This window comes from Suncus etruscus, chromosome 20 (assembly GCF_024139225.1).
Source record: "Suncus etruscus isolate mSunEtr1 chromosome 20, mSunEtr1.pri.cur, whole genome shotgun sequence".
Classification (NCBI taxonomy): Eukaryota; Metazoa; Chordata; class Mammalia; order Eulipotyphla; family Soricidae; genus Suncus; species Suncus etruscus.
This window is the reverse complement of record NC_064867.1, coordinates 1,808,728-1,952,906: the sequence shown is the minus strand read 5'-3', so window position 1 is coordinate 1,952,906 and position 144,179 is coordinate 1,808,728. Positions and strand designations below refer to the sequence as shown.

General features: G+C 40.1%; 1 protein-coding gene and 1 non-coding gene across 2 annotated transcripts; both read right to left on the bottom strand.

Moving 5' to 3' along the window:
• Positions 1-35,349: 35,349 nt before the first annotated feature.
• Positions 35,350-135,061, bottom strand: SCN11A (sodium voltage-gated channel alpha subunit 11). The gene is made up of 26 exons (XM_049766448.1): positions 134,786-135,061; positions 132,809-132,927; positions 131,255-131,347; positions 122,057-122,185; positions 121,266-121,360; positions 115,699-115,881; positions 113,731-113,800; positions 109,423-109,564; positions 108,656-108,853; positions 107,447-107,620; positions 101,819-101,948; positions 100,126-100,364; positions 95,900-96,094; positions 84,460-84,837; positions 82,290-82,703; positions 73,845-73,952; positions 73,039-73,153; positions 70,773-70,927; positions 64,858-65,031; positions 60,022-60,123; positions 59,327-59,596; positions 58,010-58,063; positions 56,034-56,175; positions 44,228-44,328; positions 38,841-39,111; positions 35,350-36,516 (listed from the first exon to the last, which is right to left on the bottom strand). Exons 1-26 carry the CDS (start codon positions 135,056-135,058, stop codon positions 35,486-35,488), a joined length of 5,355 nt encoding a protein of 1,784 aa, XP_049622405.1. The 5' UTR covers positions 135,059-135,061; the 3' UTR covers positions 35,350-35,485.
• A 306-nt stretch (positions 135,062-135,367) lies between these two features.
• On the bottom strand, positions 135,368-135,496 carry LOC125998473 (small nucleolar RNA SNORA51). The gene has a single exon (XR_007492039.1). It is a non-coding gene; the product is annotated as a small nucleolar RNA SNORA51 (small nucleolar RNA).
• Positions 135,497-144,179: the final 8,683 nt, after the last annotated feature.

Below are 144,179 nucleotides of genomic sequence, written 5' to 3'. Positions count from 1 at the left end.
CTCCACCAGAGTGCACCCCAGAGTGACTCCTATCCCACCACCCTTTGAACCCTGGCCTGCCAGTATAGCAGGTCCATTTAAATTTAGGTTGTTTAAGTTTAGGTCCCTTGATTTTATTATCATTAACTTTGGCTTGGATATTTAGTTCTGTCCTTATTTATTTCCCTGCCAATGTAACCGAGATCACTTGGCCCCTGTCCCCAGACTTATTTTGATCAAGAGTAATTTCTGAGAGCAGACCAGGAATAATTCCTGAGCACCAATAGGTATAGCCTCCACCATCCCCAAAATAAAATGAAAATACAACAACAGCAACAACAACAACAACAAAAACTAAAGTAAAATAAAATTAAAATAGAAGCTTGTGGAGGTGAATTATCTGGATATCACCTACAACTGGATTTATTCTGGTGTCTTTATATTTATGTACACATATAAAATATATACATTTATACACACACACACACACACACACACACCAGAGTAGACCCAATGGCAGGTGGAAGAGTTGTGGCACAGAGCTGGAGGAGGAGGTGAATCCTGGATGCCTTGAGCACCTTGTCAAGAGCCTAGTTGCATCTACTCTCAGTTCTTCATGGCAAAGCTTAGCGTTCTGTCAAAGGCTGCCATTGTGTTGCTTGCTGCCACTCACTTCCTTCACCAAAACTTCTTCCCCAAATGACCGGCAGGCTAAACCTCAGATGATGGATCTCTTTATGTGACCCAGAAGTGAACAGATCAAGGAATCAAAGAGCAAGTACAGTGTACATTCAACTTTCCAGCACACTCTGGACACTGAAGTGTCTGAGCCACTCTAGTGAGCTTGTTGTGGGTGAAGGGGAAATGTCCCTGGAGGCTCCAAATTCTATTATTGATGCGATGTGTTCTAACACAAGGGGTTTACTGTGTATACACTAGTAAAGATTATTCCATATTTCTTTTCTAAAGAACTTGGTGATTTTCTTAGAATTCTATCCACTATATCACTACATCACAACATACTTTCCACATAGCCAGAATGTTCTTCATAGAAAACATCTGATCAGAAAGCCCTTTTCACAAGCCCGAGAGTCTGTCCATTCTTATGAGTTTCCAGCTCTTAGAAGCAGCTCCTGAACTCTATTATTTCTTAGCTTAGCACTGACAATGCCTAATTTCACCTCCCCATTTCCACAATCTCTTTATACTGGGTTACTATTAGATGTTTGGACATAATAAGCCTTCCTCTAGTTTGGAAGCTTTGCAGTTGTTGTTTCTGTTTGCTTCTTTATATTTCATTTCATCCTCTTTTCACGGACCTCTCATCATTCTTCATTTCTCGGATCTTGAGAATACATACCACAGCACTCCAAACTAGGGTGGATATTTGTGTTCTACTCTCTAATGAATTCAATTTTTTATTCATGTGGCCCATCTCTATTGAAAACCACCTTTGGGGATTGGAGAGATAGCACAGAAGTAGGGCATTTGCCTTGTACACGGCCAACCCCAGCTGGACCCTGGTTTGATTTCTGGCATCTCACATGGTCCCCTAAGCCTGCCAGGACAGATTTCTGAGCACAGAGCCAGGAATAACCCTGGACCACCACTGGTATGATCCTCCCCTCCAAAAAAACAAACAAACAAACAAACAAAAAACAACCCTGAAAACTACTAGGAGCTTCCCATCTATCAAAGAAGACAGATATGGGACAATTTATTTTGAAGCTGACCATAACAGTGTGTCTTGGGATGATATCCTAAAAAAATACTAATTCAGACAATTGACTCTCAACCTTGGCAGCTGAATTCCCCTGTCCATTGCTAGAGACTTATGAGAATGTAGCACTGTCTCACCAGCTGAATGTTTGGGACCTACTTATAGCATGATGGCTGGGGTAGGTCTGACTGACAGAGCACAGTCATAAAAGTTAAGAGAATGAGGTCCTTATCTCACTGAGGATATACAACCCCTCTTCCAGTGCCCTATGTGAGGCTCACCCTCCCTGCTATTGACCCATGTGGCTAGTGTTTCTATGTTGTGTCCTAGGACTAGTATTCTACTATTTGCTCTATGCTGAGTGCTATAGTGTTCATAAACAAAAAGGCAAAGTACTGCTCTCATGGAACCTAAGTCTAGAGGGAGAGAGAAATTAGTAGTTCAGTAATGCATTTAAGAACTAGAGAGATAGCATACCATACTAGGACATGTGCTTTGCGTGCAGGAGTCCTGGATTTGCTCCTTGGCACCAGCTGTTGCTCTCTTGAGCACTTGGAGCACTAACCTTGGAGTCAGCTCCTGAGCACCACCAGTATGGACCCAGACCAAAGATAAATAATTTCATTAATGCTTATTAAAGGAAAAAAGCAAGTTTCCAGAAAACCACAAAGCTTACAGATTTTGTGCATCCCAGACAATCAGAAAGCTTTGTGATGGGCCAACTTTCTCCCCCTTTGACTCTATCTCCTCTTTTAGTGCTCCCTCACAGTTATCTCCCATCCCCATGAAAGATACCTGTGATTATTCTCTCCACTGATAAGTCATAAACTCCATATGTACTGTGCAGTGTCTATCCAGCGCTCATCTATAGCTGGTACCCTGAGTCCCCAGCACCTATCCAGTGTGAGATGAGGCACTCAGAAGCTCCATAGAGGAGCCTTCTTGGTGAGAACTGGGTACCTTCAGTGCAATTCACTGACTTCCTCTGGATCCACAGCCCTTGGTACCATGTTGATCTAGCCAGAGGCACCAAGAGCCTTACTGGCTCCTTCCAGTCCTCCAACGGTTCTGTCATGCTTGCATCTCCCTGACTCTTGAATAGACGTGATGCTTTCAGCTCTCCCTAGTAATGATCCTTATCCATACAAGACTTCCTCTGAATAGCTGTTGACTCTGGTGGATGAAAGAATCCTTCCTTTCTTGTTGCACAGGGAAAATAGGATTAGAGAGGGTGAGGGCCTCCCCCAAGAGATCCTAGCTCTACAGCATGAAGGCAAGGAAGAGAACTCCACATATCTCACTCCACAGCTCTTGACAGCACTGATCTCCACTGGTGACACCACCTTCTTTTCTAAAGGCATCTAGGGCAAGCCAGCTCCTCCTCTGTACAAACTGCCTTTCAGAAACATGGCAATAGGCAGAGTGGTGGAAAGAAGGCAAGGCTCTGGCTTTCTCTGCTTTTCTTGGCTCTCAGAGACCCCTGCTACCCATGTCTATGTCCAGTAGTGCCCTGAACAGGCACAAGGAGGAATGGGGCTTGGCCCCACTTTCAGAGCTCCAACCTCCAGGGAAAGGCAAGCAGCTCAGTTTCCATGGCAACTGCCCACAGGGTCCCTGCAGCTGCAGCCCCTCTCATAGCCCCCATGACAGAGGCAGCAGGTGGCCTGAGACAACTTGGTGCCCACATTGTCCGCACCAGGCTCCAGCCCCTGGCAGGCTGCTCATTCTGGCGCTGGAGCTTTGCCTCACTTGGTTCCCATGGGGACGGCTTGGGCACAGCTGCCTGTAGCCAGATCTCTGTCGCCACAGCCCAACCACTTAGAACCTTTGGGAGCAAGACTGAGTATGCAACACCCACGTCTTCCACAGGACCCTATGCAAAAGTGGACTGGGAAACAGGATGTGGTGGGGTTCCCAGTGGCATACACAGGGCAATCCCTCTTTGGCCAGTCCATGTAATGTTGAGCATTACAGTCGCAGGGAGACAAGCCGGACTGGAACATTCAGTGACTTTGCCCCAGTGGTCAGCATGGTGTTCTGGATACAGAGGGGCTCCCTAAAGCAACAATGTTTGGGGTGCCTGAGGAAAGAAAGAGGAGGGCTGGCCAGGGAAATAAGAGACAGTTACCCCCACTGTGGAAGCTGTAGGACTCAGGCAGAATCCTAGAGACAAAGGGGACTGCTACCAAGATCTGCATCATAGTTAGGCCCTCAAGGAAGCAGTGAGAGTGAGGAGCCCTGTAGGGAAGCTGGACCCCTGCTCTTCTCTGCAGTCAGCACCCTCTCCCCATTGTGCATGGTCAAGGGGGGGCACAGTGTGGAAAAGGCAGGAAGCAGGAGCCAGAAGTGCCAGCCAAATGCTGCTTGAGGCCATGTCCCAGGAGCTGTCCTGATCACCATCTAGATTTAGAACCTACAGAACTTTTTTCAGAGAAATTTCCAAGAGCAAGAGCACACATGTAAGGGGAGGCCTGGTGCTGGGGTCTGACAGGGGCAAAGACATCCCCATGCAGCCCAAATAGTCTCAGCCACCCCACAGCTCTCCTGGAATTCAGCAACCTGTCAATGTTGACCTACGTTGGGAACATGGTAGGGCCACTCTCGCTCATCAAAGGAAGCTCCAGGAGGGCATCTGTGTGCAGTGGGGCAATCCCTGAGGGTGAACACTGAACTGGATTCTCCCCAGGGCCCTATACTGTATTTTTTTTACCCACCCACCTCCTCTGTGCCCTACTCACCTGCCTGAGGGTTGCAGGCAGCCCTGCCAGATAGAAAATAGATGGAACTGAACCATATGGCCAGAAAAATCCTCTCAGACTTGATTCCAATTTTGTTTGTTCCAAAAGTCAAGAGGGGAGTCGTAGAACTAAGTTCCCCTACTAGTGACCTCCATGAATCCAATTTATATCATTTCATTTTGGCCCTTGAGACAGGACACTTATAATCTCACAGATAACCAATAGAATACTCCTGGGACCTAAGAAAACATGACATGATACAATTTGCTGAACATACATGGATCTGAAGAGTATTATCATAGGTGAAGTGAGCCAGAGGGAGGACAAACACAAAATAGTTTCACTCACATGCAGAATATAAAGAAACAGAATAGGGAGGTGTGGAGCAATAGCATAGTGAGTAGAGCATTTGCCTTGCTACATGACTGACCCAGGTTCCATTCCCAGCATCCCTTGAGCCTGCCAGGAGTTATTTCTGAGTACAGAGCCAGGCGTAATCACTGGATGCTGCCGGGTGTGCCTCCCAAGAAAAGAAACATAATAAGGGAATAATTAACACCAAAAGGCAATAGAAACTAAGAGATCGAGTACTGGTCCCTAGTAGGACGCTTGACACCAGGGCAAGAAAGTAGATATAGGTCAGGTATGGGAACACTTTGACAATGATAGAGGGAAGTGGTCACTCTGGACCAGAACATGGTATGAAAGGAAGTAAAATCATATGCACGATACTCTATCAATAATAAATTGTAAACCAGAATGTCTAAAAGGATGGAGGGAAATAGAGATACACTGGGTAGACAAGAGGAAAACTGGAGACATTGATGGAGGGAGGATGAAGACTGGTAAAAAAAATTGGTATTAGAACATTGTACACCTGAAATTCAATCATGAATGACTTTATACTTCACAGTGATTCAATAAAAAATGAAAAAGATAAATTAAAAATAAAACTAGTTGGTAAACAATCATTGAGAATGCAAGTGGTTACCAGAGAAACAGGGAAAGGGAGGAGGAGAAGTGAATGTTTGGGATTTGGTGACACCGGAATTTTGGTGGTGGGAGTGGTGACAATCACACACATATTGAGGTATGATGCAGAACCTTTGACATTCTGAAATACTACAAACCATTGATGTGCTAATGAAAAAGATGAAGATAAAGAATAAACTCCAAACATTAAAAATAAATAGAAAATAGATCAAAGATAATGACGAAAGGCCAGGGAGGCCCTCAAAGACTGGACCATCTGCCTTACATGCAAGGCCCTAAGTTTGACTCCTGGAACTTTATGCATCACCACCTCCCTAACCCCCAGCACCTTTAGGCAGAACATTAGTGGTCCCTAGCACTGCCACTGCATGACATGAGTAGCACGACCCTACAAGATTAGGCCCACCCAGCAGTGCCAAGTATCCCCAGCAAGTGGCTCAGACCCTCAAATGCCCAATGTTGAATGTCAATTCATTTGGGATTGAGACCAGGTATGTCTTTTGTATGTGGTAGTGTGTAAAATCACCCCACATGCAGTATCTCCAAGCCCAGGTGAATGAGTATAAAGCAGGGTCACACATGGTACAATCCAGACCAGGCTGAGGATGAAACACGTATAGTCTGGGAGCCGGAGTGGTAGCACAGTGGTAGGGCATTTGCCTTGCACGCAGCTAACTCAGGACAGACACACGTTCAGTCAGTCCCTGGCATCCCATATGGTCCCCCAAGCCAGGAGTGATTTCTGAGCACAGAGCCAGGAGTAACTCCTAAGCACTGATAGGTGTACCCCCCCAAACAAAACAAAACAAAACAAAACAAAACAAAACAAAACAAACAAAAAACGGCTAGAAAAAAGAAACACTTCTAGTCTGGCAGTATTCTACCATGCATCTCCACCAAGCTGTCTGCTAGAACTGCTTTTATTGAGTACAGGGACCAGCCCAGGTAGGGGAGGTAGCTATCCTGAGCCTGTCCAGCCCAGGTTTACACATAAGACAATTTTTTGTTTTGGGTGCAACCAAGTTGTAAACAAACAGATACAAAGAAACCCGGGATGTTCTTTGTTTTGGGTAAAATAAGGCGTAACCTAGTAATGGGATTCAGGGTTCTTTGGTGCAAATGGTGGGGCTGGGGTAGGAATGTATAACAGCAGTCTCAAAATTCAAGAGAATCCAAGAACTATAGAACACAGACTCTGGATCTGCTTCTGGAGGTGAGGCTGGGGAGGTTCCCCATTCCCAGGCAGTATAAGAGGTGGTCAGAGGTCTCTGTAGGTCCCTCCCACTCTGGCACCTCAGCTTTCTGAGACTGTGAGGTGAGTTCCCCTAATGTGATTGTGGCCCACTCAACCAAAGGAGAGGCACCCACCTTATTCCAGGAGCTGCTGAGGGTCATGGCCACTGTAGATACTTTCTATGCTTACTCTACAGATGATACACCCAGGCTTCTGAAGTTAAACATCTAAGTGCTTGAGTCTATGGACTAAGAGGTGACACAGCAGGCTGCAGAGAACATACAGAGGGAAGAGCACTTGCCTTGCAAGCAGCTAACATCAGTTTAATCTTTGGCACTGCATATGATCCCCTAAACACCACCAGGAATGAGCCAGGAGGAAGCCCTGAACCACTGGAAGGAAATGGACTGAGACTTTGACTTTTCCTTTGGTGTTCCATCTTCCCAGACCCTGGAGGGACCTAGCAAAGGGACCCTGCTCTTGGGATATCTGAAATGTTTAGAAGCTGGTGGGCCTGAGGGAAGAGAGACACCCTCTTGGTTGTCTGGAGTTTTGAATATGAGAGGTGAGGTGCTTTTGTCTTGTCACCAAACTCCTAGGTACAACAGGGCTGGATGGGGGTGGCGTGGGCAGGAGAGCTGAACGTTGCGCATAATAGCTATGAAATAGATTCCCATTCTTTTCGATGCCAATTGTTTTAGAGTCACAGTTGGTATTGGTCTCCATCATGTCATAGTAAGGGGGGGGGAGGAGAAGAAAAGCTGCTTACATCAGATCAGGGAGTGAGAGCTGAGGTGAGTATTCTGAGGCTCACAGAGAGAGCATGCAGGGGAGAATGCCATGTCCTCTGGGGGCTTTGCAATATCTGGGTGAAGAGATTTTCATGAAGAAGAGAAAATTCTCTTCTGGGCCAGAGAGCGAGAGCGAGAGAGAGAGAGTGAGAGAGAGAGAGAGAGAGAGTGAGCCAGAGAGAGAGAGAGAGAGAGAGAGAGAGAGAGAGAGAGCAGCTTTAGGGCATTTGCCTTGCACACGTTGACCCAGGACTGACTTGGGTTCGATTTCCAGCATCCCACATGGTCCCCCAAGCCTGCCAGGAGTGATTTCTGAGCTCAGAGCTAAGAGTAACCCCTGAGTGCTGCCGGGTGTGGCTCAAAACAAAACAAAACAAAACAAAAAAAAAGAAGAGAAAATGTTGGGGATCTCAGCCCTCATTGCTCTGAGCAGTAGGAAAAATGCAGAGCTGGGCTGGAGGTTGCTGGGTGAGCTCTAAGAGCTCCGCCAGGCCCAGGAGAATCAGGAACTCGGAATACAACTTCATCTAAATGGACAGAGGAAATACAGAATGGATGTTAATGGATCTTTCTATCCAAGATGAAATTTGAACCCAAGGAGCATTTCAATATAATATATATTTAATTGAAATGAACTACATGTCTCAAATCAAAAATGATGTTAGCAGTTTTACACCCAGGGAGATCTGCTCTGGGGTCTTTCTTTCTCCTCCTCTCACACTGGTTTTGGGGCAAGAACGCTCATGTGTTTGCTGAGTGAATAACCAAGTGAACAGATCAAGCTGAAATTGCACAGGAAGTTTACAAAAGAGTGCACTCGTCATGACCGTTTATTTTGTTTTTGTTTTTTATTTTTGTTCGTTTTTGGTTTATGGGCCACGCCCAGTGATGCTCAGGGGTTACTCCTGGCTCTGCACTCACAAATCTTTCCTGGCTTGGGGGACATATGGAATGCCAGGGGATCAAATCAAGGTCCGTCCTAGGTCAGCTGCATGCAAGGCAAAAGCACTACTGCTGTGCTATCGCTCTGGCCCCGACAGTTTATTTTGTGTGTTTCTCAGGATCTCTACAATTAGATGGCATATATCCATGCTAGAACATGACTAAAACTGGATGGAGGTCCTAGTAAGGAGTCCAAGGAGTAAAGAAGCCCCGAGTCTGACCCCTGGCACCACATGCTGACCCCTTTAAAGCTCTCCCTCTCCTGTAGCACTACCCTGCTAGCCCACAACTGGATTTTCAGAACCTCTGGGTCAGAACCCCATTTAAAAATAATACAAAAATGGGTGGTATCCTGGCTAGGAGAGTTTCCTCAGAAGAAATGCACACTTCTGGACAGACATAGTCCTCTCTGATATAAGAACCAACCATGGGTAGTAGCAGAAGGCAGATATTGTTAGCTGGAACTAAGTTTCTCTGCATTAACAGCTGGACATAGAGCTGGCCCTTAGGAAACCCTGCTCAGTGCACTCAGACTGTGCCTGGGCCCCATAAAGATGGCAATGTAAGAGCAGAGCTGCAGGAGGCTGATGGGGAGAAGGTCAAGGCCACATCTGCTGAGAAATCTGTCGTGGTTGGGAAGTAGAAGTGCATCTGGCAAATGGCCTCTCTCTGGTCAGAAATGGCTGGGACAGGAAACCATCCCAGATCTCCCTTGTGTGCCTAGAGCAGGAAATCCTTTGAATGGTTCTGTTGGAGGAGCATGTGTGTTTGGCAGGGGTGCTCCTTGAGATGAGAGAGAGAGAGTGAGAGAGAGAGAGAGAGAGAGAGAGAGAGAGAGAGAGAGAGAGAGAGAGAGAGAGAGAGAGAGAGAGAGAGAATGGCAATGGCAGAAATATTCAGACCAATGGCACCTGTCAACCCTCAAGAATTGAGGGTCCTAAAAAAGTCCTAAAATGCATGTTCCCAATCTCCATTTCTAGAGATTTCTTCTTTGTCTTCCTCTTCCAATCTGGTTGTTTCTTTCTTTCTTTCTTTCTTTCTTTCTTTCTTTCTTTCTTTCTTTCTTTCTTTCTTTCTTTCTTTCTTTCTTTCTTTCTTTCTTTCTTTCTTTCTTTCTTTCTTTCTTTCTTTCTTTCTTTCTTTCTTTCTTTCTTTCTTCTTTCTTTCTTTCTTCTTCTTTCTTTCTTTCTTTCTTTCTTCTTTCTTTCTTTCTTTCTTTCTTTCTTTCTTTCTTCTTTCTTTCTTTCTTCTTTCTTTCTTCTTTCTTTTTCTTTCTTTCTTCTTTTTTTTTATACAAGTAGGCAGAATCATTTTGCTTGAGGAGGCAAGCACGGATGCTTTGGGCTGTCATAATAAAATGCTATAGGCTCCCTGATTTAATCCACAGAAATTAATTTTCTCCCAGTTTTTTTTTGTTTGTAAGAAGATTCTCAAACGGTTCTTAGGGTTCAGGGGGCACTCCTATCTATTCTCACAGTTCGAGAGGCTGCAAATTCCCAGGTCAAGTTTCAGTAGGGTTCCGTTCTGGTGAGGCCCCTCTCCCGGCTTACAGATGACCAGAAGATACTGCAGGTGATGGAGGTCTCAGCTGTTTTTTTCTCTTCAGTGCACACACTCCAGTCTCTCATTTTTGAAGCACTAGTCCTGTTGGGCACAGGCCATACCCTTTTGCCATCACTTAGCTTTAATCATCTTCTAAATTTCCTTCTGTCTGCAAAAACAGTCACATTGGAAGTTAGGGTTGTCAACTACAGATTTTGGTACAAGAATAGATCTCAGCTACAGGTCCAGAGGGGGTGCCACCCTGCAGAACAGCACCTGGCAAAGACAGGCATTGTATGTTCCATATGCAGTGGCTGCTGCAGGGTATCTCAGGCAAGGAGATGGCCGAGGCCAATACTGCCACCTGTGTGATGGTCAGGGTGCAGCAGGCAGAATCAATGCAAGTCATGCTATCATGCTTTCTTTCACTCACTAAAATTAAATGATGTGTGTCCTGGAGTCCCTTCCCTCCAGAGAATGAGACTTTCCTCTCACTCATCCTGACATCCTTTCTCTCCCCAAGTGACTGCTTGGCAAAACGTCTCTAGCAGGGCTAAGACCCCAGGAGCTAGTAGGTAGTTTTCTCACCCAAAGGCTACATCCGAAGCACATCCACAGACAACCCCATTACTCCCAATTCAAAATTTCCTCCCAGCCTAAGCTAGTCATGTATGTAAAGATCTAGGACTCTGACACTAGAAATATGAAAATTAACTCTTTCCTAGTTCCAGTGGTATCCACTTAGCTCTTAGACCTGGCTCCTGGGAGGAACCCTGGGAGGGAACACTTGGGATTCAGTAAGCCTGTGACACAGCATAGTTGTCCCTCTTTCCTAGTGCTGGCATGCAGGGGCAGGTGGAAGTTGCTTTTATGAAGTTGCCTGCTGACTGTCAGAACCATGGCCCGAAGGGTTCAATCTTCTCTCCCTGTCACCCACTGTCTATCCCTGGAAAGCAAGAGAGAGCCACAGCTGCATTTCTTTTTCTCAGCTTTCTGAAAAGTGATGGGATCTAGACAGCCAGAGTATATCCATCAGCAGGAGCTGATTGCAGCCCATCAGCGCTGGGAGAGAGTCTGAAGCTCAGTGAAGAGAAATCAGACCCAGAGAGGGGAAGGAATTTGACCAAACCAGTTTCAGAGCCAGGACAGATTCCCAAGGTCCCCAATTCTCCCTCTCAGGTCCTATTCTTAGTTGCTCCTTTCCTCTGCTCCCACTAGATATTACCATTTGCTTGGCTTTCTTAATCATAAAATTATAATGTGCTTGCTAGGGAAACTTTCAGTACCCTAGAACATGTGCATATCTATACACACACACACACACACACACACACACACACACACACACACACACACACACACACACACACACACACCACTCCAAACTAACCATTGTTAGCATAGTAGAACATGTTCTTCACAATAGTGGAGAAACATGCAGTTCAGAGCTCTGGCACAGGGATCAGGGATAAAGCTCAAATCTCAAATGAAGGAGCACTGCAGGGTTTGTTCCCCAGCACTGTGTATTCCCCTAAGCACTTTGCTAGGAATTGGCTCTGAGTGTTTCCAGGTGGGCTTCCAAAAACAAACACAGCTCTAGCATGTAGCTTGTGATAGGTGCTTCCCTGTCTCCTCCTCAACCTGCTTTGGGTGTGGAGGGGATTGCAGAGCTGAGAGGAGGAATGGGTGTTCCCCAAAGAGAAGGCTGGCAGGCCATAATTGGGGAAGAAAATACAGTAGAGACTCCCCATCAGAAGCACTAAATCTACCAGACCCGGCCAATTCCAGTCTTTAAGAGCACATTCTTTTAAGAGCTGGCAGCCTTGATCCTGATCCATGCTCCAGTCCATGTGAGGTGGAACAGCTGCTGGGCAGGGCTCTTAACCCTTACTTCACCCTGGCTGCCTGCAGCAAGAGAAGCTGGTTTGTGAGGCCAGGAAAGTCGGTGAAAGGAGAGAGAAAGCTGTGATGCCACCCAAGCCACCAGCTGACACTTTCCAGTGCTCCAGGGATGCCCAAGATCCCTGTCTCGATGGTCTCACTCCATTCCCAGAATAAAGTATAGAGAGGGGTGGGACAGTTTTAAGAGGGCTCATAGGTTCCCTGGGATAGAGAGGAGGGGAGAAGGCAGGAGGGAGACTGTCAGGCTCCTATGAGATTGTGCTGAGTTTTGCGTTTCCCTGCTGCCTTAATCTCCTTGCTGCCTATAAAGCTATCCTGGCACATGAGGGTGTGTGTGTGTGTTTGGTGCTAGTATCCACAATGAGGGTAGGAAGAGAGCACCAAGGAAAGAGGTACTTCAGGAGTCCTGGCCATTTGAATCTGGCTCCCAGTTTTGTTCTCCCTGATCCCCCCTCTGGTGAGTGCTTTCTGTTGCCTAGAGAAGCAGCCACTCAGAGATGGACAGAAGGCAGCTCCTGGAAAAGCAGGGGATAAAGGACTCACTTTTGTCCCCAAGGCATTGGGAGATGCAGACAAGCCTCTGAGAGTTCCAGGCAGCCATTGCTACCCAGCAGAGGCCAGGATGCATTTAGTTTGGAGATAATGGGGATGGGATGGTAATGGAGTCACAGCTGGCAGTGTTCAGGGCTTAGTCCTGGCTCTGTATTTGGGGATCACTTCTAGCAGTGCTTGGGGGACCATTATGATGCTGAGGATTGAGCTGATACTAGCTATGTGCCTTAACCTCAGTGCTATCTCTCTGGCACAAAAAGCTGTTGTTGTTGTTGTTGTTATTATTGTTGTTTTAAGATCACACCCAGGTGGTTCTCACAACTTAATCCTAGCTCTATACTCAGTGGTCATTCCTAGTGCTGTTGGGATTCTAACTTAGGTGAGGCAGAAAGAAGGCAAGCACCTTATCCCTGTACTATCTCTCTCTTTTAGGTATTTGTGGGAGCTACATCTGGATGAGCTCAGGGTTATCTCATGGCTCTACTCAGAGGATCATCCCTGGTAGGATTGGGGGATCATCTGGGGTGCCAAGGATTCAACCTAGGTGGGCCACAGGCAAGGCAAGCACCCTATTCACTGCACTATATCTCTGGCCTACTGTACTATCTCTCTCTCTCTCTCTCTCTCTCTCTCTCTCTCTCTCTCTCTCTGGTCCCAGGATGATTTTACATGAAGATTATAGAAATTTGCCATTATTCATTCAGTTTCCCACTTTCCTCTCTTTAGCCCTGGCTTCCAGAAAGTTCCTCAAGCTCTTAATGACCTAACAGTTGGTGGGGCTGGTGGGGGGGTGGGGTGGGGAAGTCCCTCAGTCAGAGGGTATAAACAAGGAGCTCCAAGTGAGGTCAGGATTGATAGGTGATTCAATGACAGGCTGCAGGCCTCAATGTCTCCTATAGACCTACTATGCTCTTCAGTGCCCCCAAGAGGCCATGTCTTGCTACAAACATCTCAGTGTTGAGAGAGCTGAATTATGGATGTATACTCTTCCATGACACCAAGGAGGACAAGAGAGACGCTGAAACAGATCGGTACACTCTTTCTTGGAGATAGGCGTGATCCTGGGCACTCTGGGAAAAGACTTAGCCTTGCCTGCAAGGCCACAGCACCCACACTCAGGGTAGTGCAGACCTCCATAGGCCTTGGGCTGCTTGTTAGGTCGTGTCAAAGATAGGAAACCACTCTGTCCAAGGAATGAGACTGGGGGCTCCTTGACTAGTCTTTTTTCTTCCTTATATCCCATCATAACTCTTGAAGATGTAGCAAATACTCATACAATAAATATGTACTAGTGCTGCTGTGCAGAAAGATCTGGAGAGTCTCTTACTGAGGGAAGTTAGTCACAGGGAGAGGAACACCACAGATTTGATCTTTCTCACATCAGAGGAATATAGAAACATAGTAAAGGAATAACATTGCCCAAAGTCAATAGAAGCTAAGAGCATGAGAACTCGTCTTTAGTAGGAAGCTTATCACTGGGGGAACAGGATAGGGAACACTATGGCAATGGTGGAGAGAAGTGGTCACTCTGGAGGAGAACTGGCTGCTCAAAGGAGGTAAAGGGCTACCCATGATACATTATCAGTAATAGGAAAATATGGTGAATAAGGAAAAAGTGCCTGCCATCGAGGCTGACCGGGCAGTGGGAGGGAAATTGCAGGCATAAATAGAAGGAAGTGAACACTGGTGAAGGGATTAGTGTTAGAATATTGTATGGCTGCAACTAAAAATAATAATAAATGATGCAAATAATAAATGATTATGCAATTCATGGTGTGTAAGGAACCCCTCTCCCAATACCCTATGTGAATCTCACCGGAATGGTCAGACCCATCCACACCAGGAGTAAAATGTGTTGCCTTTTAAAAAAGAATAAAATAAAAATAAATAAAATAAAGTAAAAGGAATAAAAGGTGTTTCCTGGGGGGGAAGGAAGAGCAGCTGAAAGGAGACTGAGAGCTCTGGAGAAGAGGCAGAGAGCCCGAGGAGAAGCAGGATAGAAGAAGCTGCTTGGAATAAGTTGAGCATAGAATCCATACAAGGGAATGCACATGGCGGATAGGATCATAGAATAAACCAAGTTGTCTCCTATAAAACTTTGACTGCCTGTGAAATTGTTTCACCACTACTACCCTTCTCCAGAAGGAGTGAAGGCGCTGTGCTGAGAGAGGCCTCTCCCAGTGAACATTATATTTTATATTAAAAGAGCAATGGTGGTTCAATAACAAATAAAATAAGTATATAGTAAGGGGAAATCACATTTAGCACAGATTGAGAAATATCTTCACTTAGACCTACAACTGCTTCACCAACTAAGTGTCCTAACTGTATTCTCTGTGCTTTAGAGGATGAGTCTCAAAGAGACTAATAAGTCTGCTCTGCTACTCTTGGGGTGCGGGGGTGTGAGCCCCAGGCAGCTACACTGCCAGGTTTTCAATTCTGAGAGAGTCACAACGAGTTCTTGCAATGAGGGCGGTCGAATCTGGAAGCAGACTGCACCCACAAGAATGGCACCCCACCCAAATGCATCCATTTCTGGTCATTTTAAATCCAATTTAAATTCCATTATTTCATTCTGGGAATGAAGCACATAGGAAATGTGTCACCCATCAAAGCTGATGACAAAACTCTTGTCTCAGAAACTCCCCACAATTGTAGCAGAAACTTGCTCATGCACACAATATGTGGGTCTCTTTTTCTCCGAGACAGTGTGATAATGCAGAATGAATGCCACAGATTCCCTGACCACATCAGACCTCACACTCTACCTTTCTGCTCTTTCATCCTTCAGACGTGGCTTCTAATGCTTTACTGTGTCTCTTGATCACAACATAGCTGTTGGCTTCCCACTCTTCCCACCTGTACTCAAGAACAAGGACCAGGTAGTGAATAATAAAAAAGTATTTATCAACAGCTTCAACACTCTCCCCCCTTTTTGGGCGATACTGGGGCTCAAACACGAGGCCTCACAATGCAATGTTTTCTACCATTGAGCTATATCCCCAGCCCCAAATCACCATTAAGAAAAAATCCCCCCCAAACACGGATCTATCAATGTTCACTTGTAATTTTTTGATCAAAATTTAGAGCAAGTCTGCTCTTCAGTTCAAGAATGGATAGAACTTCACTATCATTTTTTGTTTTGTTTTGTTTTTGTTTTTGGGGGCCACACCCATTAGACACTCTGGGGTTTTCTGGCTATGCGCTCAGAAATCGCTCCTGGCATATGAGGGGGACCAATTGGGACTCAGAGGGATAGAACCTCTAGTGCCACCTCCAGCCCCAACTTCATATCTTTTTAAGGTGGGTATTTGATGCCTCTAATAAAATCAGCTTTCTCCAAAGAAAGGCATGGATAACCACCAACAAAAATGAATCCTACCCATAAGAATTGAATAGGCCAATTTTGAGGGGCGAGTTTGGAATGAGAAGGAACCTGATGTGACAGAGAAAGGAGACTATCCTGGTGCTTGATGTGGCAAGTGATACAGTCTGCCACAAGTGACACAACATTAATATTAACATCTCTGCAGACTGTAGGTCTCAATAAAAAATTTACAGGGGCTGGTGAGGTGGCGCTAGAGGTAAGGTGTCTGCCTTGCAAGCGCTAGCCAAGGAAGGACTGTGGTTCGATCCCCCGGCGTCCCATATGGTCCCCCGAAGCCAGGGGTAATTTCTGAGCGCTTAGCCAGGAGTAAGCCCTGAGCATCAAACGGGTGTGGCCGAAAAAAAAAAAACAAAAAAAAAAAAGATTTACAAATAATAAAATAAAATAGCATTTCTTCTAAGAGGAAAGTGCCTGCTACAAGAGGACTTTTGGCCTGGCTTTGGTCCCAGTGGTCAGGGACAGCTTTGGGAAGTGTTGTCATAGAGACCAAGCTGAAAGAAAGTTGACCAGCCAAAACCTTCAGACTCCTGGCTCTGTTTTACATCCAGACACAGAGAATTATTTGAAAAGTGCCCCTCAAGAATCCTGGGTCTGTTCCCTAAAAAGGTGAAATGACGGGAGACAGGCAAACTGTTCCAGCCTGAAGCTCTTCTGGGGTTCAAACATTTAGGTCTTCAACAGAGGGACCAGAGGATCGGAGTGAGCAGACATTGTATCCCACCACCCTACATCCCATGACACTCCCTTTGAAAACTCCGAGGATGGCAGTGAGGCAGTTTCTGACACTAGAAACTGGGTTCAGAATGGTGTGTGGTGAGGAATGGGATAGAAATAGAAGCAGTGGACAGGACTTCAGGGAAGTCTTTGGACACCCATCAGCCCCATTTGTTCTGGGGCAGGGTGGATGTGGAGCTCGCCACACAGACCTGGCGCTGGCTTTGGGTCACAGGAGGAAGCAGAACCAAGCTTGCCAATCTTTATGCCTTGGAACACTTGGCCATTAAAAAGAGTCCTTTCAGAACAGTTGGATGTTTGGGACTAAATAAAGATGCCCTCCCACTCCAATTGAGCTTATAATGGAGTCTAATTTTATAAAGAAGCCAATTAATGGCTTTGTAAATATAAAAGAAAGGATCCCTGCTACCCTACCCCCCCCTCCATCCCTTGACCAAAAGGCACCAGAAGTTAGTCCTGTAAAAATGTCAAATCTTGCTCTAAAGAATGGCAGGACGTTTTAGAAGAGAATAACAGGAAATGACTCACAGAGGGCACCCCAAGGCCTCTCAGCTGCACAAAGGGGCCCCCTGCTCAGTAATGCACTGCTGCAGGCCTGAACCCCGCCCACAAGGAGAGGAGGCTGTCTTCTTGGGCTGGGGCTCACTGTGGAGTCCATCTATACTGGCATGTGGGTTCCCAGGGACTCCACAACATCATAAGACTGAAAACCCCAGACAGGACTCTATATCTCAAGCAAACTCACCTTAAATGTGAATTAAATTCAACCCCTATTTTACCCTCCGAACTGCTCCCTCCAGCACTTGATACCACTGGTGAGCAACTGGAGATTCAGAAAGGGCCTTTCTAGTTTCCCATGAACCCTTTTGGGTTTCCTGTGGACCACACCTGGCTATGTACCACCAAGAGACTCCCTTGCTACCTCCAACCCTTCCTTTTTCTCTTTCTGTCTCTTCTTGACCTGCTCTTTTTGGGTCCTAGCCTGTGCCAGTCCCAGACTAGCAACATAGACAACAACAACTCCCAGATCTTTGGTCTCTGGTGGGATTCACCTGTACCCCCATTGCCTGGTTAGGATGCTGGAGGTTTGGCCTGTCAGGTTGGCCTGGGGCCTCATAGTGGACGTGGAGCAGAGGTGATTCAGGAAGGCGAAGCAAGTGATTCACCACAGACTGGAGCCTATGGAGTGTGGCCTGTGTGTGGTTCTGATCCAGTCTCCTCCTTGGGGCTGCAGCCAACCCCTGCAGAGCGGCTACGTGGGGGAATGACAAGCTTGCTATCGATTGACAGTGGCACCTTCCTGGATGATCTTGACAGAGTGGCCATGTGGGCCTCTCCATCTGGTGATCTTGTGGCCACCTCCCCAGAACTAGGGACCCCAGCAAGAGCAAGAACAGGGCGCTCAGGACAGAAGCTATGGAGAAGTAGTGATGAGCTATGCAGGAGTACAGTTTCGCTGCCCCTGCCATCAGCTGTTGAGCCATGTTGGGAGCTCTGCCGGCATCTGCAGGGGTTTAAGGGAGCCAGCAAGTACCAGGAACAGGAGCAGGAGAGAAGGGAAGAGTCAGAAGGAAAGGCTGGTCACAGAAGAGGAGGAGTTCTCTCTCTCTCTCTCTCTCTCTCTCTCTCTCTCTCTCTCTCTCTCTCTCTCTCTCTCTCTCTCTCTCTCTCTCTCTCTCTCTCTCTCTCCTCAACCACAAGAGCTAGCCTTACTGAGTGCATGGTCATCATGAAATCAAAAAATGTGTCAGCCAAGGAATCATATTGAGGGGTGGGAGGGAATTGCAGACATTAGATTCAGGGGGTTGGTGGCCTTGTTGGTAGAAACATCATTTGCCTGAAATCCTCCTGTGACCAACTTTGTAAATTAAAAAAAGTTAAAGCCAAAGATGGGGGTTGGGGCGCTCTCTCTCAGTGCTGGGGAGTATTCACACCAGCAAGAAATATCTTTCAAGGGCAACAGGTCAAAGAGAGGCTTCTGCCCTCTGGCCTCCCCCTCCCACGTCACATTGCTGGTGCTCCTATTTATGAGCCTGGCAGGTGGCAGGTCCAGCCTTTGTCACCTGACTGGTACCAGTTCCCTGGATAGCCAGCTACCAGAGCTCGAAGGTGGCATGTAGGAAATTCATTCTAACCAGGTCCCCCAGCTCCCTGGCTGCACAAAACTGTCCTGGCTTCTCTTGCATGACCTCCTGCTCCTAACAGATCCTGACATCCAGCACACTCCCAAAGCCATTCCTGCCTGACCTGCCCAGGACCTACCAGGAATCCCATTCCACCTTCTGCCTGTCTGTCTGTTCAGGGCGCTGCCAGCCCAGGGCTTTCCCTACTGGCCCTGGTTAGGGCAAACATCTTGGGAGCTTTGCCCAGAAATAAGCCCTGGCTGTAACCTCACTTTTCTGAAGTTGGAGCAGTCTGTTTCCAGATTCTGGGTTGGGGGTGGTTTCACCTTTTTGGACTGGAACCAACGTCTCAGGGTTACCTGGCTTTATCTGTGACTTGTCAGACTACGCAAGACTTTTGTAGATAGAGGGTGGATCTCCCAAGTGGAAATGGCAGGCAGAGCCTTTCTGCGTGTGCTCAGGGGTGGGAGGGCACGGAGGTCTGAACATTTTGTGGGGCTGAGCAGAGAAGCTCCCTGGGGAGAGAAAAGGGGGCGGCTTTCCAGAAGAGGGTGGTGGGGTGCAGGGGGAACAATGGGGAAAGAATTTGTAAGATCACAAATGAACAGCAAAGGACTAGCAGGGCAGGGATAGGAGGCAGGAGTGAGGAGAGGAGAGATAAATGTTCCCCCTGGTTTGCTCTGGAAGGCTGGGCTCCCTTCTTTCTCTCTGGGGTGTGCCTGCTTGTGGACACTCTGCCTGAGGCCCCACTGGAGCCAACTGCTGCCAGCCCAGAGTGGCTGGTAGGCCATTGCCAACTTTTTGTTTGTTTGTTTGTTTGTTTGGCATGGAGATAAACGAAGAGTCCACACTCTAAATCAACAGGAAACCTGTCCAGAAGCTCTCCTCTGGTCCTGCTGGCTTCTTTATTTTCTTTTGGCATTTGTGCCCTTCACTAGCCCCTACGGATTTCCAGAATGGGCTGCTCCTCCCCTCGCTTTCCCCCACCCTTTACCCCTCTCCCACTCTGCTCACCCTGAGCTGAAGGGCTGTGAGCAAGGATGAATTCCAGAACATCCAAACTGCCCTGCCTTTTCCGTGCATCAGAGAGAGCTAGCACCAGGCTGGAGGTCACACAGCATTTCAGGGGCTAGCAGAGGTCGGGTCTGGGACACCCACCTGAGAGGAAGGCAGGGAGCTTTTCTCAGCAGCATGGAGAGGGCTCAGAGGGAGCTGTAGAGCTGCTGCTGCTGCTGCTTTTGCAGGGGCCATAGCGGCTGGGAAAAGAGGGAGAAGAGCATCTTTAAGTGTAATTGACTTTCAGGCATTAAACTTTTACCAGCATGAGCTCACTGGGTCTGTGGGGAGAAGGAAAGTGCCTGGCATTTCCGGCCTCCTGGGGCAACGTCTGGGGGTGCAGAAAACTCAGCCTCCAGGCTACAGGATGGAGCCTCCTCTGGGAGAGAAAAGAGGGTCCATGCCCCCAGGAGAGAAAGCAGTCAAGACAGAGTGTGCTGAGGTTCCCAGGGGGAGCAGACCCTGGGCGCTAAGTTCCTCTTCCTCCCCATCTGCCCTGCACTGACTCTAGGGTGGCGATTGGGTTTCTCTGGGACCCCTCCTGGAGAGACCTCTTCTTTCCCACAAAGTCTCTGAGGTGGTCCCCAAATAGTTGGAATCATTTTTCTCTACTCTACCCTTCCATCTCCTTCTCTGTCAAAAGAACAGCTGGACAAGACAGTTTTATGAGCCTTGTGAAGGCCTCATTCAGAAATCACTCCAGATTGCATTCCAAGGCTTCTTGGGGGCCACCACACCTTACCCTGAGGCAGGTTTCTATCTTTGCTGCATCTCCTCAGAAATGGGGAGTGGGGGGCCGGTACCCTGACTTATTGCTCACCCCAGGGATAGTCAGTCAGTCCCTACCTGCAGACGACATGGATCAAGAGTCCCAGAAGCCTATTGAGATTTCCATTTAGATACCTAAAAGTTGAGGCTTGAGCTTTTGGGTAGAGGATTATGGAAATATAATTGATATGCCAGGGACTACACTTATTTACTTGATTTTATTTTAATTTTTGGTCTGGCAGCCACACCTGGCAGTGCTCAAGGCTTACACATTGTTCTATACTCAGGAATCACTTTGTGATGGAGTGTTGGATTTTGAATCGGGGCCGGCTGCGTGCCAGGCAAGCCCCTTCACACTGGACTATGTCGCTGACCCCTGAAAATGTTGGTTGAAAGTTGATATATCTGACCTGAATACTCACCTATAAAGTGTCACCACAGTCAGATAATGAATATGTCCGATCTTTTCCATTGTTTCTCCACAATCCATTATCCTGCTGCCTCTCCAAATTCAGTCGTAGGGTTCCCAGACTCACTTCTGACTCATTATTATTCGGTTTATATTTAATAAGGTTTTATATCTATTTTCTTTGATCTAGCATCATTCTTTAGAGAATCATGGCATCACATGTACTGACAGCAGATTTTTTTGAGCTGACAAAGATAGCATTGGATTGAATGTGCCCACTGGCATGAATGAACATTCTTTGAATTGTTTGCAGTTTAGTGCTATTAAAAATAAAGCTATGTTAATATTTGTGGACCGATTTTTCTGTGAGCATATGCTTTCATGTTCACTGGGTGGACCCAGGGGTAAAATGACTGGATTGTGTTGCAGACTTTTATAGCTTCATAAGAAGTAACCAAGCTTTTCCAGAGATGAGTTGTCATTTGACTTTCCTACCAGGGAAGTCTGGCAGTCGTATCTCACTAAAACGTTGTGAGGCCCTTCTTGTCTTTCTGCTATTTTTAGTGGTGAGCTATGTGGAGTTCTCATTTATATTTGCCTAAAAGCTATTGATGTTGGGCCATTGCAGGCATATGTTAAAATTTACCATCCATTCTTTTTGTTAAACTGGAAGGGACCTTTGCATGATCCTTATTTCAGTTTTTTTGGTACGTATTTGCAGGTGTTTTTTTTTTTCTAGTCTGTGTCCTGGCCTTTCTTCCTTTTTTCTCCCTACTCCCTTCTTTGTTCTTTCCTCCTCCTCATCTCTTCTCTTTTCTTTTCTTTTCTTTTTCCCTCTTTCCTTTCCTACCTTCCTTTCCTCCCTCTCTTCCTTCCTTTCTTTCATGATTTTTTTTCTTTTTGGTTTTGGGTCACTTCCGGCAGCACTCAGGGGTTACTCCTGGCTCTATGCTCAGAAATCGCTCCTGGCAGGCTCGGGGGACCATATGGGATGCCGGGATTCAAACCACAGTCCTTCTGCATGCAAGGCAAATGTCTTACCTCCATGCTATCTCTCCAGCCCCCTTTTCATAATTTTTAAACCACAGTATTGGTATCGGGACTACTGTGCTTGGGGACCATCCCACCAGTGCTCAGACCTTACAGTATTGGTCATAGAATACAGACTCCTGCATATAATCCATGTGCTTGCTGCTCAACCTCTTGTGCTATCAATCCAGCCTGCCATCTCATTTTGTTTGTTTGTCTGTTTTGAGTTGAACCCAGTACTCAAGATTTACTCCTGATTCTGTGCTCATAGATCATTCCTGACAGAGTACAAGGGATCATATGTGGTTCTAGGACTAAGCCCAGGTCAGCCACATGAAAGGCAGACACACTACTCACTGTACTAACTCCTCAACTCCTACAGTCTGATTTTTTTAAACTTTATTTATTGATTGATTGGTTTCTGGGCCACACCTAGCTGTACTCAGGGTTTACTCCTGGCTCTGCACTCAAAATCACCCCAGGCAGTCTGTGGAACCATATAAGATGCTGGGAATAAAACCGGGTCCCTCCCAGGTTGGCCACATGTAAGGCAAGCGCCCTATTGCTGTACTAGCTATCATTTAAAACATTATCTTTTGAGAATAAATGGCCTCATTTTGATGTAATCCAATTCATCAATTTTCTTCCAAAATTAATGTTCCATGCATTCTATTTAAGAAACCTGCCAAGTCATCAAGGTGTTCTCAGAAGTTTTATTCTTTAATGCATGCTATTCATCCTGTGTTAAATTTTAGTATATGGTCAAATACAAGGGTCAACATTTTTTGCTTTGCTTTTTTTTCTTTTTGTTTGGTTTTGCATATAAGTATTATTTCCTCTATTGAATTTCTAGCATCTTGTTAACTGTCAATGTTTTTGTCCATGTTTATTGCCAAGAACGTATTGCTGTGAGTCCTCCAGCTATTTTTTCCCTTTAGTTTCAAGTGGCTTTCACTCTTTGACTAGGTCCTCTGCATTTTCACATAGAATTTAGAACTATTTTGTTAGTTCCTATCAAAAAATGCTTATACTTGGATGGATGTTGTGTATGTAAATATTTTAGGGGATTACTATGTTACTCACCCTAAACTGATTGGTGATTGTGCCCTACCCTAGGATGTGACCTGGCATTCTGCCCTCACCCTAGGGTAGTACCTGATTCTGCTTCCACCATTGGTTGGTATCTGATCCCACCATTGGGTGGTACCTGATTCTGGGGGATAAAAACAAGGGTCTGTGGAAGGCCGGGGCTTTTTGGCTGGAACTGAAGCTGAGTCTTGGGACTTCAGTTTTGTCCACCGAATAAAGCGAATATTTCCACGAGCTTGACTGTCTGCGAGCTGTTTACCCGCCGTTTCACCTCAGAACCGTGGGCTAGACAGGGTGGCAGACGCGTGCTCCAAGCTGGAAGAAAAAGGCCTCATCCACCATCCCACCATCAGTCAACCTCTTCAGGGGCTGACTTGCTACAGATGGATATAGAGATTATTATGCTGAGTGAAATGAGTGAGAGGGAAAGGGATAGACGTAGGATAATCTCACTCATCTGTAGGATATCAGAAAAACAAAAGACTGTATGGTAATAATATTCAGAGACATTAGAGATAAGGGTCAGGATGTCCAGCCCAGAATAGGAAGCTTGCCATAAAGAACAGTGAGTTGAAAAGGGTCTACTATGACAGCGATAGTTGGAACTGATTGTTCTGGACAAAAAATCAGTGCCAAAAGGTAAGAAAGTGACATTCATGGTTCTCTTCCATTAACAATAGTGCAAACCACAGTGTCATAAAGGAAAGAGGAGAAAGGAAAGACAGAGAGAGAGAGAGAGAGAGAGAGAGAGAGAGAGAGAGAGAGAGAAGAGTAGAACCAAATGCCTGCCTTAGAGTCAGGTGGAGTTGGGCATTGGAGGGAAATGGGAGACGTCAATGGCAGGAAAGGTGCACTAGTGAAGAGTGGTGTAAATTCTATGAATGAAACCCAACAATAGACAATTTTGTAGCCAGTGCTTAAATAAAGCAATTAATTAAAACTCATTTGTTTTGGGCCCGGAGAGATACCACAGCAGTGTTTGCCTTGCAAGTAGCTGATCCAGGACCTAAGATGGTTGGTTCCCATATGGTCCCCCATGCCTGCCAGGAGCTATTTCTGAGCAGACAGCCAGGAGTAACTCCTGAGCACTGCCGGGTGTGGCCCCAAAAAAACAAAAACAAAAAATGTTTGTTTTGTGGTCCCACTTGATTGTGTTTAGGGTCTAAACCTGACTCTGCTCAGGACTGACACCTGGAACCATAGACGGTTGCACTGGTGAAGGAGGGTGTTCTTTTTATGAGTGAAACCCAACTACAAACATGTTTGTAATCATGGTGCCTAAATAAAGATATTATTAAAACAGAAAAAAGGCAAGCCCTTAATCCCTGCCATGGCTGTTCTTTCAGCCTCTATTTGAAAAAATTTAAAAACCCAGTAGTGCACATTAGATTTTGAAAAATGCCATTTGGGACATCTTTTGAGATGACGATTTATTTATTTTTAGTTTATCAATATGGTGTATTACACAGATTTTTTTCTTTTTTGTTTAGTTCCATTCTTGTTTTCTTGTCCTTTTTATTTGTTTGGTTTTCTCACGATTTTTTTTCTTGTATATTGATTGATTTTTTTGTTTGTGTTTAGGGGGTCATTCCTGGTGGTGCTCAGGAGCTACTCCTGACTCAGTGTTTAGGGATCACTCCACGACCATGCGATGCCTGAGATCAAACTCTGGACTCCCACATGCAAACCCTCTACTCCAGCCCTTTGTCTTACCTCCTCAGCACTTACACTGATAGTTTTTATTTTTATTTTTTTAGTAAATATTTTGCTTACTTAGGAGGGGGGAAAAAAGGCAAAGAAGCTAGATTGTGGGAAAGATCTATAAGATCCTTTATACTGATATGTAAATATAAAGATTGTTCTTAAACCACTAAGTATTCCTGAGGTACATTATTACTTATATTTAATATATTATTTTTAACTTTTAAAATATTTTATGGTACTTGGAATCAAACCCAGAATCGCACACATGCAAGACTATAAGCTTACCACTCAGTCACATCCCTGGTTTTGTGGAGTTAAGTCTTACTTAGTTGTGAAGATTATTTTTTTTCGGATGCATTTGTGATTTGAGTTGCTTAATTTTATGAAGGATCTTTAAATCTATGTTCATAAAAGATAGCTGTAGTTTTCTTGCAACATCTTTTTCTGTTTTTCATGTATGAATAACATTGGTCTCATAAAATATATTTGATATATTGCCATTGCTTCAATTTTCTGGTAGAACTAGTATTATTTTTTTTTCCTTAATGCCTGATAGAATTTATCAAATGAAGCCATCTGGACCTGGTATTTTCTTTGTAGAAAAGCTTTCACAAAAATTCTATTCCTTTCATAGATTTAGTACTATTAAAGTTATCTATTTCTTCTTGAGTGATTTTCATAGTCTGTATTCTTAAAGGAATTTATGTACTTCACTTAAATTGTTGGGTTTACTGGCATGAATTGCTTGTGATAAGCTCTTATTTTTCTATTACTATCTATAGGATCTATGTGATGCTATCTTTATTTCCTGATGTTGAAAAGGATGTTTGTGTCTTTTTCCTTTTTATTTTCCTGAATTGTATGGTTAGACATTTACCAGTTTTATGGCTTTTCCCAAAATGCCAACTTTTGGTTTCATTAACTTCTTCTATTTTTTAACTTTATAATTATTAATATATGTCCTATCATCATTAGCTTATTTTTCTCTACTTATTTTGGGTTTAATTTACTCATCTTTTTTTTTCTGTTTTTAAGAGAGAAGCTGTATATTAGAATAGGATGGATAAAGTCTTGTCATTGCAATAACATAAATGACCTAGAGGGCATCATATTAAGTGAAATAAGTCAGAAAGAGAATGACAAATATTGGATATTCATATATATAAAAGAGGACAAACACTCAATAACAAATGAGCTAACCAGACCAGAATGGATGCTTTGACTGTTAGAAGAAGAGAATTGTGGATACCGGAAGTTGAGAGATGAGTAAAAGGTATGCTGAAGGGTGGAAATGAAGCATTTGCTGGTGAATAAGATGTAGCAGATACAGAGGTGGCTTGAGATTGTTGTAATGTTATCAACAAATGGACCTTTAAAAAAAAGACCTTGAAGTGGAAAGCTGTCCCAATCACTATGGCATGCTCTATGAGAAAATACTGTGAATTGTGTGATTAATAAATATCAGGCAGTTATTTCCCACAGTTCTGGATATAGGTAGTCTAAAATCAAGGTGCAGGTGGATTTCATGTCTGGAGAGTCCCTACTTCCTGCCAATTATTATCTGTTATTCCAAGAGGTGCCCATTCCAGCCTACTGAGTTTTCTCTCTCTCTAATTTAATTTAAAATTTTTTTTCTCATTTTACTTTATATTTTATCAGTGACCTTTGTGTTTTTTAGGAGCAAGTAATTTTTCATTTCCAAATATTTAGAAATTTCCTTTATATCTTTCTGCTACTGATTTCTAATTCAATACCAGTATTTAGTCCCTTATAAAATTTAAGTCATAGTAAATTGATACTATATTTTTATAATGAACATTTTCTATTTTATTGAGACCTTTGTGGCCCTATCTGGGTAAATCTGTTTATGTACTTGAGAATACTGAATATTTTGCTCTTGTGCTCTATTTACAGTAATAAGATCGAGTTGGTAGCATATAGAAGGATATTCTAGGGACCTTCCTCTGTATGGACCAGTCACTCCTAACCCTAGTCAAACTTTCTCCTTTGATTAGTTTCTCTGGATGGCCAGACTATCTTTGGAGTCTTTGGTTCCCTCCATACTAATAGTAATAGTAGGAAAAATACAAACCAGTGCTAAAAGGAATGATACAGAACCTTCTTTTTAATTTTTTGTATTGGGACCATGTTCAGCAGTTCTCAGGGGTTACTCCTGTCTCTGTGCTCAGAACTCAGTCCTGGGGAACCATATGGAATGTTGGGGATCTAACTCAGGTCTATCCTGGGTCAATGGTGTACAAGGCAAACACTCTACAGCTATGTTATTTCTCCAGCCCCATATACCTATTTAAGACCTCCTAGTAGAACCAGTTTTTTCTTCTTCTAGTATTTCACTTCAAAACACTAATCTTTGAGTCAAATTACCTGAAGTCTGGCATGATATTATGAGTCAATGAATGGATTATGAGTAAATGGTGTCAGCTAAATAGCAGAAAAAGAGGTAGCCTACCTGTATTTACTCTCAGTAATGACGATTTGGCAACTATCCATGGACAAAGATGAGAGCATACAGACCTGGGTAGAAGATTGTTAAACTTTGGCAGAATCCAAGAATCAGCCTTGCCATTTTGAGGAGACAGATCAATGTCTCAGTCACTGACTTGACTAGCTGTGGTCCTGACAAAAGACCTGGAAACATCCTCATGGGGTGACTATTTGACCTTTCCTATCAGGACTCTCATATGCCAAGACATTCAGGAGGCACCTGCCCACCCATGCTCTAGGTAATAACCTATAGACTTCAGTCTTGATGGCCTGTGACCCACTTCAACCCCTCTTGGCTACTGTTCAGGAGACACTGGCAGCTGGAGTCCCCTCCCATTCACAGTCGGCAAACAGCTGTGACAGCTCAGAAACTTGGTGGGAGACACTGTCTCTTGTGTCCCTGGAGATCCCGAAATAACCCTGTAGTTTAGCACTGTAGTTTGGCTCCTGCAGGCTTGAATAGCACAACATTCTAAATGGGCCTAGCAGACATATACTGAACATTTTATTCAAAAGCACTAGAATGCACATTCTTTCCAAGTACAAATGAAACATTCTCCAGATTTGATTATATGCTATACACAAAGCAAGTATTACCAATTTAATATTGAAATTATACCAAGTATCTTTTCCAACTAGAATGGTATGAAGCTGGAAGTCAATAATAGAAAGAAAATGGAAAATTACAGATACTAAAATTGAACACATTCATAAATAACCAGTGTGTCAAATGTAAAACCCAATGGGGAAATGAATCTGTTGAAACAAACAATATCGAGACATAATATATCGAAACTTAAAGGATATAGCATAAAGTTAAAAGGAAAATTTACAGCAATAAATGTCTTCATAAAGAAAAAATGATCTAAAATAAACTTACTTTGGATCTCAAAAGACTAGAAAAAAGAATAAATTAAAATTTGGCAAAAAGAGGAAAATAATAATGATTAACTCCAAAATTAATGAGTTTAGAGATATCATAGAAAAACCATTAAAATTAAGAGTTAACTTCTTCAAAGAAAAAATATTGAATGAAGGGCAGGGTGTGTGATGAAAAGGCGCTTGGGAACCCACACCCCACAAGAAAATCTCAAAAGGCAATGGGGAAACCTATACTTCCATCATAAGTATAAGACCTGTATAACACTACCTCTTTATTTTTATTTCATTTTACTTAAAATCATTTTTCACTATACATATGTGAGCAAATATATTTTTTAATTCTAGTTTTATGTTTTTTGGGTGTGTGACTTGTTTCTCTGTTCTTCTCTTTTCACCCCAAATGCACTGGCAATATAATGAAGCACCATTTCTTCCTGCAAAGGCACACTAAAAAGGGGGAAATCTCACATATATAAACAAGCTCTTATCTACTAGGGATAAGAACTCATACTTATTAACAATACAGGGGAATATTCCACCTTGAAAATATGTCATGTGGATCCATCTTAGACTCTAGGAGATTAGACACCGACCGTCCAGACTTGAACTCTGAACCCCAGACATAGAAACGACACAGTTCTTCACAACAGCTGCAGGAACCAAATCCCATCTGGGACATCCTGAATACTACTCGACCTCCAACATATGCCAGTTCTAATATGATATCCTGACAACGAGAAAATTGGGAACAAATGGACATAAGAACAGGTTATCCTACCTTACCAACTAATGATAAAACAAAATCAGAAGACATCACACTTTGGGCTGTGCAAAAGCCAAGAATGTGATCTACAGATGACTGGCTGATAGAACCATGACCAGGCAATATGTATTCTGGGACCAACAAGAAAGCCCTAGACTAGGGTTTGTTCTACGTCCCGCATAACAATCATGGCCTCTAATTCCAGAGACCTGACTGAGGCAATTGCAACTGAATGGGTCTTCTGGAAACATAATGAAAGACCATATCCCAGGCTCCATCAGAAGTTCAGCTCAAGGACCAAGACCACCAACCACAGAAGACAGATTAAAATGACACCGAGGAAACAGAACTTCTAAAATCACAAAGAAAGACTTCATCATAATTTCCCCTCCTTGACCTATGCATAGACTGAGACCTCTAGATTTAGAGGTCTGTTTTTATCATCCAGATCGGAGAAGTCTTCCATACGCCACAAAAGCACCAAGGGGAGAGTAAATGAACTTGAAAGGAGTCTATAGATAATCCCATGACATTATATTCCAAGGGTGGAGAAATCCTGTATCTCTTAGGCCAAGGGGATTCTTGTTTTGGATGACCCCAATATTTACTGTGCCTAAGTGGGGAAGGGGGGGGGAGACAAAAAGCACTAAATAATCCTTTTTTCTTTTAATCTAGTTTTTGTCAATTTCTTTATTTTGGGGTGGATAGTGTAGTAGTTGTCCATTTTTTTTAATTTATATATTTACTTTTTCTTTCTTCTTTTCTCTTCCTCCTTTACGTGCCTTGTCATATTTTCTATCTCAGGACCATGGCAATTATGTGGTGCATATTTTTATTGCTGCAGTGCTCACTGGATATCTTATTTGATTCCTCTTTTTGAACTGTTGTGGGGTTTCACCTTCTTTGTTTTCCCCCTTCGTCTCTCAAACCAAGGATGAAAGCCTCTAGTCTAGAATGACTCTGCTCATAGTCGGCATAGTTGATTTTTACCCCATTATATTACTTTTCTCTTCCTCAAACAAAACCACAAAACTTGAACTTTCTAGTCCCGCCTCCCAATTAGAGGGGGCAATAATGGAGGCACCAAGACCAAACAGCTATAAGACCATTAAGTAATAAACTAGACACAGAAGGGACCACGCATTCTAGCAGCCCCTGGAGGGAGAGTGGAGGAAATGGGAGGCAGGATGGGAGCGGTTGTGGGAGGACAATTCGGTGGTGGGAACTCCCCTGATTCAACGTTAATATGTACCTGGAATATTACTGTGAACGATATGTAAGCCACTATAATTAAAATAAAAATTATATTAAAAAAGTAAAAATATTGAACAAATTTTAGCTGGAATAACAAAGGGAAAATGGGAATACTCAAATGAACAAAATTATAAATCAAAAGTGAGATGCTACATCATAGGAGACTACTATGAAAAATTATATTATGACAAATGGGATAATTCATTAAAATATTTCTAGGAACCAAATTGTGAAGGCTAAGGTTAAGGTTAGGCTTAGTCATTAACATAATTTGAATTTAGGCTTGATTTTAAAATATAAAACAATTCTTGAGCAAGGAAAGGAGGTAAGAGGACTTGAAACTGTCAGAGCTTCAAGTTTTTGCTTAACTGCTATGATTATTCAGGTTAATTTGATTTGGGGGGTGTTGGAGATTAAGAGAAACCAAATCAACACCTTCACGAAAACTTTGGGTACTGCCTACATTGAATAGCACACTTGAAGTCTGCATTAATAGAAATAACTTGTGCAAAAGGAGGAGAGCATGGCCTCCTGCCCCTGGGGTTCTGGTATTATAGGAGAAAGATTAACCAGAATTTCTCTGGGAAAGGAGGCAGTAAATGATAAAAGCGAAAACTATGTCAAGATATAGAAACTCAAATTGACAAAGTTGACAGAATGGAAGGTTTTAAGTTCAGAGAGGGAAGTATAGCATCTCTTCAAGCAGGTTTTTCACATTGAAAAAGTCTTTAAGAAGTTTGGGTTGGAGCTAGGAGTAACCCATGAGTGCTGCCGGGTGTGGCCCCAAACCTACAAATAAACCAACAAAAAAAATCTTAACACCCAGAGGAGAAGAAATAAATAGTGAAATATTCGCAGTCATTCCTCCCAATGCTCACCAGCTACTACCATTCAGCCTCAAACATACAATTTACCCTCAAATTCAAGCACAAATTCCTATCACTATGGGCAGGGCTTCAGCCTGCTTGACAGCTTGAGCTCTGGAGCAAGCCAGCTCGGACCTGAATCCTCCCTGAACTTTTAGTGGCCTTGAAGCAGCATCTTTTTCCCTCCTCATGGGCCCCTTTGCTCATCTTAATCGTGAAGGATTCAAAGAGGTTTTTTTTTTTTTAATCTCACAAAGCTGCAAAGCCTCAACAAGATAATGCTGGTGGGAGGCTATTGAGTCCAGAACAAGTGTTCTCTACATGTGTACTCATCATCTCCCTGCCTCTGCAGAGACTTGTGGGCAAGGAAGGACAGCCTTGGCCATGCACTGACCCTGGAGCTTCTTGGTTTCCAGGCAACGAACTCTGGGACTGACCAATTCTGCCCTCCTGGAGCAGGAGAACATAGACAAGAGTTCAACTTCCCCAAGTTACGAAACATGAGAGAGGATGTTCCCTGGCAGCTCCCTGGAAGAACTGGTCGCTGTGCCCGGGTGTTTCTATGGTAAAGCAAGCTTGCACCTGTGCTCTATAAAACTGCAGAGGAGCAGAGAGGGGAGCTTTGCCTGGAACACAACCATGCTATGCCCTGGCATCCTGCATGCTTCTTGGCAGAAGAGATAAGAAGGTGAGTGCCTGTGTCTCTCCTTGCTGGCTGTAAATTTGGTAGGGATTGGCAGGAAACCTGACTATGACCATTCTGCCTGTTATTGTTCATTCCCTTTGCTGTCCTTCCCACAGCATGCCCTGAACTGCTTCCCTCCTCTTTATGCTTCAAACACTTTTCCCAGGTCAAACTCTTGACCTCCTATAAGATCCAGTCACACTCTTTTTCTAGTTTCTTCTGGTGTTTGGATTGAAGAGTCCAGTCAGACTATGTCCTCCTTGAATCCCAACCACCATTTGTTGTTGCTGTTGTTGTTGTTTTGAAGCTACACCTGGTGATGCCTTAGAGATTATTTCTGGCAGTGTTCCAGACTGCCAGGGTTGCCAGGGCTGCCAGGGATTGAAACTTTATTCCTTTGGTGGGCCATTTTGGACTGTCAAAGGGTTCCTAAATGAATTTTTAGATATTTTTATTTCTTTACCATAAGAGCAAATAGAAACCCCTCTCATAGCAATAGAGAAATATCTATAAAGTTGCTATTTCTACCCTCATTAACTTAGTGCCTTCTTTCTGGTTACTTTAACCCAAAATCCCAATATTCTCCATAGGCCCTGCCCTTGGCCATCAAGTGGAATAAGCACTCTGGTCATGCTACACTGTCCATCTCCCTCCTCACTCTGTATTTCTTCCCCATCAGGCAAGGATTCTGGTTTCTTTCTCCTCCATTCCATCCTGTGTAATCTCTGTAAATTTTCCTCTACAACTACATTATGTAAATGCTTCTCCACGAATCTGATAGGTTCTGAAGATCTCTCTCTCTGCATATGAAACAGCCCATAACTAAGATTCCATTTTTGCTGGTCTGCTCTCAGCATTGAATATTAGTCAGCTGGACTAAGTCTCAGAGTGGAGGTGTGACTCTGGTTTGTGATCCTGGTGGCACTGTGTTTTATGATCCACCACTTGAGTTCTTGTTTGATTTTCCCAATGAACACACATGCTTTTGAGGTTAAGGGCCAGAGGTCAGAGGCAGATAATACCAGGGACCCTCAGAACCAGGTCAGTGGACTGAATGAAACAGCAGCTCTTTTCATGGGAGAAAAAGAACGTTACTCAGAGGAGAGAGGAGCTGGCTGTCTGTGCCCAAAGGGCCATTTGCCATGGTCATACAATCAGCACTCAGGAGGAGTAGGCTCAGGCAGACCTGCTCCATCTTGGCACAGTGAGCTTAATCTCTTAATCTGCACCGCACAGGGTCTCTCAGATAAGGTGGGACATGGAAAATTCACCGCTGCTTGTCTTGGCACTCAGGCTTCGTTCTTTGGTGCCAAGTACTTGCACAGACCTTCGGCCTTTCTGGGTGTTTGCTGCCATCTAGTGAAAGAAGTGTGGCTCAGCCCCTCACTAAAACCAAGCATATAGGGTGCTCCCCACAGCAGCCGACTCCAGAGAAAGGGCTCATCTAGGCTGGGCAGGTGCTATTATTGAGGCATAACTGAAGGTTCAGCAGAGAACAGATGGCATTCAAGATCCTGAGTTTTCATCTGGCCAGGCAAGACCATATCCTTGCAGGGCGTCCTCTATCTCCAGCTAGATGGTGTCCTTACTAGAATGATGGCCAGCCACCCTTCCCAGAAAAGAAACTGGAAGAGATCTCGAACACCCCCAGTTCATAGTAAGAAACGTCTTGTAGGGAAGTCTAAAGTAGAGTTGGCTATTATTTTAGATGGGTGATTTTCACCAGGCAACTTCTGCACATCTCCTCACGGGGCACCCCTCTGGCCGTTTCAAATATTTTTTGGTACACCAAAAAAATTTTTTGGGACACCACGTACATCCTTCTGCAGGATGGCATAAAGGTTCCACTTTCTCAGGTAAAAAACCACATATTGTCACTAACTGTCTTTAACCTTGTTTTCTCAGTTCAGAATGACTGTGCCTTTTCACTGATTTATTAAGATGTAAATTAGATCACTTGTAAAAAATACTTAGCCAATGTCTGATGCGCAATTGCTAAGTACATATTAGACACTGAAACTGATTAGAACATGATATTATTACTATTTTTTCCCAAATGCTCTAGGGAAGCATTAAAAACTCATGAAACTCAGACCTTGTACTCATGAATGTAACCATTTAGCTGGATTGTATAGAGCTAGCCTTTCTTCTAGAGGAGAGGGAGAAGGTCAGAGGTCTGGATAGCAGATTACAAGATGCAGATTTGTTGGTGCTTCTTCACCTGTTTGAGTTGAGAGAATTCCAGGGCTCTTTCTGTAGGGTTTTTTTCCTTGATACCTAGATCCTATACATTAAGATCTGTGCACCCAGTTCAGACTCTGGGGGCTGGTAATCTAATGTGCTTGACCTCTGGGTTTCTCTGTTTTCCAATAGCACTCAGGGGATATTTCTGGCTCCATAATCAGGAATAATCCTTTGCAGTAGGGAGCCCTATGTGGTATTGGGGATTAAACCAGGGTCCGCTACATGCAAAGAGTAAAAATCCTTGCACTATTTCTCCAACTCTATGAATATTTCTGTAATTTTAGAGGAATTCTGAGCTCCTCCCAATTATTTTCTGGGATGTATTCTATATAGATGTTTGTATGGAATAAGGGTGGCACTTGTCCATTAGCAAAGATCTCTGGTTAATTTGTATGTTTTGTGACTACATCAAACTAGAATTGGGGTATAGCTTAGAGGGCATTTCCCCCCCTTTCAAGATACCATCAGCACTTTTCAAAGCAGAATCAAGGGAGATTGCCTATTGGTCCCAGCTAGGGGTGATCTGGAGAAAGTTCATAAGATTTTTCATTATGGATAACTCTTGTGAATTCTACTTTAAATAAAACGAGAAGCTTTAAAAACATCTACAATGGAGTTATTCATACCACAGTTCTCAGCGAGTGCTAAAAATTGTGATGTTTTTCCTGAAGAGCCAACAACTGCACACTTTCCAGCACACCACTGACTCTTTTAATTCTACACAAAACAGTGCATTGATGGGGCTGGAGCGGTGGTGCAAGCAGTAGGACATTTGCCTTGCACACGCTAACCTAGGACCGACCGCAGTTTGATCACCTGGCATCCCATATGGTCCCTCAAGCCAGGAGCAATTTCTGAGCACATAGCCAGGAGTAACCCCTGAGCATCACCAGGTGTGTCACACACCCCAAAAAAGCAAAAAGAAAAACAACACTGCACTAAAACCACTAATTATGCAACTACCAAATAAAGAAAGTTTTAGTATATTATCTGAAAGTAATGCAAATCAAAAATCTTGTTTATTCATTTTCTCAAATATAGATATGCATATATATATAAAAAACAGAGATTGTAGCTGGTGAAAGATGGAGTGGTAATGAACATATCAAGATCATGCCTTTAGGTTTAAAATAAATCCCAAATATTTCATGTTTATTCAAAATAGCTGATATATATTTGGCAGGTTTTGCACATTGCATGCAAAAGAGCTCTATGTGATAAAACACATGCTTGCATTTGAAGAAACATCAAACAAAGGTATTGGATAATTCACCTAGAAATATAGGGGGAAACACAATAATAAATATTAATGGTTTTGGTTTCTTATTCTTTTGCTATAACTCAAAATGTGTCCCAACCCTAATATTACTGTGCCCCTGGACAATGCCTGTTTCCCAATTAGAATAGGGCCCCTGGTGGTAAAACTGGAAGTCCTATCTTATGCCATTGTAAGATTTTAAGGAAATGCTGACTTTTCATTTCTTTCAGCTGAAACCAATGTGAATGGCTTGCTCCTAGAGTTCGCTTGTTCATACTCAACTGAGGACTCCCTAGTAGCTCAAGGGTGTGATGTAAGGGAAGCTATTGAAGGCTCAGTCATTGTGGACTTTGTCCTCAGACTTTACTCCAGAGATAGGCACATCTCCATTGTAGAGTGTCTGAAGCATTGTGTGAGGCCTGTCTTCCAAGAGACACCTCGTCATTCTGATCATGTGCTTTCGAAAGGCCTTTTGAATGATAGAAGCGCATTTTTCCTCTTCCATCCTTTTGGTGGTGGTGATTATGGGCTCATACAAAGTCTTCAAAGGATTGGCTTCCATGAACTTCTCTTCCATCATCGCTTTCATGCTGTCCAGGCCACTGGAATTACCAAGCACCCTTGTGGTAAAAGCAAAGAGAATATCCATGCAGTGCAGTCTTTCTCCATTCACCATGGGTAGGTCCATTACTAGGAACTGAAATCTATTGGGTTTGGGCACGCGCAAAGGCTCAGGAAGGGCATCTGCGAAATCCGAAAGGGCAGAATAACTGATAAACTGTGTCGCTTCTGGATCAAACTTTTCCCAGACCTCATAGAAGAGATCAAAGTCGTCCTCCCCCAAAGGGTCTTCGCTTTCTTCAGTGGCTGTATTGAAGTTCTCTAAAATCACAGCAATGTACATGTTGACAACAATGAGAAAGGAGATGATAATGTAGCTGACAAAGTAGATGATGGCTATGGTCGAGAGGTGACAGTTTTTTGGCTCAGAGTCACAGGAATCCTTTGATTTCAACATGGGGCTGAGAAGACTATCCCAGCCTGCGGATGTGGTGATCTGGAAGAGACAGAGCATGCTGTGGGCAAAAGATTTGAAGTTAAAGATGTCATCAATCCCAGCCTCTGGTTCTACTTTACTAAAACAGTTCACACCAAAAATGGCATAAATAAACATGACCAGAAAGAGCAGAAGACCAATGTTGAATAGAGAGGGAAGGGACATCATCAGAGCGAAAAGGAGAGTCCGGATTCCTCGTGCGGCCCGAACAAGTCTCAGAATCCGACCAATCCGAGCCAAGCGCACAATTCTGAAGAGGGTCGGAGGAAAAGGAATGTGTTGATTTTCCAAGGCAGAAACCATTGTACCTTAAGAGAATGAAAAGAGTCAATTCAGCAAGTTGACTGGTTTCAGACCCAGCTTATCACCTGCCTTGGAAAGTAAGACCAACTTTGTGTAATTTGTACCTAAAATAATTTTTCTTATCAATAAAATATCCATCTGTGCTTTTACTTGGAAATAACTTTCAATGGTAATACAATTTTATGTATAAAAAATAGGAGATCTAAAACATTAAAGATGTGCAAATATGGGGCCGGAGCATTGGCGCAAGCGGTAGGGCATCTGCCTTTCACTTGCTAACAGAGGACGGACTGACTGCAGTTTGATCCCCTGGCATCCCATATGGTCCAAGCTAGGATCAATTTCTGAGTGTATAGCCAGGAGTAACCCCTGAGCGTCACCGATGTGGCCCAAAACGGAAAAAAGAAAAAAAAAAAAGGCGTGCAAAGAAAGAAAAGAAAATACTGCTTATAAAAGACTATTTTTATGCATATATTCTATGCATATGCTTGAGGCACAATATCTACACATTATTTAAAGTTATTTCCAGGTTACGCACATAATATTTTTCTATTTTATATGATATAACATCTAAAACAACAACAACAACAACAATGGATAGAGCCTTTTATATTAGACTGCAAGGAGAAAACTCTGCTTCCAAAAGTTGGCTTGCGCCCAGCTGTCACTGAAAATTGTGGAGCCCTTTGCCCCAAGGTTCCTTAAAGAGAGATATTTATATTTTTATAGTCAAAACTCAGCCTGCTATAGGCAAAGTCAAGAAAGATGGAGATAGTTCTCAGGAGATGCTTGTTTCTAAATTAAAACTGCCATAAATCTCTCATCTTTCAATATGGTCATTCCAAGAATTCCTGAGAGAGCTAACTCAAAAAGCTGAAGAACTAAACTTCACATAATTTGTTGTAGAAATGAAATGGCATCTATAGCAGAAGTGACTGCAAACAGCTAAATATTTGGCCTAAAATGTTATGAGTATGAGTGATACAGAAATATAAAAATGATTCACATTTTGGTCCAAATATTATAGAATGGCTGAAACATGCTTGCCTTGTGTAGACATGGCCTTGTTCTTGGTCATTAGAGGTTGATGGACAGGCAAAGTTATCTGCCATCACCTAATGACTTTCTGCATACTGAAGGAAGAGTTAACTCTTGAAGTCTTCAGAAAGTTTCCCCAGATTCAGTCTACCACAGTTTTCTAACTTTATTGCTGCTGTCAGTTTTACCAAACCTTGTGACTGGAGTTGACTAGTAAATATTAAAGATCTATTTTAAATAAAATCATCAAGGAGAATTATTCCTGAACATTATTCAAATAAACGTTTGGCTTAGAAATCAGAATAAACTACAAATTGTGCCATTTTCTTGCTCTCTGAAACATCTGCATTGCCTGCTGTGGTGATAAGAGCCAAAGTATTTTGATGTAACATCTCTGTTTAACATGCCCCTTCTGAAATAGCACAAAGAATTAACTTGGGAAATCAGTGTTTAAACTGTACGAAGGGCCTCTGGTTTTACACAATGATAAAAAGTCAAATGATAGACTTAGCTAAAAAAAGATTTTCAAAACCCAGAGTAAACTTCATAGCCATAAGAAGTTAATTTCAGAGTTGATATGAACGTGCATGTGTAAAGGCATGTGATAAATTGTTCTCTATACTTCTTTGTAAAACCTAGAATTAATCCTGTCTGTCTTAAGTAAAATATACCAGTCATAGAATGAGACTGGTTGGTGGATAACCAGTTGATACGACTATGCTTTACATTGTAGTTAGTTAATAAGGGAACCAGAATAGAGATAAAACTCTGTGTCTTATGAAACACCCCTTGAAGTCTAACAAAAACAGTATTGGGATTTGAAAGTCCCATGTGAGAGTCGAGAACATTCCTTCAGTGTCACAGGAGCACAGAAATTGTGGTGTGACATAAGTATGGGTTTTTAACTAAGAAAAAATATATAGGAACTAAATGTGAAATTCTTAAATTATAATATCCTTAGTAAGGCTTCGTGTCATATAGAAAAGGCAGAACTTGGGAACAATTACTTGGATACCCCCATTAAAAAAAGAGTCATCGTAATTTTACTAATATCCATTGAGTAAATGACCCATTTCGTTTACATGGGTAGATAGTCAAATGAATGGAAATTACTCTCTATCTCCTAGCAACTTCCCCATAGAAAATAGCATTCAAACACATTTCCTCCGGACCCTGCACTTGTTTAATTTGCTGCTTTGTGTGTCACTTGAACATACTGCTGAGTGATAAGATTCACAAGTTTCCTTTTGGCTCTCAGATTAGGGCCTCTCTTGCTGCTGATTTTACTTACTAACAATAGAAAGGACCACGACCACACAATCAAATAAATTCCAGCCATTGGTGAAGTAGTATTGCCTCAAAGCAAAGATTTTTATGAGACACTCGATTGTAAAGATGACCACAAAGGCTGCGTTAAGATTATCAAGTATTTGTTCTGTGGTGGGATGCTGTCCATGGGATTCCACCATCATGCAAATCATGTTGAGAATGATGAAGATGATGATGATGATGTCAAAGGCCTGGCTTGTGACTATGTCAAACACGAAACCCTGGAATTTGTTCTAAGAGAGAAAAAGAAAAGGATTACTTGGAGTTGAAAAAAATAGGATCACATACAGAGTCATAGAATAATTTCTTTCACTTGCACAGTTAAAGTGGTTTCTTAACAAAATGCAGAATCTTTTCAAAGGGAAAGAAAATCTTAATACATATATTTTGGGCATGTTTTCTAATTGCTTTTTTTTTTGTAATTTTATTTTTTTAATTTTTTTTCTTTGCTTAAGCACCATGATTACAAGCATGATTGTAGTTGGGTTTTAGTCATAAAAAGAATACCTCTGGCTGATGAAGAAATTCAGCCAACTGGAGAACGGATGAAGAGTTTTGGATGAAGATAGTGAGATTTGCACTGAGCATGTTTAATATGGGGAGATAATGGTACCTCCAAGAAGTCAGGGGTTAGTGGCTCAGGTGCAGAGAGCAGGAAGGCAAAAGTGAAGTTCAATTATGCCAACACTAAAGTGGATTCAAGCCTTGAAGTGAATGATCTAACTTAAGGATTTGGGACATTGGTGGTGGGAATATTGCACCGGTGAAGGAGGGTGTTCTTAACTTGACTGAATCCCAACTACAATCATATTTGTAATTAAGGTGTTTAAATAAAGATTAAACAAAAAAGAAAATACAATATTGCAAGTAAGAAAAAAAAAAGGAGACCAGGGAAATGAGGTGAAAGAGTAGGGTAGCAGCTGAGCAATACATTTAAGTTGTTAACTTTAAACTTTGAGTTGAGAACCTATAACTTTTATCTAAGAGCTTGACGAATACACTTGAAAATCAGGTGCATTTCCTAAGAAAGATGCCTCTAGGAAGTCAGAAAAATACATTAAAGGGTGTCATCAAGGGAAGCACTGTTGATGTATTAAAGGGAATTAGTCAATGTACCATTAAGGGGTGATAATGCTCTGCCAAGGGTAATTGGACTGGGATACTGCCCCACTGGGTAGGGACAAGCCCACTTCACAGAGACATGCCTCCTGCAAACTGACAACTACCCTTTGTATAAAAAGGCTGAACCTGGCAGTTATGGAGTGTCCAGGGTGGTGACCTTCCCTGGCTGGAGGCACAGGTTCACTGCCCAGTTGGACCTGGATCTGAGAAAAAGCATCAGCAAGATGCTGCTCCTCACTCTACCTTTATCCCTCACCCATTTTCTCTCTCTAACCAAAACAAAAGTCCTCTTCCTCTATTTCTCACCCCCTCTCTTCTCTCTCTTCTGTCTGTCTGTCTGTCTGTCTGTCTCTGTCTCTCTAATTCTCTCTCTCTCACACACACACACACACACACACACACACACACACACACACACACACACACAGATTTCAACTTAATATTTAAGAGAAGTTGGGGGAGGATTATGTGTAACATTACCTAAAGTAATATTATCGAAAAACATCGCTATTCCAATATTCTAGAATGTGTATTAACACCCAAAATATAATTTTAAACCAGTAAACACCCTGTAGGGTTGGTTTAGGAAGAACCAGAAATCATTCCACATCCCTAGGTCTGAAAATTAAAGGTCTCACTTCTGAGGATAAAATAGCTGCATCCCATCCCTCCCCCCTACCATCAACACCCCTCACATGCAATTTCTATTTGTTTCATAGATAAAAGAGAATATTTCATTTTTAAAGATTGAAGCAATTCCATGGGTGAGATAAAGTTGATCAATTCAGGGCTAATGTGAAGTCTAGGCCCAAACTCGGGAGCATCATGAGGTTACATTTGGCTCACATAGCATTCACTGCTCTGTGAAGTCTGGAAGACTGATAGGAGGTATAAACTGGGGCGATTGTCCCCTCAGTGGTTGGAATCACTTGTTGCCAGGGATTTATGGGTGAGCTAGAGCTCAGAGAGTGGCACTCACTCCCAGATGAGCCAGGGAATAAATATGCTATAGAAGACAGTAAAGGAAGGGAAAGTGGGAGCTTCCTGGAGGCAATGAAGTCCATGCCCTTTCAAGGTTTCCTTGCAATTTGACATAACAAGTACAGCAGAAAAGTCTGGTACCTTCAGCTGTGTAATTGCAATGCCTACCTGTGCATGTATTTCCTTCATAACTCCACATGCTCCATGAAATAATACAGTGGATAGGTACTACATAAAACTTGAGTGCATGTGTACGAACTATGCAAGTTACAAACAAAAAGTCTTATTAATCTTTTAGATCATTATTTATGACTAACTGATACTGAGTTGGATAGCAGGCATATGTAAAAGCTCATGTATAGATAACAATGTTTATATGAAATCTGTATTAGAAAGTTAGATTAGTACTTAAAATATTTCTTTTCTTGAGGCATCATTTTGCACCAAGCCAGCTCCATAGATTCTCTTTTCTTGAAAGAGATGTCAGCCAAACCATAAAAAGTCATGCCTGGGGCTGGAGAGATAGCATGGAGATGGGGCGTTTGCCTTGCATGTAAAAGATTGGTGGTTTGAATTCCAGCATCCCATATGGTCCCCCTAGCCTGCCAGGAGCGACTTCTGAGCATAGATCCAGGAGTAACCCCTGAGCGCTGCTGGGTGTGACCCAAAAAACAAAACAAAACAAAAAAAATCACGCCTACCCTGGCCATGTATAGAAAACTAACAATCTCAAAAGGAGAGGATGGGCCAAGCTCCTGCCTTGCAGATGCCACAATTGTTGCCTCCATCACCCATAATCATCACTTTGCCTGTGTCCCTGTGTCCCTGCCTCAGCACCCCGATACAATTCCCTTTGGGGACGTCAATCTGACCAAACTTCAAATATGCTGGGCTGTGGATCTTTGGGCTGATATCACCAGGGCTTTTTGGAGGGAGTGTGGGCATCCTGCCCCATGTCTTCCTTCTTCTGGAAGGCTTGGCAGCTAAGAACACACCCCTGAAAACTACAGTCAGTGATAGAACTTTGAATTTCTGGGCAATTTCAATGGTTTGATGCTAGCAGCCCTAAAAGAACACACCAATTTAACAGAATGGACAGCTAACAAGAGCTTACTAAACCCCCGTCATTTTATTAATGACTTTATTGGAGATATAAACAATTTTTACACACTTCCTTCTACTGTACATCTTTTCCTTATTCTTTTTAAAAATATCTTGCTTCTCTTCCTTTTTTCTTTTTATTTCTTTTCAAATAAATTTGCTCTCATTTATCTGGAAACAAGTGTAATATGGTCAACTACGTGACAAATTTTCTTTAAATAAAATATTTAAAAAGCAAGTAGTTTTCTTAAAAATAGAGTAGTTTTTTTTCTTAAGTTCTACATATCAATCAACAGAGTAAACCTCTTCTAATTAAAAAACTACAAAATTTTAATTGTAATTAAAAATTACATTTTGACAGTGCTTAGGGTTTACTCCTGGTCAAGCACTTAGGGATTACTCACTGAACATACATGGTTCTGGGAATCAAATAGAGGCTGGTTGTGTGCAAGGTATGAGCTTTAACCTATGTACTATCTCTCTAACCCCTCCAAATATAATTTATCATTAACCTCTTGGCCAAACTTCTTTATTATAGAAAATCTAAACACTTGGCCCTGTCATTCACAGACTTAATCCCAGTGGAATAAGCAGATTCTGTATGCAACCTAAAACATATTATCTCTTTTAAAGAATGATTACCAAGAACACATATTATGTTAGGCTCTATTCTGTGTGTTAGGAATAGCAGCAGTAAAGTTAGTAGTTTAAAGTAAAGTAATTTTTGGTGAGTTTGGGTGAAAATAATCTATTTCTTTGACATGCCTCTCCTCCATATTGTTTCCCAATGTTTTGACCCCTATGATCCTTGCTGTCTTAAAAACCTTCAAAATTACTTATCAGAGCTACTAACTCTGCCTAATGAACTGACTCATCTTCTCAATTAGTCTTCATGCACAGAATGCTCCTTCTATCTTGCCCTTGGTAAAGCAGAATTTGAAAAGCAGAGGTGAGAAACTGACCTTCAGGCCAAATCGGAACCACTTTCTGTTTTTGTTTAGTCCAGGAGCTGAGAATGGGCGTGACTTTTTAATTGGTGTGTGTGTGGGGGGGGGGAAGGTTGACATAAAAGTTACCTGAAATCTACATTTTAATTTCTATACATCAAGCTGTATTGGTGCACAGGTGACAACCTAGAGATCTAGAGATCGGAACGCAGAAATAGTCTAAAACTATCATGTTCTAAATCTAAATTATGTTCCTGAATATCTCTGATATTGGTCTTGGTCTATAATGGCGAGTAGTATTGGCAGAACATTGACTGGGTTTGCAAAACTTAAAATGCTTACACTCTGACTTTACAGAAAACATTTTGACTGATACCAAAAACTCCTTTAAAAAAAGGGGGAAGGGGAGAGAGAGAGGAAGAGAGAGAGAGAAAGAGAGAAAGATCTATTGCAAAGGCAGGTAAGGGGGAGGGGTTGGGGAGGAAACTGGGGACATTGGTGGCAGGAAATGGGCACTGATGAAGGTTCCCGTACATTTTATGACTAAAACTCAATCATGAACAACTTTTTAAATGTGTCTCTTAGGGTGATGACCACTTCAATTTGTTTATAAAAAAAATAAACATCAAAGACAAAGAGAGCTTCTCCTAAACATTTGTAGAGTGAGCACATATGACTTCAGTTTCACACCAGAAAGTGTTAGCAAAAGATTGCAAATATATATTTATTTGGTCAAGATTAAGTTTAAACAAACTACCAACTTAATGTCATTGCCAATAGAAAGAGTTATATGCTCACTAAGGAGAAAAATTAAGTCCTGTTCAAACTCTCTTTTTGGAATGAGGGCCACATCCCCAAAAACATGCCCAAGGGCTATTTTGCTCAGTATTTCACTAATTACTAAATACTTTTGCTCCTGAGCAAAAGTCAGAAATAGAGCTGAGGAGATGAAGCAGGCTCAGTGAGATGTAAAGCAAGTGGGCCTCCACTGTCTCTCAGGCCCCTCCTGTCCAAACTCTTATTCTTGAATTTGAATATCTGGGTTTTTTTTCTAAAGCTTTTAGTCATATCCATGTATTTGGGTTTTATTAAGTTTTTAGAAAAGCTTATAAATCTGAACATAAATGAGCATCGTATTATGCATACCTAAGATCCTTATCGCCTTTCCCTGAATTTTTATCTTTAGAATTTTTCTTACCAGAGGCCTTGGAATTGGTTTTTGAGGTTTTTTGGATCCTAATTTTTTCATTGCATTATAGTATTTCTTCTGTTCTTCTGTCAAAAATATGTCTTGGCCACCTAAGTATATGGATAAGATAAAAGCTAATTATCATTAACAATTTTATGGAAACAAGTTCTGAATTTTTAGAAATGGTTTCAATGTTACATGCATTGCTATCAGTAATTCCTAAAATGTCCATGGAATGCAAAAGAATCCAGACTTCAGGAGGACTGAAAGGACAAAGGATTAAAATTTGGTGAAAGGGAAAAATAAAGTTATTTATATCAGCCTTGTTTCATTTTTCATAATATAAACAAATACCACAAGTACTTTGCAAACACCCATACAATTTTGACAAAACTGAATTCTTCAGATTGCATAAACAATTCAGAATAAACCAGAAAAATAATACAAAATTTAGCAATACAGTTCATGAAGTGGCAATTAAAATTCTCTTAAATAAGGGAAACACATGTGTGCCACTAATAAAATTTCACTAACTTATAATAACATTGTGAACACATGAAATGCACTATTCTTCTTAGAAGAGAACACAGAGTTTAAAATAATTTTAACTATTGATCAAGAATGAGTATATAAACAAGTAAACATGGGGCTGGAGCGATAGTATAGTGAGGAGGACATTTGCCTTGCAGGCAGATGACCCAGTTTCAATCTCTGGCTTCCCATAAGGTCCCCCAAGCCCACCAGGAGTGATTTCTGAGTGCAGAGCCAGAGTAATACCTGAGCAATGCAAGGAATGACCCCAAACCAAGACGAGCATTTTCAATTTTGAAAATTGAAAGGGCGGCCGGAGAGGTAGAATGGAGGTGAGGCGTTTGCCTTTCATGCAGGAGGTCATCCGTTCAAATCCCGGCATCCCATATGGTCCCCTGTGCCTGCCAGGAGCAATATCTGAGCCTGGAGTCAGGAATAACCCCTGAGCACTGCCGGGTGTGACCCAAAAAACAAAACAAACAAACAAAAAAAAAAAACAAAAAAAAGAAAATTGAAAGGGCACTATCTAAAAATGTTGGATAAAACAGAACCAAATTGGTTTCTAACACTTAGGTAAACTGGCACAGAAGTAAAGCTTGGAAAATCAAGGAAGCGTTTAAAATAGAAGAATTAAAAAATATAAAGGAATTATAAAAACATAATAAAATAGAAGAATAACAAATTAGCCCAGAATCTATGATTGGAATAGGAGTTCTTGATAATCTCTATACAAATTTAAACCTGAACTCTGATAGCAAGAGATTCATGGAATAAAGGCAGAAGGCAGGTTCTGGTAGTAACCTGAGGCTCAAAATCTGCCACGGGGTTCAAAGGAAAGCAGAAGTGAATTATAAGAAAACCATCGAAGGCTGTGCTAGAGGGAAAATCCCAGTTATCTTATATGATTTGTGAACGGAAGCCTGCTTTAAAGGGGTGGCATTTGAATTTATATTAATCTATAAATTTACTTACCTATCTCCATCAGTGTGGACTAAAGCCATATAGCCTTTGGACAGTGTTTCCAACAAACAAAATTAACTCAAAATAAATTAAAGACCTAAATGAAGATCTTACAGTTGAAAGATTTGTGAAATAACAAAACTTGAAATTGAAAAATAATAGGACAAAACCTTTCCAACATATGACTTGTCCATGATTTTTTGAATATAGCAAACGCACAATCATAAAGGAACAAAATTAAAAAATTTAAAACATTTGGACAATTGATCATGATCTGTGGGACATGAAAAGATGCTATCAGAATAAAAAGACAGGGAGGCTGAGGAAGTAGTTCAGGCACAGTGGGGCCATGCACTCTCCTGCATGCATGGGATCTAGGTTCAAATCTCATGCATGCATAGAATCTAGGTTTAAATCCCAGCACCACACACACACACACACACACACACACACACACACACACACACACACACACACACATAAATAGGCACAAACTAGATAGGTGTATTTACATATGTATAGGTTGCTTTGCAAATACAATAAGGGTTGATATTCAGAATTTTATAGAGAGCACAATTGTGCAATCTATCTATAGAATCAGAACTATATATAAATTCCTAAAAATCAAAACAACAAAACAAATTCAATGGGTTACATGACTTGAACAACTATCATCCAACAAAGATACTAATCAGTTGGCTAATAAGCACAAGAAGAGATGCTCAACATCACTAATACAAATCAAAATCACAATGACATACCACTTACATCCATTACAATTGCTCCTAGCAAACAAAATAAAATTTAAAAAAGGAAATATCAGAAATGTGGAGAAATTAGAATTTTATTCCTTTCGGTAGGAACATAAAATGGTACAACTACAACTACTTTTAAAAATACAGTGCTTCTGTAGAAACTAAAAGATTATTTCTACATGATGTAGGAATTCACTTTGGAGCATATATTTACAATACTTGGAGACTAGATCTCAGAGATATTTCCACACTCATGTTTGTAGACATATCATAACATCTAGAACATGGATGCAATCTAAGATTCCACAGATGGATAAATGAATGACCAAGACGAGTGGTTGATCCTTAAGGACATTGTACTGAATTTATATGCCAGTTGCTTGAAGACAAAACATGTAATTCCACTTATATGAGACTGTTATAGTAGTCAAAATCATAGAGAATGGAGAATGATTGCCAGAGGTTGCAGGGAGGAGAATCGGGAGCTATTGATAATGGGCACTGAGTTCCAGTTTATAAGACGAAAGCTATGGTGTTATTATGAAGGTATTTAGTTCGAGGGCTGAACACAGCTCTATTCAGGCATATTCCTGGCATAGAAGTGAACTCTGGTGGTTAGGAGTGACCTCCCCTCCCCAGCAGTGCCAGGAACTATCCTGAAAATTTGAATCTCGGGTCATCAAGATGCAAAGCAAGCACCTTGACCATTGGTATGTCTCCAACTCCAGTGAATGTATTTAATATCAATAAATTATATGCACCAAAAATGGTTAAATTGATAAATGTGATATATGAATAGTACTACAATAAAAGCAAATTACAAAACAAATGTAGACAACCTTAGAACTTACCCAAATTGTTTCAAAATGGCAGACACTAAATGCCAATAATCAGATATCTCTCTGATAGTGTTGAAACTACTATGCAATATACTATGCGTATATTGTGGGACAAGGGAAGTAAACAAAAGAGGCTGAAGAAATAGAATAGGGGTCAAGGCACTTGCCTTGTATCCTGCTGAAGCCATTTTGAATTCCTGGCACTAATTATAATTCTCTAAGAACAGGACTGTGGTTCAGCTCCTCCTTCCCACAAAAGAAAAATTAGTAATTCTGAAGGTTTTAATCCCCTTTGATTCCCAAGAGAACCAATCAGGTTTCTTGGGATGGAAAAGAGGAGTCACGAGTCCCTGAGATTCCAGGGAACAGATTGGGTAAAAACCTAAAATCCTGAATTTGTAGGATCAGCATTCTGATTTATATATATATATATATATATATATATATATATATATATATATATATATATATATATATATATATATATCTTTTTGAAGCCATAAATTTGAAATAGCCTTGTCACTGGGAAAAGTAGAAATGATGAGAATGCACTCTCTGTCTCCAGATATAAAGCAGGAAGCAGACATGCCTGGAGCATCCATGTGGGGCCACAACAATGGCGGGAAGAAGGAATTTCTCCAAGAAACAAATTTACAGGCCACGTCAATACATTTCTGCTGGAGCCTGCGTAACTACAACCCCAAGCCTGTTTTTCTGCTTTCCACCTTATCTGACTTACGGACAAACATTGTACCAAGTCTGTACAATTTGATCTAATGAACCTACTTAGTGTAAAGTGCTTTTTTTTTTAAATCTAAGTAATGTTTAACCTAAGGATGAACTCATTTCCTGCTCTGCTCTGCATAATTTCTGTCCTCACTGTAATAAAAGAAGCTTGCTTCCCGATAAAGATTTATCAGTTTCAGGATAGACAACTGTCCTGATCCTTCATTCAGGGGGTCTCTTCCAGGTCTGGAGAGACAACTCCCACAATCCTGTCATTTCAAAGAACTAGGAAATGATCGCATGAGAGTGAACTTGTTAAAAACACCTATACAAAAAAAAAATCTTGCCACACCTGTCCCCCTTTTTGTTTTCGTTTCTTTCTTTTAATTTTATTTATATCTTCTAGATAGGGGCTCCCACCTTTTATTTAGAACCTTAGAACTTGAATAATTTTGTCCTACCTCATATTTCTATATCTTCCTACAAATAAAAAAAAAGGGAAAAAAAGTGGATATAACCCAGGAACCAAGTGGTCTCAGGAGCATTGTGTAGAAATAAAAAATTGGTCAGATCTAAATACCCAAACAAAATTTAATGAAATAACAATAAAATCAAAAGACCCAAACTACAACAAGCTATACACAAAAGATATCTGTTACACTAAAAGTCCAGGGGGTTAAGGGGGAGGTATGGAATGCATGCTGGGATCTAAGGCAGAGGGAGGCCAACACCGGTGGTGGGAATGGCCCTAATTCACTGTCATTACACACCTGAAATACAACTATGAAAAACTTGCAATAATTCACAATGGCCTCAGTAAAATTAAAAGAAAAAACTGGCTCTAGAAAGAATAAAATTTTAGTGCCAGTGAATTAATCAGTGGAGTAAATTTCAAATGCCTTAAGAAAAAAAGTGTGATGTGAACTTAAATCTATGTTGAAAGAATCCCTGTCAAACTTGTGAGGTGTTCATGGAATTGTGTACATATTTTTTAAGAGGTCTATCAGAAGCTACCAGAAGATAAAATCACCTGAGGTGCAGAGCAATAGTATAGTGGGCCTTTGTAGATCCTTGACATCACATATGAACATATGATCCTCTTTTTTTTCTTTTTCTTTTTTAGTTTTTGGGTCACATCCGGCAGTGCTCAAGGGTTACTCCTGGCTCTATGCTCAGAAATCGCTCCTGGCAGGCTCAGGGGACCATATGAGATGTTGGGATTCGAACTGCTGTTCTTCTGCATGAAAGGCAAACACCTTACCTCCATGCTATCTCTCCGGCCCCACATATGATCCTCTTAAGCACTTCCAGGAGTAAGTCCTGAGTATAGAAAGAGTCAGGAGAACCCTCTGAGTCACACACTGCTGGGTGTGACCCCAAACTAAAACAAGCATACAAAAAAAAAAAAAACTGTGCCACACTTACAACCCTCACCATCTGCCATGTCTTCTCATCGGCCTGTGTCATAGAGTCATTTTACTCTCAAAAAGAGAGGCATTTTTAAGGGTTAGAGCAATAGCACAGCAGGTAGGGTCTTGCAAGCGCTGACACAGGATGGACCTGGGTTCAATTCTCCAGCATCCCCTAACCCTTCCAGGAGTGATTTCTGAGTGCAGAGCCAGGAGTAACTAACCCCTGAGTGTGTGGCCCCCAAACATAAATAAATATATGTTTTTATAAATATATATACGAGAAGAAAATTTATAGCTTCTAGATGGGGTTCCCGCTCACATTTTTTTAAACAGAACCATAGAACATGAATTATTTTGTTCTGCTTCACATTTCTGTGTCTTCTACAAACTGAGGAGGAAAACAGTGGATGGGACCCAGGAGCCAAGCGGTCTCAGGAGCATTGAGTAGAAATAAAAAATGATCAGACCTAAATACCCAAACCAAAATCAATGACAATAGAATCAAGAGACTCAAACTACAATAAGCTACACACAAGAGGGTTCTGTTACACTAGTAGTCCAGGGGACTAAGGGGAGAGGTATGGAATGCATACTGGGAACAGGGGTGGAGAGAGGTCAACACTGGTTGTGGGAACGGCCCTAATTCACTGTCACTATATGCCTGAAATACAACTGTGAAAAACTTGCAAAAAAAATAAAATAAAATAAAATAAAATAAAACAAATAAAAAGAAATGCCAAGCCACGTCAGAAAATAATCAAGGATACACCAGCCTCACAGCTGATCTCTTTGTGGTGCCTCAAATGGGGGTTTCTCTCCAGGTTGAAGCCTTGACAGCTGCACCAATAGCAAAGTGTTGCCACTTTTCCACTGATCTCTGCAGAGACACCTAACTGCCCCAAACTCCAGGTATGTTTGTTTGAAGGCTGAGAGATCCGGGGTCTTTTTGAAGTCAGTATAGAAGCCTCTTCCCCCAACCTCACCCCAAAACCTCTGTACTTCCAAAAGTCCTGTAGCCACACCCATGAGCCATAGAAGCTGCCATGTTAGTTCACCAACCAAGCTCGATTGAACTCCTGGAGCTCAGGGTCAATTGGTTGATGTTTCTATATTTTTCAGTATTGGCATCCCAGTTGGAAGAAGCCAAATTAGATGTGCATCATAGAAAGTATCTTAGAAGCCACCTATGCTCAAAAAATGAAAACCAATAAGAATGCTCAACCAGCAACAAACAGCTTAGTAAACCTTCACACAATAGCTTAGAGACCTCATTGTGAGATATGACAATTTTACAAATTTTATTTATTTTACTTTATTGTTTTATTTTTATTTATTTATTTTTTTATTTTGGAACCACACCTGGTGATGCTCAGGGGTTACTCCTGGCTATGCACTCAGGGTTAGGCAGTCTATCACTCCTGGCTTTGAGGGACCATACAGGAAACCGGGGATTGAATCAAGGTCCGTCCTGGATGGGCTCCAAGCAAGGCATATGCTCTACCACTGCGCTATTGCTCTGGCCCCATTGTTTTTATTTTTTAAATATGTAAGCACCATGATTACAAGCATATTTGTAGTTGGGTTTTAGTTATAAAAATAAAAAACAAACAACAAAAAAAAACCCTTCACCAATGCAACGTTCCCACCACTGTTACTATTTAGCTGCAACAAGCAATATTAAGTAAATTATTCATACCTACTAAGGGTCAGTCTTGGTAATGGGAGGAAAACTGGGGACAATGGTGAAGAGAATGTTGATGGTGATATTGATGTTGGGACACTGAATGCCAGAAATAACTGAGTTCCCTTCTCCCCCAGTCTTCCACCACCTACAAATCCTCTTCTATCTTCTCACACAGAACACCCTGATCCATTATCTCTCCCTATTTAACCCAAAGCAAAAGGATATCCTCCCAGCCCTCACATCTCTTGCCCCAGGAAGAAGTTGCAGCCTCCACTCCTGCCGATTCATTCTATGTAGCCTTTTTCCTCCCACCCACTTCCCCTTACTGTGGGCTATGGCTTGCTACTGTATTTGGCTCTGGAGGGACCCTCAGCTCGAGGACACTACCTGATCCCTGACTGATGTGAACCATTTCTCAATCCCCATAAGACCATGATGCAGGATGAAAATGTGCTAGGGTGGTCATTGGTGGTGGGAAGGTTGCACTGTTGAAGGGGGGGTGTTCTTTTTATAACTGAAACCCAATTATAAACATAGTTGTAATCATGGTGCTTAAATAAAGATATTATTTTTTAAAAAAGAAAATGTACTCTGGATTGTATCCAACCCTCAGACTATCTCAAAGGGGATGTATATATATATTTCTCTATATGTTTCTGGACATGCAGCATTTCCCTTAATTGTTATAATTCTTAGTGTTTATTTCCATAGGTAGAGGTAGCTTCCCCATCCCTTTTTTTGTATCTGCTTAGTAGAAAATTCTAGCAGAAATGTCTTGCCTGGGATCCAAGCACTGGTTATAACAAGGTCAGAGATTTGTTAGCTTGTTATTTTTACCCTAAAATGCATCATATAGCATTGTTCCTTTTTGCATAAGCACACTAAGATGGGGAAATCTTACATATCGAAAGAAGTTCTCATCTACAGGGATAAGAACCCATACATTTGATAGTGCAGGGATACCTTTCATCCTGAGCATTTGTCATGGGGACTTTGCTTAGGCCTCAATTGATTGGACATCAACTGTCTAACCCCGAAACTCACAACCCAACCTTAGAACTGGAATACTTTTCTGCACCTGCATCAGGAATCAAACTCCCCCCAGGGGAGGAAGGCCCTAATGCTGCCCTGGCACCAATTTGCTCCAGGGTAAGTTCATATGACACTCTGACAATGAGGAAACAGCAACAACTTGGTCTAAGGGCAGGTTTCCCTAACTCATCACCTCATGGTGAGATGAAATCAGAAGACGCTATGTGATACACAGGCTTCGACCTAGTATCTGTGCAAAAACCAAAATCTCTAATTACAGAAGACTATGACAACCATGACTGAGTAGAACTTTTCCTGGGACCATAAAGAAAGACTTTGGGGTTGAACTATTAACATGCCTGGAGCCTGTAGTCAGTCTTAATGACAATATGCTTCATGGGTAGAGACACCCTATTTCTTTTAGAAAAAGGGTATTTCCTTTTCTGGTTTCCCCAATGTTAACTGCACCTATGCAAAACAAAAACAGAAACAAAAACAGAAAACACCAACAAAATAACTGTCACATCCACCCCTCTTTTTAATTATTTCTAATCTTCTAGCTAGGGCCTCCCATCTTTTTCATAAAGCATTGGAACATGAATCACTTTGCTTTATCTCATATTTCTATGTCTTTCTACAAATTGAGAAAAGAAAAAAAAGTGGGGCCCCAGGGGCCAAGTGGTCTCAGGTGCACTGGGTGGGAAAAAATGATCTGAACTAAATATCCGAGCCAAAGTCAATGCTAATAGAATCAAGAGACCCAAACTATAACTAAACACAAAATTGCACTGCTACACTAGTAGTTCAGGGCTAGTGGTATGGAATGCATGCGGGAAACTATGGTAGAGGGAGGTCAACACTGGTGGTGGGCATGGCCTTATTTCACAGTCACTAGATGCCTGAAATACAACTATGAAAGACTTGTGATTCATAATGGTCTCAATAAAAATTTTAAATAAATAAAAGAACTGTTATGAGTAACTTTGTAAGTCATGGTGTTTAAATTAAGAAATTAAAAAAAGGGCTGGAGAGATAACAGCAATAGGACATTTGCCTTGCATGCAGCCAGCCAACCTTGGATAGACCCGGGTTCCCAGCATTCTATATAAACTCCTGAGCCTGCCAGGAGCAATTTCTGAGCGAAGATTCAGGAGTAACTCCTGAGCATGGCTGCCAGGTGTGGCCCAAAAACCAAAACCACAAACCAAAACCAAAAAACTAATGCCTTTTATTTGCTCTGTGAACACAGTCACCTGGTGACAGGGTTGGATAAGGACCCAGACAGCAAAAGGATATTAATAATGTGCTGGGGGAATGTGTTTTTGCATCATGTTAGTACATTTTATGCATATTTAAAATTTTCTGTCATAAAACGTAAGATAAAACACAACAAAATGAAAAGCACTATGGACTGATCAAAACAGTGATTCTGAAGGTAAGTTTAAAGCTCAAACCACAAGGCCTGGCATCCAAATTGTAGTATTGATTGCAATCAAGCTTCATATTACAGAGGCATCTTCACACAGCTAGGTGGGGAGCAGAGGGGACAGAACTGCCAGAAAGCAGCACATGATTCTCCCAGCAGTTACTAAAGAGGCTAATCAGCACAGAGATCTTTGTTGGCTGAATTACAGCAGTTTCCTGGGGAGGGAGGAGGTAAGCCAGAGAACCAATGGGAAAATCAAAAGTAAATATGGAGTTACCTGATTTTGATTGGGAAATGCCCTCAGCTCATAAATGTAAGAGAAGAAGCCCAAAAGAACAAGACCGAGAAAGGTCTCTAAGTCAAAAGTATCATGACAAAAATACAAGAGAAAGCCACAAACTGGACTTACTATACAAAAATGCATAAACAGAAAACAATGTTCATTTGTAAAAGAAACAAGAGGTTTAAAGAGATCGTTGTAGTTAGGATCAGCAGCTTCTGGAAAAGCAGACTCACAGAAATAAACAAATTAATGAATATTAAACAATGAGCTAACATTTCAAACCATCAAGCTAGAAAAAAAATGCATTTATAGAAATCAGAGTAATCAGACATTTTTATATCTCTCAAAGGGAAGAGACCTACCTAGCATTTTTGAAAGGTCATCTTACAATACACTCTTACTGCCTGAAATTCTAGGAATTTACCTTGAAGAATTAATCAGATGTACAAGAATTTCGCGAATGTTCATGATTGCTTACCGAGAGCAAAAAAGATTAAAATTGATCTAAATGGCAAAAATGGAAGGGAAGAGTGGATTGATTAGGATAAATTATGATCTACCCAGAATGGAGGATGTAATTCAGTCTGGAAAATTTCTATTTTAGAGATGACTTCATAGAATGGGCTCATAATGAGGAGGAGGGGAAGTAATAAAAATTAAAGCATCACTTTGGGGCCAGAAAGATAATTCAGCAGGCTTGAGTGGATGCTTTGTTTTTATGAGGCCTGGTTGATCCCCAAGCACCACCACCAGCAAGCTTCAAGCACCATGCCAGGAGATAAACAAGGAGGCTGCTCAAAAAAAAGTATCAAGTAAATGGGCTGGAGTGATAACACAGTGGTAGGGTTTTGCCTTGTACGCAGCTGACCCAGGATGGACCTGGGTTCAACCCCCAGCATCCCATTTGGTCCCCTGAGCCAGGAACGATTTCTGATCGCATAGCCAGGAGTAACCCCTGAGAGTCACTAGGAATGGCCCAAAAACAAACAAAGAATTCCAGTAAAAAAAATTAAAAATGAGGTATCCATAAAAGCAGAAAAGGGGATATAGCTTTAGCTAAAATTATGTGGAAGGGATTGTACTAAAATACAAGAGGTTTTTCTCAGAAGTTGCCATCTTATGGGCAATTTGCATTGTTTTTATTTTTACTTTCCACATTTATTAAAAAGCTTCAGTAGACTTTAGATTTGGAAAAATAAATATGCCTCTTTTAACACATAGGGGACAATATCTCACTAAATCTCTCTTATCCCCAATCATTTTCTTTCCAACTGAGTTTCATAAATTTGGGGGAGCTTGGATATTGGGAGTCTAGCCAGGCACAAGTTTATCAAAAAAAAATTAATTCTTGTTAGCTGGTGAAACAAATACACTTAGAAACTGAGCAAAGTATGAGCACAGTGTCATAAATACTAATCGTGGTGGTGGTGGATTTCTAGCGGGATATAATTATACCACATTTCATCTTAATAATAACCATCTCCATGTTAAATAGGATAAAATAGACACTATGAACAATGATTTAAAAATACTAGCTGTTTCTTTTGACCCATATTTATTTCCAGAATTTTCCTTCAGATGGCTCTCTGTTTGTTCTCATGAACTGATAAAAGTTGTTCGTAAACTGTCACTATTTATATTTATTTTTTAAAAATAAATTATTTAATTGAATAACCATGAGATGCAGTTACAAAGTTGTTCACGATTGTGTTTCAGTTCTACAATATACAACACCCTTTACTAGTACACATTTCCTACCACGAATGTCCCCATTCCCCTTTCTTCTCCCCCCACCTTCTCCCTGTGGCAGACGTTTTTTTCTCTCTCACTCTCTCCTTTTTTTAGAACATAGTTTGCTATATTGTTATTGCAGAGGTATCATGCGTATCACTTTATTTCCTTTCAGCACCCATTTCTTGTCCAGAGTGATCATTTCCAACTATCATTGTCATATGGTCTCTTCTCTGCCCTAACTGCAGTCTACTCTGCCTACTGTGACTGGTCTTTTTGGTCCTCATCTCTATTTTATTTGGATATTATTATTATTATTATTATTATTATTATTATTATTGAAAAAAGCTATTTTGCATATACTTTAGGTTTAGGCTCCATTTAAGCCTCTTTGGGAAAGGGAAGTAAAATGATCAAATCAGGATAGCATGCATACTTATCTTTTTTTGTTGTTGATTGAAGTTGTCAATAATAACACCAATAAAGAGATTCAGAGTGAAGAATGAGCCAAAGATGATGAAAACGACAAAGTAAATGTACATGTATACATTCACCTCATAGCCTGGCTGTTGTCCTTGCTTCTAGGAAATTTTTTTCAGTGAGAGAAAGAAAAAGCGAAAACAAAAATCAACTACTGAAGTAAACATAGCATAAAACATCCTTAATTGTCTGATCAGAAAGTTCAGATCATCATTTTAACTGCCTTATCTAGAAGTGTTATCTAGCTAATCTAAGTAAGTGCATTATATAGATCTGTTTCTTAACACTTGCATTAACTACTCAGTCTCTCAATAGCAAGGGCCTCTTCGGAGTTTCTTAGTCACAGTTTGAATGCTCCCAAACAGTGGAGAAAGGCTGTGGCCGTAGAGGAAGTTTCCTTTAAGCAATGGTGAATCGCTCAAGAGTTTTAAGAGGGAGTGACAAAACTGCACTGGCATTGTGCTTTATGACTAGAATGTCCATCTACCTTAAAGGGCCATGAGCTAGAACCAGAAAATACCAGCTAGAATAGCCTGGGATCAGCCTCAAAACAGGGGTCCCTCCACCTACCTCTTGCTTACTTGGGGCATACATGTAAGACACATACCACTTCTATCTATTATACATGTGCATAGAAGTTCAACACCCTCCATATTTAATTCCAGGGCAGATGAATACACTAGGGAAACTGGGATGGAAGTAAAATACTCAGGCAGACAAAATAATAAATACATTGTTATTTGAATAATACTTCCTTTTTGAAAGGTTGTCTCTATTACTAAAGCATTTCTCATACCACCTTTACTGCTACTACCAAGTAAAATACATTGAATACTTGATGCATTCCAGGCTTTAATTCTTCAGATTCCCAAACTGAACAATACATATATATCATGATAGAATAAACATGAAAAATACTCCATAAAGAGTAAAATGTGAATACATAAAATATAAACGATGGACTTTTTTAAAAAAAAGGTTTTCTTTTGTTTTGTTTGGGGCCACACCTGACTGTGCTCAGGCCTTACTTCTGACTCTGTGCTTAGAGATCACTCGTGGTGCATTTGGGGACTAACTATATGGAAAGCTGGGGAAGAGCCTGGGCTAATCATGTGCAAGGCAAGTGCCTACCCACTGTACTATCTTTCTGGCCCACAATGGTCATTCTTACTTCAACCATAACCTCTTCCAATTCAATTTTATAGCTCAGTACACTATTCTCAATCTTCCTATTTGGGCGATGTAAAGAGATCACATGGCTGATTTCTACTCCAACTTTGAGAATCTGTAGTCAGTCACTTCTTACTTATCTAGAGTTTAGAAGTTATTAGTCACCAGAAATAGCTTTTAGTCTCTGGGGATCCTGTAGCCTTGAGAGGGCCTTAATAAGACCTAAGTCAGTCTCAATGTTTTTGCACAGGCAATAGCAAGTTCCCTTTGAAAGTTGGCCCCTGCCCATTTGAAGAGGTGAGAGGGGGAAATCAGACCATCTGCTACTTCTGACTCCCTCTCCTACCTGAGTGGTTTCTCTTCGATTACTATGGAGAAAAAAAATGAACTTGGAATCATGCTAGAACATCCAGGCAGAAATATACACAAGAGCCCTTTCTTTTTTTTTTCTTTTTTTTTTTTTGGTGACGCTCAGGGGTTACTCCTGGCTATGCGCTCAGAAGTCACTCCTGGCTTGGGGGACCATATAGAATGCCGGGGGATTGAACCGCGGTCCGTCCTAGACTAGCGCAGGCAAGGCAGGCACCTTACCTCTAGCGCCACCGCCCTGCCCCACAAGAGCCCTTTCTATCTCATGGAGTTTGTTCCAAGAAAAAAGGTAAACTATGTACCCACTGATATCAGATGTACTGACTTACCTAAGTTGTCATGCCACCCCTGATTTAAACCCAAAATGCTAGAACATGACACATATATACTCACCTCTCTGGAATCAACAGCTGCATACATAATATCCAACCAACCCTTAAATGTTGCCTGCAAATAAAAGCACAGAAACATGAGCACAATAATCGATTTGGAGAGAGTATACAAGTGCCACACAAAAGCAAGAAAGGTCCAGTGCATAAGCTGGTGTATGATATATTTACCCTCCTGGGATAGAATGTCTTAAAAAAAAATTGAGGAGGAGGGAATTCAAGGATGATTGTCTTGGATTTTTTTAGCCTTCTATTACTCAGATAAAAATTATTTTTAAAAAAGTACCTGGCACTGAGAAATTATTTTTCTCCCCATTTCCTTTCCTTTTCTTTTTGTTGAATCTACATGAAAAAGATAGATGTTTGCTACCAATAATGATAATTATTTTGCAATATATGTAAATCAGGCCATCAGTCTTAAAATTACACATGAGATATACTAATTAGTTCTCAATTATAACTAGAAGAAGAAAAAAGAGTCATGATTATGAGGAGAGAAAAGTCAGTTTCTGTCTTAAAATTTTCTAGAGGGCCAGAAACATAGTAGAGCATGTCTATATAAGTTGCACACAGCCACCAGCATTCAAGCTTTGGGTACACATCTAGTCTACTGAGCCCCACCCAAAGTGATCTCTGATCATATGATCAGATGATCTCTGATCATAAAGCCTGAGCACTTCCAGGTATTGCCCAAAATACAAAACAAAACAATTTGCTAGAGGAGCTATGTACGAACTAGTGGAAACAACTTGACTCAAGAACCTAGAGCTGTGCCCATAGCAGTGACACAAGCAGTAGGGCATTTGCCTTCCATGCACTCATCTAGGATGGATTGGGGTTCAATCCCCTGACGTCCCATATGGTGCCTCAAGCTAGGAGCAATTTCTGAGTGCATAGCCTGTAATAACCCCTCCGTGCCACCGGGTGTGCCCTCCCCCAAAATAGAACCTAGGGTTCACCACATTTGCCCAATACCTGATGGGCCAGAGGGAGTTTGGACCTAGACTGTCCTCCAAAGTGAACTATTACTGAGTCAGAGCATCTGAGGTTCTTTGGGGCTGGAGCTCAGAGAAGCAAGGTAATGAGGAAGATTCTGAGATCTATAGGCCCATGCAAGGACAGGTCTCAACAACTGAGGCTCAGAAGACAGGAAAGTTGGACATGCTCAGTGAGGAACAGATTCAGAAAGTATTGCTCCTCCCCCAGGAGTTACTGGCTTTGGTTAGGTCGTCTCAATGGAGGAACTGTATTTCATGATCTGAGAATTGACCAAAGGCCATTTGTCTTTTCTCTCCTCTCCCTACACAGAGCACACACTTACCACCTGCAGCAGGGAAAGATAAGCCATCCCCACGTTATCAAAATTGACGCGGAGGTTGGTCCAGTTTAAATTTTTGCTTTCACATTCACTTTTGTTTGCTACAAAAGTGTAATTCAAAGGGGAGTTCCCGTCTGTTTCATTCACACATTTTCCAAATTTTCCAGAAAAGAAGTTTATGCCCAGGATGCAAAAGATGAGCCAGAATACAAGGCAGACAAGCAGGACATTCAGAATGGCAGGTATTGCACCCATGAGCGCGTAGACCACCACCTGCAGGGACAGAGCAGAGAAAGAACATAGCATGAATGGCTCACACCACACCTTTATCTTCCCAGGAGGAGCCTGGTGGGCTGGGCTGAGTCTCTTGGAACCCCAGCTTTACTATGCCCCCTTTCCCCAACCACATGACAAGATCCATGAATGAAGGGTCCTTTCAGTTTCCACTGAGGAGCCCTGGATAAGTAGCCTCAGGTGAAGAGACAACTGGCCACCTATCTCAGGATTAAAAGAACATCTAAATCTATTTGGGCTGTCACAGAGGTTCTGTCAAAGGTTGTTTGGCTTTCCTACAGTTTTAGTTCTCGACAGTGAACTGGATGGGAAGGACTTCAGTTGAAGGAAGCTGCGACCAAGCATGAAAGGTGACTTCTGGGCCTTTCCCTGTTGCGAGCCTCTCTGCCCCAAGATGAAAGTACCTTCATTCCCTCAAACTGAGAGAGAGCTCTCAGGGGACGCAGTGCTCGGAGAATCCGGAAGGGTTTCAAGATGTTTAACTCGATGAGTGTGGGCACAGAGACCTGTAGGAAGAGAGATCGCAATTGAGGTTCTTGATCTGGGGCCAGGGAAGCTAGATGGCAGGAAGAGTCCTCATTCTTGGAGTTCAGCACCTTGGACCCCTGTGGAATTGTCAAGCACTGTTGTGAGAAGGAGCATAGCAGAAAGGAGCATAGGGGGGCCGGGCGGTGGCGCTGGAGGTAAGGTACCTGCCTTGCCTGCGCTAGCTTAGGATGGACCGCGGTTCGATCCCCCGGCGTCCCATATGGTCCCCCAAGAAGCCAGGAGCAACTTCTGAGCGCATAGCCAGGAGTAACCCCTGAGCGGCACAGGGTGTGGCCCAAAAACCAAAAAAAAAAAAAAAAAAAAGAAAGGAGCATAGGGTTCCCCTTGTTTGAGAAAGCAAGAACCCATACAGGTGGGAATGAAGACATCATATTGTTTATAAAACAAAAGATGATGAAAAACAGAGGCAATTGTGAATTAAAGGACCAAAGCCATAACAAGGATGTGTTCTATGGAGTCCTGGATCAAGTTGGGAAGAGAGGGTTGAAGGGAGTTGGGGCTGGAAGCGAAAATTAGCCACAAAGGCCTTGTTGTGACAATTGATCGCATTTAAATGGGTTTTCATATGAGATGCTGGTCAATACCCTGATTTGGATCCTTGCACTATGTCTAATTATGTCTTTTACCACTGGATGGAGATGGTAGCTGACATTGGTGGTGGAATTTGTGGTGAAATATTACAGGCCTAATTCTCAACTATCAACAGTTTTCTAAACCATGGTTCTTTCAATAAATTAAAAAATAAAAATTAAAAACAATTGGGGGCAGGGGCCGGAGAGATAGCATGGAGGTAAGGCATTTATTTGCCTTGCATTCAGTTCGATGGTTCAAATCCTGGCTTCCCATATGGTCCCTTGAGCCTGCCAGGGGCGATTTCTGAGCATAGAGCCAGAAGAAACCACTGAGCGCTGCCGGGTGTGATCCCCCCCAAAAAATTCTCTAGAATGATAGCACACCAGGTAGGCTTGCATGTGGCTAACCCAGGTATTCCATATGTCCCCCAGAGCCTACCAGATATAATTTCTGAATGCAGTACTAGCTATGGCCCCACAAAACACAATTTTTTTACAAAGTATTATTCACATTCTTTGCAAATACTTAGAAATATTGAGGACAAAGGAACTAAGAATTAATTTAAAAATAGAAAAATAGAAAATGGCAAAGCAGATGAGGTAAAATATTAATGATTGTGCATCTGGAGGAAAAAGTTAAGGGGGTCTTTAAACAATTGCATGAGCTGGAAAGACTATACAAAGGGTAAAGTGCTCAATTTATACACTTGGGACTCTAGTTTAATCCCTGGCACTTAGAAATGACCTCTAAGCATAGAACCATAAATTGCCCCTGCATGCTGCTAGATGTGGTCCAGCTCCTCCACCTCACACAATTTTTTTAAAAAGTATTGCAACTCTTCTATAAGTTTGAAATAACATCAAAATTAAAAGCTTAATATATATAAATTATTCTTTTCTCATTCCCCTCATACAAATAGTTCTCTTTAGGGAAATTGAGCCCAATAGTCTCTCCCAGGATAGTTCTTTCAAACTGGCCAGGACTGAATGTCAGAATACTCTGTAAATACATTCAATAAAAATTTTGAAAAAAAAATGCATGTAAGTTTTTTGCAGATGTGTAGACATTTTTGGAGCAGCGAGTCCCAAGGTATTTAGTGGGACCAGGAGCCTTTTCTGGAGATATGCAGTCAAGTGGGCTGCTTCAATACTCTGGCTCAGCAAGCTGGGGCCACCAGGGCCATACTAGGCAGTTCAAGCCAAGCTTGAAGGCACCCCAAACACTAAGTATTTGCTCAGCTCTTCTTCAGACATTATCAGTATTGACACAGTCTTCATAGTTTCACCAGTGGGCAGAAATGTATCGGCAGCAGAATGCCTGCTTTACAGAACCTTGGATTCTGTCCTGCTACCAAAACAATAACTAAGATTAAGAATTAGAAGCTAGGGGCCGGAGAGATAGCACAGCAGTAGGGCATTTGCCTTGCATGCAGAAGGACGGAGGTTCAAATCGGGCATCCCATATGGTCCCCCGAGCCTGCAGGGGATGATTTCTGAGCGTAGAGCCAGGAGTAGCCCCTGAGCACTGTTGGGTGTGACCCAAAAACCAAAACAACAACAAAAAACAAACAAAAAAAGAATTAGAAGCTCAGTTTGGAAGATCAGTTACTCTGTAGAGCAAATAAGGTAAGATTTTTCAAATAAACTGATATCAGTGTTCATTCCTATCTAAAAATATTTTCCAAGAGTCATGCCAGTCTCACTTGCACTTAGTAAATGGAGGGAAATTGAGTGAGTTCATAGGACAGAATCATATAAGTAAAAAAAATGGTAGTGATTCTGAGTTATGTGTCCCTGAAAGTTCAGTACTTGGTGGTCAGGCTGCAGGTCACTATGGTCACCCTGGTGGTCTCACCCACAAAGCTCTACCAACACTCCCACAATGTGGGGGCAGACAGATCTGAGAATTGAATTCAGGGTCTCACACATGAATGTACTCTGTCTAATACTTGAACTATCCAATTTGTTGTCATGTTTTTTTAAATAACCACTGGTTCAAAATGTTCATATTTATAATGGTCCTTTTAAAATAGTTTTTTTTTTTAATTTATTTTGTTTCTAATGGTGTTGTCTGTTGGAAGACTCACTGGAGTAACTCTCTGACAAAGATGCCTTTTGTAATTTTATTAAGAGAGTGTAACTTTCCCCCAAAGGAGCATACCAATTACACTATTGGTAGTGCTCATAAATTTTATTTTCCGGGCCCGGAGAGATAGCACAGCGGCGTTTGCCTTGCAAGCAGCCGATCCAGGACCCAAGGTGGTTGGTTCGAATCCCGGCGTCCCATCTGGTCCCCCGTGCCTGCCAGGAGCTATTTCTGAGCAGACAGCCAGGAGGAACCCCTGAGCACCGCCGGGTGTGGCCCAAAAACCAAAAAAAAAAAAAAAAAAAAATTTATTTTCCTGTATCCTTCAGAATAATAGGTGCTCTCCAACGTAAAAGTTTTGTCATAAACAAGGAAAAAGACAGTCTCATACAGCAACAAGCCCTCCATTTTGGATTTCAATAGTCATCGCCAAACCCTGGAACGGAATAATGACAGGACCAGAAGTGGCAGGGACAGCGAGTGCTTTTATGGAGAGATGGAATGACTTTACACATCAACCATATATTTTGACACTAATGTGATCATCTGATCCAAAGTATATTTAAGTTAGACATTTTGGTCTGATAAATAAGTATCTTATTTTAATATTAAAGTATTAGTAGTCATTATTTCTTCATATGTTTATCAGCCATTAGAATTCCTTTTATAAACTATCTTTTTGGCATGCTTATTTCTGTCATACTTTGATCTTTTTCTTGTCTGTAAAGTGTTTACTTCATATAAAGTGATCTGTTTCATATAAGACAAATGGTATCTGCATGATGTGTGTGTAGCGCTGGGACCAAAATTGAGGCCTTCAAGTGGTCTCAGGAGCATTCCGTGGAAATAAAAAATGGTCGGATTAGGTTTCAATGCTCGGCATCCCATATAGTCCAATGAGCACCTCTAGGAGTGATTCCTGAGTGCAGAGCTAAGAGTAACCCCTAAGCAGTGCAGGGTGTGGCCCAAGGACAAAAACAAATGAAAAAGAAAGCTATCATTAGGACATCTAGATATAGATTTAGGTCTAGAAATAGCTTGGAATCAGTCTCCCAGACTTAGATGGAAAAGTCACAAGTGCCTAACATGGGCATACCAATGAAACTGTGGTATTATTGGCTTTCTCTTCCAGCTTTCCATATTTTTTGCCTGCTGTTTCATGGACCCCATCTGACTAACCTACCAAGATAATGGGAACAGAGTAACCTGCACTTTGGGAGCCATAGTTGATGGCCAAGTGATTGCTCTTCATGTAGCTTTTATGGTACTGGTGCCTTTCTAAGTTCCTGAACTACATAGTCTGCTTGTATTTACCAACCAACAGTCTCGTGGTTTTCCAGGGGATTTGCTGACCCCTTTAAATATCAGGACAACACCTACCTAATTAGTTAATGGTAGAAAAGACATAAATATCAAGATCAAAGAATTTGAAATGATTAGGTTTGCATATCTCTTCTACTTTTGGCCAGTCAATTTAGAATGTTTCTTAACTGACAGCCATAGTGCCTATCACATGGAGATACTATGACATAAGAAACAGAGGGAGAGAGAGAGTATAATAAAGCCTATGACAGAATTGCTGGGGAATAGAGAAAATATATGATAAATAAACTCTATTACCATGACTGGTCTTTCTACCAGACAGATCAAGGCAAACTCCATTTTTGCCTGAAACAAGCTGCTAGTCCGCTGAGCTTCAGATTTCCTTTTCTGAGGTTGTAATATAACATTATTCTCAACTTGGAACAATGTTGTATATATTAAAGTAAAACTCTCAAGTTTCTTGGCAATCAAAATGGAGGTCAACCTACTCTGTTGGCTAACATGCTATGAGAAGTTTTGAAAATATATGGAAAGTTGGAAGAGAAAGATAATAATACCCTAAGTCCCAGGCAGTTCATTTCAGACATAAGAAATACTTTGGAGAGATACCATCATATGAAACATATAAGAAAAGCAGCTTCAGTAATATCTCCTTATCCCCCACCCCTTACAACAGCATAAAAGAATCACAAAGATGATAATAAACTTACCATCACAATTATGAAATCCAGCCAACACCAGGCATTTGTAAAATACTTCCTAAATCCAAAAGCCACCCACTTCAGAAACATCTCCAGCATAAAAATGAATGTGAAAAATTTGTCAGTAAATTCAAGTAACTCTTTGATGTGTTTTTTATCTTTGAGCTGATCATCTTCAAATACCTAAAACAATAAAGCATAGGCATAGGCCAGGTTAAATATTTCATAGGTCTCTTGGTTGTCATTAAATTATTTATTTTAATGAAATAAAAAGTCCTTTCTCAAAAGGCATTTAAGCTGTGCTCTCCCAAGTAAAGTCCCAGAGTCAGTAAAACTGGAAGATGGGAAAGGTTCTTGCTGCATTTCTGTTGTCACTCTAACTCCCGAGGATACTACCACTGACTCTGCTAATAAAGAGCATCTTCCTTTGTTATCACTATATTATAGCTGGTCTTCCTAATCCTTTTAACTCTTACCAACAATCTCACTCATCTTTTCCAGAACCACACAATGGCATATATGTCTTTCATAATTCTAGTGACCACAGAGGCATTCTTCAGTGACTCATCACTGCTTAACTCATCATATCCAAACATCTGATCCTGACACCTATCATTTTACTCCATCAGAGGAAATTTTTCTCTTTGTTTTTTTTTTTTATTTGTTTTTGTTTTTTGGGCCATACCCGGCGATGCTCAGGGGTTACTCCTGGTTATGCGCTCAAAAATCACTCCTGGTTTGGGGGACCATATGGGATGCCAGGGGATCAAACCATGGTCCTTCCTAAGTTGCACGTGCAAGGCAAATGCCCTACCACTTGTGCCACCACTCCAGCTCCTCCATCAGAGGACATTTTTACCTCCACAGACACCAGTGTTCCCTTTAGATACCATTATTTGGTTTATGCACCAGGACATGCAGAAGTATGGGAGGGTCTGGGACAGAGAGATCATGTAAATTATTTTAAAACACCAGTGAAGTGTAATTAAGAAAGAGATATCCTGGAAATTGAGCTCCCATATGACCCTGCAATATAGCCTAGGAACACACACACAAATTAAACACAATACAAAAATGCCCTCTGTACCCCTATGTTCATCGCAGCACAATAGCCAGAATCTGGAAACAACCCAGATGCCCAACAAGAGATGAATGACTAAAGAACTGTTATAATATTTACACAATAGAATATCATGCAACTGTTAGGAAAAAATAAAGTCATAAAATTTGCCTATACATGGATGGTCATGAAGACTATAATGCTAAGTGAAATGAGCCATAGGAGGAGGGATATACATAGGATAGTCTCTCTCATCTGTGGGATATAAGAAAAACAAGAGACCATATGGCAATAATATCCAGTGTCAATAGAGATGAGTGCCAGGAGGACCAACTCGTGGCATGAAGCTAATCACAAATACCAGTGACTGCAGTTCAAGCACTAACCACAATGCCAACTACCATGACCATGATGGGGAGAGAAGCAGAATGCCTGTCTAAGAGACAGGCAGGGGTTATGGTGGAGAAGGAAAATGGGGACATTTGTGGCAGTAAGATTGCACTGGTGAAGGGTGGTGTACATTTTATGACTAAAACCCAACTATGAACATTTTTTTGCAATCACAGTGTTTAAAAAAGAAATAAAAAATTTTAATTAAAAAATAAGAAAATAATCATATTTCATTATCATCAGTAGAGCAGGGGCAGTTTGTCATTGGAGAATACTGTTCCACAGCTCTGTCCTTCTGATGTCAGGAAAATTCTTTTTTGGTTGCACCAACCTAGCTGTCAACCTCTACTGGCTCAGCCCTCGTGCTATATGGAGCCCTAAATCTTTGTGGCTGCCCATGCACCCTGATTTTCCTGCTTCCCTCCACCTCCCCTAAACCACAAAGCCATAGCTATGAGTACTTTAAATAATATGTACCCAAGGAGGACCCAAGTGGGGACTATCATTCTCCAATCTTTCAATATCACCTTCCATTTAGCCACCATACAGAATTGGAAAGACAGAGGGAGCCTCTTGGCATCGCCTCCATAAATTAGCATCGTAGGAAGTTTTGGGGGAGTAGTAGTGGAGAGCTCAGTTCTCTATTAGTCTTGCAAATACCCAGAGCTTAAAAAACAATCTGAAAGATCAACGACAGCAAGAGTTGGTTCTTTGGAAAAATAAACAAGATTAATAAACCACTAGCAAAACTCACAAAGAAAGAAAGAAACTTAATAAACTGAATGAGAAATAAAAATGAGTAGGTTACTACAGATACTACCGGAAAGTAAAGGGTAATCAGAGATTACTTTGAGAAATTCTATGCCACAAAACATGAGAACTGGAAGAAATGGATAGAATCTTGGAAAACCATATGAATATTCCTTTAAAATACTCCTGTATGATCCAGCAATATCACTACTAGGGATATACCCTAGTAATACAAAAACAATACAATAAGGCCCTCTGCGCTCCTATGTTCCAGAATCAGGAAACAACCCAGATGCCCAACAACAGTTGAGTGGATAAAGAAACTGTGGTACATCTAAACAGTGGAATACTCTGAAGCTGTTAGAATAAATAAAGTAATGAAATTTGCTAATACATGGATGGATATAGATACTTTATGTTGAGTGAAATAAGTCAGCAGGAGAGAGATAAATACAGAATAGTCTCACTCATATGTTGGATTTAAGAAAAATTAAAGACAGTATAATATTAACACCTAGAGGTAATAGAGATGAGGGCTGGAAGGACCAGCCCATGATAAGAAGCTTACATCAAAGAGTGGTGTGTGTAGAGAAATAACTGTACTAACTCATGAAGAAAAGAAAGTGAAAGGAAAGAAAGAATGAATGAAGAAAGAAAAATAATGAAAGAAAGAAAGGAAGGAAGAAAAGAGAAAGAGGAAAGAAGGAAAGAAGAAAGGAAGCAAGAAATAAAGGAAGAAATAAAGAAAAGAAGAAAGAGGAGAAAAGAAAGAAAGGAAGGAAGGACAAGAAAGAAAGAAAGAAAGAAAGAAAGAAAGAAAGAAAGAAAGAAAGAAAGAAAGAAAGAAAGAAAGAAAGAAAGAAAGAAAGAAAGAAAGAAAGAAAGAAAGAAAGAAAGAAGAGAAAAAGAAAGAATGAAGAAAGAAAAATAATGAAAAAAGAAAGAAAGGAAGAAAAGAGAAAGAGGAAAGAAGAAAGAAAGCAAGAAATAAAGGAAGAAATAAAGAAAAGAAGAAAGACAGGAGAAAAGAAAGAAAGGAAGGAAGGACAGGAAAGAAAGAAAGAAAGAAAGAAAGAAAGAAAGAAAGAAAGAAAGAAAGAAAGAAAGAAAAAGAAAGAAAGAAAGAAAGAAAGAAAGAAAGAAAGAAAGAAAGAAAGAAAGAAAGAAAGAAAGAAAGAAAGAAAGAAAGAAAAGAAAGAAAGAAAGAAAGAAAGAAAGAAAGAAAGAAAGAAAGAAAGAAAGAAAGAAAGAAAGAAAGAAAGAAAGAAAGAAAGAAAAGAAAGAGAGAAAGAGAGAAAGAAAGAGAGAAAGAAAGAAAAAAAGAAAGAAAGAAAGAAAGAAAAAAGAAAAATGAAAGAAAGAAAAATGAAAGAAAGAAAGGAGAAAGAAAGAAAGAAAGAAAGAAAGAAAGAAAGAAAGAAAGAAAGAAAGAAAGAAAGAAAGAAAGAGAGAGAAAGAAAGAGAGAAAGAAAAATGAAAGAAAGAAAAGGAAGGAAGGAAGGAAGGAAGGAAGGAAGGAAGGAAGGAAGGAAGGAAGGAAGGAAGGAAGGAAGGAAGGAAGGAAGGAAGGAAGGAAGGAAGGGGTAGAGAGGGATATTTTAACTTTGGGAGAGAGCCTTTTGCATGTGACTTCCAAACATTTTTCCCACCTAAAGTGGTGTGTGTGTGTGTGTATGTGTGTGTGTGTGTGTGTGTGTGTGTGTGTGTGTGTGTGTGTTAGTTGTCCTTCTGGCTCATGCAGGGCTACTGAGGATGAAAGAAAGGAGTTAAAGGATGATGACCCTGAACTCTTTCAAGGACAATAGGCAATCACTGAAAGCATGAGAAACTCAGCTTACATTCAGGTCCAACAAACCGGACTGGAGGAAGTGAATACAAAAGGAAAAAGTCACTTCCAACCTCTAAGCTGGCGTTTCCCTGAAAAATTTCTTCTGTTTCTGACTATGCCCTGCTCATTCTTCATCAGTCTTTTGATTTCAGCTCAGATGGTATTTTCTAGAAGAAACTTTTTCTTCAAGACTGAACTTGGAGCTATCAAGTAGGCTATCAAGATGGCCCTAGGTCACCTACTCATCTCTGAAGACATCCCTGATAATGACCTGAATTTTATCTCTTTTCTCCATTAAAATCCAAACTCCTGATGATCAGGGCTTATCTGATTGCTTCTTGAGGAGAGAGAAGTCTGAATGATCTTGGAATCTAATTTCCTTTCATTTTGTAAATGTAGCAGCAAAATGGCTCAGCAGGTCTGAGTAAAATAGTAGGTTGATGTCAGCAGTTGAACTTTGACTAGACTGTGTCTTCATCTTATAAGTACAAAACTGAGAGTCTCAAATTCAAACATGCCTTAAATCACCACTGTTCAGGATTCAGCAGGTCTGAGGACTAAAACCATGCATTTTATCAAACAGAGCTGGCGATCAAAAAGTAGATACTGTCACCAAGAGGGTGAGAGTAAAGAGGGAATAAAAGAAATCCTAGGGAGCAGAAAGGAGTTTGTGAATTTTGTGGCTGTGGAGGCTACTGGAGTACAAATTATTTATAAACTTTCACTGGAACTCAAAGACACAACTATATATGAGAGGATGCATCATATATAAAGCAATATATCTTTATCTTTACTCTCAAGAGATCATGAGGGATTAAAAACACCAAAACATGTGAAGCAAGTGATAGAGGAACAGACCACATCCACGAATTCCAATAATGAGAAATCAGACTTTGTTTTTTAACAATTCGAAAAATTAGCCTTTAATGTATAAAGTAATTTTATGTAAATTAATAAATTCTAATTTCATTTAAAAAACATATTATACCCTGCTCTGGTTCCTGGAGATTCTCCTAATATTTTACCTTTTGGTAAGCAGCATTGTGGGGGACAGGAGATGGTACAGGAATCTCTGAGTTTGATCTCTGATATCCCCATGACTTTCCATACATCACCAGGATTGATATATCTCTGGAGCATTGCCGGGTGTGGCCCTAAAACACTCAGCTTTCCTAGGTGGCCCTAGTGAGGCCCATTAACACAGAACTCAAGAAATACTGTGCCCTACCATAGAACTATCGGCCTGATTATCTGAGAATTTCCAGAAGTGGCTCCCAGACCTTCTAAGAATCATGTGGTAGGGCCCAGAGAGATAGTGCAGTGGCGTTTGCCTTGCAAGCAGCCGATCCAGGACCAAAGGAGGTTGGTTTGAATCCTGGTGTCCCATATGGTCCCCCGTGCCTGCCAGGAGCTATTTCTGAGCAGACAGCCAGGAGTAACCCCTGAGCACTGCCAGGTGTGGCCCAAAAACCAAAAGCCAAAAGCCAAAAAAAAAAAAAAAAAAAAAAGAATCATGTGGTAAATACCCCCAATACATTAGAAAGCAGCATTTTAGTCTTTAGGAAAAGAAGAGTAGAAGCATTACTAGCTAAAGAAATATATAAGAATAATATAGGGAAAATAACTCAATATTGTCCAAGAATAATGGACAGGCCTGGTCTATACTCCAATAGCCATTTCAAAATGTTGGTTTTAATCATGTTTTCCCAAAAGCCTCTGATTTGAAGATTTCCCAGGTGAAACATGGTTCCAGAAGTCCCCATCATGTAGGAACTGATGACAGATTTCTTGTCTGTCTGGTCTCCCCTCATGAATAATCTCAAGGGAGCCAAGCCACAATGCAGCTACACCCATTGCCTTGTTCCCCAAAGTCCCCACAAGACCATGATAATTTACCAGTGCCCCACTGCTCAGGAGAATCACAAAGATAATAAAGCTCTCAAACCAACTGTGTTTCACTATTTGATAGCAGGTTTTCCGCAGGTTCCACCAGAGCATCCAGAGGGACTTTCTCTTGTCTACAACACAGCATGGAAAGCAAAACAGCAGGCCTGCAAGCAAGGAACAGTATCACTAGTATGAGCATCAGACGAATGCATAAATAGACCCAACTCTTTATCTCTCTCCATACACTGCCCTCCTTGTCTTTGCAAATTTTTCTACTTGGAGAGGCAAATCATTGTTTAAGTCCCATTTGGAGGGGTGTGGGGTTTTTGTTTGTTTGGTTGGTTTTTGTTATTATTGTCTTGGGGGCAAACTCAGCTGTGCTCAGGGCTTATTCCTGTCTCTGTACTCAGGGATCACCTCCTAGTGAGGCTCAGGAGACCCTATGGAATGCCAGGAAATTAATCCATGTTGGCAGTATGCAAGGTAAGCTCCCTAAGCACTATACTATCTCTCCAGCTTCTCAATTCCTTACCACTACATTCTCATAAATGATTTGAATTGGATAATAATGTAGAGTCAAGTCCCATATATCCATTCTCAACCCATGCCTAAAGACCCTGTAAATACCACTTGCTCTCTTGTGCCATCTCAAGAGGAAGAGCTGATTCTGGAACCAAATCATGAGGCTTATGAGGTGCAAATTCCAATCACCCAGGTAAATACAGACTAAATCAGTTAACTACTAGTCAACACAAATCACATGAATAAAACCAATCAAGATCAGCAGAGAATTCAGTCAGGGTATGTGGAATGATGCAAACACTTGAAAACATGAAAGTTTTGTGATTGTTAGCTAGGCGACACTTCATTATTGAGAGGAGTAAACTGTCCAAAGGACTTCAAGTACAGGTTCTGTGAACCACCCAAATAATCCGAGGATGAGATCACTGGTCTAGCTGTTTGCTTATCACTGAGCGTTTGATCTTAATACACCCACAAGTCCTTGGTATGAGTCACCCCACTGTTTCACCCTGTACCCTCATCCACCTTCTTCTTGACTTTATGATGACTACAACATTCCACTCCTCTCTTCATCATCTTCTTAAACTATTGTATAGTCTCCTCAAGCTGCCTCTAATCTCCTGCCATCTTTTAAAATATTAACAAACCAATTTCCCCCAAGATATCATTTTTTCTTTTTTTTTTACCTCACAGCTGTATTCTTCTAAAACTCACTTTTCTTCTTCATCTCCACTCTTGCCATCCTAAGCACACTTTGAGGACCCATCCAAACATAAGCCAGGAGAATAGTAACTTCCTCTAGCTGAACTTCAACCACCTAGGAAGTTCTAATAATGCCAAACATACTCCCAAATAAATTTGAAAACCATTTGTAGTGTTATTTCTGAGCCAACTCTTATTTCAAATATATGGACAATTTAATTTTTTAATTCATTCATGCATCAATTAACACTTATTGTCCATAATATGAGCCAGATTTTATTCTTGAAATACAATATTTATGGTGTCACTGCCTTTGTTTTTAAGGACCTCATGGGGGAGACAGATACAAACAAATTCCCCTTAATAAATCAAGAAATAATGAAGTAAATGAATTACATGTCACACAGGAATCAGAAAGACTGTCAACAATTAATTGCTTATTAGGAGGCTGATACTCTTACAAGTGAAAATTTACACTCACTTATTTGATACCCACAACAATCCATTGCAGTAGACACTATTATTAGGCCAATTTTATAAGAGGCTCAGAACCAATTACACAGACATTATGTGGAGAGGCCTGAAATTGAGTCCTGTCAGTGTGAGTTCAAAGCCAAAGCATTAAACTACAATCCTACCCTACTTCCAGAAAAAAATATTATGGGATAAGCTGAAGACATATGAAGAGCTTGAGTCAACTCTTAATTTATGGTCAAGTACTCTTAGTTTATGAGTATCCTAACAATGGATGGTCTGGGGATTATACAAAATGGCAGACATATTGGCCCATGGACTACTTTGGAAACTTTCCATTATTGTTTAGCCTTGTTTGGGGATTGGGTAAATTGAGCCTATTTAATGCAGAATTTCTGAAATCCCCTTTTCCTGTACAACAGGCAAATAGGTACAAGAGTCTTTAGTGCCATCTCTTCACTTTTGTATCTAGGAGAAGGAAGGAGAAATATATCAATACAACAAAGCATAACAACAAAAAATAACAGAACTTTTGCTGAAAAGTTTGTGATATGGACTTCAGCATCCTTCCACTTACCTTTAGGCAAACATCTACCTGGCTGCTTCTTGGGAACTATTTCAGTTGCCCGCCCAAAGGGATCCTGTGGATCAATAGTGCTACATTCTGAGAACAAGCTCAGGGCATCAGAATTCTGCATATCAAAACAAAAGAAAGGGGAAATTAACATCCGATATCACCAAGGTAGTACATAATTCCTCACTGTATGACCTCTTAAGAAGAAAATGAATGAATGAATCAAGGTTTTGAAGTATGCAGGTAACTACTTGTAGGGTCCTATTTTAAATACATTGGCCAGTCCTAAATTAAAGAGAGAATTCTCACTGTTTTTCTCTGGCAAGGGCTATGAAGGTCCAGCAACCGATTCTTTGCCTTCCTTCAAACCATGCCTCTGATTGGTATCCTGACTCCAAGTAGTTAAGCTAGCACCTGAGAAGTCTATTGAAGTGCAATTTTCAGGAATCTTCTCATATAATAGGCCTGTACCAGTGGTTCTTCATGATCACTGATTTTTTAGTCTCCAGGAGACATTTGAACTTATGTAAAGAAGTTTTAATTTTTACATCTGAGAAATATTACTGGGAGCTAATAGCTGTGGGACAGGGATGCTGTTACCTATCCTATAATGCAGATGAGTCCATGCACAATAAAAAATGATTCTACCCCCAGATGTCATGATGAAATATCCTAATCTATATCTGCATATATCTCTGCATTGTGAGTTTACAATTTACTTTGTGCTGATAATGATATTTTTCAGAGTACTTAGTTGGAGGTACATGGATGATTTTCATGTTCCATTTAGGAGTCCTTAGGAAAATTACCTTTCGAGGATTCTGCTCTGAGGGAAAGGTATCATCAGAAAACACAATTTCTACACTTGGAATTCCTGGACTGTTTATGTTCTTAGTCTCCTGGGGATTTTCATAGGCCTGATAGAGAAACACAGATTAGAATTAATATTACTTATGGACTGTCACTGTAGGGAAAACGAAATGATGTAACCATCTCAATAGATACAGGAAAGGCACTTAATAAGATTCAGTACTCTGGGGCTGGAGGCATAGCACAGCGGTAAGGTGTTTTCCTTGCACACAGCTGACACAGGAATGACCTTGGTTTCATCCCCCAATGTCCCATATGGTCCTCCAAGCCAGGAGAGATTTCTGAGTGCATAGCCAGGAGTAATTCCTGAGCATTACTGGGTGTGGTCCAAAAACAAAACAAACAAACAAACAAAACAAAAAAAGATTCAGTATTCATGCAAGATAAAAATTCTCAATAAAAATGGAAATAGGATGAAAATACCACAAAATAAAAAGATCTTATATGACAAATCTCTTATGTCAGGAAGATTATTTGCAAACATATATGCACCTAATAAGTGGTGCAAAAGAACTGAAGTAAAAATAAACCTGTACTGAAGGGAGAAACAGACAATTCAACACTAATAGCTGGAGACATCAATGACCAATTTGCAAAAATAAATAAAACTAAGGACCTGCGGAGTCTCTGCCCTGCTGTGCTTCTTCTGAGGAAGCTGAGGACCTGAAGGGAGCCCTGTCCTGTGCTTCTCTGTCTTTCCCGAATTCTTGAAGCTCTCTTCAGAGTTCTAGGAAGCAACCCCCCCCCCAAACTGCATTCTGAAGCTGCCCAACAAGCTAGTGAGTGAGTAAGAACTGGCTGTGGGGGTTGACAGGTGGAGTGCTGATTGCTCTACCTGCTGAGTCTCCACCCTGCTGTGCTTCTTCTGAGGAAACTGAGGACCTGAAGGGAGCCACATCCTGTGCTTCTCTGTCTTTCCTAAATTCTTGAAGCTCTCCTCAGAGCCCTAGGAAGCAAACCCCCAAAAACTGTCACCTAGAGGCCCCAGAAGAGGCCTCTTTCTAACCAATTAACTGCACCACAACATGCAGGAAAAACCACACTACTGGAGTGACAATGGGGAAAACTCACAGCCAAACACCATGCACAGAGAATGAAGATGATAGCTTGGATGACCTAAAAAATTCCAACCATCTGATTAACCTCTCTGATAAAAAACTTAAAATAGAAATATGGAAGATGTTTGTAGAACTCAAAGAAAGCATAGATCGATCTGAACAGAACACAAAGACAGAAATCAGAAAACTCCAAACTGAAATAGCAGAGCTAAAAAACATTGTAGCTCAACTGAAAACCTCTGTGGATGGCCTCGACAGCAGGGTAACAGCAGCTGAGGACAGAATCGGAGTACTGGAAGGTGAGATGCAGAAAAACTCAACACAGCAGAAGAAACTGGAAAAGAACCTTAGGACAAACGATCAGGAAAATGGAAAAAGTACTCAAGGAATGCAAACAGATGAAAATAGAAGTCTTTGATAAACTCAACAGAAACAACATAAGAATCATCGGAGACCCAGAGGCCCAGGTAGATCTCCAGGAAGAATCAACTGTCAAAGACATCATCAAAGAGATACTCTCAGAGTTAAAGACTACATGCAATCAAATCTTGCATGCCCGAAGAGTACCAGCTAAAAGAGACCCAAAGAAAAACACCCCAAGACACATCCTTGTTACAATGTCAAATCTCACAGATAGAGATAGAATACTGAAAGCAGCAAGGTCAAAAAGGGAAATTACATTCAAAGGAGCATCCCTAAGACTTACAGAAGACATGTAAGCAGACAAGAAACTCTCAAGGCCAGAAGACAGTGGTGGGATATTGTGACAAGACTGAATAAAATGAATGCCTCACCAAGAATACTGCACCCAGCCCGACACGTTCAGGTTTGAAGGAAGGATACATAGCTTCATGGATAAACAACAACTCAGAAACTTCACAGATGAAAAACCAGCCTTAGAGGAAAAACTGACAGGTCTACTTTAAGACTAGAGAGATCAACAAACACAACAAACTTATCTACAAAGATGACACTAAATCCTATGACAATCATCTCCCTCAATGTCAATGGACTAAATTCACCAACTAAAAGACACAGAGTGGCAAAATGGGTCAAAAATATGAATCCAACCTTCTGCTGCCTACAAGAAACACACCTGAATAGTCAGAGCAAACATTGACTCAAAATCAAAGGCTGGAGGAAAATCATCCAAGCAAACAACACCCTCAAAAAAGCTGGAGTGGCCATATTAATATCTGATGACACCAACTTTATACTCAGAAAAGTGGTAAGGGACAAAGATGGACACAATGTACTATTCAAGGGATAAGTGCAACAGGAAGAAATCAGACTATTAAACATATATGCACACAACAAGAGACCAGAAAATTATCTAATACAATTACTGACAAATCTGAAAGAAGAAATCAATAATAACACAATAATTGTGGGAGACCTCAACATGGCCCTATCAACACTTGATAGGTCAACCAGACTGAAACCCAACAAAAACATACTAGCCCTAAAAAGAGGAATGGAAGAAAGAGGACAAGTATATATATATATATATATATATATATATATATATATATATATATATATATATATATATATATATATATATATATATATATATAACACTCAACCACAAAAACCTGGATACACATTCTTCTCCAATGTACAGGGGTCATTTATGCTGACACATAAAACATACCTCCATAAAATCAAGAGGATAGAAATCTTGCAGGCTACCTTTGCTGATCACAAGGCTCTGAAATTAGATGTGAACTACAAAGCCACACAGAAGAAAAACTTTAACAATTGGAAATTAAACACCCTGCTACTGAACAACCAGTGGGTCCGAGATAAAATCAAAGAGAAAATCAAAACTTTCCTGGAAACAAATGACAATGAAGACACAAACTGCCAGAATCTATGGGACACAGCAAAAGCGGTCCTGAGAGAAAAATTTATAGCTCTACAAGCACACATCAGGAAGGAAGAAGGGGCATACCTGAATAACTTAATGACACAGCTCAAAAAATTAGAAAATGACCAACAAAAGGAACCAAAAGTAGGAAGACAGAAGGAAATAACAAAGCTGAAAGCAGAACTCAATGAAGTGGAAACCCAAAAAACAATCCAAAAGATCAACGAAAGTTAAAGTTGATTCTTTGAAAAAATAAACAAGATTTATAAGCCATTGGCAAAACTCATAAAGAAAGAGAGAAATCTGATATCCCATATTAGAAATGAAAAGGGGGAGATCACGATAGATATTGCAGAGATCCAAAGGGTAATCAGAGACTACTTTGAGAAACTTTATGCTACTAAAAATGAGCACCTAGAAGAAATGGAAAAATTCTTGGACACTTATAACTTAACTTTCCACATTTAAGTAAGGAGGATGTAGCATATCTAAACACCCCCATCAATACTGAGGAAATTGAAACTGTAATCAAACATCTGCCCAAAAAAAAAAAAAAGCCCAGGCCCAGATGGATTTCCTAATGAATTTTTTCAAATCTTTCAAGAGGAGCTACTATCAATCCTATCCAGGCTCTTCCATGAAATTGAAAAAATGGGAACATTCCCAATCTGCTTTTGTGAAGCCAACATCACCTTGATACCAAAACCAGACAGAGATGCTGCCAAAAAAGAAAATTACAGACCAATATCCCTGATGAATGCAGATGCAAAGATCTTCACCATAATTCTGGCAAATAGAATCCAATGCATCATCAAGAAGATCATACACTACGACCAAGTAGGTTTCATCCCAGGAATGCAAGGATGGTTTAACATCCATAAATCTATCAACATTATACACAACATCAAGAAGAAGAAAAATTAAAATCATATGATCATATCAATAGATGCAGAGAAAGCATTTGATAAGGTCCAACACCCATTCTTGATAAAAACTCTCAGCAAGATGGGAATGGAAGGAACCTTTCTCAATCTAGTTGAAGCCATCTACCACATGCCAATGGCAAATATTATCCACAATGGAGAAAAACTAAAAGCCTTTCCTCTAAATTATGGTACAAGATAAGGCTGTCCACTCTCATCACTCCTCTTCAACATATTACTGGAAGTTCTTGCTATAGCGATCAGGCAAGAAAAAGATATCAAGGAAATTCAGATAGGAAAGGAAGAAGTCAAGCTCTCATTGTTTGCAGACAACATGATACTCTACTTAGAAAACCCTAAAGACTCTACCAAAAAGCTTTTAGAAACAATAGACTCATATAGCAAGGTGGCAGGCTACAAAATTAAACACAGAAATCAATGGCCTTTTTATACACCAATAATGATAGGGAAGAGAAGGAAGTCAAGAAGGCAATCCCATTCACAATAGTGCCACACAGACTCAAATATCTTGGAGTCAACTTGACAAAAGACGTGAAGGACCTATACAAAGAAAACTATAAAGCCCTGCTCCAAGAAATAAGAGAGGACACACGGAAATGGAAACACATACCCTGCTCATGGATTTGCAGGATTAACATAATTAAAATGGCAATACTCCCGAAAGTGTTATACAGATATAATGTGATCCCCTTAAAAATACCCATGACATTCTTCAAAGAAGTGGACCAAACACTTATGAAGTTTATCTGGAACAATAAACACCCTCAAATAGCTAAAGGACTCCTAGGGAAAAGGAAAATGGGAGGCATAACTTTCCCCAACTTTAAACTGTACTACAAAGCAACAGTTATCAAAACAGCATGGTATTGGAATAAAGACAGACCCTCAGATCAGTGGAATAGGCTTGAGTTCTCAGACATTGTCCCCCAGACATACAATTACCTAATTTTTGACAAAGGAGCAAGAAATCCTAAGTGGAGCAGAGAAAACCTCTTCAACAAGTGGTGCTGGCAGAACTGGTTAGCCACTTGCAAAAAAGCAAACATGGACCCCCAGTTAACATCATGTGCGAAGGTAAAATCCAAATGGATTAAAGACCTTGATATCAGACCTGAAACCATAAGGTATATAAAACAACACGTCGGTAAAACACTCCATGACATTGAGATTAAAGGCATCTTCAAGGAGGAAACTGCACTTTCCAAACAAGTGGAAGCAAAGATTAACAGATGGGAATACATTAAACTGAGAAGCTTCTGCACCTCAAAAGAAATAGTGCCCAGGATATAAGAGTCACCCACTGAGTGGGAGAAACTATTCACTCAACACCCATCAGATAAGGGGCTAATATCCAAAATATACAGGGCACTGACAGAACTTCACAAAAAAAAAAAATCTAATCCCATCAAAAAATGGGGAGAAGAAATGAACAAACGCTTTGATGATAAAAGAAATAGAAATGGCCAAAAGGCACATGAAAAAAATGCTCCTTTTCACTAATCATCAGGGAGATGCAAATCAAAACAACGATGAGATACCACCTCACACCACAGAGATTGGCGTACATCACAAACAATGAGAACAATCAGTGCTGGCAGGGATGTGGAGAGAAAAGAACTCTTATCCACTGCTGGTGGGAATGCTGTCTAGTCCAACCTCTATGTAAAGTGATATGGAGATTCCTCCAAAATCTGGAAATTGAGCTCCCATTCGACCCAGCTATTTCACTCCTAGGAATATACCCTAAGAACACAAGAACTCAATACAAAAACCCCTTCCTCACACCTATATTTATTGTGGCACTATTCACAATAGCCAGGCTCTGGAAACAACCTAGATGCCCTTCAACAGATGAATGGCTAAAGAAACTATGATACATATACACAATGGAATATTATGCAGCCATCAGGAGAGATACGTCATGAAATTTTCCGATACATGGATGTACATGGAATCTATCATGCTGAGTGAAATAAGTCAGAGGAAGGGAGAGAGAGATGCAGAATAATCTCACTGATCTACGGGTTTTAAGAAAAATAAAATTCATTTTTGCAACAATCCTCAGTGACAATGAGAGGAGGGCTGGAACTTCCAGCTCACTTCATGAAGCTCACCACAAAGAGTGGTGAGTGCAGTTATATAAATAACTACACAGAGAACTACCACAATCATGTGAATGAATGAGGGAACTGGAAAGCCTGTCTGGAGTACAGGTGGGGGTGGGGTGGGATGGAGGGAGATTTGGGACATTGGTGGTGGGAATGTTGCACTGGTGAAGGGGGTGTTCTTTACATGACTGAAACCTAATCACAATCATATATGTAATCAAGATGTTTAAATAAAAAATAAAAATAAAAAAATAAAAAAATACAAGAGGAAGATCTACAGAGAAAAAATGACATGGTCAACATTATAAATCAATTATGCCAAAGGGATTTCTCTAAAACTAGACCTCCAACAGCTAAATACATGCTCTTCTCAAGTACACATAGAGAACATTTTCAGATAATTCCAGACAATAAAAGTAAGTTTAAAAGATATAAAATAGCACAGAGTATGTTATCTGGTCATAAGGAAGTAAAATTATAAATTAGTAACAAAAAATTGAAGAATTAAATATATGTAGAAGCTAACATTTTGGACTACTATATAGGTCAAAGAAATCATCATAAAAAGTTAGAAAACATTTTAAGATCAATGAGCGTAAAAATATTTTGAAATGTGTTAGTGCAGTTAGGGGGACACATAACTAAAATGTGTCTAAAATAAAGAAGAAGAAACAATTTAAATCAGTAACCAACTTTCCACTTTTTATAAGAGATTTGCTTTAACATCAGATTCAGAGCAAGATAAGGTACATCGGGCCATGATTACTAGTATGTGTGTGTATATAAATATGATTACTAATATATATATATGTATATGTCTGTATACATATATAAAATAAGGTTGTAAGTAATAAGGCATATAAATAAAACATAAATTGCATAAAACATATATATTGCAGTGGTAGAAGGAGAAAAATTGTCTTTATTTACAGATGAAACAATTCTATGCATAGAGGATTCCAAGGAATCCATTTTAAATACTCTAGAATAACTGTCAGTCTACCAAAATTACAATATGCAATATTCAATTATATTTTATGTACTAATAATAAGCATTTGTAATTGAATTAAATAATTTTCAATAGGGGCCGGCATGGTGGTGCTAGAGGCAATTTCTGAACACATAGCCGGGAGTAAACCCTGAGTGTCACTGGGTGTGGCCCAAAAAACCTGAAATTACTGGATTATGAACTACTTGGCAAATCATGGTGTTACAATAAAAATGTAAAAAATAGACAATTTGCACTGTATACATATCAAAAGATTAGTATTCAGAAGAATTAATATGGTCTTCAAACTTAATAATGAGAAACTGTCTCTCAACAAATGTCTTTCAATCCAACCACAAACATGTTTGTAATCATGGTGCTGAGCCTGGGGGTCAAGGAAGGGGGATATGGGATGCATACTGGGAACAGGGGTGGAAGGAGGACAACACTGGTGCTGGGAATAACCCTGATTCAATGTCACTATGTGCCTAAAATATTAGTGTGAACGATTTGTAATTTACTTTGGTCAAAATAAAAATTATTTAATTAAAAACAAACAAACAAACAAACAAATGAGCAACCATTACTAAGTACTGAATCAAGATAAATATTTATATACACACAACCAAAAAAGGCATAAAAATATGAACAATATTGTTTTTATCATTGAAAAATTAAAACTATAATAAGGTACTATTACAATCCCATTAGGGCACTTAAAATTTAAAAAGGCTAAGAACATCCAACATTGGCAATGTTTTAAGCAAATGGAATTCCATATATTGTTCATGGTTGTAACTGTGGAAAGTACAAGACAAACAGCATCCAAATTGAAGTCCTGGCACCTTGTTTAAGTCCTACATTACACACCCTCTCCCTAACAGACTTCTTTCCCACCTCCTTTATTCATGATCATCTAATTTCTGCAGAGATTGTCTTACTATTGTCTCTTTTTTGTTTGGCTTTGGGGACATATCCAGTGTTGCTTAGAGCTCTGCACTCAGGGGATACTCCTGGAAGGTTTGGTGGACCATATAGGGTGCCAGGGATTGAACTGAGGTCAACCACATGCAAAGCAAGAGCCCGACATGCTATAGTATCACTCCAGACCCTCTTTTTTATACCATTAACTACACTTTACAAATTCCCTTTTCAGCAATTTAAACTCATTCTATTTAACCAAAAGCTTTTGCTTCCCCTGTTATCCAAATCACTATGGTCTTAGAACACTTCTGACACCATCCAACTGTGTCATATGAGCAAGACAAGGTTTAAACCAGCTCTAGAATATAGTTATTGAGATTTAATATTATGGCCTATCATTCCCTCATTGCATTTAGTACAGGGCAGACAAATAGAGCAAGTGGGAATGGTAGGCTTGTATGATCTTTAAGACTATCTGATAGACATCATACCTTTTTCTCAGCCTCAGGCTGCATGATAGGCTGTACATTAACTTTGGGAAGATATTCAACATCATACTCTTCCTCTGCAAGTGGAGCCAGCCAAATCCGATCCTGGCCAACACCCAAGGTCTTGGATGTAGAAGTTGGAACTCCAAATTCAGTACATGGGCCCCCTGTCAGGGGAATAATCCCTTTGTTTTCTGTGGCAAACCCATCTGTCATCTCTTTTGGTTTTGCTAATTTTTGCCTCCTGCAGTGCTGGCAACAAAAATGTCGAATTGTATTTATCAAAAAACAAAAGGCCCGGTGGAATCGATCAAAGGCTAAATGAACTTTGGTTTTCTTCATTTCTTCTTCTAGGTTTCCATTTTGCTCTTCATTGCTGAAGGAATTGAGCAGCAATGCAATGAAGAGGTTGAGTACCTGGGGAATTGGGAAGGTGATGGAAATTACAACAAGAATTTTTAAAAGTTTAGCAAAGGAAATGATTAATAGGTTACCAGAACTTTACCCACAAGACTCGAAAGAAAATGAAACAAGAGTTCTATGACTTTAACGTCTTCCAACAAAGTTCATCTCTAAACTATTTAAAAGAAGATTGGGGAAGTAACAGTAACAGCCCCTAAACAGTATGGCAAACTCAACAGACGCAATATGCAACTTTTCTGTTGAAGCATATTCTGCTTTAAATAAGGATCGTCCCAACAACTTCCCTCTTGAGTGTTTGGCTTCTCTATCCTCAGTTTAAAAGTATTGCCTCAGCAAACTCCTTTGTGACTCTTACCAACTCAAAAATCAAAGATTATAATCTTTGGGTCTGAATGGACCTAATATACACTGTTGATCTCAATGATTCCAGTCACTCTCCCTCAGCTTTACCATGAGATCCCTAGGTCTTTACTCAAACTCTCCTCTTTCTGCCTCCTTTACCTCATCTAAATTTATTTTCAAATACCGGATTTTCTAGAAACACTTCTTTTTATTATTGCTTTCTGTTTAGATTTTAAGCCATATCGGTGGTATTCAGGGTTTACCCCTGGTTCTGCATTTAGAGATCACTCCTGGTTGAGCTCAGGAACCATATGGGGTGCCAGGAATTAAACCAGAGTCAACTGTGTACAAGACAAGTGTCTTACTGAATGGACTATCTAGTCAGCCACTAAAACTCCCTTCTTTTTTAAAAAAAAAAAGTTGAACAAAATTTTATTCTGTCAGCCATAAGTCCCATACTGATAGATCAGGGCTGTTTCCCAAAGAAGATGACCATGCCCAAGGTCATGAATGAGATTATATAGGGAGGGAATATAGAGAGGTTCTAGCTACTGATTATCTTAAAAATGATTGGCTATTTTGTATTTGTATCTGTTTTGTTTCTTCATTGCCAAATAAGATCTATGCAGTGTGCATAAGAATTCATTCATAAGTTTTGTTTTTACTCTAGTCAGACCCTCCAATGGTCTGAGGGACAGTGAACTGGCCCCTGTTAAAAATTTTTGAGGACCCCTGGTAGAGTATCTTCCTACTGCCCCTTCATGTCCTGTCCTTTCCAGATAGGCTACCTGGAATGAATGGCCAAGTAGTTTGGGGTGATGTTAATGGAAACAGACTTGAAAAAGCCTAACATGTGACTTACAACATGTGGTCTTTACAAAATGGTGCTCCTCTTGTTCAAAACCCAGGACCTCATACTCCCTATGTGTTGTGTTCCTAAATAAAGTAGGTGAGGAAATTAATTACACAAGGACCTACTAAGGACATCACAAAAAAGAATAAACAGTGGACTTCTAACAAAGGATATCTTAGAATGATCACCTAGAATGGCTACTTTTAGGGGGCCTTATCAATATGGCCACTACATGACAAAGTTGTTCTATTTCATGCTTCCCAGGTTTTCCTTAAAACAAAAGCAAATACTTGTTTCTATTATATTAAAAATAACCATGTCCCCTTATGAAATACTGCTATTTTAGTCTAGTTCACGTTTGTGTGGTGGGGTTGCAGTATACCTGACTTTGTTCAGAGGTTACTCCTGGCTCTGTGCTCAGGAATCAGTCTGGGCAGGCTCGGGAGACCAGATAGGATGCTGAGAACTGAGCCCAGATCAGCCACATACATGGCAAACATCCTGCCCACTGTGCTCTGGCCTCAGTTCACATTTTGTCAAAGTTGAGATACTCACCACAAGTTTTCCTATCACCATGATAGACAAAAAGACGATGATACACATTGCGTCGTCTGTTTCCCGCATACATTCCCACATGTTTTCAATCCATTCCCCGCAGAGGATGCGAAACACCACCAGAAAGGAATGAAATAAATCCCCCATGTGCCAACGTCTGTTCCGTTCTGAGACTGTCTGAGGAATGCCACAGGAGTTGGTAGCAGTATTCGTGGCATTAAATGTAGATCCAAAAAGCTGATGGCTGACCACTGAGAAGATGAAGACCACGATACCCAGGACCACAGTGAGGTTTCCAAGTGCTCCGACAGAGTGGCCAATGATTTTTATCAGTGTGTTTAAAGTGGGCCAGGACTTGGCTAATTTGAAGATCCTCAGCTATAATACAGTAGACAAAAAAATGAAAGAAAAGCCAGTTAAGAATAAGTTATACCTGCTTAGCTATATATCCCCAGATACTAGCGTTCATTACATTTAGAAATCTTTTTTAAGCTCAGATCAATCCTAAATTACGATTCCTCTACTCCCTGGCCCAATCTAACACTCAGTTGGACCTGCTTCTATTTAATCCATGACAAAATTTTATTCAAACTTTTATTTTTTTGTTTTTTTCAGAGCTACACACTGTGATGCTTAGGGTTTACTCCTGGCTATGCACTCAGAAATTACTCCTGGCTCATGGGACCATATGGGACACGGAGGATCTAACCAAGGTTCATCCTGGTTAGATTGCCCTACCGCTATGCTATTGCTCCGGCCCTTCATTCAAACTTTTAACAATAAGACTTTACGATAATAATAGTGGAAATAATCTCTATGTTTACTTTATTAAAATGAGTGATTTGAAGCCCTTTGTTACATAATATGAATTAAAATCTGGTCTAAACCCAGTTTTTGGAGAATTAAATTTTTAATGCTTTCATTAGAAAATTATCAAAAGCATATTAGACATAAAGACAGTATGGCATTCAAATATCTATATTCATATAAAAGTTCTATTAGAACACAGACATGTTAAATAAAGATATTATTTATTTAAGAAGAAAAAACAGACATGCCCAGTCCATCTTGAATGTCTATAGCTATTTCTTATGCAATAGCAAAAAAATTGACAGAGATCATGTGGCCTATAAAATATTTATCACCTGACCTTTTAGAAAAAATGTTTGCTAACTCCAGCATTAGATCATCCCAGTCACTAAGTTCTTAATCTAAAGTTTAGAACAATGATGAAAGTAATATGGCATTATGTACTCAAGAGAGAAAAGCTAACCAGCTACTAAAGACATATAAATTTTTCCCTGAAGGGAAATTTTCTGATATAATTGTATAGAACCATAGGAAACAATAACCATTTAAAAACAACAACAACAACACAGCAAGTAGTTTCAGAAGCAATTTCAATGTAAGACTATTACTTTGCTCCAAAGTATAAGTATATTAAGCACCAATTCTTTGGAGGTAAAAATGTCCTATGTCAACAAGATTTATGCCCATAAGAGAAGGACCATGGACGTGGGCGCTCAGAGACCTCCGCGCCTGCCAACCTGCATGCCTCTCTCCAGAGTGAGTGCAGTGCCCTGAGGCCGCTCCACCTGGGCATAGGGACCCCCACGCCCGCGACCCCTGCTCCGGTGCCCAGGGTGCATTCCCCTGGGGCCACTCCACATGGGTGCTTGGAGACCACCTTGCACGCCAGCCTGCATGCACAGAGACCCTATTACCCACCGCCTCACTCTCCTGTCCCCAGAGATCACCCCACCCTACCCGAGCTTAGACAGAGGAGAGCAGTTCCCTGACACGTAGCCGGCTAGAATCACCTGCGCCAGACCCACTCTGTGCCACTGGGACAGGCTAGAACCAATAGACTGGGTGAGCTTGGGTCTGCTACCTGGACCTTTGGGTAAACTAGGCAACCTAGCCCCCTGAGCCCCAGAGTGGACCTGAGACCACCCAAGGACTGAGGGCAGCTACCGGGTGGGTTTGGCTGGGGGAATTTCTTCTATGGAAACTCAGAGGGGGTGGAGCTTCATTGACTCCCAGATAGGGGAGGGAACAAAGAGCTAGGCTCAACAGCACAGCAACCATTGTGGCCAGGAGCAGAACTGCACCGGCTGACAGGAATGAAGAGAAGGAAATTGACCAGATCCCCTGAAGGAAGGCTGACTTCCAGGTAGTAGAGTGGGGGAGAAAGAGCTAGACTCAACAGCGCCCTCCACCATTGTGGCCAGAAGAGGACCAGCAAAAGGGCAAAGCAACGAATCAGGCCACATAAAGAGCATAGGAGGAGCCAAACCTCAGCGACTCACCCAAAAGTCCCTCTAGAACCACCCTCAGGGAGAAGACCCATTCCCACACCACAGGGGATCAAAACAGGTGGAATTTAGAAGGCACAGCACTCTAAAGCACACCAATAAATACAAAGAAATATGGGTAAATCAAGGAGAATCCCAATAGCTGGAGATACGGAGACAAACCCTAGCAAGTTTCCAAGTCCACCAAAACGCACAGATCCATGAGAAGACCTAAAAGCAACCATGAGGAAGGAAATGCAAGAATTGATAAAAGAACTGAAAGAAAAGCTAGCTACCGAGTATAAGAAATCTATGGATGAACGAATCAGCCAAATTAAAGAAGAAATGTTAAAGAACATGAGAGATTCCATACAAAAAGAAGTGAAGGAATTAAAAGACAAAGTAACAAGCCTTACAAGCAGAAACACAGAGTTGGAGAAGCACATTGAAGAACTCGAAGGAAAACTGCAAACAAAAAATGATCAAGAAACCAACAAAGAAATAAAAGGAAAAGCACTGGAAGGAAAAGTCCAGTATCTAATGAACAAGGACAAAAGAAACAATCTAAGAATTGTGGGTATACAAGAAGGGGAGGAAATAGGGAAGGGGGAAGAACAAGTAGTCAGAGAGATAATATCAGAGAACTTTCCCACCCTCTAGAAAGAAACTTCAATGCTAATCCAGGAAGTGAAAAGAGTCCCTAATAAAATAGACCCTAATAAACCAACACCAAGACATATAGTAATCCAAATGGCAAAAAACAAAGAGAAAGAGGAACTCCTTAAAGCAATAAGGGAGAAAAAATACCTCAAGTACAAAGGTAGGGACATAAGAATCAAACCAGATCTTTCATTCAAAATAATTCAAGCAAGAAGACAATGGAATGACATATTTAAATGACTGAATAAAAGAAATTTCCAACCTAGGGTCCAATACCCAGCAAAACAATCATTCATATGGGAGGACAGACTAAAAACATTCTTAAACAAGAACAAACTTGAACTATTTGTGTAAACAAAACCAACCCTAAACGACCTACTCAGAGACAAATTACACAATCCAACCCTCCAATTGTAACAAAAACCACCCTATACAACACAACTGCACAACAGTCCTCTCTCTCAATAATCTCCCTAAATGTTAATGAACTAAACTCTCTAATTAAAAGACACATAATAGAGAGCTGGATTAGGAAAAATAAACCGGACTTCTGCTGTCTGCAAGAAACACACCTACAACTACAGGATAAGCACAGGTTTAGAATACAAGGATGGAAAGTAATTATTCAGGCCAATGGAAAACAAAAGAGAGCAGGGACAGCCATTCTTATATCAGACCAAATTGCATTCAACCTCAAGAAAGTGATCAGAGACAAAGAGGGTCACTACTTACTGATCAGGGGAACATTAGATCAAGAAACACTAACCCTGGTCAATATCTATGCACCTAATAGTCAGCAAAATATGTGAGGCAACTACTCGCAAACCTGGAGAAACACATGAAGGGAAATGTGATAATAGTAGGGGACCTCAATACTCCACTATCACCACTGGACAGAACCACCAAACAAAAAAATAGCAAAGAAATAAGAGCTCTAAATGAAAAATTAGAAGATTTAGGGCTAATAAACTTATATAGAGCCCTTCATCCCCAGAAAGCAGAATACACATTTTTCTCAAGCCCATATGGAACCTTCTCCAGAATAGACCATGTTTTAGGATACAAAGACAACCTATATAAGACCACAAATGTAAGGATCATTAGAAGTACCCTTTAAGATCACTATGCAACAGAGGTCAAAATTGACTTTAAGAAGAAGCAATGGAGAAAAACTAATACCTGGAGATTAAACAACATGCTGCTCAACAACAGCTGGATCAAAGAACAACTCAAGGAAGAAATAAAAAGATTCCTTGAGACAAATGATAATGAAGAGACAACATGTCAAAATTTGTGGGACACAGAAAAAGCAGTAATTAGGGGGAAACTCATAGCAATACAGGCCTATGTCAAAAAACAGGAAAATGACAAAACCAACAGTTTAAAAGATCATCTCAAAGAATTGGAACAACAGCAACAGAGAAATCCAACCACAATCAGAAGGCAAGAAATAATAAAAACCAGCGCAGAAATAAACAACATAGAAACCAAGAAAACAATACAAAAAATCAATGAGACCAGGAGTTTCTTTTTTGAAAAAATAAACAAGATAGACAAACCACTGGCAAAACTCACCAAAAAAAAAAAAAAAAAAGAGGGAAAACACCCAAATCAGTAGGATCACAAATGAAAGGGGAGATATTACAACAGAACCCCAAGAAATACAACATATCATGAGATCATATTATGAACAACTATACTCAGCTAGGCTAGAGAATCCAGTAGAAATCGACAGATTCTTGGTAAAACACCCTCTTCCAAGACTAGAAAAGGAAGAACCAGAAATCCTAAACAGACCAATCACCTCAGAGGAAATTGAAGATGTAATTAAAAAACTCCCTAAGAACAAAAGCCCAGGCCCAGATGGATTTACAGGTGAATTCTATCAAACATTCCAAGAAGACTTACTACCACTTTTCCATAGGCTCTTCCAAACCATAGAAAAAACAGGAATCCTCCCCAACTCATTTTATGAGGCTAATATCACACTCATTCCCAAAGATGGCAAAGACACCACCAAGAAAGAAAACTACAGACCAATCTCACTAATGAACATAGATGCAAAGATACTCAACAAAATCTTAGCAAACTTAATCCAGCACTTCATCAAAAAGATCATACATCATGAACAAGTGGGATTTAGACGAGGAATGCAAGGTTGGTTCAACATACGCAAATCAATTAACATTATACATCACATCAACAACAAGAAAGACAAAAACCACATGATCATATCAATCAATGCAGAGAAAGCGTTTGACAAAATCCAATACCCTTTCATGTTAAAGACACTCAGCAAAATAGGGTTAGAAGGAACCTTCCTCAAGATAGTTACAGCTATCTATGAAAAGCCTACAGCCAACATTATACTTAATGGCGAGAAACTAGAAGCATTCCCACTAAGGTCAGGAACTAGGCAAGGCTGTCCACTCTCTCCACTCTTATTCAATATAACCTTAGAAGTCCTAGCAATAGCAATTCGACATCAAAGGAATCCAAATTGGGAAAGAGGAACACAAACTATCTCTATTTGCAGACAATATGATGTTATACATTGAAAACCCTAAAGAGTCACAGTAAAACTTCTAGAAACAATTAACCAATACAGTAAAGTGGCTGGATACAAAGTCAACAAAAGACAGTATCGTTTCTATATACATACAACGAAGTCGAGGAGAGAGAGATTAAAATACAATTCCATTTAAAGTAGTATCAAAAAAATATCAGGTATCTAGAAATCAACATTACAAGGGAAGTGAAAGACCTATACCAGGGAAACTTCAAAACAGTTCAGAAAGAAATTGAAGATGATCTAAAGAAATGGAAGAACATCCCATGCTCATGGATAGGTAGAATTAATAGTCAAAATGACTATCCTTCCCAAATTACTATATAGATTTAATGCAATCCCTATCCAAATTCAGACACCATTCTTTAAAGAAATAGAACAATGAATCAAAAAATATATCTGGAACCACAAAATACCCAGGATAGCCAAACACATACTGAAAAACAAGAAGCTGGGTGGCATCTCTTACCAAACTTGAAACTATACTATAAAGCCATAGTAATCAAAACAACATGGTACTGGAACAGAGACAGGACCTCAGACCAGTGGATCAGAACAGAATTACCAGGCATAAACCCACAGATATATAGCCAACTAATATTTGATAAAAGAGGCAATAATTTGAAATGGAACAAAGAAAGCCTATTCAAGAAATGGTGTTCGTACAACTGGAAAACCACATGTACGAAAGTGAGAATCGACCTATACCTCACTCCTTATACAAAAGTCAACTCAAAGTGGATCAAAGACCTTGAAATCAGACCCGGATCTATAAAGTTTATCGAGAATAAAATAGGCAGAACACTCGAAGATCTATATATCAAAAAGGTCTTGAGAATGGAGCTCTAATGGCAAGAACTTTAGCATCAAACATAAACAAATGGGACTACATCAAACTAAAGAGCTTCTGTATGGCGAAATAAACCTTACGTAATGCAAGAAGACAGTTAACAGAATGGGAAAAAATCTTTTCACTCAACATATCAGATAAAGGGCTGATATCTAGAACATACAAAGCACTCAGAAAGCTGAGCCCCCCAAAAGCAAATAAAGCCATAAAAAATGGGGAGATGAAATGAATAGACACTTCTCTGAGGAAGACAGAAGGATGGCCAACAAACACATGAAAACATGTTCACCTTCACTCATCATCAGAGAGATCCAAATCAAGACAACAATGAGATACCACCTTACACCAGTGAGGATGGCTCACATAAAAAATAATGGGAACAATCTCTGTTGGCAGGGATACGGTATGAAAGGAACTCTCATCCACTGCTGGTGGGAATGCCCCCCTAGTCCAACACCTATGGAGAACAGTCTGGAGAGTGCTCAAAGAACTCAGAATTGAGCTGCCATTTGACCCAGCAATTACTCTCCTAGGTATATACTTCCAAGATGGAAGGACATTCATTCCAAAATACGTGTGCACCCCACTATTTATCACAGCACTCAGTTTAATAGCCAAGTCTTGGAGCCAACCTCTATATCCAACAACAGATGAATGGATCATTAAAATGTGGTATTTATACACAATGTAATATTACATAGCAGTCAGAAACGATACAATCATAGACTTTGCAGCAACATGGATGGACCTAGAACATGTTATATTAAACGAAGTAAGTCAGAAGACAAAAGATAAACACAGAATGGTAGCACTATTCTGAAGCACCTAGAACATACATCTTATACACAACTAATACTCAACAATCAAATAACAGGGTTTAACAGAGTAGAAACTCCAAACACTGTAATAGTCAACATATACTCAGAAGCAGTACCCAAAATACATGAAAAAGGAACAACGCAAACTCTTGACTACACATTATGCCACAAAGAAAACAGCAACACCAGAAACAGCAGCATAGAGAGAACAGGTATGTAATCAGCCTTCTACAACAAAGGCCCACAATAATCCCTTAGAGATTGTATACAGGAACACAGGTAAAGAATACCACGGGAAATCACTGACTCCAATGGAAACATCCCATAACACTATGTTTTAAAGCCTTTATCTTACTGTATTTAAAATAACCTCTCAGCTTTTCTGTCCACAGGCATTCTTGGATACAAAGAACGGACAAACTAAGAAGGCAGCTCAGGATACCACACGAAATACCATACCTAGCTTGCACTACGAGATGGCCCCGAGAAAACTCTTTAACATACACTTTATCTCTAGGTTATACCTTCTTTTAGGAATGGAAGCACGTGACCAGTCAGACCACTGAAGCAGTAACTGCGACATACAGACTTAAACTACAGGCTCTACTCATCGAACACATTCAAGCAAACTAGCATTCTCTTGTTATTTTCTCCTCTCCTCTCACTACTTTCTTTTTTATTTTTTTCTTTTCTATTCTTCTCTTTACTTTTTTCCTTTTCTCTTCTCTCTTTCTTTCTAATGTATTTTCTCTTTTCTCCCTTCCTACCCCTTACATATACCTTCCCCTTTCCCCCCTTCAGAAATCCAACTATCCCTTCACCCCTCAATCCCATCCAGACCTCCCACCATATTAAAACTCTTCACCCTCAATCCTTAATCTATTAGGCATCAAGATTGACCTCCTACCCCAACGAACCAGTACCCAGCACCCAAGTGAAGGGACACCCAGTCAAACCCACACCTCGTCTCCTGCAAGAAAAGGCAGCCAACTCCCCTGCGGACTCATGGTGCGTGGCCCTCCCTACCAACTCCCCCTAACATGGACTGTTACTTGAAACCGGACTTAGTCCCAAAAGTATCCCCAATGCAAGAACTCTTCCAAAACCTCCCTGCCACAAATCTTTTGCCAATCTGAAGAAGGTCAGGGGGTGTGATGGATAGGTGCCTGGGAACCCACACACCACAAAGAAAATCCAAAAGACAATGGGAAAACCTGTACTTCCAACATAATCATAAGACCTGTATTACACCACCTCTTTACCTGCTTTTCCCCAAATGTAAGGTAGTCTTTTGCACGACTTTGGTCCTTTAAATACTTCGTTAACTCATTTAAAAAAAAAGTCTGTTCTACATATACATATGTGGGCACATACATTTTTATTCCTATTTTTTTTATTATCTTTTTTGGGTATGTGACCTGTTTCTGTTTTCCCCTCTGTCCACCCCCAAATGCACCGACAATATAATGTAGCACCATTTCTCCATGCAAAGGCACACTAAAAAAAGGGGAAATCTTACATATAAAAAAAGAGCTCTTATCTACTAGAGATAGGAACTCATAGTTGTTTACATTACAGGGATATCTCCTACCTTGAAAATATGTCATGTGGAATCAACTTAGACCTTAGGTGATTAGATACCATCCATCTAGCCTTGAACCCTGGATCCCAGACATAGAAATGGCAAGTTCTTCACAACAGCTGCAGGAAACAAATCCCATCCGGGACAGCCTTAATACTGCTGGGTCACCAACAAGTGCCAGCTCTAATATGATATCCTGACAACGAGGAAAATGGGAACAACTTGACCTAAGAGCAGGTTATCCTACCTTACCAGCTAGACAAAATCAGAAGACTTGTCACCCTTTGGTAGGTCCAAAAGCCAAGATCGCAATTTACAGATGACTGGCTGCTAGAACCATGACCAGACTGTATATATCTTGGGACCAATAAAAAAGCCCTAGTCTAGAGTTTGAACTACGACCTGCACAATAACCACGATACCCAGTTCCAAAGGCCTGGCAGAGACAATTGTAACAGAATGGGGCTTCTAGAAACACAAAGAAAGACGCTATTCTAGGTGCCATCCTAGGTTCAGTGCAAAGACCAAGACCACCAACCACAGAAGATGGATTAAAATGGCACTGAGGGAACTTCATCATAAGACCCACCCCTGGACCTGTGCAGATACCGAGATCTCTAGATATAGAGGTCTGATTGTATCACCCAGAATGGAGCAGAAGTCTTCAAAACACCACAAAAGGGAGAGTAAATGACCCTGAACAGAGTCTATAGTTAATCCCATGACAATATACTCCAAGGACGGAGAAACCCCATATCTCTTAGGCCAAGTGAATTCCTTTTCGAATGACCCCAATATTTACTGTGCCAGGGCAGGAGGGGGAAAAAAAAGCAAAAGCACAAAACATTGTTTATTTTTTATATATTATTTTTATCTTCATTTATTATTTTTATTATTATTTACCTATCTATTTTTGGTTGATTTCTTTGTTTGGGTGTGGTTATTGAAGTTGTTGTCCCAGTTATATTTATATTTTTCTCTTCTTTTCTTTTCTTTATGTGCTACGCCATGTTTCTTATCTCAAGACCATGACGGGTTTTTTTGTTGTTGTTGTTTGTTTTGTTTTTGTGGTGCTTATCGTTAATGTTGGAGTCCTCACTGGATATTTGACACTTCTTTTTGTACTGGTGGAGTGTTTCACCTTCTTTTTATCCTTCATCTCTCAAATCAATGATGAGAGCCTCTAGAAGGATTCCACCCATTTTCGGCGTATTAGACTTTTACCCCAGTTTATTACTTTTCTCTTCTTCAAACAAAACCACATAACTTGAACTAGCCAGTCCTGCCTCCCAGTTAGAGGGGGAATTAAGGGAGGCACCAAGACCAAACAGGTGCAAGACTACTAAGTAGTAGGCTAGGTACAGAGGGGACCACATACTCTAGCAGCTCTGGAGGTGAGGAAAGAGGATATGGGAGGTAGGACAAAAACGAAGGTGTAGGGAGGACAAATTGGTGATGGGAATACCCCCTGATTTTATGTAAATATGTACCTAAAATATTATTGTCAACAATATGTAAGCCAGTATGATCAAAATAAAAATTATATTAAAAATTTAGACATTCTAAAATATGTGCAGTGGTATTATAATTATTTTAATTTTGAATTTGATTATAAACAGATTTATTTCTATAATTGTATTTTCTATAATTGTATTTCTTTCTGCAAGTACTTGTTCAAGTCCACTATTAGTCATTAAAATGTGAGTTTGAAAATAAAAAAAAGAGAGAGAGAGAAGGACCATGAGGGCAACTAAAGACACTCAACAAAATTATGTAATAATTATAAATGTAATGTTGCTGACCTGAATACCAATAGGACAAGAGCCTCATCTAGCACCTAGCTTTGAGCAACATGGTTTCCCAGCATATTCCCAGAAGGGTAATTGAATCAAGTGTCTTACTCATAGTAAGTCTTACTCAAAGTAGGACACTTGCTTATAGGTTTAAAAACCCTCTCTAGATTAAACAAATCAATAATAAGTCTTGAAATCTTTAAGACCAAAGGCCCATTTGAAGGCTTTCTAGTTTCCCTCTCATAAGTAGGTTCTCTGCAGTTTTCTCTCTTTAGAGCTCTTGGGTTCTGTCACAATCTTCTTTATATTGTGGCCATTACTGTCCCTTCTGGCATTGTTCTGGAAGCTACTAGAAGGCAGTGCTTCCCTTTTCTTTGAAAAGAGAGCCTTCTCTGTTAGCTCACTGAAGGGACTTTGCAATGGTTGCCAGCTTGGTTAGTGCAGAGAAGTAGAAGTTAGTGCTGTTTGTTAGTCAGCCTCAACTAGCTATGCCCATTTCTCTACTGAGTTTTTCAACATCTCTCTTATGGACCCAAGCTATGAAGGTGTTTGACTCAGCTGAATGAGGTAAATGGGAATTGAAGAGGCTGTGCACAAATCAAAGAGCCAAATCCTAACTTCCAAAGACAACTTTGCAACTTGTTACTCAAAGGACCATTATGGTAGTGAAGTAGATCAGGGGGTTAACTGACTGAAGACTCACTGGGCCTCTTGAGAGTATTGAAAACATTGGGCAGGAATGAGGGGCTATAGTTTGGGTTCTCAAGTTAACGAAAGATAAAAATTTGATCCAAAACAGCATAGCATGCACTCAAGATTCTTTTCAACCCTGAAAATGAAGTTTTTTAGTAAAGCAAGCAAGAAAGTGACCTACCACTCTAAAAGAACGAAAATAGGACCTTCGAGTCCGATCATACATCTTCTCTACAATCCAAGTGTACATTATATCAGCAAAACTCAGAAGAGCAACAATGCTGTCAAAAATGTTCCAGCCTCGGCTAAAGTAATGGTAGGGATCAAGTGCGATGATTTTTAGGCACATTTCTGCCAAAAAAATGCCAGTAAAAATCTGCAACGAAACAAAATAGAATGAGAAATGGAAACTACCAGTCCTTGAAGATACAATTTTAGAATGTTCCAGAGAAATTACAGAGGTTACAGAGAAAGAAAATATCTATCATGGTTTACAAAATTTACTCTAAAGTCTCTGAAGTGAAATGCTTACTGCTGTAGCAATTCCCTACCCAGGCACCTTTGTGGTCTCTATTCTAATTCTACCAACTTCAAAGACAGCTCATAGGATAGAGAGAAAATATTATTTTTCCATTCTGTGGAAAGTAAAGCAAAGTTAGTTTTTTTGGCAAATGGCAGTGATAAGAAGTGTCAGAAATTCTTCCTTGGGGAATGGAGCAAGTACAGCAGGTAGGGCATTTGCCTTGCGTGTGGCTGACCCAATTTCCATACCCAGCATCCAATATGGTCCCCGGAGCCCACCAGGAGTAATTCCTCAGCACAGAGCCAGGAGTAATCCCTAAGTCTGAGTATGGCCCAAAAACAAAAAAAGAAAGTCTTCCTCCAAATTCTCTTTAAAAAAAAAAAAACTAATTAAAAACTCCTAAAGGAGGGTAGATAGTAGTATAAAAACTCTGAAAACCAAAAATAATCACCCACCATAAATCACATTTCACGTAGTAGTTTCATTGAACTACTCAATTTCAACAACTTAATGAAAAATTGTGTTTTTTTTTTACAGCGGTTATAAGAGAAAATTGAAAAAAAAATTCCAGAAGAAAATTGTCTTTGAACAATTCAATATATAAGAGAAACCTATAACGGTGATCAAATCTCACTCCAAAATGATAGTTTCACTGATCTAGAACAAAATATCAAATAATTAATGAAAGGACAGGAGCTAAAAAACATGCTGAGTTATGTGTTTCCATGGACAAAAATAGATATCTAGGGGTTTTGCTTTTGATAATTACAAAAATAAAGGCATGATAAATTTGTGAAATGTTGAATAAGCAGCAATCAAGTCAAAATAAAATTTACCTTATTTTGGCAGGAAAAAAAAGGCGAGTATCTATTCATACAAAAAGTGCATTCTGTACAAATATATGCAAGGATAAATGAAAAAAAAAGCAATGGTGTGAAAATATCAAGGTAATATAAATATAAATGGAATATTATAATATATTATAATGTAAATGTTTTAAATCTTTCTAGTAACTTGGTGGCCAAAGTGATAGAGCACAGCAGGGAAGGCATTTGCTTTGCATTCTGTAAAACCGGGCTCAATCCTGATCTCCCAAGTTCAGAGTGTAAACTCTGAATATCACCTGATGTGTCAAAAAAAAAAAAAGTTTCTTGTACCTAAAGTATTACTGTGAAAGATTTGTAATCCATTTTGGTCAAAATAAAAAAATAAAAGTAAAAGCACTAAAAAAAAAAAAAGTTTCTAGTCATCAAATTTTCTTCTACAGTTCTAGAAAAGCAAAAGGGCATTTCCTTATGAAAAGGGAACAAATGAGGGGCCAGAGCAATAGCACAGCGGGAGGGCCTTTGCCTTTCACATTGCTGACCCAGCAGGGACTGGATTGATCCCCATAAGGTCTCAGAGCACATGGTGGGGGGGGGGGGGGGGAGGAATGCTTGGTTTTTACCAAATGATTCCATGACTTTCTAATTTTTTTAATCCTTAAAATAAAATAGTACAAATTAGTCAAACAATACCCATAACTGGCAGTAAAAGAAAATCAATGGTAGCAAATAAAGTTAAGAGATGACCACTAGTCATTTCACTTTAAGTACTGTCTACCCCTGCCATTAGCATGACTGGTGCCTGAAGGCAGTTAGGTTGCCAATTCTTGTTAACTGTGCTTAGTTAATCCTGGTCTTGTTTTGACCTCTCTTCCTCATTTTATTTTCTTCAGGTTTTAGTTATCCAGTCCCACAGCATCCCGACTTGCCTTGACACAATTAGTTTTTTTTTTTTAATTAAATTGCTATTTACTCATTTTGGAGAACTTTATCTTCTTCCCTGATTCAAGCAATCCCAAAGTCTAGAGAATCCATTTACAAATTCAGTTCTACAAAACTCGAAAGACTGCTTAATCCCATCAGAGGAAATTGGGTGTATTCTTTACAAAGAATGGATATATTCCTTTAAACTTAAGGCTCCAAGGCCTCCCTCTCTGACCCATTCGGAGGCCCAACAGGTAAGGTGGCTGTCATCTTTGTATTGTGTCTATGTGTTTCTATAGATATACAGGCAATGTGAAGCCTTTTTTTTATCAGGATCTTGGGGATAGCTTAGACCCCCAACAATATCACTGTGATTTTTTGTCTCTGATGAAAGTGAAAATTATCACTTAGTCAACTCCTGACTGCAAAATGTAGCTTCACTTAGCCCCCAGGATGCCTCACCAGTGGGAGATATAGGAGTGGGACTTGTGTCATTTTTCCATAGTTGGATCAGCAGATAATGTGGGAAGACCTTTCCTGAGATAAGGGGTGAGGAGCAGTGACCCTGGGGAGTTCTTGGAAACTTATCCAAATATTACTTCATTAGGTGCTAAAAGATAGGGCTATCGACTTTGTTAAGGCAAAGACCAGCACTCTGAGGGTGTGACATTCTGCCACCATGGGAAATAATATGGTCAGCATATTTTTGGAATATATCAGTAAGAGACAGAGGAATGTATTGGCATAGAGCCAGCAGATCCTGTCTATTAGAAGGTACTGAGTGTATTAAGTTTATTATGCAGCATGAAATCAAATTATACCCATTGTTTGCACCAGGCATGCTTTCTTAAAGGCAGAAAACAAACAAAGGATGTTCATAAGGAAACCCACTGGATCTTGCACTGCACTCCTTCTATCTACCTATTTCTCCGGGGTAGGATGTAGAAACAAGGATGACAAGACCTACTTCCAATTCTCTGCCACTCTTAACTAGATATCAGAAGTAGCTATGTGGACTAATCCCTGATTCAATAAGTGCAGTGACTTCTTATCAACATAAGAACTTTAAAATATATATATATTTACACATGTACATACATATATATGTATGAAGTTATATGTATATCTATATTTATATACACCTTGGAGAGGCTGTGGATTTTATTCTAGACTACCACAATTAAGCAATTATAAAAATAAAGTCAGTCACATAAAATTTTGTGTTACCCAGTTTATATAAAATCTATGCAGCACTATACTGTTGTCTACTAAGTGTGAAATAGCATTATGTCTAAACTAACGACATATACACCTTAATTTTACAATAGATTAGGGGCCAGAGAGATACATCAATAGACTGGAAAATGTCTTCTGCAGGAACTACTGAAATCCATGGTCCTATCTTAGCTTCTCAGGTTTCTTTTTTTTCAGCTTAGATCCAACCCATTTATAAGTATGAATCCAACTCCCCACTACACAAGCTCTGTGCAGCTTCTCCTGGCAAAATGAGCTGTCGGGTCTGGACTCTCTTTTCCAGTGGCAGTACTACCTAATAACATATGTTACATTGTTCTGTCACAACTTAGATCACTATATCAGCTAGGACATGTTATCCATTTCCATGGATCTCTAGATATAGTTCACGCTTTCTTTTTTTTTAAATGATCCTCAAAGGTTGATTTTTTTTTAAGATGACTTTATGTTTCTGGCATAAAATTGAATATCTAATGAGACATCTTATGTTAGAGCCACCAGACTACTCCATGAAAAATGACTGAATTAAGTAAGCACCCCCACACACACACACTCCATCCTATCCCATTTGGGACAAATAACTATGCTAATTTAAGCTATTCACAAAATATTTGGATGTTGAAGGAGTTGCCATATAAAGTCTGACATTTTTTTTTTTTTTTTTTTTTGGTATTTGGGCCACACCCGGTAACGCTCAGGGGTTACTCCTGGCTATGCGCTCAGAAGTCGCTCCTGGCTTGGGGGACCATATGGGACGCCGGGGGATCGAACCGCGGTCCGTCTCCTAGGCTAGCGCAGGTAAGGCAGGCACCTTACCTCCAGCGCCACCGCCCGGCCCCAAGTCTGACATTTTTTAAATGTATCTTTAACAGTTTGACTTACCAAATTCCCTGTGTTCAGCATATTCTCAAAATCTTTCTCCATTGGGTAATGCTCCATAGCCAAGAAGACTGTGTTGACTATGATGCAGAGAGTGATGGCCAGTTCAGTAAAAGGGTCCGTCATCACAATCTTCAGGGGCTTCTTGATAGCCATCCAAAGGGGACTACAATTCCACACGAGGTATTTGGATGTCAGGTTTTCCCCACATGGGAGGCAAGGCTCCTGTGATTTTTCTTGTTCTGAGGAAGGAGAATGAAAGAACGGTTGAGAAATTAGCACAGAACCAGTCGGATGGCTCTTTGCCTGAGTGCTTTCCTTCCTCCCACTCCTCTCAGATCTCTTGTGATGTGGCATGATTGGTCAAGAAAAATGCTCACCGACTCTAACTGGTATCAGATAGGTTTCTTATAAAGCTTGCCACAAACAGCAAGGGAATGCATTAGGGCAGAAAAGGGAGCTCTATGACAATGATAGCTGCAAATGATAACTCTGGAAAGAAATGGGAGTTGAAAAGAGATAAGGTGATCTGCATGATACCCCTTCACTAATAATATTGTAAACCACAGTATCTAAGAGAGAGAAATGAAGAGAGAGAGAATAAAAATGTCTGCCACAGAGGCCGGCAGGGGAGAAGGTAGGAGGGAGGGCAGGAAAGAAAACTGGTGGCAAAAAAACAGGCAATAATGAAGGCTACTATTACTATGTGACTGAAAATCATGAACAATTTTGTAACCATGGAAAAACTATTATGAACCACCTTGTAAGCCATGGTGTTTAAATACATAATTTTTAAAAAATAAAAGAAAGAAAGGCTTCCTTACCTACAACTATCATGTAACACAGTCAAGTCCATCAAGGCTTTATTCTTGTTTGGAGCATCACAGAGCTGAGCTACAGTGATTGGCAATGAACCTCTGAGAGACAACACAGCCCAAATTTATGTTCATTCAAGAGAGACCACAGTGAATGCCACAAAAAAGACATGAAAAGCTGTCAGAGCTCAGGGGTGAAGAGATCTGAGCAGAGACATTTTTAAGTGTAGAAACAAAAGACATTCTACCAGGTAGTTGAGTGAGTTTGTGCCACAAAGCAACTGCATCCCTGACTTAAAATATCATTTGAAGGATTTCAAGGATGCTGGCCATTTGAGGTGATGCAATAAGCTCAAACCATGTGTGATTCCATACTTGCAGGGTCTTGATTCTTGTCTATGAACACCAACCCCTTTGTTGCTTCCTGTTACTTTGAGCTATTTAGGTCCATCATACAGTTCCAGGTAACTCAAGGCTACACAGGTCTTCTCCAAGACTGTTCTTTTTAATTCAATGACAACTATCATTTTGATGGCCACTTTCGTGTCCTTTCTATCACTGAAACCTCCTGACTGCACAGCCTAACTGGGAAGTTCCATCAAGTTAACTTTTGGTCTTAAGTTGCATCCCAAATCTAACCAGTTTCTACCACTGTCCACCTGCCAGCTTAGGGGTGGGTTCCTAGAGTACACCTAGTTATCTAAGTTCATATGTTCCAAAAAAACACCTAGAATACTCCTTGTAGGAAGCACAGTGGTTTCAGAAAGCTTCTGGGGGACTGAAGGAAGACAGAATGAAAAGATTTCATTCAAGCTAAGCCCTCCCTGAAAATGAATGAATTGGGGTAAAGGTTCCAGATAGTTCAATGCATAAAGATTTACCTTGCATGGTGATGGTGAGGATGCTGACAGCACTTAGTGCCCGCTGCCTTTGGAAGGGGTCTCCGAGCTCATCGGTGTGGTCCACTGAGAGAGTATGGGACAGTCTTTTGGTTTGTTCTAAGAGAGGTGGCTGTAATGAAGAGCAAACAGAGACCACAATCAGGGTATGAATGTAATAAAGTCTTATTTGGAAACAGTGATTGCAAATGGTAGAAATTGGGGCAAAGGTTCCAGATACTTCAATGTCTGAAGCCAATCTGGGTTCAATCCTCAGCACTACATATGATCTTCCAACCCCCACTAGGATTGATCCCAAAGCATAGATCCAGGAGTAATGATAATTGTCACTTGTGGTCCAAAATTAAAACAAAAAGAAAAGAAAAGAAAAGAAATGGGTGACAAATTTAGAATGGTGTACTGGAGCCAATGAAATGTCTGACTAGATTTTGAAATGGATACTAATAAGGAAAAAAATAATAGCCAAAATAAATATTTGACAATTCGTCTATTAGACTTCAAGAATTCTTTCATGCTGTGCTTATTATTTACTTTAATAATATAAACTCATTACCAACTTACTAGACTAAGGCCTCTGGAAATCAAAGGCCACACAATTTTATTTATCCAGAAAATGCAAATATCTATAATGACCATCTACCAAAAGTTCTGGAAAGTCCCCCAAAGGATCTCTACCTTTATGATAAACTACCTTAGGCAGCCTGTTGTCTGACTATAAGTATTTCTTTTGTTCTAGTTAAAGGGAAGAAATGCTTTCTATTAGGTATCTGGGTTTCTGTCTTTTATTTAATGAAATGGAAAACTTTAAAAAATGTTAGCAGGCTCCTTAATATGCTGCAGTATGACAGCAAAGAAGCCCTTGAGATCCCCTGTTTCTCTGCAGGAGAGCTGAATACAGTTGTGGTTGAGGTCTATAGATCTTCATTTCTGCAAGTCTCCTAAACACCCTTTCCAGTACATTCTCAGGTGTGTCTCTTCTTCTTCCTCCTGTTATCTTGGGAAAAGCTCTAGTCATTATTCCCTGACCTGTGTTTCAAAGTTTTACTCTCTTCTGACTTCTATGTTGACAATTTAAACATTTCTAACATCACTTACCTAAATGACAAGAGTAGAGGGTTTTTTTTTTTCTGTATCCTACACCCAAGAGTGTTTCTTCTGCATAGCTAACTGCCTACTCAGTGTATTCCTGCCTGAAAGCCCCAGAGGCAGCACAAAATTAGTACATCTAAATAAAACGAAATTTTTCCCACCCCCAGAACATATTCCTTTCTAGTCCCAGTAAGTAACCCTGCATCAAATCAGCTAGCCTGACCATAACTGGGAATCTCCTCCACCCTCCATGTCATTGATGACTTCTATCTTCTGGAGAGTACTACAGTCATCTCATCTCTTCATTTTCACTGCCTTCGTCTTGGTTTAAACCTCTTTATCTCATATCTGTTTTGCTGCAATTGCTGCCAAAGTATTGACCTCCATTCTTATCCTCCTCCTCCAAGGTGCTTTCTTCAATGTATCAGGATTTCAATCCTGCAAATATGGCCACATCATTGCTCAAGACCTTTCAATGCTGCTTACAGTGAGGCTCTCAGTGTTAAGGGTGAGCTACTTAGCTTGATTTTTCAGGGACTTTTGTGATGACACTCATCTTACTCATTAGTCTCTTGCTACCCTCATTCTCTTTTTCTCTCTTTTACACACACATGCAATACACACAAAAACATGCATGCACAAACACTCATACACACATCTCTCTTCCTTGCTTCCTACTGAGTCATCTTTGCCTTATCTCCTTTGATTCTGAATCTTTACATGTCCTTGTCCCTAGTCTCTCAACCAACTTCTTTTGCTCCAATCTTCCTTTGACCTGGTTAATTAATCATTTCAGCCTAAATATTGTTTCTGTTTCAAACTCATTTCTCATCTAATGCTCTTCCCCGAATCCCCTCAAAGTTAGTTGTCTTGTTGGCCCTGTCCATATGTCCTTGAATCTTTTCTGAAGGTTTTCTTTGTAGAAATAAACCCTCTATAACTTCAATATGTAGAAAATAATAAAATAGAAAAAAATTGTCTCCTTATTCCAGCAGCCTTTATCTAATAATACACAAATATCTTTGCATAATTATACATTCTAGGAGTCAGAGAGATAGTACAGCATGTAGGGCACTAGCCTTGTGCTTGTAAAACATGGATTCCATCCCCAGAACCACATGGTTTCTAAAACACCTAAAAGAGTGATCCAGGAATAAGTTCTGAGCACCACCAGCTGTGACCCTAAAACAGAAAGAAAAGAAAGGAAAGACAGAAAAAGAAAGAATGAATGAAAAAAGAAAGAAAGAAAGAACAAAAGAAAGAAAAAAAGAAGGAAGGAAGGAAGGAAGAGAAAGAAAGAACAAAAGAACGAAAGAAAGAAAGAAAGAAAGAAAGAAAGAAAGAAAGAAAGAAAGAAAGAAAGAAAGAAAGAAAGAAAGAAAGAAAGAAAGAAGGAAAGAAAGAAAGGGAGGGAGGGAGGGAGGGAGGAAGGGAAGGAGGAAGGGAAGGAGAAAGAAAGAAAGAAAGAAAGAAAGAAAGAAAGAAAGAAAGAAAGAAAGAAAGAAAGAAAGAAAGAAAGAAAGAAAGAGAGAGAGAGAGAGAGAAAGAAAGAAAGAAAGAAAGAAAGAGAGAAAGAAAGAAAGAAAGAAAGAAAGAAAGAAAGAAAGAAAGAAAGAAAGAAAGAAAGAAAGAAAGAAAGAAAGAAAGGAGGAAAGAAAGGAGGAAAGAAGGAAAGAGAGAAAAGAAAGAAAGAAAGAAAGAAAGAAAGAAAGAAAGAAAGAGAAAGAAAGGAGGAAAGAAGGAAAGAGAGAAAAGAAAGAAAGAAAGAAAGAGAAAGAAAGAAAGAAAGAAAGAAAGAAAGAAAGAAAGAAAAAGAAAGAAAGAAAGAGAAAGAAAGAAAGAAAGAAAGAAAGAAAGAAAGAAAGAAAGAAAGAAAGAGAAAGAAAGAAAGAAAGAAAGAAAGAAAGAAAGAAAGAAAGAAAGAAAGAAAGAAAGAAAGAAAGAAAGAAAGAAAGAAAGAAAGAAAGAAAGAAAGAAAGAAAGAAAGAAAGAAAGAAAGGGAGGGAGGGCGGAAGGGAGGAAGAAAGAGAAAGAAAGAAAGAAAGAAAGAAAGAAAGAAAGAAAGAAAGAAAGAAAGAAAGAAAGAAAGAAAGAAAGAAAGAAAGAAAGAAAGAAAGAAAGAAAGAAAGAAAGAAAGAAAGAAAGAAAGAGAGAACACTGGCACCTCAGAATTAGCACTGGGGGAATCCCTTGCGTGGTCACATGAGCCACAAAATCAGCCTTCATCTCTGTTCTCTCATAGAATAGTTCTCACATTGAATAGTACATTTTCTTTTTTTTTTCTTTTTCCTTTAAATTAATATCTTGATTTAGGCACCATAATTACAAACATATTTGTAGTTTGGTTTTTATTATAAAAAAAAAACAACACCCCCTTTACCAGTGCAACTTTTCTACCACCAATGCCCCCATATCTCTCCTCTCCAATCCCCTGCCTGTATTCAAGACAGGCTTTCTATTTCTCTCATTTATTAACATTGTCATGATAGTTGTTGGTGTAGTTATTTCTCTAACTGTACTCACCATTCTTTGGTAAGATTCATATCCCAGGCTGGTCCTTCCAGTCCTCATATCCATTATATTATTACAATAATGTCTTTTATTTTTCTTAAAACCCATAGATAAGTAAGTGAGACTATTCTGTGTCTATTTCTCTCTCTCTTTCTCTTTCTCCCTCTCCATCTCTCTCTCTCTCTCTCTCTCTCTCTCTCTCTCTCTCTCTCTCTGTCTCTCTCTCTCTCTCTGACTTATTTCACTCAGCATAATAGTTTCCATGTCCATTCATGTATAGGAAAATTTCATGACTTCATTTTTTTCGGACAGCTGCATAGTATTCTATGTGTATATGTAAAGAAACCACAGTTACTTTAGCCATTCATCTTTTGTCGGGCATCTGGGCTGTTTTCAGATTCTGGCTATTATAAATAGCGCTGCAACGAATATAGGTCTGTAGAAGAAATTTTTTCTGTTGTGATTTTGTGTTCCTAGGGTATATCCCTAGGAGTGGTATAGCTGGATCATATGGAGCTCAATTTCCTGTTTTTGGAGGAATCTCCAAAGTTTGCCATAAAGGCTGGACTAGTCGGCATTCCCAAGAGCAGTGAATGAGAGTCCTTTCTCTTCACCTCCCCACCTGTATTGATTGTTCTTGTTCTTTGTGATGTGTGCCAGTCTCTGTGGCATAAGACAGTACCTCATTGCTGTTTTGGAGTTTGGCATGTCTTTTGATCTCTCTTTTCTTAAAGTAGAACTTTCAGTTTGTCTTTTAAAGCTGGTTTTGAATCTGTAAAGTTTCTGTTTATTCGTGAAACTATGTGTTCTTCCTTCAAACCTGAACTTGAGTCTGGCTGGGTGTAATATTTTAGGCAAAACATTCATTTTATTGATTTTTGTCCCTATGTCCCACCACTGCCTTCTGGCCTTTAGGGTGTTTGTAAAGCATCTGCTATAAATCTTAAGGATGCTCCTTTGAATGTAATTTCTCTTTTGATCTTGCTGCTTTCAGTATTCCCTCCCTATCTGTGGGATTCAACATTGTGACAAGGATGTGTCTTGAAGTGCTTTACTTCGGGTCTCTTTTAGCTAGTACTCTTTGGGCATAAAAGATTTGGTTCCATGCGATTTTTAGCTTTGCCAGTTTCTCTGCACAGATGTCCTTGACGGCTGGTTCTTCCTGAGGATTTTTTTCTGGGTCTTTTGGACGCCAATGATACTTATATTGTTTTTGTTGAGTTTATCAGACTTCTAGTTTCATTTGTACACACTGTTTAAGGACTTTTCCATTGTCTGATTATTTGTTTTCAGGCTCTTTTCCATTTTCTTTTGTTGTATGGAGTTGTTATGCACCACATCTTCTAGTTCACTGATTCTGTCCTCAGCTGCTGTTACTCTGTTGCAGAGGCTTTTCTGTGAGGTTTTTATTTCGCCACCAGGTTTTTCAGTCCTGTTATTTCAGTTTGGAGTTTTCTGACTTTTATTTTCATATCCTCGTTTCTTATTTGTGGTCAGCTCAGCTTGATCTATGGTTTTTTTTTTTTTTTTTTTTTTTTATAATCCTCCATATTTCTTCTCTAAACTCCCTTTCTCAGAGATTAAATAGGTGGTTGACACTTTCGGGTCATCAGAGCTGCCATCTTCATTCTCTATGCCTGGTGTTGGCCTGTGTTGTTTCCCTATTGTTATGCCTATAGTGTGATAGTATAGTTTTCTGAATGTTGTGCTTGGGTTCATTGACTAGGAGATGTGCGCAGCCACGAAGTGGAGTGGCCAGGATCCTCTGAATAGTGCATATTTATCCTTTGTTTTCTCTCTTCTATTTTTTCAATATCAAGCAAATAGCAAACATAGTCAACACTTTAAATAGATGTTTATAGATTTTATATATATATGTATCATATATACCATATAGCTTATGTTTTATAGATATGTGGTAGTCAAAAAAAGTATTGAAAATTGTTAAATGGCTAAATTTGTAAATGTATAAATGAGTGAATAAATTATTTCACTTTATCCAAGACTTGCCTTTGTTGGAGAATATTCTTCAGAATCTGATCCTGAAGGCTTGTCTTTCCTAGACTTTCTCACAAAGAAGGACTTCCTTGTACTACTACCAAATAGCTTTTTTTTCTTTGGGGAAAAAGACGATGCTTCAAGGGAATTAAGTGAACTTCTGTCAATTCCCATGGCAATCAGAGCCTGAGAAGAAGAAGGGAAAAGCAATTAATGGACAGATCGTATGCTGTCCATAGCTTAAGCAAACATACAATGACATTAGTGAACATTGTTTCCTTTTTCTGGTATTGCTCTCATTCTTATTGGTCTTGGCCTCACTGGACTATTCTAGATTTTTTTATTATTTATTTGGGGCGCATGTCCTGTTTATTCAGGAGACTGCAACTCTTGAAGGGAGGTTTTATTCTCACACCTCTGTACCACATCCAGAATTTGCCAGAAACTCTGTGTTTTTGTCTCATGATACAGACATAACTGCATCAGTAGCTTACAGTGATCTTCCTCTGACAAATATCTATAGGTATATAATATAAAATTTTATTGGAATAAAGTTAAGAGAGTAGTAAAACAATAAGAATGACCTACAAAGAAGTCTAGAATTTCAAGAAGGGAAAACTCAACATGGATATTTTCTCGGATTCAATCATTTTTACTTCTCTAACATTCTTAACCCTCAAACAGAGACTCTGAACACAAACATCTCCAGTTTCTCACCAAAAAAGCCTGGAGCATGAGTCAGAGAGAAATTTCGATGAGTTGAGAAATTTAGAGGGGAGAGCCAGATTTAATCTTCAGCATTTCATAATCCAAGCACTGTTTGGAGAAACTGTAAAATCAGAACCAGAAGTAGCCCCCAAGCACTGCTGTATATGCCTTCCCCATCAATCCCATTCCAAGTTTATTTAAAAATATAAGAAAATAGGCTGAAGCATACTTTATTCATCTATGCACACTGTCTTGCTAGCCAGCAACTTATGAAGGTATTGACTTTAAATCATCAATGAGAATCAAGATCAAAATTTCCCTAATTTCAACAGCCTGGTACCTTGGTGAAAAATGAAATCAGAGTCCATGTACAGAAGAATTATATTCCTGAGAAAGCACCAGTGGACGAATCACTGCAATAAGGCCTCATATGACAGTCTTATGCCTCAGACAAAACTTCTTGCCTTTGAAGTCCCCCAAGCTGTCCCACTATCTTAACCCACATGCTCCTACCTCTTTCTCCTCCCTTAATAGTTGCTGGGCTTCCTGAAACATCTTCTCTTTGGCCTCTGTCTCAGCTGCTACATTTCTGTTCTGTTCTTCATAAGCCATAGTGACTACTGCTAGAGTTAAGTTAATCAGGTAGAAAGATCCCAGGAAGATGACCAATACAAAGAAGAAGACTGCATAGAGCCCTGAGGTCCGTAAGGTCTGCAAGAAATAGAGTACAGGCTTGTATCTGAAACCTTCCACGTGGTGACTATCACTACAAGCAGAGATTATATGGAAGCAACTGGTCTCCCCAGCACTGAATGGCTCAGTTGCCTGAAGCATCATCCATCCATAGCCTTTCAGTGACACCATTGCTTCCTAATGCCCTGTCTCTTCATGAGATGTCTGTCATCTATATGTTACCACAGAAGTCTTGGCAACTTGGCTATGACTTTCTTAGGGTATTTACATTTTTAAGTACACAAAGCAAGAGAGATAACTATGCTATATGAAAATGGAAGTACTAGAATGGATCTTTAGGCGTAGGGGTAATATTTCTAGGAATAAAATTTTGTTTGGTATTATTTTCCCAAATATCATGCTTATTAATTATTCAATATTTCTAACATAATATATAAAGCATACTCTAATGATACAAATTAGAGAATACATGCTAGATTATAAATAAATAATATAAAGACTGAGAAGTAATAGAGTGAACTAGTAAGGGAGGAAAAGACAAATATATATCTATATATACGTATGGAAAGAGAGAGGTAATAGACAACCTGTTGATACAATTTCTCCCAGGAATCTTGTGTCATAAGCCTGAACATAGCAAGAAAAGACCAGCCAAAGTTGTCAAAATTTGTATAACCATAGTCTGGATTGCAAGCTGTATTATGGCACTCAAATCCAGGAGAACAGGCACTAGATATTGGAAACACAGGAATAGAGAAATAATCACAACCTTGCAGTCCACCTTCCTTCTCCTACACAGTAATGTCTTCCCCCATCACCACGAGTTCATAGAGAGAGGCTTGCATTAAGATTATTTGTTGGGTGGTATTTCTTTCATCTTCCAAATCTTCCCACCTCTATTTAAACTCTTAGTACTCATCGACTCTTTCACTTGAATTGATTCTTAACTTTAATTAAAAGCTTATCATTAAAATCAAGTATTGTAACAAGAACAATTCACAACAAAGAGGGATGTAGGATGAATAGGAAATCATCTCTTGCCAGGCCTGAAGACCACCTGCTTCCTAGAGGCAATAGGTACATTTACTTTTTGAGATTTTACATAATTTTTCCAAGAATATACTTTAATACACATTTTTAAAATATATATATATATAACTGCATTTATAAAGTCTTGTATTTTTTTTCATGAAGTAATATAATTTAGAGGTCATTTCATTTCAGCCTACTGCTAGACATTTGGGGACTCTCCCAAGTGGTATTCAAGAAATACAGCTGAAAAGGGGGTCATTGAGAAGAGACTCTCAGTAGTCCTCAATCAACTCAGCTTGTGGCTCAATGTAGATTTTGTGAATGCAGTATTGGTCAGGGCTCTGTAATTTTAGGGACCATCAGGGTCACCCTGAGAGTGTTTAGGGGAGTCCAACAATTCTCAGAGAAGTCCGGGACCATACCTGATGATGCACAGAGACCTTTATGGCCACACTTCGTGATGCTCATGAGTCCATCCATACAGTGCTGAGAGTTCAACAGGGGCTAGGCACATGTGAAGCATGTGTCTGTACTATCTTATCAACCCAATATTTTTTTGTTTGTTGTTTTTTCTCTTTTTGGGTCACACTCAGCAGCGCTCAGGGGTTATTCCTGGCTCTATGCTCAGAAATCGCTCCTGGCAGGCTCGGGGGACCACATGGGATGCCAGGATTCAAACCACCATCCTCTACATCTAAGGCAAACGCCTTACCGCTGTGCTATCTCTCTGGCCCCTATCAACCCAATTTTTAAAATATCTTTACTGTCCTCTGATATATCTGAGTGCTTTGCTAATGAGGACTATTTGGGTTTTAACTATCAACTCTTCTTTGCTCTTATAAACATTTGGGTTTTACTTTCATTTTAACAAGTTATAGGTTAACCAGATATAGAATTTTGAATTGGAATTCATTCTTTTCAATACATTTAAAGGGACTTGTTCAGCTGTTATTCCAAGTTACTGTTGGAAACTGCTGAGACCATTTTGGCTTTTCTTCTTTTGTAAGTGGCCTTTTTCCTCTTTGGTTTTAAGACTATTTCTCCTAAAGATTCCGATACTATATGAAGCATTTTTAATTGATTTTCTGCATTATATTGAGCATTTTATGGGACATTGAGGCATTTGTATCCTTAATTCCAGGGAAATTCACCAAATTATTTCTTGGATAATGTCCTCTTTTTTATGTTTTATACACTCTCTTTTTAGAATTCCTACTGAGTCAAAGTTTAGAATTTATGAGTTGATATTTTGTCTCTTTTTTTCTGTTTCTGTCTTCTGTTCTTACTCTATGGGCCATGTTTTCAGCTTTATTTTTTAATTTATAATTGGGTTATAATCATGTTCCCCTAAAGTTTGGTGGGCTTTTTTCTTGGTCTGCTTCTTTTATACCACAGGATATTTTTGTAATTAATATATTTACTTAAGCATCATGCTTACAAACATGTTTGTAGTTGGGTTTCAGTTATATAAAAGGACACCTTCCTTTATCAGTCCAAATTCCCACCACCAATGCCCCCCAATTTCCTCCTTTCCTGTCCCCTGCCTGTATTCGAGACATGCATTCTGTTTCTCTCACTTATTACCATTGTCATGCTAGTTGTCAGTGCAGTTATTTCTCATTGTGGTAAGCTTCATACCATGGGCTAGACCTTCCAGCCCATATCTCTACTATCTCTGTGTATTATTACAATAATGTCTTTTATTTTTCTTAAATACCATAGATGAGCGGGAATTCTGTGTCTATCTCTCTCTCCATCTGACTTATTTTATTTAGCATAATAGTTTCCATGTCCATTCACATATAGGAAAATTTCATGACATCATCTCTTCTGGTGGCTACATAGTATTCAATTGTGTATGAGTATCACAGCTTCTTTAGCCATTCATCTACAACAGAATGTTTTGTTGATTTCTGTTTATATAGTGTCTCTTTTAACTTCATCGAGAACTCAATTAATTTTTTCAAGTAAGGCATTTTATTTAAAAATGAAAGTGGGGTGAGTGGGGAGAGACTCATAAGGCAAAGTTATAAAATCCAGACCTTAATCTGGATCTAATTATTCTGGAACATAGTGAACCCCAGAACTGTAAGAAAAGATCAGAGGTAGACTGAGCCTTGAACAGACAAAGTCCTGCCTGGAAAGGTGACTAAAGAGATGCCATCTCCTCAGAAAATACATTGTGTTGATGAGCTGGTAGAGGATCCTACCTGGTCATATCAAAGTTTTACTTCCTGTAATTCCTAGAGCTACTTCCTGAACTGGGGAGCCATTTGCTATAAAGTTGTTAGGCTTTGAAGCTGTGTCAGCTGAGAAATTTGTGACTGGGCATACAACTTTAGAGAAATAAAAGCACTATAAACATCAGCTGAGCTACCATGGTTGTTACATCTGTGTCTCTAGGTGGTGGTTTTGCTGACATTGGATTTTGCCTATATTAACTAGATCTACTCTGCATGAATGAGGGACTTAAAAGTATTTGTATAAGTCCTTCATTCAGTGAAAAGTCTACACAATTGGTAAACTCTACAGAGGACCATTCTAACAAGCTCCCAAAACTTGCATTAACCTAGTATAGTTCTGACCTAACTTGAAGTCTTTCCCAATATAGAAGTGAGGATTTAATATCCTTTTATCTCTCTCATAATACTCATTTGCACTTTCAAGGATGGACTCTATATCGCCATTGCCTACAAACTGCCAATTTCAAGAGGACACTGTTTACTTAGCTTTACTTATCCTTGTGTTAGACATAACACAGATCTTAGTCCATAGAAGTCTATTATCCATTAACTATTGACTAATTAATGCAACCTATTTCCATCAGAGTACCTAATGTTGTCTTAGATTAAAATGTACTTGAAGCCTCATCCCCCACCCTTTCTCCCTAGGTAACTTGACCTTACCTGCAAGAACCCGACATTCCTGGGAGGGGTCTTGGAAAAGGTAGATAAGGTATGGACCAGAGGGGATTAGGGCCTTTTGGCTAGCGCTCTCGCGCTTCTGGTCTTTGGCCAGCATGGAGCTAAAAGGGAAGATGGCTGAAAGGAGTTAAGATGCAGGGCTAGCGAAGAATGGCTGTGCTTGAAAGGTTATGATGTAGGCCACACACATGTGGTGGATAGGGTATGAATAAAGTTGATGCTTCCTGATGCCTGTCTCTGGATGAGTCTGATTCCGCCGTTCACCTAAACCTGAGACCCGCCAGCTGAATGGGGGTTGCGGAGCCACGTGACATGGGATGGTAGAGAAAGATCTCATCATCCATCCTTCGCTAATCCAGCACCATCCTTAATTATTTGAATCTACATGTACTTAGTAATGTGCACAGAATTTAATGTCCACCACAGAGAGTACAGGTAAAGAAAAGGCGCCACCAAAGGGCCAGATGACTATTCGCTATTGAATGAATTTGTATCTGTGAAAATTATAACAGGGTGTGTATTTTTAAAAAGTGGAGTTAAAAAGGTCATTGAACAGAATAAGCATACTCAACTGCTCTAGCATCAGGACAAGACCTGATAGGTCTTGTCATGGACATTCAGTTATCTCAATCATAATGTCTTTTCTTCCCTTTGAAAATATCATATATACAATTTTTACAAAGTTGAACCATCACTCATCCAGAATTTTCTTGTGAGGACAAATTTAATATTACCTGTAAGGAAAGCCCCTATGAGCACTTTGAGATCATATTAAATTCAAATAGCTCACCTCTAAACTTAGACATAAAACTAACAAGTAGTCTTTGAGAACTACCAACATTGCATCTACAAGTTACTAAAATAAAAAACTGATACACTAGTTCAAAAGGTACAGAGATTCACTGCATGAGTAAAAAATAGAGACTAAAAACTACATACCTTTCATTTTCCATCCAGTTGCCACACAATCTGAATTCATTGGAATTATTTTTCTTTTCATAGCAATATTCTGAAAAGCAAAGAATTCGATTTTTAATGCTTTTTTGTTTGTTTGTTTTGGTTCTTAAGGGGCCATACCCAGCGATACTCAGGCGTTACTCCTGGTTCTGTGTTCAGAAATCATTCCTGACAGGTTAGGGGGATCATATGGGATGTCGGGGATTGAGCCCAGGTCTTTTCCAAGTCAGCTATATGCAAGGCAAATGCCCTACTGCTGTGCTATCCCTCCAGCCCAAGAAGATTTAGAATTTTTTAAATAACAATGTTTTGGAAACCTCTAAAATTCTAACAATGGGTTCTAGAGAGAAACTGAAATCTAATCCCTCAGGACAAGGCTAGTTATGAGAAGATGGAGAAGAAAGGAGATAGTGAGGTTGGAGAGATAGTACAGTGGGTAAGACACTTGCCTTGCATATAGCCTCCTGGATTCAACTCCCAGCATTTCTTTTGGTCCATTGAGCACTGCCAGGAATAAATCTTGAAGGCATAGCCAAGATTAACACTGAATATTGGCAGAAGTGACTCAAATTCAAAAATTCAAAGAAAAGAAAAGAAGGAAGAAAAGGAAGGAAGGAAAAGGCAGAGGAAAGAAAGAAAGAAAAAAGAAAGAAAAAGGAAGAAAGAAAAAGAAAGAAAGAAAAAGGAAGAAAGAGAGAAAGGAAGAAAGAAAGAAAGAAAGAAAGAAAGAGAGAGAGAAAGAAAGAAAGAAAGAAAGAAAGAAAGAAAGAAAGAAAGAAAGAAAGAAAGAAAGAAAGAAAGAAAAAAGGAAGGAAGGAAATAAGGAAGGGAAGAAGGGAGGAAGGAAGGAAGAAAGGAAGGAAATAAGGAAGAGAGGGAGGGAAGGAGGAAGGGAGGGAGGGAAGGAGGGAGGAAGGAAAGAAGGAAGGAAGAAAGGAAGAAAGAAAAGGAAGGAAGGAAAAGGTGGAGGAAAGAAAGAAAAGAAAAAGGAAGAAAAAAGAAAGAAAGAAAAAGAAAAAAGAAAGAAAGAAAAAGAAAAGAAAAAGAAAGAAGAAAGAAAAAAGAAAGAAGAAAGAAAGAAAGAAAAAGAAAGAAAGAGAGAGAGAAAAAAAGAAAGAAAGAAAGAAAGAAAGAAAGAAAGAGAGAGAGAGAAAGAAAGAAAGAGAAAGAAAGAAAGAAAGAAAGAAAGAAAGAAAGAAAGAAAGAAAGAAAGAAAGAAAGAAAGAAAGAAAGAAAGAAAGAAAGAAAGAAGAAAAAGAAAGAAGGAAGGAAGGAAGGAAGGAAGGAAGAAAGAAAGGGAAGGAAGGAAGGAAGGAAGGAAGGAAGAAAGGGAAGGAAGGAAGGAAGAAAGGGAAGGAAGGAAGGAAGGAAGGAAGGAAGGAAGGAAGGAAGGAAGGAAGGAAGGAAGGAAGGAAGGAAGGAAGGAAAAGAAAGAAAGCAAGAAAGACCAGAAAACACTGCCACTCTGGTGGAATGTAAACAGACACAGATCATATTGCTCTTGAGAAGCAAGACTGCCATAAAGATAATGCAGCTATATGAGATGAAATTGGTGAGAGTTGACCTAAGGTTGAAGTACGTGGGATATAAAAGAAATCATATCATTAGCGAAAGTACACACGAAGGAAGGTGAATAGTGGCTGGCACCCTTGGCCACATCCACGCACTCCAAAGGCTGCCTTCTGTAAAGCACAACAAAGAAATTGGCATAGATCTAAATAGGAAAGGACGAGAGCGGATGTTCTTATGGATGTGAACATCATTTTGGAACTTTACTTCTCTATAGGAACCAGATTTCTCTAATAAAGCATTTACCAGTCTTGTGAGTACCTTAGACAGATGAAATCATTTCTTGTCCTAAGACATTCTGTAATACATAGGTATAGAGGGTACACAGGAGGATATATACATTTATCATGCACAGACCAAAAAGGCAGGTGAGGTATTTACCTTCATAAGAATTATTCTTCGTCCGATTAACACAGTCTTTCAATACACATTTGTGACTCAGATTTCCCATGAAGAGCTGCTGACCTACCAAGGCAAAGATGCTGAGGCAAAAAAGAGTCAGGATCATCACATCTACCAGCTTCTTCACAGAGCGCAACAAGGCCCCAACAATGACCTTCAGACCTGAGGAGGAGAAGAGGTATGAGAAGTTCTCCCCTACCACTTCCACTGCCCCCCTAATACCAGTATGGGCAAGTAGCAGAGAAGGAGCAACAAGGCCTGAAGAGTTCTCTGGAATTGAAATATGACCTAGGAACTGTATGGTAGGCAAGAGTGGTCAACCCAGGGCTCAGTTTCTTCATCCCAGCCCTCATATCTGGCAGAGGATTGCTCTGAAGACATGTAGCAAAAACATTACGTTATTATAGCTATACAGGCATCTCCATGAACAATTTGAGGTCACATACATGTTGAAGGGCAAAGAAAAGCCACCTTAGGGCCCAGCGAGGTGGTGCTAGAGGTAAGGTGTCTGCCTTGCAAGCACTAGCCAAGGAAGGACCACGGTTCGATCCCCCAGCGTCCCATATGGTCCCCCCAAGCCAGGGGCAATTTTTGAGCGCTTAGCCAGGAGTAACCCCTGAGCATCAAACGGGTGTGGCCCGAAAAACAAAAAAAAAAAAACAAAAAAAAGAAAGAAAAGAAAAGCCACCTTAGAGAAGGAACTACATTGAGTAGTCATTACCAACTCTAAAGGACATTTCATGCCACAAAACATGACAACACCAGGGTCTGGAAACCCAAGGAGGGGTGTATGTAGATAAAAATAATAAGGATGACCTAAGAGAAAGTGCTGGCATATGCCCCTTCGTACACTCCACTCCCCGCCCATAGAGGGTTCCCAGCTATCAACATGGCAACGTTGAAGCAAGTTATGTGCTGTCTCCTGGGGACCTGAAACAACCAGTTCCAGCATATGATGAGTCATGGGCTCTGAGCTAAGCACAACAGAAGAGACAAGAAGCCTGATATAAGCTGTAATGTTCAGTTTGACTCTGAATGACAAGGTTTCAGTGGGTCCAAACACTGTCGTCGAAACCCTGCATTTCCTCTGTTCCTCCTATCTTCTGGACACACTCATCACCCTCTACTTCTGACACTTTGGTTACCCACTGTATTAGAGGAGATCACTCCTTACACACCTTGCTATTGTGCAATACCAAATTGAGGTCCTGTAATTTATCTCAAGGGGGCAGTTTACTTGGAGGTAGCAGGCTTAGGGCTCAGTCCTCAAGTTGGTTTATTTTGCTTAAGATCATTCAAATAACATGTCCAGAGCATCACCGGTGTTTCTACCAAATGGCTTTAAATATCTGGTTCTTATGACCCATTAATCAGGTATAATTAATTTATCAGATTGGAGGCAGAATTCTGAGGAGCACTCACTTTTTTTTTTTTTTTGCCAGTTTATAAAAGGATTTAAATAGACAGGTAAAGTTACACAGGACATACTCTGAGGACAGGCGTTTTTGTTCCCATGGAGCTAGGGTACATAATCCTCCGTGAATGTGGATGCCTTTGTAATTTTTATGGTAGCTTTCACACATATTCTATCAAGTCCTTAGCATTAGTACTACTTGTTTTCTATTCTTGGAAATCTTTCCTTATATATAGGCAAACCTTGAATGTCTCAGAGCCATTATAAACACATTGTAAACACAATGCATCAAGGGAAACACCTAAAATAATTTCCCTGGACTTCCCTTCTGACTGTGGGAATTCCATGTGTTAGTCAATGCCAATTGACTCAGTCAATGCCAATTCCTCAATCTAGTCACTCAGGCCTCGACTCATCTTTGACACCTCTCTTTGCTTACATAGTGCATCTGTGCACTATAAGGAATAGTCTATCACTTCTACCTTCAAGTGTAAACACATTACGACTATGCCCCACCATGTTCACTACTACTACTGCTACTGATCTGGAAGTAGTACTCTTTGCTGCTTGAATAATGTCAATGACTCTTGAATCAGTTTACAAAGGCAGATACTCTGGTGCCAGAAGTGTGTAAAATTTGTCAGTGAGCCATGTCTGCAAGGAATAAAGGGGAAAGACATAGTGTTAAGAGCAACAATGTGTGGCCAGAGAGATAGCACAGTGGTGGGGCATTTGCTCTGCATTTGGCCCACCTGGGAGGAACCCTGTATCCCATCTGGTCCCCCAGCCTGCCAGGGCAATTTTTGAGTGCAGAACCAGGAGTCACCCCTGCGCACCACTGGGTGTGGCTCAAAAAAACCCCATATCCTTTATAAAGGCTGACATAAATACCACTGACATGCAGGGATACTATGATCTTGTTATGAACATAAATGCAGTGCTGAACTTAGAGAAACAGCACTTAGCAGCATACAATCTGAGGGGCACATTTCCATGGTGACCAATAAGCCTCCTACCTGGTCTTCCTGCTTTAACCTTTGCTCCTCAATCATCTATTCTCCAGGCAACAGCAAGATGAATATTTTTAAAGCCCTATTCAGAGAATGTGGCTTCCCTGCTCAAAGCCATCACATCTCCCATTTCTCCCAATGCAAGGTCTTCCCAGAGTGTAAATGCCCCTCTTTCGCTTCTGTATTACCACTCACACCTGACCCCTTGTCTGTGCCGCAGTTTCATCAATATTCTATCAAGTCCTTAGCATTAGTACTACTTGTCTCCTATTCTCAGAACACTTTTCCCACATAAAATCATATCTTGTTTTATTGTACTTCTCAAATACTGTGATCTTTTACTAAAACACAATATGTGACAATCATGCATTGAGGAAGTTTTGGTGGTCTGCACAGAAGTACAATACAACCATAATACCCTCTTAAACTAAAGCATAATATAGAGCAAGGTGTTCTATTTAAGGTTCTGAAGAGTGAGAAAGGGAAGGAAGCTTCCAGAAGAAACATTACAAGACAGCATGAGGTTTAAAGAGACAATTTGTCTGTTACATCCAAGTGAAAGGTAAAGTTCTCATGTAGAAACTGCAGAAAAATTTCCAGAAATAGAGTTAAAATCATTGGTGAAGTTGATTAGTCTAAAGAACATTTTCAATGGAGAGAAAAAAAAACCTTCAATGAAAGAAGAAGTCCATTTAGGGCTTTTCTAGCTAGAGAAGTCATTTCCTATCTTCAGTGCTACAAAGGACCATCTTTTTTTTATCGATGGCTAATGCAGTCATTTGAAGTGGAAGCCACTGTTTATTTGCTATTCTGAAACTCCTAAGGTCTTAGTACATTGGGTAAAATTCTCACCTTGTACATGACTGACCTAAGTTTGATTCCAAATGGTCTTCTGAGCACTGCCAGGAGCAATTCTTGAGCATAGAGCCAGGTATAAGCCCTAAGCATTCTGGGTGTGGTCCCCCACAGAGATAAAATAAACCAAAAAGGCCTAGATGATAACATATCCATTTAGAACATAGTTCACCTAAACATTTTAAGTCCACCCTGAAACCTGGTGCTCAGAAGAAAACATTACTTTCAAAATAGCATCATTCAAGCACAATTATTTTCTTCATAATATTCTATATGATTTTAGAAGTTGTAAACACAGAAATCAGGCAATTAAAAGAAACCAAAGGCATTCAAATTGAAAAAGGAGACTTTGGAAACAGCCAAGATACTCTTCAACAGATGAATGGCTAAAGAAACTGTGGTACATATACTTTCTTTTTTTTTTTTTTTTTTTTTTTTTTGGTTTTTGGGCCACACCCGGTGGTGCTCAGGGGTTACTCCTGGCTGTCTGCTCAGAAATAGCTCCTGGCAGGCACAGGAGACCATATGGGACACCGGGATTCGAACCAACCACCTTAGGTCCTGGATCGACTGCTTGCAAGGCTAGCACTGCTGTGCTATCTCTCTGGGCCCCTGTGGTACATATACACAATGGAATATTATGCAGCTGTCAAAGGAGATGAAGTCATGAAATTTTCCTATACATGGATGTACATGGAATCTATTATGCTGAATGAAATAAGTCAGAGAGAGAGAGAGAAAGACGCAGAATGGTCTCACTCATCTATGGGTTTTAAGAAAAATGAAAGACATTCTTACAATAATAACTTTCAGACATGAAAGAGAAAAGAGCTGGAAATTACAGCTCACCTCATGAAGGTCACCACAAACAGGGATGAGTTTAGATAGAGAAATAACTACGTTTTGAACTATCCTAATAATGAGAATGTACCAGGGAAATAGAAAGTCTGTCTAGAGTACAGGCGGGGGTTGGGTGGGGAGGAGGGAGATTTGGGACATTGGTGATGGGAATGTTGCACTGGTGATGGGTGGTGTTCTTTACATGACTGAAACCCAAGCACAATCATGTATGTAATCAAGGTGTTTAAATATATATATGTATATATATATATATATATATATATATATATAACATCTAAAAAAAAGAAAACGGAGTTAAACTACCACTTTCTGCAGATGCATAATATACATAGAAAACACTAAAGACTACTAAAAACTCTTAGGAAAAATAACAAAATGATATAGTAAAGTATCAGACTACTAAAAACTTTTGTATTTCTACATGCAAAATAACTAGAAAAGAAATAAATTTTAAAAGACAATTCCCTGGAGGGGGGGAGACAATTCCATTTAAAATAGGAAACAGCCAAGTATCTGAAACATATGAGTGGCTAAAGAAACTGTGGTTTAATTAATATCTTTATTTAAAAACCTTGAACACCCCCTTACCAGTGCAACATTCCCATCACTAATGTCCCAAATCTCCCTCCTCCCTACCCCACCCATGTCTGTACTCTAGACAGGCTTTCTAGTTCCCTCATTCATTCCCATGACTATTTTGTCAGCAATAAAATATTTTTATTTAAGTATTATACATTTTTGTGACCACACATCATTAAAATATAATATAAACATAATTTTCTAAGTAGGAAACATTGTATTGGTATTGTCACTGATCTGGTATCAATATCATATTGATTTATCAATATTATATGATACCTGAATTGATCTAGAACCAAACATGTATCATTTTTTGCTCTGTGTCTGTATCTACTTGTAAATTTACTCTCGCCTTATTTCTCAATGGCACCAGCCTGATCACTTGATGGAAAATTCCAACCTGATTTCCCTAATTCTTGTGGCTTCCAATCTTTCTCAGGTTGTGTACTTTTCTTCTTGATTTCACTCGGCACAAGTCACTATAACATGTCATTTAATTTATTTACTTATAATAGCTCTTTCTTAGTATATTTTCTTCCATAGCCTCCACTTAGAATGGAAATTCCATGAGGGCAGGTATCTTAGTCTTTTTATCCCTGATATAACCCAAAGAGCAAAGACAGTATCAACACGCAATAGGTGTGTAGAGCATATTTGAACAATGATCCATTAAATGCATTTAAAATTTTTTTAATCTAGCCTTTTTTTTTGATCAACTGGAATACATACTTTCCATGTGGAAGACCCTGGTCCAAACCCTTGTACCACTGAGTCCCCTGAGCATTGTCGGGTGCTAAGACCTGGTGTCAGAAGTCAGAGTGACTTACCTGAAATCACAGAAATTGCTTTTAAAGCTCGCAATACTCGAAAGGAACGCAGGGCTGACAGGTTGACTGTGACTTCTGGAAACAACGAAACAATCCTAAAAAACAGAGCAGAGAAAGCCTGGGTTGGCATAATCCCTTTTCCATACTGCACATCTTGCCTGGTAAAACCTGCAGTCTTCCCTGACCAGCTTCTCCTGGATCTCTCCATCTAACACTATCATTGCACAAGAGTCTGGTTTGTTTGTTTGTTTGTTTGTTTGTTTGTTTGTTTTAGCCTTTTTACTCTAACAGATAAAAACGAGTAGAAATAGTTGTTGTACTGGATCATTAATGTAGGGAAGTGTACACTGGTGATGGGATTGATGTTAGAATGGTGTACGCTTAAAACTCAATCATGAACAACATGATAACATTGTAATTCACATTCAGGAAGAACTTCAGCTCTTACCTCATGCCTTGCACAATAACTAACTCAAAGTAGACCGTGGACAGAGGAAATCAGCCTTCTTGGTGGTGGGCATTCTGCTGAAACAGCATTAAATATCTTGTACAAGTCCCCAGCCCATAACAGGCAAATGGAAGGAATACAGCAAGAACATAGAAATGGATTCGTTCACAAGAGGTCTCAGGCCAAATGAACTGCATGTTGCAGCTCAGGACTGCACTCAGAGCTTCCCACACTGATCAGCCACACGTGGCCATGCCTTGTGGATCGACACCGTGTCCCAAGGAAGTCAGTGAGTTTGTCTCCAACACCAAGACACTTCAGTAAAATGTTTCGACATTCTTACCCTGTTGCGATGACAATGGAGTCCAACCAGTTCCATGGATCTCGAAGGAAAGAAAACTCATCCAAAATAAGACCTCTTGCCAAAATTTTTATTAAAGCCTCAAAAACATAAATCCCAATGAAGACATACCTACAAAGAAAATCAGTTAGAACAAGAAACATGGTAAGTTAGATGAAAAGCAGGGAGTATCTGTCTTCTCTGACCTTTGTAGAAGTTTTATTCCATTTTTGTTTTGACATTTAGCATTCTAATCTTCAGCAAGCCAGACTTCAGAAAGAGGCTCCTCATGCAAGTGCTGGTACTGGGTATTTCTAAGAAATAGCTCCTAGAAATATGATCTAGAAATAGATCATAGTAAAGCTACTTTCAATGCCTAGTTTCATGGTCATCTTCTTGAAAGAACAGCAAGTTCTCAATGTTGTTTTGTTCAACATCATTTCATTATAAGACTAATGAGAAAAAAATTATTCCAGTCAATACCTAAAAACATTCAAGGACCTGTGTCATATATATTTTTCTTTTTTTTTTTCTTTTCTTTTTTTTTTTTTTTTTTTTTGGCTTTTTTGGGCCACATTCATTTGATGCTCAGTGGTTACTCCTGGGTATGCACTCAGAAATCGCCCCTGGCTTGGGAGGACCATATGGGATGCTGGGGGAAACACAGTCCATCCTAGGCTAGTGCTTGCAAGGCAGACATCTTACCTCCAGTGCCACCTCTCCAGCCCCATATATATTTTTCTTAAGAGTTGCAGTTGTTGAGGATTTTTCAACAACTTTAGATGAGGATACACTATAGTTTCAATCAACATGGGGCCCAGCCCTGGGATGGTATTTGCAGTTTGCCATCCCTATATCAAAGAGTTTTCACCCTAACATACAGAAGTGGACAAAGGCAAAAGAACATAGAGAAAATAAAAAGGTTAAAAACTGGAATTTGTCATATCCAACCTCTATGTAGTAAGATTGTTAAGCTACTATAAACTCAAGATAATCCACAGGTTCAATGTAACTCCTATCATAATCCCAGTGTTTTGGGTCAGTAAGGATAGCTCCATGGTCTTAGTGCACTTATGCATAGAGGAGGCCTGGTTTTGATCCCCAGCACTGCATGGTCCCCTGAACACAGCCAGGAGCAACCCTCAAGCACTGACAGAGGAGTACCCTTCAGCAGTGCCAATATTGTCCCCAACCAAACTAAAATAAAATGCCCACGATGTTTGGCAAAAATAGAAAACTTCATTCAGAAATTCATATGGAATTTCAAGGGACTATTAGTAACCTAGCTAATCTTAAAAGAAGAATAAAAGTTGTACGAGCTAGAGAGGTAACAATAGGCTGAGACTATGCTTTATGTGCTGGAGACCCAGGTTGAATTCTTAACACACCTAGCCCCTCAAGCATCATCAAGAGTGACAACTGAACCAGCAGTATTTCCTGAATACTGCTGAGTATAACTCCCAAACCAAAAAATATTTTGAAAGCAAAATAAAGTTAGAACCTCAAATAATAGCTATTCACTCACATATACATATGCATACATATACCCTATAACTCAGCAACATAATCTCAAAAATCCAAGTTATAAAAAATGGTCAAATTACTTAAATAGATATTTCTCCGAAGATGGTATCAACAATAATAAGAGTATGAAAAGATGCTAATTACCACAAATGATCAAAGAAATATAAATACAAACCACAGTGGAATATCCTCTCCTACTCATTTTCAAAATAATAAGTATTGGCAAGGATGTGGAGAAACCAGAGCCCCTTTATAATGCTGTGATCTCCTAAAATGTTTCCATTCCATGGAAAACAGTCTTGGGCATCAAATATTAAATATATGATCCAGTAATACTATTGCTGGATATATAAATAATAGAATTAAAAGCAGGATCTCAAAGAGATATTTGCGTGACATATTCATAGCTGTACTATTCATAATGACAAAGAGGAGGAAGTAATCCAGAAGTCCTTTGACTGTCAATAAAAATAGTCAATAAAAATGTGACAGTTTTTGGGTCACACCCAGCAGTGCTCAGGGGTTACTCCTGGCTGTCTGCTCAGAAATAGCTCCTGGCAGGCACAGGGGATCATAAGAGACATAAAGAAAATTTGTGTGAAGGGGATCAGGAAGGTAGGTCAACTGTCTGAGCACATACCTAGCATGCATGAAGTCATGAGTTCAAACCCTGGTACTACATACATCTCAAGCACCACTGGCTTCCATCAACCAAGTAATGTGGCGTTGAACTATAAGGCTTGCACTGTAAGCCTAAGTCTCCCATCATGGACCTAGACTCTCAAGCACTGCTGAGTGGAGCCCAGAAAATTTTTTTAAAAAAGGGAAACTTTGGAGGGTGGTTGCAATATTCTGTATGTTATAGAGAAGGGAGCCCTGTAAGATCATAGTAGGTCTTTCATCAAGACCAAACAGGTGCAAGACTAATAAGTAGTAGGTCAGATATAGAGGGGACCACATATTCTAGCTGCCCTGAGGGTGAGGGAAGAGGAAATGGGAGGGAGGACAAAAATGGAAGTATAGGGAAGACAATCTGGTGATGGGAATCCCCCTTGATTTTATGTAAATATGTACCTAAAATAATATTGTCAACAATATGTAAGCCACGATGATCAAAATAAAAATTATATTAAAAAATTGATTCATAAAAAAAATCATAGTAGGTCTTTAAAGCAAAAACAGAATCAGAATACAGAAAGGGTCATAGATTCCCACATGCAGGAAATGCATGGGAGTAAGCAATTAACAGTTCCAGAAAACCTCCACAGTAGGAGGAACCACATCAGTACAGACTAGGAGTTGGCAGTCCTGGAGGGCAGAGGTGAAGCACAAGATAGCAGGCCACAGAACAAAATACTTCTACCTGTGGGGGGAAGCAAGGAGCTGGAAATCCACTCACCCACCTTCTAGAAATCTCCAATCTCACAAAACCGGATAAGGAGACTAGACCTGGGTCTCTTAAGGTCTCCAGGCTGACAGTTCCAGTAGGTGTGCGTCATGTTCCCAGACAGAGAAGCGAGCCTCCATCATTCCAGGTTGACATTGGAGCTTTGTGAAAACATAGAATTTCCTGTCTTGGATAAAACAAAAATTTCGTGCTCCTCCTGCACCTAATTTCGTCTGATTAAAAACAAATGTGAACCCAGAGGCAGATAGGCGACTAAGAAAAGACTAAGATAATCTACTTCTACAGCGTGTGACAGTCCTAACTAAAGGACTGCACCAACAAATCCACTGTGAGGCATTAGAAAAATGCAAACAATGCGGATCAATACTGTGCTGAACTGCCTGAACTGAAATCAATTATTGGAATCTACACAAACTGAGCCCGACAGGTTTATGTGGACCAGGTGAAGGGAGCCCTCGCTTGTCTATCAGTTCTACACAAAGCCAGATCCTCACTGCAAGCTCTCACAGGACACTTGATTCTACAAAGAAGCAGAGGAGTCCACCTGCACTAATGGTTGCAATGTAGCCTAAAGTCCAGAGCACACCAGAGGTCTTTATTCTCTCAGAGAATATTTCCAAGTGACAATGGCAAGGATGTTCATTGTAGTGAGAAAAGCAGTAGAAGAGACCTCCAACAAGGAAAGAAAGTATAAGAACACACCAATTTAAAGTGACTAAAAAGCCTGGTAGCAACTAAAGTAACACAATAGATGACTCATCAGCTGAATGACAGGAACTGAGAAAGAATCAGTGTCCTAAAGAATATGATGCTTGAGATGGGGAGCATTGATGGTGGGAATGTTGCACTGGTGAAAGGGGATGTTTTTTATGACTGAAGCCCAACAACAAACATGTTTGTAATCAAGGTGCTTAAATAAAGATATTATTTTAAAATAAGATGCTTGAAACCACCAAAAAAGGTTAGAAGAAAAATAATTAAGAAAAATTAAGAAATATGAGAACCCTATAGGTGAGGGTCAAGATAAATAACATCCATTTTATAGAAGTTCTGGAAGGAGAGAAAAGATAGATTGGGGAGGGGCCGGGTAGGTGGCGCTGGAGGTAAGGTGTCTGCCTTGCAAGCGCTAGCCAAGGAAGGACCGCGGTTCGATCCCCCGGCGACCCATATGGTCCCCCCAAGCCAGGGGCGATTTCTGAGCACATAGCCAGGAGTAACCCCTGAGCGTCAAATGGGTGTGGCCCAAAAAAAAAAAAAACCAAAAAAAAAAAAAATAGATTGGGGAAAGAATTTTTGATCAAATCAATAGTAGCTGAGCATTTTCTCAATCTCAGGATTGCATGCAATCAGATCTAAGATATTCAAAGGGTTCTCAACAAAATAAACTTTTGAATATGTGCACTGAAGAGATAATACAGATGCTGGGCCTTGCACATAATTTACCAAGTTCAATCACTAAAACTGCATTGAGTTTCCCAAGCACTACCAGGAGTGATTTGAGTAGAGAGTCAGGAATAAGCCCTGAGCACAACCAGGTATGGTACTTCAACAAAAAATGGAACCATGCAATAAGTAGGAGAAAAAATTCAATATTAAACTGTAAATTAAATAAATAAAAGATAAAAGATAAATAAAACTAAGGACTACATTTTCAAAAGATTAAAGACCAACTTGCTATGCAAGAACAGAGCTAAATATCCAAGCCAGAGTCAACAATGAAATCATGAGATCTAAACTGTAACAACCAACATTTAAAATTCACCTGTTATTATGGCAAGCTAGAGCAGGGGTTGTTGGCATGGAATACACTCTGGTAATATTTGTGGAAGGTTGTTGACACTGGTGGTGGGATTGGTCCTGAAAAAAATATGTCTTTCAAACCTGAATAAATGGGACTACATCAAACTAAAGAGTTTCTGTATGGCAAGAGAAACACTATCTAACACCAGAAGACAGCTAACAGGATGGGAAAAAATTTTTCACACTCGACACATTAGATAAAGGGCTGATATCTAGGATATACAAAGCACTCAGAAAGGTGAGCTCCACAAAACCTAATAAAGCCATAGAAAAATAGGGAATGGAAATGAATAGACACTTTTCCAAGGAAGACCAACAGATGTCCATGAGACACATGAAAACATGTTCACCATCATTAGTCCATGATTAGTTCACCATGATTAGTCATTAGGGAAATCCAAATCAAGACAACAATGAGATACCACCTTATACCAGTGAGGATGGCACACATCAAAAATAATGGGCCCAATCTCTCTTGATGCAGATGTGGTAAGGAAGGAACTCTTATCCATTGCTGGTGGGAATGTTCCCTGGTCCAACCCCAATGGAAAACAGTATGGAGAGTGCTTAGGAAATTCAGAATTGAGCTGCCATATGACCCAGCAATTGCACTCCTGAGTATCTATCCCCAAGATGGAAGAAAATTCATACCAAAATATGTATGCACTCCACTATTTATTGAAGCACTCAGCACAATAGCCAAAACTTGGAACCAACTTCTATGCCCAACAACAGATGATTGTATTGTGAAGATGTGGTATTTATACACAAATATCCCTCCTCCCCACATCACCCACACCTGTACTCTAGACAGGCTTTCTATTTCCCTCATATATTCTCATTGTTAGGATAATTCTCAATGTAGTTATTTCTCTAACTAAACTCATCACTCTTTGTGGTGAGCTTCATGTCATGAGCTGGAACTTCCAGCCCTCCTCTCTTTTGTCTCTGAAAATTATTGCAAGAGTGTCTTTCATTTTTCTTAAAACCCATAGATGAGTGAGACCATTCTGCGCCTTTTACAAATGGCCAAAAGGCACATGAAAAAAAATGCTCCACATCGGGACCGGTGAGATAGCATGGAGGTAAGGCATTTGCCTTCCATGCAGAAGGACAGTGGTTCAAATCCCAGCATCCCATATGGTCCCCCGTGCCTGAGTGTAGAGCCAGGATTAACCCCTGAGTGCCGCCGGGTGTGACCCAAAATACCAAAAAAAAAAAAAAAAAAAAAAAAAAGCTCCACATCACTAATCATCAAGGAGATGCAAATCAAAACAACTATGAGGTACCACCTCATATCACAGAGACTTGCGCACATCACAAAGAATGAGAACAAGCAGTGTTGGCGGGGGTGTGGAGAGAAAGGAACTCTTATCCTGGTGGAAATGCCATCTCCTTTCAGCACTCAGGTCTTGTCCAGACTGATTATTTCTAACTCTCTTTGTCATAGTGGCCCTTTCTCTATCCTAAATTCACTCTCCCACTATTTGTGGCAATCTCTTCACCATGGATTGATCATCCTGGCCCTTGTTTCTTTTGTCTTTGGATATTATTACCACACTATCTTTTTTTTAAATATATCTCACAAATGAGTGTGAATGGTGCAATATTTATCCCTCTCCCTATGACTCATTTTGCTCAGCAAAATACTTTCCATATCATTTACATATAAGCAAATTTCATGACTTCATTTTTCCTAATAGCTGCATAGTATTGTATTTTGTATATCTACTGTAGTCTCTTTATCTACTCATCTATTCTCAGGTACAGGGGTTGTTTTCAGATTCTGGCTATTGTGAAAAGTGCTGCCATGAATATAGGAGTGCAGAGAACTTTTAAGCTTTGTGTTTTGAGGCCCCAAGGGAATTCTCCTTTTTTCATTCTTAGTATGATCAAAATATTATCTTTTCATTCCTAGAATCAAGTTCAGGAACTCACATGTTCAAGGCAAGTGGTCTTGAATAAGTGAACCAATAAGTAGGTCTTGTATAAGGTCACATATCTTATTCTTATTGGATGATTTTTCTTTTTCTTTTTATTGATGTGGTGTACCATATTCATTGACTTGTGTATATATTTTTTAACCATTTATTTATTGTTAGACTTTTTATTTTCTTTCATATCTTTATTATCAAACAGTGTTACAGTATACAAGCGAATGCATATTGTTTTTGACAAATATTTTTGTGTTTGGGATTTTGTTCTTTTATTTCAGTTCTTTTTTTTAATATAATTTTTATTTTGATCATAGTGGCTTACATATTGTTGACAATAATATTTTAGGTACATATTTACATAAAATCAGGGGGGATTCCCATCCCTAAGTTGTCCTCCCTACCCCTCCGTTTTTGTCCTACCTCCCATTTCCTCTTCCCTCACCCCCAGGGCGTCTAGAATATGTGGTCCCCTCTGTATCTAACCTACTACTTAGTAGTCTTGCATCAGTTTGGTCTTGATGCCTCCCTTATTTCCCCCTCTAAGTGGGGGCAGGGCTAGCTAGTTCAAGTTGCGTGGTTTTGCCTGAAAAAGAGAAAATAAATAAACTGGGGGTAAGAGTCTAATACCCCGAAAATGGGCAGAATCCTTCTAGAGGTTCCCATCATCGATTTGGGAAATGAATGAGAAAAAGAAGGTGAAACACTCCACCAGTACCAAAAGAAGTGTCAAATATCCAGTGAGGACTCCAGCTATATCGATAAGCACCACAAAAAACAGATAAAAAACAAACAAACAAAACAAAACAAACAAAAAACAAAAACAAACAAAAAAACAAACAAAAAAAACACGCCGTGGTCTTGAAATAAGAAACATGGCGTTGCACATAACGAAAGAAAAGAAAGGAAGAGAAAAGAAAAAAAAAATAAGGATAATTGGGGACAACAATTTCAATAATCACATCCAAAAAGGGAAATCGACCAAAATAGCTAGGTAAATAAAAATAATAATAACAATAATAAATGAAGGTAATATATATATATATATATATATATATATATAAAATGTCCAAGGTTTTGTGTTTTTTTGTATTTTTGTTTTTTTTTCCCTCTTGCCCTGGCACAGTAAATATTGGGGTCATTCGAAAAGGAATTCACTTGCCCTATGTGATATGGGGTTTCTCCGTCCTTGGAGTATACTGTCATGGGATCAGCTCTAGTCTTTGCTCAGGATCATTACTCTCCCGGTGGTGGGTTTTTTTTTTTTTTTTGGTGTATGGTAGACTTCTGCTCTGTCCAGGGTGATACAATCAGAGCTCTGTGTTTAGAGGTCTCAGTATCTGCACAGATCCTGAGGTGGGACTTATGGTGAAGTCAGTCTTTGTGAATCTAGAGGTTCTGTTACCTCAGTGCCATTTTAATCCATCTTCTGTGGTTGGTGATCTTGGTCTTTGCACTGATCCTAGGATGGCATCTAGGATAGCGTCTTTCTTTGTGCTTCCAGAAGCCCCTTTCCGTTACAATTGTCTCTGCCGGACCTTTGGGACTGGGGATCATGCTTATTGTGCAGGTCTTAGTTCAAACCCTATACTAGAACTTTTTTATTGGTCCCAAGATGTATACTTGTGTATATTGAATAATCTTGATATCTCTAAAATAGATTCCATGTGGTAATTAAAAGAATTATATTCAAGTCTCCTTAATGTATTGTTGAATTCAGTTTTTTTTTTAAATATTCTGAGGATCGTTGCATCTGTGTTCTTCAGGGAATGGTCTGTGATTTTCTTTATTTAGTAATAGCTCAATATAATTTTGGTATTAGGGTAAAATAAGTCTCATAGAAACTTTTTTTTTTCATATAAACTGTTTAGAAGAATTTCTGTATCAAACTTTCTGGAAGAGGCTGAGAAGGATAAGATGTAGCTCATCTTTGAAAGTTTTGAAAAAAGTCACTAGGACAACTTGACTTTTGTTTTGAGGGACACTTTTGATTAAAATGCTATCTATTGGTCTATTAAGATGTTCTACTTCCTCCTAACTTAGTACTGGGAAGTTTTGTGATTTATAAAATGTATTCATATCTTCTAAAGTCTCCAATTTCATAGAGTTCATAATATTCTCATGTGATTTTTAATATTTTGTGTTATCTGTTTAACTTTTTCCATAATTTGTGATTCAAATTATAAGAATATATTTGCTTAAAACCTCAGAAGTCTGGAGAGACATATTAACAGACTGAGGTGCTTGTTTTCTATGCAGGAAGTTGGGGATTGAGCCCTTAATCTGCTTAGTCCCCCAACACCACCAAGTGTAGTCCCCAAGTAGTGAGTCAGAGTAGTATTTGAGCACCTCCTGGTATGTCCCCCCCAAACCAAAACAAACAAGAACCAGGACAGAACCAAAGCACATACTTTACAAACAGTCGCTCAGTGCTTGATTTGGCACTGGACAATCCCAATGCACCATGGTCCAAAAGTCGAAGAAAGAAAAACAAAATACTAACGCAGTACCAATGAATCCAGGATAAACACTCACTCGGCAGTTTTATTTGCGTTCTCGTTCAACCCAGTAGAGGCCATGAACACACAATTGATGATGACCGTGCAGATGATAAACATGCTGAACAGGGTGGCCGGCCGGCATTGGTTAAGGCTGGTTCACAGAGGAATGGCACAAATATCCCTTGCTGTAAGAAAAAATTCTCTTTTCTGTGAGTTTTGACAGAGACCAACTCACAGCTGTCTCTTCCCCACCTTCTGAAGAATTGTCCTCTAGCACAAAGGTGCTCTCATGACCTGGAGAACATCCACACCATCCCCTTCCATTTTTTGACTGACCACTCAGGGGAGTCCTTGCTTCATCTAACCCAAAGTTAGCAAACTTGAGGTTCCTAAGAGCCTAGGCCCCTGGCCCAGACAGTTCTGTGCATGGATTCATGCTCTACAGCTCCTGTGGGCTCAAGCTAATTTAGGCCAAACTGAGGTCTAATTCTTTTTTTTTTTGTGGTTTTTGGGTCACACCCGGCAGTGCTCAGGGGTTATTCCTGGCTCCAGGCTCAGAAATTGCTCCTGGCAGGCACGGGAGGACCATATATGGGACGCCGGGATTCGAACCGATGACCTCTTGCATGAGAGGCAAACGCCTTACCTCCATGCTATCTCTCCGGCCCTGAGGTCTAATTCTTAATCTTCCTGTGCTCCCTGCTACCTCCCCACCTCCTTCCAAGAATAGTCCCCACACTTCCATCAGACCACTAATTTAAGTAATCACTACTTTAAGAACCTCATCTTAGGCTTTACTTATGGGGAGCCCAGCCTGTAGAGTTGCTATGTCCCACTGACCTTCACTGTGTATATGAGTCTGTCTGTGTCTTTCTCTTCTCCTCTACTCTAAAACTGCCTCGGATCTCCCAGACCCTCTGCATATCATATATTCTTACTTGTCTTTCTCTTTTGAGACTGAAGTTACAAACTCTAAGTCTTAAGGGCCTGGCAGGCCCTATAAATATGTGAAGTTGGCTGCTGTTGGTTGACAGGGAGAGGTGAATATGTGCTTAAAGAGCAGGAATATATCCTTCAAATGACCAGAATTTTTCATCACAGCAATTTTGCCTAGCAGCAGCATTGGCCTTGTCTGACCACTGAAGCTACTGTTTTTAGCTAGTCATGTATTTTCATAAAAGGCTGGAAATCCAGATTTCTAGCATTACAAACGAATTCCTAAAACTTTTTAACTCTGTGTAGAACCTCTACTACACATTTACCAGCTGTATTATGCTGTATAACTTGCTGGTCTGCAATCTTTATCCAACTGGAAATTTAACATTCCTTTTTATCCTTGATGCTGCCAAAATATGGCAGTGCCCACTCCATATTCCACCTCTTCCAAATTCCCATCTCACTCAAGAAACAGTCTGCATTTCTATGTGTCTTCTTGTGAGACACAGATTGCTTAAGAGCCCTGTTCACACCTGCCTCTGCCAGCTCCCAGCATGCACACAAGCCAGAGTGCATTGAAATAAGCTATTTATATGCCACAAACATGCTTTTCATAGGACATGACTCTCTAAAAGATGCAACAAAAGGATATGCATGAACAGAGATTCTCATGGCTAAATTTCGAATTGGATTGAAAGGACCCAGAATGAACAAGGCACGCTTGGCACTGAAGCGGTAAATTGTCCTCTTTTTGTTCAATACCATAAATGTCTGCAAAACAAACAACACACATGAAACAAGGATTAGACACAATGACAAAGCAGTATGAAACATGGAATCATTTAAAAAAAATTCAGTGGCACCAAAGCTTAGCTTAGTACAAAAATGACATCTGTTGAAGCCAAGGTTCATTCTGATCAGCCTAACCTGTCACTCAGAGGTCAACAGCTCCCCAAGATGCACTGCATCAGATTCAGGACCCCAAGCTATGTGCTGGGCTAGGTAGGCTCTGTTCACTAATGGCATCCAGGTATGTGTCACTTTACAATAGGGATGTGCTCTGGGAAGGCATCAATAGGCGATATCATTGTCAGAGTGCTGATCTTCAAACACTACTTCTCTTCACTGGCAAAGCATTTCAGGAGAATGTCACAGAGGAAGAATGGGATCTCCATGACTCCATCTTGCTCTATGCCAATATTATCAAATAATTTGGGAACCTGTGACATATGAGGTTCTATAGTTAAGCATATGGCCACTCCTTCCTGTGACCCAACAACAGCCCATTTTATCCATTTATAGGATTTGATAGACTCTTAGGTCTTAAGACGTAAGGGTTTGTAACTTCAATCTCAAAAGAGAAAGAGGGGTCAAGCACAGTGGTAGGACATTTACCTTGCACACTATTGATCTGGGAAAGACCCAGGTTAGATTCCCAGCATCCCATATGGTCCCTGTGCCTGCGAGGAGTAATTTCTGAGTGTAGAACCAGGAGTCACCCCTGAGTGCCACTGGGTATGGCCCCAAAACAAAACAATCAAAAGTAAGCATGTGTGATATGCAAAGGATAATATCTGAGAGACATAAGGTAGTATTAGACCATCATTATTGGCATAGTTTGCCTCTGGAAGCCCCAGGGACAGAATGCATGGGCCCAGGTAACAAAACATAAAAAAATGAATAGCTGCAATGGGTGCCAACAAAATGCTTTATATTTCACTTCATGGTATGTTTCTATGGAGATAACAACAACAAGAGAACTTGAAGTGACATAAACAGAACTGAACATTCACATCCCACAGATTATCTTATTTTGATTATTTTTGGTGCAGGGGATTAAATCCAATGTCTCATGTATGGAATGCATGTGCTCTACTGAGCAATATCCTATATTTGAATTACCAATGAAGACTTTATAATGAATATTAGAATAGCGAGAAACCTGAAGCATCCACATTTTTATGCCTGGCATTCAGCAATTCTACATGAAATCATATGAAAGTGAATTTTAACTAGATCAGATCTCCAATAGAAGCCAAGACTTCCAGACTTACTCTTCCACTGCCACCATGAACATGGGAGCAGATCTGTCTGTGCTTCTCCATTGGTGGGGAAGGCATTGCTGAAAGCATCTGGATACGCATTTGGGTATTTTGGGTAGTCTGTCACAATGACTACACAGTCACTGGACTGTGGTATAAATGCAAGAGAGACCTACCAGATGGCAAAGTAGCCCAATCAGATTTCAATGAAATATACTTCCTTCTGGCAGCTCTTCTTGAACCCTAAGAATGAAGAAGCTGCTAGACAACAGGGATGGATGCTGAGGATGAGGGGAAGTGGACTATGCTGGATGATGTTCAGGGCTTACTCTTGGCTCATACTCAGGGATCACTCCTGTAGAGAGAAGCAGCAAAACCACGCCCTACCTTTTCTGCCTGATGTGTGCTTGCAAAGCAATAAAATTTCCTCTTTGGTTGGGAGGGAAGAGATTTGGGGCATTGGTGGTGTGAAGGTTGCACTGGTGAAGTGCAGTGTTCTTTTAATGACTGAAATCCAACTACAACCATGTTTTTAATGATGATGATTAAATAAGAATATTATTTAAGAAAAATTAAAAGAAATGCACCTGGTGGTTTCTGTAGAATGGGTCTAAATCTTCCAAGGGCTTTGACACCAGCTCACGGGGAATATCACCATAGAGCTTGGGCAACTTCCTGGAAGCCTTCAAATCAAGCTGAGGTCGAGGTGGGGGTTCATCTGATGTCAGAGTTTTGGACTTCTTTTTCTCCTTTTGGATGGCAATCCGCTTCCTAATGGCATCGAGAGTGTCAGCAGTGAAGGGACGGAAATTTCTTGCATCTGGGAAGATCACTGGGTAGCATCTGTCATCCATCTTCATCCTATAGATATAGAGAAGTAGAAGATGCCCAGAGAACTCTGGGAATTAGAAATTATACTCTCTCCTCATGGATTCCACTGTCCGAAGACAATTCTATGTAGGTATACAAGAGTTGAGGCAGAAGAGAAAGGACTTGGAGCTGTTGGTTGTGGGATAGGGGAGAAATGTTGACATTGATTGTGTGTATAAAACAGAAATAAAATATCTCAACTCAGACATGATGCCAAAAAAGGAAACTAGATCTGTATCTCACATGACACACAAAACTTAGATCAGGGGGAATATAGTTCAACTAGTGGAATGTTTTTCTTTTGTCCCCTAATTCACAATACAGATCAGGCAAAGGGCCTGGGTTGAGGTGTATATGGGGTGCATTTACTGTACCTTCTCTTTCTATACAGTCTAAAGAACACAGCCTGTGGTAAGAATTGGGAGGCCTTATCATTTATATATACATATATATCATTTATATATATATAAAATCCTTCACCAGTGCCACATTCCCATGACCAATATTCCAAGTGTCTTTCCTCCCCACCCCACACAGGCCTGTACTCTAGACAGGCCTTCTACTTCCTTCATTCAGTCACATTTTATTATGATAGTTCTCAGTGTAAACAGAATGTTTTCTTTGCATGCAGGAAGCTCAGATTCAGTCACTTGTACCACAGGGGTTCCTGAGCACCACCAGGACTTAACCATGAGCATAAAGTCTGGACTAACTCTCCAGAACACTCTCAGGTGCAGATCCCCAAAAACAAAATAAAACAAATACATAAAGTTAATTCAAAGTGAAATAAAGGCCTTAAGATTAGATTGAAATTCATAATGGACACTGAAGAAAAGACAAGCAAATCTCTCCAGATATGAACCTCAGAACTACAATTATTTGACCCCACTGGCAAAGATAACCAAAAATATGTGACCACATCAGATTAAAAAGGGCTAAAGTAAATACACCCTAGTACTAAATGAAAGAAAATATTTGCACACCATGCATAAGATAAAGAGCTCATTCTGAACTTACTTAAAGCATTCAAAAAATCAACATAACAAAACTAATAACCTTATTAAAAATAGAAAGAAGAGACACTTCTTTAAAAAGGACAGAGATATAGACACAGACACAGTAAAGACATAGACATATAGATGCCATATATACATATATAGACATAGTCATATAGTCTATATATAGTCATATATATATATATATATATATAGACATAGATACAGACATAGACATAGAGACATAGACCGGAAGGTGTATGTAAATCTGTTGATCATCATTTATTAGGGAAAAGTGATCAAATGACAATGTTATTTAATTTCACACGAATCAAATGGAAAAAACTGGAAACAAATAATATTGGTAGAGACAAGGTGCAAAAGGCATTCTCATTCACTCTTGATATAAATTCCACTTGGGTTAGTCTCTATCAAAAACAGTTTGGAGATTCCTCTATAAAGTAATTAAAAAAAAGAGCTACTTAATGGTTCCACTTTTTAATGATTCCAGTGAATGATTCTTATTACTTAATGATTTCATTTCTTGGCATCTACTCAAAACACAAAGACCATGATTTGTGCATACCAATTTTCATTGCAGTGCTTAGCACAATAATCAGTATATATTTGGCCAAAGAGATAGTAAAGGGATTAAGGCATCTGTCTTTCTTATGACTGTTGCTTATGACTTATTTTGATTCCCAGCATCATCTGAGGACCTCTGACATGGCCACGAGTTAACCCTGAGCACAGAGTCCAACCACCTCTGTGTGTGCTTCCCCCGAAAAAAGAGATAGAAAATTATAACACAGTCAGACAAATGTTACAATAGGAAGGATGAGAGGACCCTCTGTCTGTCTATAGCTTAAGGAGCTGACCAATTTCAGGAATGCAAAGATGGCTTCCCAAAGCTTTGCTGCTTCTGTTAATAACTGAAGGAGATACAAATATTTAGACAAGGAAAAAGTGGAGAGATATTTGAATGTTGTAGAGAAAGCAAAAAGCAGTTTAAAAGTTATAAGTTTTAAAAAAAGGAGCATGGTATCTTTCACAGGTGTGTGTGTGTGTGTGTGTGTGTGTGTGTGTGTGTCTGTGTCTATGTCTGTGTCTGTGTGGTTCCAGGAAGGAACCCAGGCTTTACACATGCAAGGCAAGTGCTTTATCACTGAGTTATCCCTGCCCCCTCTATTTCTGAAAGTCTGGCAGCCATGCACGGACACATCCCACCACCACAGTTATGTCCTACAGCTACTACAATGACAGTTTATTGGCCAATTCCATAGGCTCATTTTATTCTCAAAAGAGATGTAAGCCAAGTAATGAAAATACATGGCTACACCCATCTCACAGCTGAAAACTATGGGGTGTTGGGTGGGTAGGTAGACCCCAAGTATCTACCCTGTTGAAGCCTTAGCAGCTGCACCCATACCCCATAATTGCCACCTCACCAGTGGCCCAACTTTGTCACTTTTCCAATGGCTTCTGTAGAAACACCTAACTAATTGATATTCCAATTTTGGGGAAGAGAACTATGGTTCTTTTGGAGTAAGGACTAGCAGTGCTGCCCTCCCCCAGAATCTCCTGTCCCTCTGTTCTTCCAGAAGCCCAGCAGTCACAAATATATCCCAAAGCCACTGTCATGCCATGTCATTTGCCCAGCTCCACAGATTCTGGAAGTCCTAGAGTGTGTAGCCACATGTGTGTGACACCTTTCAAGTTTTCTTTTTTTTTTTTTTTTTTTTTTTTTTTGGTTTTTGGGCCACACCTGGCATTGCTCAGGGGTTACTCCTGGCTGTCTGCTCAGAAATAGCTCCTGGCAGGCACGGGGGACCATATGGGACACTGGGATTTGAACCAACCACCTTTGGTCCTGGATCAGCTGCTTGCAAGGCAAACACCGCTGTGCTATCTCTCCGGGCCCACCTTTCAAGTTTTCAATACTGACACCTGAATCGGAATGCACCAAATTAGAATGTGATTACATATTTGCCAGGAATGAAGAGTTTGTGGGGTGGGATACAACAAATAAGGCACCAGTCAACATTGAGAAAGTAGGTAAAGATCTATAGTTTTTAGTTAAGACCATGGATCTCACCCCACGCATAAAAGTAGGGGTTCATAAAAAGTAGAAGCAGATGCTATGATTGATATGGAGGAATAACGTTAGTGGGGTTGTTATTTTGAAATATGGCTCTTTCTGGTGAGATCATTAGCACTTGGAATAGGTACTATGCAATTAGAATAGGAGAAATGAAATTGGAACAAATCACAAGAATGATAGCCTACTGAGAGTCACATGAGTAAGCTTAACTCATGACCATGGGAAGGAAGAGATTTGAGGAAACAAGAAGGAACCAGAATACTAGCTTGGTCAGCTGGGTCAACACTCAGATAACAAACACTAGAAAGGAGGAAGCAGTGAGAAACCAAATCCCTTTCAAGGGTACAAACTGGAAGCTCTTTGTGGAGTTTGCACCTGCAGACCCAGGAGGCACCCGAATGCAGATTAATAATAACTTACTTGCATCTAGTTCTGAAAATAGCACATAAAAGAAGAGAGTCTAAAAGTCTCTTGAAAATTCCTCTTGAAAATTCTCAACTCATGGGTCATTCTTTATTCAGTGATTAATTAATTAATCCAATTAATTATTGGATTATGTTTAAGGTCGTTATTAAAGCAAATGGATATGTCTTTGAACAGCTGAGGGCAGTGAGATGCTGGAAATGGATAGTCACTGCATGCTCCCCCACTTTCACTCAAAGTCTAACTCTTTATAGGTGCATCTATTTTTTCCTTATTCAGTGAAACGTTGGGAGTAGGTGCATCTGAATCAGCATTTCTTATTCTGTTTTTGTCCTATGTCCTCTTTCTTTTATCTGTTAGGACCCTAGCCTCAAACTGTCACCAACATTTATCTATTTTATTATCTTTTTTTTTTTTACCTTTGGCCCCTTAGCATATCTTGTAGGTTTTTAAGTGTCAGATGGTCCTCAGTTGAAAAGTAAAATGCTGCTCTAAGATGATGGAACTGGACATATTAAATTATTATTCCTGCCCTCCGCTCCTATGTCTTCCTCTTTCCTTTCAGTCCATGGCCACCACCCTGTTTATTATATCTCTTTCATTGTCAGACACCCTCTTTCTTTCTCAACATAGACACACACATACATGCATAGGATTCATGAAGACAAAAAAAAGCACAATGAAGCCAATATTATTGTCATTCACTTTAGGTTGATCATACTTCCATCGATTTCAAATGCAACCATTTTAACGAGTCGTTAAGTTAGAGGGCCTTGAGAAAAATTCTTCCAGAACAAAATAAGTTCTATATTGCAATTTGATTAAGAAACCAGCCTCAAATGTGCATCAAAAAATTCCATGAAAAAATGTTCTTCAATAAAGTTGTGTATATAAAGTCAAACTATCTGAGCAGCTGATTGAGGACAAGAACAAGAAGAAAAGAAAGAGTCGCTTAACCTTGACCCTGAAAACCCGAGTTTCATGCCCAAAAGGGTGTGATGTCAGAGTTCATCCTCTTCTCTCTGGACCCAAATAGAATATTTATAAACAGAATATAAAACAAATATCTGCAAACTGACCGTTTATAGAGATGATAGCTATTAAATCACTAGAGGAGAAAGATTCAGTATTGAGTTTTAATTTTTAGCATTCATTCTATGCATATAAGGATTCGTTATAATTACACAAGAGATTTTAAAAGAAAATTTGACTGCAAGCCATTGATGGAAAGAAAAGACAAAAGGCTCAGAGGCATTTCCTCAACTGACACTCAAGAGAATCTAGAAATTCTCTGGAAGGTTGGTGGATCACGCAATTCAAGTGACAACTAGACCTTAAAATTATCCTGGCAACTCTCATAATGTTCTAATGCTTTTATCCACAGAAACAGGTGCAGAATGCGTTTGGAAGTCATGGACTCCCACCACAGTGCTCACTACAAGAACTTTTAGTGTTTTAATTTCAATGTGTATAATAATTCTTTAATCTTTTCATTCACAGTGGTTCTTAGAGATATAGGTTGGTCACAAGTTTCACATTGCAGTGCTATATTATATTAGACTCAAAATATAGTGCTCATTAAGAAATACCTTGACAAATACTCTAATATATTCATTTTCCTTTCATTATGATTGCTAATATGACATAATATTTATGTCCACAGATAACATTGAAATAGGCAACTTCATAGATAAACTCTTGCTACAGTGCTCATCCATTGAGTTTGTTATTGCAATTTATTTTTAATTCAAACTAGTTTACTATTATATCATAATGCGTATATTTTTAGTTTGCTTTCAGGAAAAACACCGGGATGCTCAAGACAGGTTCTGATACGCTATAGTGTAAACTCCTTTTATAGTGCTCGTTACCATATTGCTTAGTATTCTTCACTTTAAAATTATGATTGTTTTAAGAATTCTCTATGCACAACCTAACCCAGGAAGCCTTTCTCCAAAAAAGTTCACCCTCACCAATGATGATTTGCCTAGGAAATGGAAAACCTTTCCATCTGATTTGCTGGCTTTATATTTTTTAAGCACTCTGACTCATTACACCTGGGTCAGTTTTTCAACTGCAACCTATGGATCAATCTTCATTGTCTATGTGTGTTCATGTGTGTATGTGTGGTTACCTCTATGTCTGCCTAATATCTGTCTGTAATTTACATAATGTTTGTCTGTGTTGTATATAGTCCTTTCCCCTGTTATTTGTAACCCTTTGTTTCCCCCTCCCCTGCTTACAAATTTTTTTCTATCCTTTCACTCTCTCACAGGTAATTTGTTATTTATCCATATTTAATCCTTTTTACCTTCAGTTTTTGTTTTGTTTTGTTTTTTGGGGGTCACACCTGGCAGCACTCAGGGGCTACTCCCGGACTTATGCTCAGAAATCACTCTTGGCAGGCACGGGGGATCATATGGGATGCAGGGATTCTAACCACTTTCCTTCTGCATGCAAGGCAAATGCCCTACCTCCATGCTCTCTCTCCGGCCCCTTGCCTTCAGCTTTTAATTCCTCCGGAACTGAAACATTTCTCTCACCCCAACCAGAAACCAACCAGCTCCCAAAAGAAAAAGCCAGCTTCTCAACCCACCTTGTCTAGGCCCAAGAAGAAAGAAAATCTTATCTAGTATGGATAGGAACTCATAAATTTGACATTGCAGGGGGCCTTTCACCCTGAACATTTGTCACAGTGACTTGCCTTAGGTCGATATGACATTGGCCATTCACCCCCAAACCTCGGATCCCATCTATGGAACCAACATGGCTTTCTGCACCAGTACCAGGAATCGAAGTTCTACCAGGGAAGACCCTAATGCTGACCTGGCACCAACTTGCTTCAGAATTGGGTTCATCTAACACCCTAATGACTTGGAAACAGCAACAACTTGCTTTCAGGGCAGGTTTCCCTGCGTTGCCACCTCATGGTGAGATGAAACCAGAAGACACTCCATGACGCCCTAACTTCAGCACATCTGTGCAAAATCCAAGATCTCTAATTACAAAACCTGACTGCAACGATTCTGATTGAGGAGAACTGTTACTGAAACCATGAAGACTTTGGAGTTAGACAACTTAGGATGCCCAGACCCTGTAATTGGTCTATGGCAGGATATTTCATGGATAGGGTCACCCTGGTTTTAGGCCAAAGGTTTTCCCTTTCTATTTTCCCCAACTTTTGCTGTGCCTATGCAAAATACTGCCACCCCTTTTTCCTTTGTTTTTCACTTATTTTTGTTTTCTGGTTTTTGGGCCACACCCGGCGGTGCTCAAGGGTTACTCCTGACTATCTGCTCAGAAATAGCTCCTGGCAGGCACGGGGACCATATGGGATGCCAGGATTTGAACCAACCACCTTAGGTCCTGGATCAGCTGCTTGCAAGGCAAAAGCCGCTGTGCTATCTCTTGGGTCCCCTTTTTCCTTTTTTTAAAAAAAAAATCTTTTAAATAGGGACTCCTGCCTTTTATATAGACTCTTGGGACACAGATTAATTTGTTTTGCCTCATATTTCTACATTTTCTATAAAATTAAGAAGAAAAGAAAAAGAAAAGATGAAGATTAGGGACCAAGTGGCTTCTGGTGCACTGGTGGAGAAAAAAAGGACAGAACTAAATATCCAAGCCAAAGTCATCACCAATAGAATCAAGAGACCTAAACTTTAACAATCAAAACTTAAATGAGCCTGTTACACTGGCAGACCTGGGGGCAAGGGTGGTGGTATAGGATGTGGGATCGCTGGTGGAGGGAGGTCAATACTGGTGGTGGAATACTGATTCACTGTATATATGGAATTCAACTATGAAGGACTTTGTAGATCATAATGATTTCAAAAACTAAAATTATAAAAAAAAATAACACTATTCTGGCAAGTAATAGAAGAAAATGGAATAATCTTAGGAAAGACAGGATTATGTGAGTATGCTAAATTCCTCATCTACATAGAGGTAATTCAAGTAGAGAGGCAGAAACCAGAAGACTTGATTACTAAAATGGTTAAAAGGAGGAATGTAGGACAGGGGATACAGGTAAAAATGGGTGGTTTTGTTTGGCAAGGGAGTCTCCCAAGCAGTGCTGTGGAGTGCTCGAAATGATTTCTGGTGAAACTCAAATCTGGCCATGCAGGCTTTATGGTTCAGTGTTCCCAATTGAAGACGCAGTGCTGCTTGGGATCAGCCATCAAAATCTCTCTGGTGGTGTTCTGGGATCACTAGGTCTATATCCAGTGGTATCCAGGGAGTCAAGTGTGTAGCAAGTCAGCCCCTGAAGAGGTTGACTGATGGTGGGATGGAGGATGAGGCCTTTCTCTTCCAGCTCGGAGCACGCGTCTGCCACCCTGTCTAGCCGACGGTTCTGAGGTGAAACGGCAGACAGTCAGGCTTGTGGAAATATTAGCTTTATTCGGTGGACAAGACTGAAGTCCAAAGACTCAGCCTCAGTTCCAGCCAAAAAGCCCTGGCCTTCCACAGACTCTTGTTTTTATCCCCCAGAATCAGGTACCACCCAATGGTGGGATCAGATACCAACCAATGGTGGAAGCAGAATCAGGTACTACCCTAGGGTGGGGGCAGAATGCCAGGTCACACCCTAGGGTAGGGCACAATCACCAATCAGGTTAGGGTGAGTAACATAGTAATCCCCCAAAATATTTACATACACAACAAAGTGGCAACAGAATCCAACTCAAAGCCTATAGCCTTCTAGGCATGGAATCCAGCCTTCTGATCTACACTGTAGTTCCAAAGGCGGAGACATTTTTTTTTTCACTTTAGAAGATCATTCTAAGCATCTTCTTTCTGAGCTCTTTGAATGAATGTACTTCTATGTGTTCCTTTTGTAGGATCATAGTAAGATTATAAAAAAAATTCCTCGAGGGCTCAACATATCTCATGACTGATAATAGGAAGTCAGAATGTCACATCCCATGAGTGGAAGGTTCTGAAACTTCCTGCGTGAGAAAATCACAGAAGCTGGAAGATTCTTGAAAAGACCTTGCTCACTCTCCAGGTGGCAAAGGGCTAGACTGGCCATCCTAATTGGGGAATTCGGATCTGAGCTCCAATTCTTTCTTTATTAAAGCACTGCAAGCTGAGGGTAAGTACCATGGGTTAAACCCTCCTTCCTCTCAGGGTCTTATGCATCTGGGGGACCAGGTAAGTTATGAATTACATACAGATGTAATTACATTACAGAATCTGGCAGCATTAGGGGGAAGTGTAAATGCATGCTGAGGGCACCCCAAGAAAGAATTGGCATGAAGAACCAGACATTGTGATTCACCAGAGGATGCAGGAAGGAGAACAAAAAGCTTTTATTTCTTGTTTGTGACTTTCCTTTTAAGTGAAACCTCAGCATCCCTTCCAGATCTCTTCATCCCACCTCACTCTGTTTAATAACAGGTGAGTCCACCTGGACCTACCATGTGAGTCCCTGCACTTAAGAGTCAGAAAATGGTGGAGTTAGGTCAAAAATTTTCTCTCCAATTATCTTCCTTATGGGTCCTAGCCACTGGGTCTCAGTCCCAGACAGAAAGGTACAGACCGCCCAAAGGTACAGACCCCTGTTCCTTTCTTCCCTTGTCCTTTCTTTGC

Excerpts from the sequence above, each read along its gene's own strand:
- SCN11A (XM_049766448.1), bottom strand. The coding sequence starts at position 135,058 with ATGAAGATGGATGACAGATGCTACCCAGTGATCTTCCCAGATGCAAGA. Across the intron at positions 96,095-100,125 it reads TGCTGAACACAGGGAATTTG|ATTTTTACTGGCATTTTTTT; the intron begins GTAAGTCAAACT and ends GTTTCGTTGCAG. Across the intron at positions 84,838-95,899 it reads ATTTTCGTTCTTTTAGAGTG|CTGAGGATCTTCAAATTAGC; the intron begins GTAGGTCACTTT and ends ACTGTATTATAG.